The 130146-nt window shown below is 43.5% G+C and overlaps 4 protein-coding genes across 8 annotated transcripts; all 4 read left to right on the top strand.

The window, feature by feature from the left end:
• Positions 1-12465: 12465 nt before the first annotated feature.
• Positions 12466-22947, top strand: LOC119896619 (SE-cephalotoxin-like). Of its 3 annotated transcripts, none has more exons than XM_038710119.1 (2): positions 12466-12550; positions 21114-22947. In XM_038710119.1, the coding sequence occupies exon 2, from the start codon at positions 21116-21118 to the stop codon at positions 22706-22708; it is 1593 nt and encodes a 530-aa protein (XP_038566047.1). In that variant the 5' UTR covers positions 12466-12550; positions 21114-21115; the 3' UTR covers positions 22709-22947. The 3 variants fall into 3 exon arrangements, with proteins under 3 accessions (XP_038566047.1, XP_038566046.1, XP_038566048.1); XM_038710118.1 differs by lacking the exon at positions 12466-12550 and adding an exon at positions 14379-14450; XM_038710120.1 differs by lacking the exon at positions 12466-12550 and adding an exon at positions 19825-19928.
• A 15198-nt stretch (positions 22948-38145) lies between these two features.
• On the top strand, positions 38146-74135 carry LOC119896621 (rho GTPase-activating protein 27-like). 3 transcript variants are annotated; one of them, XM_038710121.1, is made up of 22 exons: positions 38146-38270; positions 48755-48873; positions 49994-51318; positions 58851-59066; positions 60563-60742; positions 60837-61001; positions 61337-61402; positions 61481-61564; positions 61641-61736; positions 61819-61899; positions 62012-62077; positions 63506-63573; positions 66053-66140; positions 66410-66511; positions 66617-66715; positions 66856-66928; positions 68044-68163; positions 68320-68418; positions 68512-68589; positions 69487-69621; positions 69750-69855; positions 70720-74135. In XM_038710121.1, exons 2-22 carry the CDS (start codon positions 48843-48845, stop codon positions 70895-70897), a joined length of 3456 nt encoding a protein of 1151 aa, XP_038566049.1. In that variant the 5' UTR covers positions 38146-38270; positions 48755-48842; the 3' UTR covers positions 70898-74135. The 3 variants fall into 3 exon arrangements, with proteins under 3 accessions (XP_038566049.1, XP_038566050.1, XP_038566051.1); XM_038710122.1 differs by having other exon boundaries at positions 49997-51318; XM_038710123.1 differs by lacking the exon at positions 62012-62077.
• Positions 74136-93810: 19675 nt separating this feature from the next.
• On the top strand, positions 93811-95920 carry ccdc103 (coiled-coil domain containing 103). The gene is made up of 3 exons (XM_038710125.1): positions 93811-93961; positions 94902-95053; positions 95651-95920. Exons 2-3 carry the CDS (start codon positions 94902-94904, stop codon positions 95751-95753), a joined length of 255 nt encoding a protein of 84 aa, XP_038566053.1. The 5' UTR covers positions 93811-93961; the 3' UTR covers positions 95754-95920.
• A 1855-nt stretch (positions 95921-97775) lies between these two features.
• On the top strand, positions 97776-118134 carry abi3a (ABI family, member 3a). The gene is made up of 10 exons (XM_038710124.1): positions 97776-98147; positions 100396-100529; positions 103312-103482; positions 105744-105932; positions 109819-109871; positions 110056-110109; positions 114482-114888; positions 115029-115163; positions 116742-116870; positions 117790-118134. Exons 2-10 carry the CDS (start codon positions 100398-100400, stop codon positions 117951-117953), a joined length of 1434 nt encoding a protein of 477 aa, XP_038566052.1. The 5' UTR covers positions 97776-98147; positions 100396-100397; the 3' UTR covers positions 117954-118134.
• The last annotated feature ends 12012 nt before the right edge of the window (positions 118135-130146 follow it).

Here is a 130146-nt window from a genome sequence, read left to right on the forward strand (position 1 = left end):
ATGTGACTTGTGTGAAAGTGACCAATATACATCTTCTGTCCGGAGTGAACTCATCTAAATGGACAGATTTTTTTGGAGTGGACATTTCCCCCAGGGGTAGTTGGCGGTCACTGTACAAACGCCCCATTGATAAACGGACTGGTGATTTACAATGGAGGATAGTACACAGTGCAATAGCTACGAACAGACATGTGGTGCACCTCAATCCAAATGTAGAGGCGGATTGTTTATTTTGTTCTGAAAACGAAAATGTTTTTCATCTTTTTGTGCAATGTGAACGGCTGGGTAATTTGTTCTCCTTTTTATCTCAATGGGTATCAGCTTTAGGTGAGGATTTATCTCCTCAATTGTTTATTTTTGGGCCAAAGTATGTCACCAGTCGTAAACATGATTTGGTTTTACTAAATGTTGTGTTTGGAACTGCCAAACTCACTATTTGGAAAACAAGGAAAAATAAGATGCTTGGTAAAGATACTTTAGATCCTTTGCTGATGTTCAAGGGTTTGGTTGCATCAAGGCTCAGGATAGAGTATGCATACTATACTTTGGTTGGGTGCTTACCAATATTCGTGAATACTTGGGCTATAAATGAAGTGTTATGTAGAGTTGATAAAAATTATGATTTACTGTTGACTTTTTAAGTCAGTTTGTTGTTGTTTCTTTTTTTTGTCTTTTCTTTTGTGTTTTTTTATTTTTTCCCCGTAATTGAGATTTTGCAACAAAGTTTGCTAGTGGTAACAGACTGGTTTTATTTGTATGTTGTAAATAAAGGTGGTTTCTGTCTCTCTCTCTCTCTCTCTCTCTCTCTCTCTCTCTCTCTCTCTGAGGGAGTGTGTAGTGAGAGTAGTGATCTAAACTGAAAATTTTGTTTTATTAATATCTATTCACCGAATCAGGGCACAGAACGGGTAGATTTCTTTAACTTTCTGAGTGTCGCATTTGGAAATCAGGACACTAGAGAGCATCTTGCAGTAGCAGGAGACTGGAACTCTACCATACATTTCACACTAGACAGGAATAGTCAGAAACCACATCTGTCATCCGTCACAACGCTATCCTCAGCGTAAGACAATACACATGGGTTCAGGTTTCAAGCCACGGGGAGAGGGCAGCGACACTTGATAGAAACTATCACATCTAGGTTAGCATACAGCCTCATCACACCTGCTTCACTGATCATCACGTGGCCACCATGCAATTAGTTTCCTCACCCGTTAAAAGGAACAACTCTTTTAGGCATTTCAACGTAAACTTCTGCAGGACAGATTTTTTTGTGAGACTTTTAAGAATTTTTGGAGCCACTGGCGTGGAGAGAAGGCAGGGTTTGAGTCACTTAGTCAGTGGTGGAAAGTGGGAAAGGCCCAGCACATTCTGCAAATCAAACCTGGTCCACAATACAAGCTCTAGAAATAGAAATACAACAGTTAGAGAATCTAATAGTCACTAGCAACAATCCAGACAATAGAAAACTATTACAGGAAAAGCCAAGAAAATGCCTCCGTCTCCCTAATGGCGGCCTAACAACTGATCCCGCTGAGATGAGGAAGGAAGCAGTGACTTTTTACACGGATCTTTTCACAGCAGAGGTTTGCGATGGAGATGCCACTGCACAACTTCTCCTGGACTCTGTTTTAACACCGGAGGAACTCACCACTGCAGTGGGACAGCTGACATCAGGCAAGGCACCCGGTGTGGACGGACTCCCTGCAGAGCTCTACAGGCAGTTCTGGAGCCACCTGTGGGAGGACCCGAGAGACGTCCTGCTGGAGTGTGTCGGCCCTGATAGTGAGCCAGATGATCAGGTGAAGTCTGCTCGTGGCCATGGTGATATGGACTGTGAACCTGTGAACCTGACTCTGATAGCTTCTCTATAGCAGACAGCTACTCTCAGAGTGTTGACTTGTATTCTCTGGAGGATGGTAGAGTAAGTGCAGCTAGATTAGACAGGTTTTATGTACCTGGTTCTTTTACTGCCGGAGTTTTTAACTGTCAGATCATCCCAGTAGTTTTTACAGACCATCATTTAGTTTTAATGTCTTATTACATGATCTTAATTTTTGTGAAAATTTCAAATTGTTTTGGGCTTACTGGAGATCTGAGAAAGATGATTTTCTTTCTACGATCTAAAAAACAAGAGCTTAACTCCTTCCTGCTGGAGAGAGTCAAAGGGGCTTTAGTCCGAGCACACTTCACCAGAGTACAGGACATAGATGCACCAACCACTTTCTTCTTTAACTTAGAGAAGTCAGTTGCTTCTAAAAAACAGATGGTGTGTCTCCGCCTCCCTGATGGGAAGGTGACCACAGACCCACCGGAGATGAGGAAGCATGCGGTAGACTTTTATACAGACTGCAGACGGCTGTGATGTGGACTGTGGAGCTTCACCAGGGGCTTCCTCAGCTGGGTCCAGGAGATCAGGAGGCTCTGGGTTTGGATATAACTCTTGATGAACTGACTGCTGCTGTTTCTCAGATGGCATCTGGCAAGGCTCCAGGAATAGATGGTTTATCATTAGACTTTTTTTAAACACTTCTGGACCATCATGGGACAGGACCTTATGGACGTTTCTAAAGAGTGTTTTAAAAAAGAGACACTTCCAGCATCCTGTAGGCGTGCAGTTCTGTCTCTTCTGCCTAAGAAAGGAGATTTAGCCCTTTTTAAAGAACTGGAGACCAGTAGCTCTTTAATGCACTAACTATAAGATTCTCTCAAAGGCCTTATCAAATAGATTGAAAACTGTTATTGACCTTTTAATTGGTGCAGATCAATGATACTGTGTACTGGACAGGTCCATGGTTGATAATTTATTCTTATTGAGAGATGTGTTTGATATTTGCAAAGTATATAAAATCAATGTTGGTATCATATCTGTGGACCAGGAGAAGGCTTTCAACCGTGTGGATCATAATTTTCTTTTTTCTACCTTACAGGCTTTTGGTGTTGGGGAGGGTTTTCTGTCTTGGGCAAAGCTGCTGTACCGTAATGCTTGTTGTGTGGTGAAGGTGGGAGGTGGGTTGAGGCAAGGCTGCCCCATCTCAGGCCAGCTATAGAGCATTGCTATTGAGTCTCTCCTCTGCAGGTTCAGGAGCAGACTGAGGGGTCTCTCACTGCCAGAGCTGGCTCAGGCACCCCTGTTGTTGTATCAGCATATGCTGATGATGTAAATGTATTTATTTGCAATCAGGGAGACATTCAAGAGGTTGAAGAAAGCCTGGCCTTGTATGGAAAAGCTTCCTCTGCCAAGGTGAACTGGGGAAAAAGTGAAGCTTGTTTAGTGGGGGAGTGGCAGGTGGGGAGCACTCCTGTTCTTCCTGGGAACCTTAGGTGGGGAAAAAGGGGTCTAAAAAGCCTAGGAGTTTTTTTTAGGGAGTGAGGACTTTCAGAGGCTGGAAAAGGTAGAAGCCAGGTTGTCTAAATGGAAATGGTTGCTACCTCACCTGTCCTATAGGGGAAGAGCTCTGATAGTGAATAACCTGGTCGCATCATCTCTGTGGCACAAGATCATCGTGTTGGTGCCACCGGCAGGCCTACTGAAAGAGGTGCAGTGGCTCCTGGTAAATTTCTTCTTGTCCGGTCAACACTGGCTGAGGGCGTCTGTCTTGTATCTCCCTGTGGCAGAGGGAGGACAAGGACTTGTAGATATTCTGTCCAGAAGCGCGGCCTTCAGACTGCAGACGGCACAGAGGCTGCTGTATGGCTGCAGTCGCTGCTGGTTAGGTCCTGCTTGACTGCTTCTCAGGAACGCTGGCCAGCTTGGGCTGGATAAGCAGTTATTTCTGCTCAGACCATCTGAAGTTGACCTGACTCACACCTTTCTGCAGCTTGGTGATTAATGCCTGGCAGACACTGACAGTCACACAAACTTCTGACCCTAGGCCAGGAATGTGGATTTATGAGGAGCCGCTGTTTAATAACAGCTTCATTAGAAGTGCAATATTTTCTTCTGCTAAATTTGTTGAGGCCGGCATTACTAAACTGGGCCACCTCACAAAAGCATCCATGGAAACTCTCATTGACATCACAAACATCAGGTCATGCAATAAAAAGAAACATTAAAATATATATTCCAATTGAAATCTGGCTGAAAATTTTCCAATTTGTACTGGAACCAATAATTCTATATTATAGTGAAATCTGGGGGCCAAAACTTAATAATCATTAAGTCCGTGCGTGAGGCCGGTCTGTCGAAGTCCGTGCGTGAGGCCGGTCTGTCCTCGAGCAGATATTAAAGAAAGACGTCATCGGAAAAATGTACTACAGGCATTTTTTTAATTGCTAACTTGCATCGGTCCAAACTCCTCACAAAGTCTGAGAAACAGAAGTGTAAATCTGGAAATGTGCTAGTATTTCAACAGACTTGCTTCAGGGGGTTTGTGGATGAGTTACAGGCTGTTTATTGTGCCTCAGCACCTTTGTTGCTGCACAAACACAGAGAAACTTTCTGCAGTACTGACTGACTGAAAACATGTAATTCTTTTTCTGTAATGACATACTGATTTATGTGAAAAATCATTCAAACTTGAGGTATGAGGGTGGTAATAGTGGTCTGTACTCAGGGTATGGGTTGTACTCAGGGACAGGATGATCACGGTATGGGGAGCTTCTCAAGATTGATGAGGGGGTACTTTGGGTATAGGCTTGTTGTGAGGGTTCTGGGGTTTACTTGAAGTATGAAGGAGTTCTGAGGGTTTTGGGATGACCATTAATATGATGAAACTTAGCCTTCAGTTGAGCAGAAGACTGGACGGGAAGATGTCCGACCTTCAGGTACTCGGGCAGACTGGAGGTCTTTGGTCAGCAGGGGTGAGTACCCATACACCACATATTCACCTGATATTTCATCTGAAGAATCTTTATAGCTAAATAAATAATCTTTCAGTAATGGTTAACGTGTAACTTCCTCACACCGTCTGCAGTTCTGATGTTGAGTAACTGCCTGACAGACGATCAGAGGGAGATAAACACTTTCACCCTGCTGACTTTAACAAGAATCATGTCCATATTTGGTAGAAATGTTGGGAAGTGGTATATTAGTTAGCTTTTGTCACAGCTTGGCTGTTGGGTAACATCCTGAGAGGACCGATGCTGTGATAGAGATCAGCACTGTCATCACCTCCCACTGCTCACGTCACATCAACATGTCAAGATCAGAATTATTTAAAGAATCTCTGAATACTGAAATTTCTGTCCCGTCACACACCTGGAATGAACATTCAGTTTCATTAACTCTACAAACCAGATTGAAGTAATCCTGAGCAGATATTAAAGATGTCCTGAGTCCCTGGCTGTGACTTCTGTGTGTGAGTGTTTTTGTTTCATTAACGTCCTCGGGGGTTGGTGTGATTTTGTTTATCTGTCCTTGTTTGTGCTCTCTCTCTCTCTCTCTCTCCTGCATGGGATCTTGGGGCGTGTCTGATGCGGGCTTATCCCACACCTAAACATTATCCTCATCAGCACACCTGACCGGTATCTGCAATTTGCCACGGCTTTTTAGGAGAGGGACAGACATCCCATCCCCGCTGGCTCATTGTGAAGTAATGCGTATGTCGTTTCACACAGCAATAAAAACCCGTGCTTGCCTATTGTTCTGTTTCGGAAGACTAACCTGTTTTTCCTCTGCCCCAGGCTGACACTGTCAGTCACTCCACCTGAAACACCTTGTCTGCCAGCTGTCTGGACCTTTTCCCATCCTGCTTAGTCCGTAAGCCCGCCAGCATTGTCGAGTATGCAAGTGAGTTCGGGACACTGGCTGTGGAGAGTGGCTGGAATAATGAATTAATCTATTTATTCATTCGCAAAGCCAACCACTTCCAGGAAAGAAGGAGAGACAGCAAGCAAGAAACACTGATAGTCCTCGGCCACACGCTCCTCACCCCTCCAGATTGGTAAGCTCTAATGATTTACTGTAGCTTGCTTCATTCCCTCCACAGGACGCTGCTCGTAGGGAGTGTACTCCGGAGGCTGAGCCCGTGCAATTGGGTCAGTACCAGCTGAGCCCCGAAGAACGTCAGCGTTGCAGAAAGGCCAACTGCTGCCTGTACTGCTGCCAGCCTGGCCACCACCTCGCCACCGCCTCCAGACGGCCGTTAAACAGGCGAGCTCGCTAGAAGTGGTAAGCATTCTTGTGAGCCGGACCTCAGCTACTTCACCTTCCCGTCAATCTCAAGCACTCTCCTCCAAGACACATCAATTTCAAAGGTCAGTCTAATGTTTTGCAAGCCATACTCCATTCAGGAGCGGATGAATTTTTTGGACACTACTGTAGTTAAACAATTTGGCCTGGCCACCATTCCCCTCAAAGAACCCCTGGTAGTAAATGCCCTGGATTGCAGACTCTTAGCTAGAGTGACCTCCAGGACCACGCCGCTCCAGCTCTCTGGCAAGCATCATGAGCTGATTAGTCTGTTTGTTATTGACTCTCCTTTCACTCCGTTGATCTTAGGTCACACATCCCTCATTTATACCTAAGGACATTTTTGGCTTTTGCAATTTTGATTTTATTGCCATTTTGAGTGTGTTTATGCAATGGGCATGATTTTTGGTGAATCTAAGTTTTTTTTTTTCTAAATTTTTTAAAAAGCTTTGAAATTTTTTTATAGTGTGGAAAATACACGCTGTAAACGCTATTGTTACAAAGCCAACCCTGAGGACAAAGATGTCCTCATTGAAACTCATTATAACATTAAAAATATTTAGCTTAAGTTACCACACAAAAATATTTTTTACAGTGTATCACCCCTTCTGTCTGTTAAAAAAAAGGATGGAATATGGGGTTTTCACTCCTTCCCAGCAGATGGCACTGCTTACCTTTTTGTGGCATGTGGTTGAATCAGAGTGATGGGAGAACCAGAGACCGGCTGTTCCCGGAAATGCTGGCCGCCTACAAGCGCTCCTCCGCCGGGTCGACATGGACCGTAGTGTCGGTGTCACAGCGGAGCTCCGACAAAAATTATTTCTCGCTTCTTCCTCCTGCCTCCTGCAGTCCCTCTGTTCCTCACCGACTCCCATATACATGAACGGGGATGTGCACACATTTATCAATAAAAAAAAGATGTCTGGCGTTAGGGAAATGGTGCGGTTTTGGGTGTGGTTCTCCCCCTTTATAGAGGTCATGGCGGGCGGCTTGTCGAGTCCACTGCCATGCTTAGGCGGTTCTCTGTGGCTCCGTGTGGAACGTGGACGTACCGGCCAGTAACGTCTGCAGAGCTGCCCGCCTAGACGAACGCGTGCGCGGCGTTCTAATGGGCTGGAGACCCGGGTGCACGGCGGAGCTCCGGCTGAAAAAAATATCCTGCTTCGTGTTTATTTTTCCTCCAGTCTGTCTGTCCATCGCTGACTCTTCCAACAATGTAGACTCCGACCAGACAAATGGCTAGTGTCAACTCTCACCAAACAGCAGCGGAACCAGAAAACCGCGCGGACAAGTATCAGCTGCTCTGCCGCAGTTATAGGAATGTAGCCCCGGGTGCACGGCGGAGCTCCGGCTGAAATAATATCTTGCTTCTGGCATATTTCTCCTGCAGTCTATCTCTCCCTCGCATATTCTTCATACAATATTACCTGCCTGGAGGGAAGGGTAACGTTAACCCTGCTCTTTAGCGGTAGCAACCGCGGACAGCTAACGTTAGGCTGCAGGCAACCTCTCTCGCCATAAATGTTACGGTTCACTCACGGCGGGTTGCGAGCATCTGTTCGGCCCAGCGTTCGGCTGGATGATCCACTGTGATTCTGCAGTACGATCCACGCTGACGAAGGAGCTACGAGATCGATCAGTTTACACTAGTTATGATAAAAAAGATCGCTCCGAAGACGCTGTGTTTACTTCCATACGCCTTGAAACGGTGGAGCAGGGGTCTCTGGGTAATGTAGTGCCCTTCGATTGAAATAACCTGGGTGATATAGGACAGAGGACTACACCGGTTAAACATCCATGGGGCTTGTGGGTAATGTAGTGCTCTTCTTTGGAAATAACATGGGTGATATAGGACTGAGGCCTACATTACCCAAAGTCCACCGTTTCAAGGCGTATTGAAGTGAACACAGTGTCTTCGAAGCGATCTTTTTTATCATAACTAGTGATCTCATGGAAGAAGCGAGAAATAATTTTTGTCGGAGCTGTGACACTATGGTCCATGAGGACCCGGCGGAGGAGCTCTTGTAGGCGGCCAGCATTTCCGTGAACAGCCGTTCTCTGGTTCTCCCATCACTCTGATTCAACCAGGATGTTGATCAAGTTACCATTGGCTATTAAACCTTTTCTCTCTTACGCCATAACTTGCTAATATGCATAGGCTATGTCTAAAACTGTCAACAGTAACTGAGACCCATGCGAGCTGTGTTAGTAGTCTTGTAAAATGATGAAATGCCCCAAAAAAGTGCAATCATTTTGTGTTTATTTAATTGAAATAGCGGAGCAGTCATTTTTCTCAAAACCTCAGGGTTTAATATTATCCTATATACTGGGAATGATAATCACATTATTTTATTTTCATGTATAAATGGTGAATGAAAGCAGCGTCCGACCTTCAGGTACTCGGGCAGACTGGAGGTCTTTGGTCAGCAGGGGTACAGACTAGTGTTGTAATACTCGAGACCGGTCTTGGTCTTAAGACCACTTTTTGATGGTCTTGTCTCGGTCTCGACCGCATTTGTTCTCGGACATTAAGGACTTGGGATTTTATTTCAAGACCATAACTTTGGGAATATCAAATTGTTTTTGCATTGTCTGATTGTCTGCCCCTAAAAGTCTTGGTCTGGTCTCGATAAACTCTGGTCTTGGTCTTGACTTGGTCTCGGTTAGGGGGGTCTTGACTACAACACTAGTACAGACCTCTTCCTGCTTCATCTAAGACAGCTGTTTTCATAATGTTGTTCTTAGTTTTAATCTCCAACACACAGTCATCCCAAACACTCTGAAACACATCCTACAGCTACCTGAACCACGTGGACATTATCCTGTTTCTCTACCCCAAACCTGGTCCTGGAGTCAGTTCCAGCAGCAGCAGGTGTTGGAAGGTTTGAATTCCACCTGATATCTCATCTGAAGAATCTTTATAGTTAAATAAATAATCTTTCAGTAATGTCTAACATGTAACTTCCTCACACTGTCTGCAGGTCTGATGCTGAGTAACTTCCTGACAGACGATCAGAGGGAGATAAAGACTTTCACGCTGCTGACTTTAACAGGAACCATGTCCACATTTAGTATAAATGTATATTAATAAGCCTTTGTCATAGCTTGGCTGTTGGGTAACATCCTGAGAGGACAGATGCTGTGATGGAGATCAGCACTGTCATCACCTCCCACTGCTCACACTTTATTTCAACATGTCAAGATCAGAATTATTTAAAGAATCTCTGAATACTGAAATTTCTGTCCCGTCGCACACCTGGAATGAACGTTCAGTTTTATTAACTCTACAAACCAGAGTGAAGTAACCCCGAGCAGATATTAAAGAAAGACGTCATCGTCGTCAACATGCATCAGTTAAAACTGAAGTCTGCTTCAGTTGTTGCTCCACCATGTGCAGAATTCTTTATATCTACAGCACATTTTTTAAAATACAAACACCATGTGTCCAAACTGTTAAACACGCATTCAGAACCGAATGATGGCACACGTCCCGCAACATTAATAAATTATATATTTATATATAATATATTTTCATTCTTGCAAGGTAAAAAAGCTATATTTTAATACAATAATGAAGATTATAAAAAACTGATTATCTTCTAATACACCTAGAATCTAACTGTAAATGTGATGAAACTAAAATACAACCGTTATCATCCAATATTTATAAAATATACCAAGTGAATGTCCATATTTTGGCAATATTTACTGTTTAAATGTTGACTTTTATTGGGAGATATCTTTAAAACACCATTTCTGTCCATACAACCAAGTGCCAAATTACATAACATTGAAATATTGATTATTATAATAATCTTTATTTGTAGAGCACTTTTCAAAAACAGGTTACAAAGTGCTTTAACAAGTGTAAAGACAATAATACCCAAGAGACAATAATACATGAAAACATTGAAAAGACTAAAATACACGTTTAAGATAAATATAAAATTAGTAAAATACAATAAAATAAAAGGGATAAAATAAAGTCAAATAAGATCGGGAAAAGCTCTCCTATAAAAGTATGTTTTAAGAAGGGACTTAAAAGAGTTCACTGACTCAGCCGACCTGATTTCCTCGGGCAGGCTGTTCCAGAGCCTCGGGGCCCTGACAGCAAACGCTCTGTCCCCTTTAGTTTTCAGTCGAGACTCTGGAACAGACAGCAGACCTCTGCCCGAGGATCTCAAGCTACGTGCTGGTGCGTATGGGACTAAAAGTTCAGAAATATAACAAGGCGAGAGGCCATGAAGAGCTTTAAAAGTGATCAATAGAATTTTAAAGTCAATTCTAAAACATACTGGGAGCCAGTGTAATGAAGCTAAAATAGGAGTAATGTGGTCATATTTCTTTGTTCTGGTTAAAAGCCTGGCAGCTGAGTTCTGGACAGTCTGGAGTCGATCAATAGATTTTTGGGTTAAACAGGTGAAAAGGCTGTTGCAATAATCCAGGCGTGATGAGATGAAGGCGTGTAAAATGGTCTCGGTGTCCTTAAAAGTTAACATAGATCGAATTTTTGCTATATTTCTAAGTTGATAAAAACATGATTGAACAAGCTTTGTGGTGTGCTGCTCGAAATTTTAATTACTATCAAACCAAACACCAAGGTTCTTTGCCACAGGCTTAATGTGATTTACTAGGGAACCAGCAGATGGCAGTATTTGATTTGCCATCTGCTGAGACCCGATGACCAGGATTTCTGTTTTGTCTGAGTTCAGCTGGAGGAAATTATTTGACGACCATTTTTTAACTTCACAAAGGCAGTTGTTAAGTGAACTCTGTCCAAGGGGAAGCAGATACAAGGAAAACAAAATGGGTCCTAAGACCGACCCCTGAGGCACACCATATTTAACTGGACAGAATGAGGAGACATAGTTGTTTACAGACACAGAAAACTTCCTATTTGACAGGTAGGATGAAAACCATTCTAGGGCAGTACCAGAGATCCCCACCCAGTGCCTCAGTCTGTCTAACATGATGTTGTGATCAATGGTGTCAAAAGCAGCGCTAAGGTCCAGGAGTACCAGGACTGAGCACATGCCTTCATCAGCAGACATTAAAAGGTCATTGGTGACTTTAAGCAGGGCAGTCTCAGTGCTGTGGTACTTCCTGAACCCAGACTGAAACTTTTCAAATATTTTGTTATTTTCCAGTACAGTGAGCAGCTGTTTGGACACAATTCTTTCTAGAATCTTTGCAATAAAGGTTTCAGTTTTGAAATTGGTCTAAAATTATGTGGGAGGGAGGGATCTAAACCAGGTTTCTTTAAAAGTGGGTTCACGCAAGCCGTTTTAAAATAATCAGGGACACAACCAGTAGATAGGGAGCTGTTGAAAACAGAGATCAAAAGGGGCCCAACAGAATCCATTACTTTCAGTAAAAACTTTGTAGGTACATCAAGTGGGCTGGAGGACACTCTCATTTGTGATACTGATTAAAAACAGTGAATAAAATCATCCACTTTCCTGTGACCAAAAGCCCACCCGTGCCTTACAGGCCTTAAGCTTGATCCCACAGTGATGTGGGATATGTTGGTGTTGGTATGTGGCATCAATCAATCCGGATTGAGCAGACCTTTCATTTGATACCCTGGATGTCTACGAGACCGTGAAAAAGACTGTGTGTTTTAAAGTGGCACTTCTTGTGCTCTGCAGAAAGAGACGAGAGACGACAGACACAGCTCCCAGGTATTGCACAATAATCAAGATGGCGCCCAGATAAATTTTTTAACAATTCGGCTGATTTTTGGACTGAAAACGGCAAAAATCGCAAAATTAAGTCAGCGGTTTTGACAATCGCATGCTGCCCCTGGTACCGGGGGCGTCTGTGTTCAACTTAAAGAATCTGTAAATACTAAAATCTCTATGTCCTGTCACACACCTGGAATGAACTTTCGGTTTTATTATCTGTTTCTTGTGTATTACAGTTTTTTTTGTTTTTCTTTTATTGCTAACCTAATCAGCCCAAACTCCTCACAAAGTCAGAGAAGCCGAAGTGTAAAGCTGGAAATGTGCTTGTTTTTCAGCAGATCTGGTTCAGGGGGTTGGTACATGAGTTACAGGCTGCGTTTCTGTGGAAACAATGCAGAGAAACTGGACTGCAGCACTGACTGGAAACTCTGGGATCTCCTTAGAAGTTGAATAACATCGTGTTGATTGAACATGATGATATATGGCCACTGATGGAACCTGAGACACTGAAAGAAGAACTCTGAATGTTTCCCAACTCTTACTGTAACCATCAGACAATCAGCAGAGATAAACCTGTTGTAATTTGAATGTATTCAGCAGCCAACTCACAGACACCGTGTCCATATTTGGTCACTGCTGAGCCATGGTTTGCATGAGGAAACGTGCGAGTATAGGTAGTGCTGGTTTGTAGAAGCTGCTGGAGACTCTGCAGACATCAGCCTCACAGACACAGGTAAGTCTTCTTCCTCTTCTTCTAAAAAAGAAGAATACAAATACCAAGGATGACTACAAAATAGATAAAAATGAAAAATTATGACATATATAGGGGGAAATGTGTGTGTGTGTGTGTTTTGATTATGTCAGGAACCGTTCATCCAATCGACTTCAAACATGTCGGGCGCGTTGCTGTGGACCCAAGAGAGTGCCCTGTCGCGTTTGGTGCAATTTGAACACACAATGCGTTAAGAATGGGGAAAAAATACAGTAAAGAACTGCGCTGAGCGGAGCACTGCTGCAGCGTTACTGCGGTCCTACTCGGCTCTGCAACAGCAAAAACGAAGGCATCACGATGACTTGGTCTCTCTTTTGGCCACAATAACCTTGATGGTTGTGAGTTCTTCAACAGAAATAGGCTTGGTAGAGCAGGTGGAGGAGTGTGTCTGTGTGTAGATTCAGGACACCTCATTATTGAAGATGATCTCTCAGATTCATTGAGATAATGAGAACAACAGTATAGTATATTTATTTATCAGCCTCTAGACTCTGACTTTGACACTTTCAAAACTAAATTGGATGAACTTTTACATCTCTAAATAAAAATAGTTTTGTTCTCGGGACGTTAACATCAATATTTCTAATATGATTTCATTGACATTCTTCATCTTTTTCCCCACCATAGACACAAAAACTAGAGTAACGGAATCCAGCAGGTCAATTATTAACAGCACATGTATGGATTCACTTTCAGACATTACCGATCATTTTGTTTCTAGTGTACTTCCCATTGATCTAGGTAAAAACATTGATTCACGTCCGAAAACAAAAGTTTAAATTATGATGGGAAAACATTAAAAGAACTCTGGAAAAATCTGAAAGCCAAAACCTTGGTTTCAGTCTGCAAAGATCCAGACACTGCGTTCAATGTTCTAATTGATGAAATAAATGAGTCCATTGATCGCACCATGCCTGAACAGAACATTAAAAGTGGCGCTGCAACTCACTGAACTTTGTGCTGACAAATGAGTGCTGCTAACCCTGGAGTGCAGACTGCAACGGGAACTCTGTACAATGTTAAAATCAAGAAAGTCCCTCGTTTTATGTATCGTACCCCAGCCAATGTTTAGCTAGCTGTACTATCATAGTGGTTTGAAATTAAAAAAATGCATCACATGTTGAGTCCCAAACAGCCGCCTACCTCCTTTACTGGCCTGGTGTGGGAACACGTTCTGACAAACGCCTGCTAGATTCTCCACGATTCAATAGTTCATTTCATTCAAAGGAAACAACGAGCCCTAAAGTCTGATTTACCGGTGTAACCTGCCCGGTACAAGAGAGGAAAACTCCCGTTACCTTTGAAGCCTTGTTAAGTCCGAATGTGTCCGTTCCTGATTATTTATCTTCCTTTGGTCTGTGAGGGGCCTCCGATCAAAAGAATCAAAACAGCTTTTCATAAAAAGTAGCGAATCCTGTCGTGTGAAGTCCGTCGCTCTCTGTCTGCTAACTTCTCTCATCCTGCAGCCTGTTGTTGTTGTTGTTTTCGTGGTGACTTCAAAATAAATGATCTAGATCTACTGAATGACGTGTATTTGATATTATTTGATCATTTTTATACAAGTATTCATAGTAGTTTCAGTTTTGTGCAAAATGTCCCCAAATATAGGCAGTGTCAATTCAGTGATCTTAGCAAAACAAAGCACGAGTCAAACAACTGAATCTGCAACAGTTTAGATGCTAAACAAAATACAGCAACGTTACAACGTTTATCTGTAGAGCCCTATCATACACAATGCACCTCAAAGGTCTTTACATGTAGAGCACTTCCAACAAAAAGAGGTGATAAACAGGAAGCAGGAAATGACCACCAGAGCAAGACTGACCTCGGCGTGTTGTACAAAACCTCGTACGGACAGAAGGTAGTTACAGTTTTTATCAATAGCTGAAACACAACGAATGCCTCCGTATTTCATTTACATTTGTATTCCTTCATGTAAGAAACCAAACAACAACAAGGAAACATCCTGCAGCTGCCTGGCTCCTCCTTCAGCTCCTCCTCCTCCACTTTCTCCTCCTCCTCCTCCTCCTCCTCCACTTTCTCCTCCTCCCCCACTTTCTCCTCCTCCTCTCAAGCAATTGAGGAATTGAAACGGTGTGTCAGACAGCCGCCTGTGAGCCGGAGTTACTGATCCAGAGTTTGTCTGATCTTGCTTTATGAAACAGAAAACCCAGAGTTTCCCTCATCTCAGGCTGAACATACTCAGAATTTTCACAAATCCCGCACTGTAAGATGTTTATTGTCAAACAGCAACTTACTTTCAACAATTATCCAGTAGTTGCTGTATTTCATTCTACGGTAAAATCACTGTAAAACAACAGTAGTATTTAGCATACCATAAAATAAAGTACAGTATATGTACTGTTATTTTGAAGTACAGTCTTATACTGTTATTTTTTGGCATACTGTTTGCAGTAATATACTATTATGTATTTACTGTTTTTTTACACTACTGTATAACCAATAAAATACGGTTATTTAGCTGTTGATGTAAAACAAGAAAAAGGACATTTGAAGACTTAACTGCACAAAAAGCAGATCGTTTATTGCACAAGTTGAACAATAAAGTCATAATAACACATATAAAGAGATCTGTTTTGAAACTGATAGTCTAACACTGTTGTAGGCAGTCGGTAATCAATGGTTCTCTGAAAATATTTCCCTATAACTAGACACAGAGACTAGAAAAGCCAGGCTGAAGATAAGAAAATACTGATACGGATGTTTTTCCATCCAACTAGTAAAAAATATGGGTCATCAACCAATTTGCCCACATGCTAAACATAACCTTCTCCATAAAGATCATCAGAATAAATAACAAGTAACAACTAATCAAAACTCCAGAAAATTGGCTGAACTTTCAACCAAGCCACAGTTATCCTGTCAGGACACATTGCAACACACAAAAGAATCTTCATGAAACAATTTCTCACTGTAGGTGTTCTGGGTGGGGATGTCAGCATTGGAGAAGTAATGGTGGTGAAGTTAGACAGGTGAGGGTGGAGGTGGTGGGGGGAGCCAGGTGAGGAGGGTGGTGGTGGTTACGGCAGTTGTGATTGTCCTGCAAAAAAATTAACAACAACACAACAAATCAATCACTGGGACAGAAATTCATCTAAAATGCCGAACTCACATTATCTAAACACCTTTGAGTGAATCTATGAAGGCTGCTCTGCACTCTGATTACACAAGACAATCAAAACCTTTGAATGTGACTCCATCAGAATACTCAGACACAGTATGGGACATGTACATGACTTCTGTGAGTGCTGTGTTAAGTCTTTTTTTATTCAAGGAAAAATATAATCATCACCCTCCTATCTATAAGTTAGAGTACAGATACTGTAGGTGTATTTTCAGACTTTTTCCTATCCAGTTTTACTATGGGAGTCGATGGAAAAATTGGACACTTACTCTCTCACTTCTAGTCACAGGAGGACCAAGGCACACAATTTTGGTGATATTCACAATTATTCTCAAATACTTTCTGAAGATGGATAATAAATTAAATGTTCTTAGACCATCATAACTTAAACTCATAATATAGGTCTGTTTTACTCAAACATTACCAACAAGCTGCCACAAGCAATCATTTTATCTATTTAAGCTCCATAAGCTCTCATGTAAAATCTGTCTGTTAGTGGGCCATGGTAACGTTATGTTAGTTAGGAATAATGGACTCACAGTTTTACAGGTTGGAATCCTGAACATGGTCTTGGTCCCACCAAATGGCTCAGCTCCGGCCTTGTGGAAATAAGAGAACAGAAAAGACAGTTAAAGTAAAAATCAAGAAGACTATGAACATAAATTCACTTTAATGTGAACTTACAAACACACAAGGTCAGACTCACAGCGCCATTAAATAACATAGAAAGAAATAATTCCGGCCTTCAGCCTAAATATAAAATGTGCAAATCAAGCTTTTTGTTTAAGCTATTAACGTTAATTTAATCAGCTTTTAACTTACTGACAGGCAAACCTGATTATGAAGTGTTTGCATGGACAGACTTCTCAGGCTCTTCTGTGTGTAACGGCCCTCGGTGGATTTAAGCAAGATGCAGAGAGTCTCGACTGATGTCTTTACGGTTTCTTTATTTCTTTCTCTGTATACCGTAGTGCACCATGAAAACTATAAAAATATACAAATAGATATAAACACAAGTACTTTTATACACATTACCTTAAAATCAAACATACTAAAATAATAAACCTAATTAAATACACAAATTAAACAACAGTCATTTTGTACCTATACACCACACAATAACCTCTAAATCACTCACTGGATTAATATATCAAAGCTAAATGGTTCTTTGTCAATACATAGCTAAACTACTTACAACAACTTACAACAATAAATGTGAACATTTCACTCCCGCAACACCCAACATTCACACCTCGTTCCGCTTCGCGTTGAACCAAAACCTGTCAATTTCCTTTATTACTTGTCTATAAGTTTACTACCGTGCTTCCCGTCTGCTTGCTATTCTTTTGTTTGTGGATTTGCGACCGCTGTAATCTGGTAAGCACGGGGTTTAGCTACACTTTGCTGGAGTTAATTTTAATTTGCTGGAGTTCATTTTTAATTTTGCTGGAGTTAACTATACTGCCCACTGGTGGACGCCACTGGTACCTGCGTGGAGTGACGTGTTCATGTATACACCATAATCCCAATAAACATCTTTTATAAATACAAGAAATACATTCACACTCATTGAAATCAAGACCTTTTAAATGACTCCAAGTGGACAGTTACTCATAGCTGTTAAAGGCCTTACAAATGCAGGGAATTGCAAAATATCTTACAGGAAAACATCCTTCGGCCACATTTTCTTTTCAATCAAGGGAGCTAAGATCTGGAATGAGCTGTCTAATGAGCTAAAAACAGAACAAATTCATCAACAATTTAAAATTAAACTTAAGACTTTTTAAAAAGATAATCAGTCATGTAGTCATGTGTAAGGATGGAGGGGGTATACATCCATGTGCTCAATAGTTTTATTGTTAATATGTTTAATGTTTGTTGTATATTTGTAATGTTAAAAGCGTTTCTAGGGACAAGCATTGGAAATTAGCAGTAACTATAAATGCTGTGGAAAAAAAAATACAATCTAATAACATAATCATCTGTTATAATAGAATTCAAATCACTTTGCGCATATTTGAATAGGTTAACTCTTTGTGGAAGACGTTCTGTGGTAAGCACGATATGAGAAGCTTATTTCGCTTAAGACTGTGTCCAGAGGGAAAGAAGGCTCTGTTTGCTTCTGGCTTCAGAGGCCTAGACGTCGATTTAAGTTGCGGACACAAGGTGAATGTACTCCAAAGTCATCAAATCGCCAACCACAAAAATAAGAAGTGGGGACACTTTTGATGCAGTAGCAGTGTTTATTGAATGTATGTGTTTATTGTTTAATGCTATGATATTAACAGCAGTGAAGGTTTTATTTCATAAATATTGTTTATTTATTATCCTATCTGTACTACTTTACTTTAAAAAAGACATAAATTATATCACCATATATATGATGGAATATCATTAAAGGTCCAGTGTGTAAGTTTTAGTGGCATCTAGTGGTGAGGATTGCGAATTGCAACCAACGGCTCACTGTGCATTCACGTGCTCCTCGGATGGTCCGATTTCCCATTAATTCTAATGGCCTAATTCAACATTCATAAATGTAAATTCAGCAGTAAAACTTTGTACCTTTTACCAATGAGGTTGTACATTATATCAATTTTAATTCTACATCCAACAACAAAAAGGCTGTGAAAACTGTCAACAGATGATCCCCAGGCAAAGTTTTATTATTTGTGACTTCTTATATATTTGTGTTATGTTCTGTATACTTCTTTATGTCCCATGTATACATGTATTTTTCCCTCTTTTTGCAATAAAGATTTAAGGAGGGAATAAAAATTCTGATTATTTCGACAGCACATGAATGCACCATCAGTCATCACTTCCTTCTCCTTTTGCAAGCGAGCAGGAGAAGCTATCACTTCCTTTTTACTTCTAACAAGCCATACTTCTTCGTATTCGTATTCTTCTTCGTACATATTCAGCATAGTGCTGAAACGCGCTCTGTAGCGCAGTTTGTCCGTTTGGGCTACTGTAGAAACATGGCGGTGCAACATGGGTCCTTCTGTGTAAGAGGAGTTGTAGATAGAAATGTCTCAGTCTAAGGTAATAAAAACATAACGGTTTATACACCACTGAAAACATAGTTATGAAACTTATATTGCATTTCTGTGAATAGATCCACAGAAATATTACACACTGAATCTTAAACTGTTTCATATTAACAACAATGAATGATCATAAGTTTTATTTTGTAGCAAATAGTCAATTTTTATTTCATTACCTTAGCTTCCCTAGCTTTACCATAAAAGGACAAAAAAATAAAATGTTAGAGTGTAACCGGGCCAACGGAGGACTCGGCCCAAATTAATAATTAAATACAGATCGACAACGCCACCTTGGGAAACTTAAAATAGTTTATTGCAGAGACCATAAAACAACTGCAACTAAACAACTATAAAAATAAGCTAAAAACAGAATCAATGCTAATAAGAGTATAAACGACCAATAATACTAAAAACAAAATGTGAGAGGAGAGTTTCATTTCTTTGTGGAAAACTATTGGTAAAAAGTGGCTGTCTATAGTTCTACAGTGTGAATCATATACAAGGGGCTATGAATAAACACACAACAATATAACTAAATGAAACCCTAATCACACTTAAAAGTACATGCAATGTTATAAAAATTAGCCATCTATTATACGTCACCACCTCTGGACCAAAATAACCCGAACCACTATCAGGTCTCTATAGTTACAAATGTTACGTCAATAGTTTCCTAACATCTAAATATTCAGAGGAATAAAATCTCCTCACACACTATAAAACAGATCGTAACAATTAAGAACAAAAACAGACTCAATTAAAAAGAAGTTTAAAATAATTGAACAGGTAGGTTATGTTAGTGTGTTAATAAATCAGAGGCAAAGCAGCAGTGGCAATCTGTGCTGCACAAACACAAAAAAACCGCGGTTAGTGTTAGTCCTTATTAAACATTTCCATGCTTCACAGGCCGTCTTTCCCGGAGATGTCGCAGACACCGCACGGACCACACAGAGCGGCAATCTAGGATAGCCGTACATGCACACACCACCTTAGCGCACTACATAACAGAACAACATTTGTACGTTTGCAGGCGTCACAAACCTCGGACGATAGGATAGAGCAGCGAGACACAACCACACCACGCAGCAGCAATAGCGGAAAGAGGAAGCTCGGAGCTGACCTGACGGGGCGGTGGTGACTCACGTGACAGGTGACCCTTAACCTGCCAGTTACAAGAGCATGTTATTAGAAAATTATCCAACCCAAATTAGACTTATTTTGTTATATCAAATTACATAACTCTGTAGAGTCTGACCTCTGGGACTGTTACATGTTGAAAAAGCATGCTTATGTTGCCCCCCTGGCCCGCTGGGTGTGTGTTCTTAAACTCTGTATGCAGAAACAATAAGGCAGAAACTTTAGCTTGCGTTCAGCTCGACTGCAGCATTTATTCTGCTGCGCTTGCCTCCTAAAGGTTTTAAGTTCCTCCCGAGCGTTATGCGCCACCTAGTGACCTATTTAAGTATCACCCCAACAGTACAATACAATGAACAATACAATCGGCCTTTTAGTTGTCTGTTTTTTTTCAACACATTGTTTACTTTAGCAAAAAAATGGTAGTATAATGAACTGTACTAACTAAAATACTTTTTAACATCTCTTATGCCTAACTGTGCCTAACACATTGTTTTAACCCTTTACACTTACAATTGAAAATGCAACCAAACAGAGTCCTTATGGCAGGGGCGAGTTCAATCTCAAAATGTTTTGCACCGGGTTGTAACATTTTAGGGTTGAACAACATGTTTCCTTGCAACATTGCGCAACGTTCTGCAACGGGCTTCGAGGTATGTTTTTTCCCATTTAGTGGGCGTGTCTCAGGTGCTACCCAATCTGCTGCAAAAAGTTTGTAAACACAACGGTGTTAAAAAGGCAGGAAAAATCAGTGGAGTTGCGTACACAGCAGGGTGTTCAGGGAACCACTGTTTCCATTGAAAAAAAAAGTTTTGCTATGTTTTGTCGGCGCCGAACTCGCCCCTGGAGTGACTGTGGTTCCTAACTTCCTGTAAAGAAGCAAACTGAAAAGGGACAGTGACATCTAGTGGATATTATTAGCATAACATACACTAAGTGGCAGAGGTGGCTTAATCATGTTGAGTTCAACACATCATCAATAAGATATAGTGAATTAAAATGTGCTCTACCTCACAGCTGAGCAGGATGTACCTTTGCTCTGTATATAAAATATTATAAATATAATTAACTAGCAGTCCAGAAAAAGCAGTTCTGTATTAGGATGACATTATTATTATTATCCAGACGCTTTGAGTCTCTCTGGCTCTGCAACATTTAGAAGGTTATTTCATGCCTTAAATTTCTGTTGCGTGTTTTGCAGTCATGGCGTTCCCTCGGCTGCCTGCCCCGATGCTGTTGGCTTCATTCATCCTTCTTCTCTACTGGACGACCTCCTCAGCAGGGTCACATGACCCCACCTCAGCTGATCTGTCTCCGCCCTACAGGGTGAAGAGAGACCTGCCTGTCAGCACCAGAGAGAGAGTGGCCGCGTCTTCACAGGTGGTAATAGAAAGCCTCACAGTAGTCAAAGAAGTTATTGGAAAGATGGACCCCGAGAAGTTGAAGTCAGTGATGAAGACCCTCGCCGACTTTGCCAGCCTGGCGCCCGGCATTGGAGCTCTGGTGTCCTCTGTTATCAATGTGGTCTTGGCCTTCATCCCTCAGGAAGACGCTCAGAAGGAGCTGTTTGCTGAGGTCAACAGGAAGCTGGACTCTCTCTCCATCCAGATCTCCAACCTGGCAACAGACGTGGAGTGGTTCAACTACGCCAGCGTCTACTCTCAAGACGAGGTCCGCATCCTCACTGCCTGGAACAAGTTCAATGAGTTTCGTAAGAACAGCGCGTTGGTAGATAATGAGGAGGCCAAAGTCCGGCTGGCAAAAGTTTTCACCAGCTACTATGAGAACACAGCCACTGAGGCCAGTGTGGCCAACCTCTACCTTTACCTGACGGTCAGCAGCACGTCTCTCAGCGGAAACCTCAACGAGCTGCTGAAGAAGAAGTTTAAATGCGGCATTCCTGAGATCGGCAAATATAACCTCTATTTCAGCAGCTTGCTGTGGAAGGGGATGGTCCTCAACCAGGTCTACTGGAACCTGATCGGCTTAAATCCATCAGGCAAAGAAGAAGAGCACACCCAGATGTTCAAGAACGTGTACAGAGCTCAGATATCAGCTGTGTGGTTCTGCCTGGACAACTATAAGCAGTACATGATAAAGGATGTGGAGGAGATCAGCAAAGCAAACAGTCCTGACAACAAACAAAACATCGCTGTTCAGGTGAAGAATAAACTGGATCAGAAGTACAACTGGTACAAATGGGTGGTGCTGGTTTACAACTCAAACCAAGAGACATATCACATCCTTTATGATATGACTAAGATCCCCGTGGGCGAGATCACTGTTGCTGTGGCCAACATTCAGAAAGAGGAACTTTACGCGGACTTTGAAAGAACGGCTGATAGGTGCTTTAGTGGCATAGATTGTAAACAAGTGCCCAATAAAATAAAAGAATGTTATTTCAAGAATTACAAATTAACAGAATATGTCAAGATAACTGAAGCTACCCAAGGCCAAGACTTTGTTGTGGTCCCAAAACCCTTTTACAAAGTTAAATGTAATTGGGCTTTCAGTACAAGTGAGATTCACATGTATCTCTCCCAAAGAAAATCCTATATCTGCAAGAATAACCCATGTGTAAACGGTGGAACGTGCAAGAGGCTGCTGGACACCAATGAACATCTGTGTGAGTGCCCTGATGGTTTCCATGGAGACATATGTGAATTGAAAATCAGAATTAGCAAGCCCGAAATGATTGATACAAACCGTCCTGTGCCCGACATCAACACCATTGACACCAAACTGAAAATGTTGGAGTCCAAACTGGAGAAGCTTCTCAGGAGAGGTTCCGTTTAGAAGCAGATATCTGCTGACGAGCGATGCAAACTATGTACCCACACATCAACCTGAGAACGGCACCGTACATGTTAACCCAACTAGGAAACATCGATCTCATCTGAAAATAAATAATCATAAAAATCATTTACAAATCCAGGACAAGACATTTGTCGTCATCATCTTGCTTCACTTCTCTGCTCTTGTTTGTAATGAAAAATAATCAGATTTCATGTTATTAAAAATCAACTTGAGCTTCATTCTGAGAGTTCTGCTGTTTTTATTGTTTCTGTTTGACTCTGAAGATAAAAGTTTCAGCATGTTAGATTAGATTTAACTTTATTGTCACTGGTTACAAAGCAACGACAGGCAGATGGATGCTATCTACCTGAAGTGCTAAGCAGGAATTAAATAATAAATGACACATTATTATACAAAGTGAAGGTATGAGTGAATGAATGTCCCGTAGGAACATTTAAATGTGTAACGTCATTCAAAGACAACAGCACCATGACATCAGCAGCATTTCTGTGTTCACTTGAGGAAGGTTACAGCCTCCTCATCGCTCCACACAGCTGCAGCTTTCAGCTCTTTCAGGCTCTGCTTCATGTGCGTTTATTCACCAAGGCTGATTCTGGTTTCACTCCTCAGACAGGAAACAGGAAGCTCTCTCTGCTGATGATTCCACTCAGGTTCTTCTTAGTAAAGTCAAAATAAATAATGGAAACACTTGTTGTCACACCGACATTAGCTTATTAGTCGTAAACAGCTGAGGCTGATGGGAAAGTCTTCAGCCATCCAGCAGCTGCACCACATGTTAGCCTCCAAAGATTTAAAGGTTCAGTGTGTGAGATTTAGACAAAACACAACATGACTTCACACTGTGGAAATCAAATCCTCAAACAGTTCAGTCATGATGAACGAGTCTGAAAATAATTACACATACAGGGTTTCCTGTAAATGCAGCAGCAGCTCCTCTTCTTCCTCTCCTGCCGCCTCCTCCTGCAGCAGCTCTTTGTAGCTTCACATCAGGACAGACGGAGACGAGGCTGCGAATCAGTGAGTCTTTTAAAGATCATCAGTTTGACTTTTAATGCACTTTAATTCCCTTTTCACATATTGGCAGGAAAGTCACAGAAACACTTGCTACCGACTCTGGCCCCTCCCTTCCTATCTGAGCCGGGACGCAGACTGGAGCCTCTGGTAGAACAAGGTACAAGGTGGAAGGAAGGTTTATTTGTCACAACAGGTTATATGAAATTGAGTGTGTAACTCCCTTCTGCTACACAGCGGACAATATCCATGAATACAGAAGGAGTTATAAAAATGGTAACATTATAAACTATGATCAGTGGAGCAGAGCTGAGGATGAACCAGAGTTTAAGAGTCTGATAGTTAAAGCTGCTCTGCAGTCTGGAGGTGCAGCAGCAGAAACTTCTAGATCTCTTCCCAGTTCCAAAATGAAACTTGGTAAAATCTTTGTGTCACAAACTTACCGTCATTATCCCTCTGTAAACCTTTTAGAGTCTGTGTCTCTTCTTCTCTGTCCTCTCTCTTTCTGCTGCTGTTAGTGTGCAGGGAGAATTGAGGAATGTGCTCCACCCCCTGTTTTCTCAATCACAGACGTCAGCTTGTGTGTTTCAACCGTCAGACGTATCTATAACCCCAAAGTCCGGTTGTTAAAAACGCAATCTGGTTTTATCAGACAGAGTTCGTCTTTAAAACAGGAACCTGTTTTTATCGGAGTTTGGAACTACAGACTTTTGAAAAAATAATCTGGTTGTACCAGCCAAACCACAGAAGCAATCGTTCAACTGACACCAGGACTCGGTTTATCAGCCGGTAACATTTTCAGGTAATGTTGTAGAGCAGTTACGGACCAGAGTTATCTATAACCACAGACTCCAGTTGTTTGTGGCTGAAACCATAATCTGGTTTTAGCAGCCAAACAAAGTTTCAAAGCGGTTAGCTGTGAGAACCTGTAGCGTTATTGTACAAACGAGCCTCTTCACATCTTTTACTTTCATGGCCCGATGGCAGTGACGGCTCTCAGTCACATGTTTAGTTGACAGAGGAGAGGAGCTAGAAATGTAAAGTTTTCCTGAAGGCGTTACCACAACAAAGTTTCCGCCAACAACATTTCAACATATCACCATACACTGCAGGTTAACACGCAGGTTATAAAGGTTATATTGGGTTTAATTAAACACATCCAACCAACTCTGATCCTTGGCAGCTCCATTTTGAGAAACGTGAAGTTAGCGAAGCCAGCGGCCATAGTTAAGTGCATCCCTGGGGCCAGAGCGGGCGACATTGAGTCTTATTTGAAACTGCTGGCTAAGGATAAACGTAAATACAGTAAGATTGTTATTCACGTCGGCGGTTATGACTACCTGTTACGCCAATCGGAGGTCACTAAGATTAATGTTGAGTTGGTGTGTACATATGCAAAAACAATGTCGGACACCGTAGTTTTCAAACGATGTGGGCTTTGTTGGTCATTGGCAGACTTTCTGGGGAAGACCTGGTCTGATCCGGAGAGACGGCATCCATCCCACTTGGGAAGGAGCAGCTCTCATTTCTAGAAATCTGGCCAAGTTTATTAGTGGACCAAATCCATGACAACCCAGAGTTGAGACCAGGAGGCAGAGTCGCAGTCTAACACACTTCTCTGCTCCTCCATTTCAGGAGTTACTTAGTGAAAATCCTATAGTGACGGTGTCTGCCCCCCAACCATCGAAATTATTTAAAAAGGTAAACAGAAGAGGAGCTGTGCATAAAAACCTCATAAAAATTAAAACCACAAGAGCAATAGTGCAAACGAATAGGAGAGTTAAATGTGGACTCTTAAACATCAGATCTCTCTCTTCTAAAGGTGTACTAGTAAATGAACTAATATCAGATTATGATATTGATTTATTTGGTCTTACTGAAACCTGGCTGGGTGATGGAGAATATGTTAGCCTAAATGAATCCACCCCTCCCAGTCATATTAATACTCACATTCCTCGAGGCACAGGCCGAGGAGGTGGAGTTGCAGCTATCTTCCACTCTAGCCTACTAATCAGCTCTAAACCTAAACTAAACTATAACTCATTTGAAAGTCTTGTTCTTAGTCTTTCACACCCAAGTTGGAAATCACTGCAACCAATTCTCTTTGTTATAGTGTACCGAGCACCTGGTCCGTATTCTGAATTCTTATCTGAATTTGCAGAGTTTTTGTCAACTTTAGTCCTTAAAACGGACAAAGTTATTATTGTAGGGGATTTTAATATTCATGTGGATGTTGAGAATGACAGCTTCAGTACTGCGTTTATCTCTCTGTTAGATTCCATTGGCTTCTCTCAGAGTGTTCATGAACCAACTCACTGTTTTAACCACACCCTCGACCTTGTTTTGGTGTATGGTATTGAAATTGAACATTTAGTGGTGTTCCCACAGAATCCCTCTTCGTCGTGTTTGATAACTTTTGAGTTTGTATTGCTGAACTACTCGCCATTGGGCAAAAATTTCTATACAAGATGTCTGTCTGATAGTGCTGTAGCTAAATTTAAGGATGCGATTCCATCAGCTCTAAATACATTATCTAGTCACAAAGTAACGGAGGACTCCTATGCTAATTTCAGTCCCTCCCAAATCGATCATCTTGTTGATAGTGCTGCAGGCTCGCTGCGAATGACACTCGACTCTGTAGCCCCTCTAAAAAAGAAAATACTAAAACAAAGACGGTTAGCTCCATGGTATAATACTGAAACTCGCAAATTAAAGCAAATATCACGGAAACTTGAGAGGAATTGGCATTCCACCAAAGTGGAAAATTCTCGTTTAATTTGGCAAGATAGTCTTAAAACTTATAGGAAGGCCCTCCGTAATGCCAGAGCAGCGTACTACTCGTCATTAATAGAGGAAAATAGGAACAACCCCAGGTTTCTTTCCAGCACTGTAGCCAGGCTGACAGAGAGTCACAGCTCTATTGAGCCAAGTATTCCCATAGCTCTCAGTAGTTACGACTTCATGAGCTTCTTTAAAGATAAAATTCTAACTATTAGAAACAAAATTCACCAAGACCTGCCCTCAACTGGCACCGACTTATCTCTTAACTCAGGAACCTTAGAAACAGCTGTAGAACCAGATACATGTTTAGACTGTTTTGCTTCCCTCAATCTTTACCAACTAACTTCAATAATTTCTTCATCTAAACCATCAACCTGCCTCTTAGACCCCATCCCGACTAGGCTGCTTAAAGATGTCCTACCCTTAGTCAGCACTTCTATACTAGATATAATCAATCTATCTTTATCAACAGGCTATGTACCACAGTACTTTAAAGTAGCTGTAATTAAACCTCTTCTGAAAAAGCCCAAACTTGATCCGGATGTTTTAGCCAACTATAGACCTATATCTAACCTTCCATTTCTCTCTAAGGTTCTGGAGAAAGCAGTTGCTAAACAGCTGTGTGACTTTCTACAGAGCCATAGTTTATTTGAGGATTTTCAGTCAGGATTTAGAGCTCATCATAGCACAGAGACAGCACTGGTGAAAATTACTAATGACCTCCTTATTGCATCAGACAAAGGACTTGTCTCTGTACTTGTTTTATTAGATCTTAGTGTTGCATTTGATACCATTGACCATCACATCCTATTGCAGAGACTGGAACATTTCATTGGCATTAAAGGAACCGCTCTAAGCTGGTTTAAGTCCTATTTATCAGATCGATTTCAGTTTGTACATGTTAACGATGAGTCCTCCATGCACGCCAAAGTTAGTCATGGAGTTCCACAAGGATCTGTCCTCGGACCAATCCTCTTCACTTTATATATGCTTCCTTTAGGCAATATTATCAGGAAATATTCCATTAGCTTTCATTGTTATGCAGATGATACTCAGTTATATCTATCGATCAAACCAGATGAAACTCATCAGTTAGCTAAACTTCAAATGTGCCTTCAGGATGTTAAAACCTGGATGACCTGTAATTTTCTAATGTTAAACTCAGATAAAACTGAAGTTATTGCTCTGGGGCCTAAGCACCTCCGTGACGCATTATCTAAAGATATAGTTTCCCTTGATGGCATCGCCCTGGCCTCCAGCACCACTGTGAGGAATCTTGGAGTTATCTTTGATCAGGACATGTTGTTTAAGTCTCACATTAAGCAAATTTACCAACCTGTCTAAAAATGATGCAGAAAAACTAGTCCATGCATTTGTTACTTCTAGGCTGGATTACTGCAATTCCTTATTATCAGGCTGCTCGAAAAAGTCCATTAAGACTCTTCAGCTGATCCAGAATGCTGCAGCACAGAAACCAGGAAAAGAGATCATATTTCTCCTGTTTTAGCTTCTTTGCATTGGCTTCCAGTAAAATCCAGAATAGAATTTAAAATCATTCTTCTTACCTACAAAGCTCTTAATGGTCAGGCACCATCTTATCTTAAAGAGTTCATAGTACCTTACTACCCCACCAGAGCACTGCGCTCCCAGAATGCAGGGTTACTTGTGGTTCCTAGAGTCTCCAAAAGTAGACTAGGAGCCAGAGCGTTCAGCTATCAAGCTCCTCTCCTGTGGAACCAGGTTCCAGTTTGGGTTCAGGAGGCAGACACCATCTCCACATTTAAGAGTAGGCTTAAGACTTTCCTCTTTGATAAAGCTTATAGTTAGGGCTGGCTCAGGTGAGTCCTGAGCCATGCCTTAGTTATGCTGCTATAGGCCTAGACTGCCGGGGGATTTCCCATGATGCACTGAGCTCCTCTCTCCTCTACTTTCTCTCCCTCTGTATGCAACCTCATCCCATTATTGCATGTTACTAACACAACTTCTCCCCTTTCTGGTAGTCTTGTGCTTTCTCGTCCCTCTCCTCTCTCCTATCACTTCCTGCAGGTTTTCTGGCTCTGGAGCTGTGGAGTCTGGATCTGTGGTTGCGGGTCACCTGCTGCCCCCGTGTTCCTGCTCGACACCCTCTGCTGCAACGACTATTGTTACTAGTCCTATTGTTATTATTGTTATTATAATAATTAACATTACGATTGTTATCATTAACACTACTATAAATATCTGTACCATTTTTCATTTAGTCTAGTGTGTGTATATTGTGTAGGCTGCCTCCCTCCCCTCTCTCTCTCTCTCTCTCAATTCAATTCAAGTCAAGTCAAATTAGCTTTATTGGCATGAATGTGTAACAACAATATTGCCAAAGCATCATACATACAACATAAGAACAATCAACCCCATACATTTCATTAAACAAGTAATTAAAGCGTAAAGTAATCAAAGTGCATGTGTGTTTGTGTTAAAAAAAAAGAAGAAATATTAAAAATTTAAGTAAAATAAATAAATAAAACAGTAAGCGTGTGTTTGTGTGTGTTAACAAATAAAAATAAATTTAAAAAAATAAATAAATGAAACAGTAATGTGTGTGTGTATATATTAATAGACAAAAAAATGTTTTAAATAATTAATTGATAAAAAAATAATAACATTTAAAAAAAAAAATCAGTGGCAAATGTAAAAACAAAGCAATTACTAAAATATCAAATGATCAAAATAATAATTTGAAAATCTGTACAATTATTTGTCAGTCTGAGGTTCCACTGGTTGTCCTCACTTCATGGCATGAGGAGACATATTTTGCAGCAATTATTTGACATTTGGGCATTTCTCCCACTAAATAGGGGAGTTTCTGTGTGTCTGATATGAATTCGAATTCGGGGTATATTTGGGAAATGTTTGCAAAGTGTTTTTGTCTTAGTGTTTTATATTTGGGGCATGAGGTTAGAAAGTGCAGCTCTGTCTCTACCTGTCCTCTGTCACACTGGGAGCAGAGTCTGTCCTCTTGTGGTAGCCTGCTCTGTCTGTGACGACCCTTTTCTATGGCCAGGCTGTGTTCACTCAGTCTGCATGTTGTCAACATTTTTCTTAGTTTAGGACATTTTATTGTACTCAGGTAATTTGCCAGTGTGAGTTCTCTTTTTAGGGTCAGATAACTTTGTAATTGTCAGCCCGGCTGTGTTTTTTCCCTGGTTTTCTCTGTTCTCTGCCTGCCTCCCTGTGTCTCCTCCCCTGTGTGTCTGCTCCTGAGCCCAGCCAACGATCTGCACCTGCACCTCGTCAGCCACCTCCTCTGCCTGCAATCAGCCTCATCTCTGACAGTATTCTCCACTCCATCCTCGCTTGATGGTCGTTGCTCCTAACCCGGTGCCGCAAGTTCACTCAAGCTCCTGAAATCTCTGTAGATACTCACATTTCTCCAGCTCTTGTTTTTTTCCCCCTGTGTCTAACCCTGTCTGTCTGTTTCCCTTCACAGGTTCACTCACCCTCATCCTCCATCTTGTCATCTTGTCAGCTGGGTTCACCCACCATCCCTCTCCCCTCGGACTTCCCCCCACGGCATCCTCCCGGCTCTCCCTCGTGCCTCCCCAGTCAGCCTGCCACCACACTCCCCCAACAGACCCCGGATCAGTTCTCCCGTGCCACCTCTCTTCCTCGGTTGCCCGTGCCTGCGTTTCCCCAGCATCCACCTCTCCCTCAATTCCAGTCCCTTAACCCTTTTTTTCCCTTAATAAAGCCAGTTAACCTCGAGCGCTGCGTTTGGGTCCACTCTGTTCATCCCACAACAAAGGTAAGTGTAGTTTTTTGTGTTTTGTAATTTTGTGGTTTCTAAATAGAAATTGTGTTTAACCTGATTTCTGTATTGTTTCTGTATTGTAGTCTTTGCTGTGTTTACTGTCAGGCCCAGGTCTGACAGAATCTCTGAAGGAGGTTAAGTCTCTCTCTCTCTCGACAGGTCGCCAGTCCATCGCAGGGCGTGATTTGGTGCTATATAAATAAAATTGACCAAAACATTAAATACTTATGTTTACATACACAGATCAGTTTGTGCTAATGCAAAGCAGAAATATTCCTATATTCAACATAATATATGTATTGTATAATGTTTACATCTTATTAGGATTATGAAAACATCTTATTACATAACTTAGAATCTGTAAAATATTTGTTAGGACTGAGTAGTATCATGTCAGTTTGTTTTGTTGAATATCTTAACTTATCTCAAATATTTTCTGATACTAATGGTGCATTCAGACCAAACGCGAATTTTCGCCTCGCGGTGCTTTCCTTGCGTGAGTACATTTGCTGTTCACACACAACCCCAGAAGGTGATTTTAACGCGATAAACACTACTTGCCATTACTACAACTGTATGAACCCAAAGTAAACATTTTGTGATTAAACAAACTGATGCCAAAATAACTTTAGATTTGTTAAACATGAATTCATCCTTTGTCAGGTAACAAATATATTTTATTTGTCCCACAAAAACAATGTACACAGTGTCCCATTCCCAACCAACACAAAGTTGCACATACAAAACAACAGAAGAATTTACTGTACACAGTTACAGTAAAAAACAAACTATGCTGCATCCTCTCTTCTGTTGCGGTCTGGCCACAGCACCTCATCCACATCACAAGCAATGTTTTCCCTGGCCAAGAAGCGGGGGAAATATCACCTAGCGTGGCGATACCAGCCATGAAAAGCATCAGCTGCTATATCTCCACACGCATCCTCCATAGCTTGGAGAAGAGGTATACGCATTTGTGGATTTCGGTCACACACTTTCCATCTCCAGGCAGAAAAAAATTCCTCAATAGGATTGAGGAATGGAGAATATGGAGGGAGATAAACAACTAAAAAGCGTGGGCGGGCAGTGAACCAGCTACGAACCAGAGCAGCCCTGTGGAAACTTACGTTGTCCCAAATGAAAACGTACCTGAGCTGCTCTGGACCGTCTACCTGATCTGGTGGAGTGACTGTTGTGTAGGGTGTCCAGGAATGTGATCAGATGGGCGGTGTTGTAGGGGCCAAGGGTAGCATGGTGATGGATAATTGCTGCACACATTGTGACGTTCCCTCCGCGCTGGCCAGGGACTTCAACAATGGCACGCTGGCCGATGACATTCCTTCCCCTCTTTGGTCTTTTTGTGATGTTGAACCCGACCTCATCAATGAAGATGAACTGGTGCTCCACTGCAGCCACCTCTAGCTCAAGGACTCTCTGAAACACACATGACAATCTCAGAAATAGACATGGAGTGGTCACTACTGTGAAGCACAATCATCAGGATTACAACATTGAAATATGTATAATTTACTGTATACAGTGTTGACAGTATGCATCAATTGTGGGACTCACTTGCACATAGTTATATCACAATTCTTTGACTCTTTCTGAATTGCGTTCAAATGGCACCCTGTAGACCTGCTTCATCCTCAGATGATTTCTGCAGTCCGGATGATGGATGCTACAGTGTACCTGCTCAGATTTGGCTGAACTCTTTGCCCAGCCTCCCTCATTGTTAGACCATGGTTGACCACATGATCAACCAAAGTGGCTCGGATCTCATCAGAGATTACGGTCCTTGGCCGTCCTCGTCCTCGTCTGGCTCTGCCTCTGTTTCCAATGTTGGCATCCATTGCTCCATTGAAGAGCTCACCTTTTACCATTTTATGCTAAAGCTCTGATTGCTAATTGGAAAACTGTGTGACAGGTGTTTGCCCTTGTGATGAGTCAGTGTGCATATTTGAATGGCAGTGTGTTCCTTGTGAAAACAAGATATTTTCTGCATGAAACTTGTAGGTGGTTTCCTAACGGTTTCTACTGCCTCTATGGTGGGGATGCAGGTGAACAAAGAAGTCACGTCATAGGATACCATGGTGTCAAGGAAGCATCTACACCCGGGTGGAGAAGCCGTCATTGAACAGGGGAGGGGGTCTACGCCACCACTTATCCCCCACTTACAATGCTGTCCTTTCATCACTTCCCAGGAAACTCAACAAACGTAACCTATTGGTCTCAGGTGAAGATACCAACGATGGTCGTTCAGTCTCGGCCACAGGTAGTCTTAACGACTGTAACGGGTCAACCCCTCCTTCATGGAGGTCTTTTACTGAGCAACACGCTCCCTTATTGGATAGCTGTTATTGATTGGACGCTGCAGCTGATCGGACTGATCTGATACATCACAACATCACTGAAGTTTCATACCAAATAAAGACTGAAAACAGAGGTGTGTCTCTGCAAAGTTTTATATCTGATGTATTTTATTTACTGTGTAGTTAAAATCTGTGTTCACCGTAAGTCTGAACAACAAAAACAACACAAACACCTTTCTTCATTTATTAAATCAGATTTCTTTGTTTTTTCTCCCATTAACCTTTAATATGGAGTCAGTTTAAGTCAGTGAGTCTGTCTGTCGTGAGTGTTTAGTCCAAACAGACGACAGAAAAACAAAGTAAACGAGTCGGACTAAACAGCTCACTGAACTGCACTGAAGACTCTTTGGAGTGATATGATGGAAGCAGTGACGAGTGATGTGACTTGGAGTCGTATTAAAGGGCATCAGAAGATGAAATAAATACAAAGCCTAAAACTGAGACTTTGATGAGTGAGTTCCTTCAACAACAGCTCACGACAGGCCGTGGTGGAGCTACGCTTATAATATCACAGCTAACGGCCGTTGTTCAACAGACATTTCTTTATGAATACAAGAAGTAGTTCCAGCAGGCTGCTGGTAGGCTACGTGACGGTTGCTAAGCGACACACATCAAAGGCTAGAAACATTAGAGCTATTTATTTATTTATATCTATTTGCACGTTGCCGTTTGTTGTGCAGCCACTAAAAACTGTCCAGCGTCAGGAGATTGACTTTGGTAACTTGAACATACAATATTCCTGCTGCTGTGTGCCGGCGGCCAGCAGAGCGTAAAATAATAACACTTTAATATCATAAAGATCATAAAGGGCGGAGTTGCGTCTCTCCTTGAACAAAAGTCTTTGAACAGGCTGCTGAAGTTTGTTGTAACATCGCAGACATCTGGGGCGAGTGGTGGCTGCTGAGTGTGTTTTCTCTCTGTCTCTCCTTATTAATTATTTATCTCAGCCGGTAACATTAGTTAGTGTATTAGACCGTATTTACACCTGCTAATAAACAAATGAACTATAACTGGAACACTGTTTGTGACGGAGTGATACGGATCTGTGCAAAGTAATTCGACGTTCATTATATCACTACTGTGAACCAATCAGATTGCTTGATTTGAGCTACCCGTTTTATAAATCATTTTTATTTCCCCCTAAACATTTAGCCTAATAAATCAAAGGACACTGTGATCACATTCTGGGTTATTCAATAATTAATACTCAATGACATCAATAAAAACAGATGATCAATAAATAAACACTTTCTGCCAGTTGAAATGATCCTGAACCTCTTAGCAGGACACAGTATAACAACACGTTCTCATCTCATCAAACAGGCTACCTACGCTTTGAGAAAGCCTCTTTGGCGCCCTGGATGAGATCAGGCAGTCCGACACTAAACAGTTGAAAGCAGAAAATCTCTCTGAGCCGTACTGCAGCAGCTCCGGCTCTACTCTGAACACTTCAACAACAACAAGACCAAAACCTTTCAAGTCTGTTTTATTTCCAAATCAGTACAAAAGTGTGAAAATCTTCTTCTTTTAGCTTGTCAACAAACAGGCAGCCTTACGTGGAAGTTTTAGATTTTACGCCGGTTGGTTCGTTGAAGAGGTCGTCCTGTTGGGATCATGATGGGGTCATCTCAGATCTCCTGAAACAGTCAGAGACAGAAGGGGAACAGTCAGTGTTTGACTTCTGCGTAGGCTACGTGCTGCTGCGAGCATTTATCTTTGTGCGTTGATGTCTGCGTCGCTCTGCGATTACTCTGACTGAAGGTGAGCTGATCACGTTGGAGCCGGAGCTGATCGATGTTGAACACTTTTAGTGAAATTGCTAAAACGCAAAAACAAGAGAAGGCGTCGGGGGAGATGCTGTGTACGACCCTTGAACCGGTCGAGGCAGAAGAAGAAGGACGAGCCTGAAATGCGAAGGAGGAAATGCAACACTGACAAGCTGACCAATCACAGGTCTTGTGGTCTGCATCGCCATGACGTGTAGTTACATTTTTGGGGAGGGTTGCGTCAGGCTACAGCTAGATAAGACACAGAAATATAAAGTGGGCTTCAGCGTTGTTGTACGTGTGATGCATTCACTCGCTCAGTTTTTTCTGAAGGCTGGAACAGTTACGCTAATTAAAAAGTATGTTTGGTTTGGGTGTCAATTTGTGTGTAAAATGTGCAGGATGTTGTTCTGTATGTTCATGATGTTTATATGTGAGGTAATGTAGGTATAGATGGTGGAAACTAATTTCCTGAAAAGGACAATAAAGAATCTAATCTAAATTAGAGGCAAAATGTACGTAAAGTTTTGAAGTAAAAGCTCTCAACTTGCAGCAGACTGTTCTTTGCTGAACAATATTATATGTGATATTACTTGAGTATTCTCAGCCTGTTCTCATTCCCAGAGCACAAATAGCTACGCTTTGACTCGTCTTTCAGCGTCTGGAACCAACGCACATCTGGCAGCCTTTAGCAACATTGTTCAACACTAAAAGTACTGCTATGGATAACAGTAAAGTGAACAGTGTTCATTTTCCTTTTAGTGACGTTACTTAGCTTACGTGATTTAACTCCCGAAAGTAACGTGGATATTTTAACCCAAACCATGATCTTTTCCTAAACCTAACTGAGTAGCTTTGGTGCCTAAACCCAACCAAATGCAACGTTTTACAAAGTAAACCACTAGTTTTATTTTGAAAGTCTAACCAGATACCCCTGGAGTGGACGGTCCTTGCCATATATATATTTTTGCTAACTTCACCTCGGAGCCCTACACGTACAAAAATGATACTCCAGGGTACCCAGGGCGTTAAAAAGCCACACCAAGGAGTCCTGACCAAGTTTGGGACTAATGCTGTCATGGTCATCATTTTAAATTATAGTGAAAGAAGATTTGATCTACATCACGCTCTCCTACTGGAGCTACACGTGTAGGAAGCAGTTTAATATTGTAGCTGATTTCTTTTTTAACCACTTTATATAATGTATATATATATATATATATACGGTAGTTAATCTGTAAATATGAATCTAAACTGATTTAGTAACCCATAACTCCTGTCAGTTAAATGTAGTGCAGTAAAAAGTACAAGTAGAAAGTACATGTTATTCTCCACCTCTGGCTGCTGAGTCATGTTGAAAGTGAACAGAAAGGTTTCCGGTTCGTCAGATCTTCGTTGTGATGTTTAAACTCGTTAGACTGTCAGAGCATTTCCACACAGGTCTGAACAGGGATTTACCTTCTGCATTGTTTTGGGACAGAGTCTCCACCAGGTCGTTCCTGTTGATGCTCCTTAGAAATGTTATGGTCACATTTACCGCCTCCTGGGGGAAGTGCTGCACCATCAGGTCCACTGTCCGATACCGGTCTGCTGGCTCCAACTGGCATTTTGGAATCGCTGTGTTTTCAAGATGCCACTTGAAACCCCTAAATTCTTCATCTCCCAAACTTTGCAAAGTTTTTAAAAGCAGCATTCTAACATGAGCCCTCTGTTGTCCCCTGTAACATCAGAGCACACTTTCAGTTCGACTCAACCCAGACATGTCTTTGTTTTTTAAGATTAAAAGCTGCTGTGCAGATATTTGCTGTGTGCTGAAAACAACGGTGAACTAATCATTCAACTTCAGCTAATTCACGATTTTTGTGGAAGCTGCTTGAAATGTTTTACAGTCTGGCTTTTTGTGCCGCCACACCTGCAAATGCAGGGAGTTCAGACTGAGAGTGGGAGAGACAGAAACTCATTGTCTGGGTTCTCTGCTGTCTTACAGGCTACACAGCTAACAATGTGCTTTACAACAATCAGTACAAACACACAAACCGGTCAAAATGAAATAAAGATAAAATAGGCATTTCAAAGTAAAAGCTTTCTTATAAAAATGAGTCTTAAGAAGTCTGATCTCTTACGGTAGACAAAAAAGACCCCGTCTCGTTTTAGCCCAGACGTTGGAACAAGAAATGCCTTTGCTTTCAGTTTTTTAAATAACTTTCCCATTTCCTCAAGTGAATGAAAATTTTACAGAGCAGCCGCAGGACGTCAGGAGGAGGAAGAGAAAAGAGAAAGAGACAAAAAACAAATGATAAAGATCTTTAAAACACTCACTGATTCGCAGCCATGTCTCCGTCCTGTGTCTGAAAACCTGTCCGAAAGATCTGATGCAAGAGGAAGAGGAAGAGCTGCTGCTGCGTTTACTGGAAACTCAGCGGTGTCTGTGTGTGTAATCATCTCGTTCATCCTGCCTGAACTGTTTGAGGGTTTGAGTTCCACAGTGTGAAGTCACTCCGTCCTCTACATGTTGTGTTGTTGTTAGAGAGCAGTTAAATCTTTGGAGGCTAACATGTGGTGCAGCTGGTGGATGGACTTCAGACCTTCATGTTCAGGATGAACAGCGCCATCATCAGGCCAACAACCGACCCCAACCGGTCGAGGCAGATGGCCGCCCACCCTGAGCCATGGTTCTGCTCAAGGTTTCTGCCTCTGTCTCCTAGTGCTGCTCTTGGTGGGAACTGTTGGGCTTCTGTAAATAACATCATAGTTCGGTCTAGACCTGCTCTTTTATGAAAAGCGCTGTGAGATAACTGTTGTTGTGATTTGGCGCTATATAAATAAAATTGAATTGAATTGAATGCTTGCAACAAACTTTAAGTTTGGAAACAACAAATAAGGGAATTGAGAAGCTCCTACGGAGTCTTTCAGTCCTGCAGACTGTGGTAGAGTTGAAAAGGCGGTCTGAGGGCGATCGCTCGAACTCCCCCTGCAGTCCAACATAGCATCAGCCCTCTGAAGGAGCTGCCTGTTATAAATGTCTGAGAGCCTGGCATGACCCCCCCTGTTTGAACTGTCTGCTCACTTTGGGCAGAATGTCGTTAATGAAAGGTGCTGCATGAATGAAGATTAACAATATTATTGTTATTGCGTTAGCTTAATGTGATATTTGACTATGATGGATCATTAATTAAAATCAATAATAACTAATCTTTTTAAAACTGCATTTCATTTATAAAAGCTGCTTTATAAATAAACTTTACTGCTGCTACTGTTTCTGAGATGATTCATCTAGACATTATGAAAAGCTGTTTAAATAAATGTTGTTTCTTGGTTTTGTATTTATTTCTTCTTTATTTAATTCTTCTTTATCATTACCTCTGTGAAGGAGGTCATGTTTTCTGAGACGTTTGTTTATTTGTCTGCAGAAAAACTTCAGGCAGGTTGCAGAACAGACCGGGGAGGAACCCTCATAATCTGTTCCTTCCTCTTACCAAATTAAAGGTCGCTCGCTGTGACCAGTTTAATGCCTTTGAGCTTTATGTGCCGCATTATGCATTCATGTGTGGGGCTCAGGGAAGATGCAGCACCTGCTGAGTGCAGCCAGAGGGCGTAGCTGGGCTTCACAGTGAGAGCAGTAGGTCTGAGTGTCTTCTACTGTCAAAGAGGAAGTAAATCAAGTTGGGGGAGGACAGGCTGAGACTGGCAGGTCAGGGAGGGGCGGGCCACAGAGAGAGAGAGAGAGAGGAACCTGTTTCTGAGATTTGGACTCGCCCCTTCAGGAATAGAAGAGCAAAAAAAAACACAAAGAGCAGGATGGTTGGATCTGACTTTTACTGCCGGTAAAACACAACTATATGTCTGTCTGTCTATATTATATATCTGTTTATGTATCTGTATATCTGTCTGTGTCTGTGGAGGTGATTCTATTGGAGTTGCAGTTGAAACTTTTTCACATTGTTTTCCTTCCGTTTGATTTTGAGGGATTGATTTTGTCTGTTTCCTCACTTTTTAACTTTGATCTGGTTTGGAATTAGAAAAGTTTTTAACAATGTGAAAATCCTACGTTACGGGGACGCCAGCATGTTCCTACGTTATGGGGACTCTGTTTGATTTCAGGGTTAAGGCTGGACTTTGGGGTTGTGTGTGTGTTAATGGTTGGCAGGTATGTGTCACCGGGTGTGTTTAGCTCAGCACTGTGTCCTGACTGCAGACTGTACACTAAAAGTCAGCAGGAGTCTGAATGCGAATGAAACAGCTGCAGAAAAATGTTGGAAAAGAGCTACAAAGAAAGTCTCAAGACATTTTGTTTTCTCTTTCTGACGTTTTTATTTGTTTAAATTGCTTTATATTCTCCTGAGTAGCTTGTGAATTTCCTATCTCGGGATATATAAACTCAAAGTAATATCATCATTTATTTGCTGATTCAATTTTGTAATCTTAATCTGAATCTGTAACGTCACTTCTGTTATCGAATAACTTTAGTGGAGTGACAAATAAAATGTAGTGACACAGCAGTTTAACTTGCAAAAACAAACTAAAACCATGTTCCCTATGCACACACTTCAAAACTGAAATGTAAACATTCAGTCACATGTAGCACATATATTACAAAATGAACAGAAACATTTGCTAATTTATATTCAGTGGATAAAAACCAGGACTTTCTCGTTTTAAGTCATCAGTCGAAAAATATCCCAAAATATGTTAATATCTTGATGAATGGTTAAAAAGGAGTTAGATTGTCAGCTAGTATTGAACTTTTATTTTAACACTTTATTTAAATAATACCTTCTTCTTTTAACACATTTCCTCTTTTACTTGTTAGTAATCAAAAACATTTTAGATAACAAAACTGATGATTCTACCCAGTTCTAACTAATATCTTACAAATTCCAATATAATATAAAGGGATGTTTTCATAATCCTAATAAGGTATAAACATTACACAATATATACATATATTATGTTGAATATATGAATATTTCTGCTTCATATTAGCACAAACTGGTCTGCGTATGTAAACATCAGTATTAAAGTTTAGTTATATAATAATATTTATTTGATTTTTTATCATCATATGTCATATCGCACACATCTAAATATTAATGTATGGGCATATTTTTTGGTTCAAGCAAAAGATAGAGATTTTATGAGAATGTGAAAACCTGATATTAGATTAAAATATCTGCGAAGGTATGTTTTATTTTATTTATCATCTACTGTAATAGTGAATATTTTCTGTGAAGCTATAATAACAGCTGCTTTTAAAAATAAAATATGTAACAGCTTTTGAAAACATGCATAACCAAAAAGAAAGATGATATAGTAGCATACTGGATCATTTATGTCCTGCGCCTTCAGTTTAAATCGTGTGTGTGGGTTTATTTGCTGAAAGATTTGTGCTTATATACGAGACTTACTGGTTCTAAATGAGAAAAAGCAGCTGTGCAGCTCTGGTCGTGCTTAAAGTTTCATTATTTAAGGATTACAAAAAATCTGAAACTATTATTTAGTGAAAACAGAGTGTAATGAACACTCCTTATTTGACTATTACACGCGTTATTTAGCTGTTTCCAGTTAGGCTGAATGCTATTTCAGTCATAAAACTTTATCCTGATTCAGAATATCCACTCACACTTTGCCTTTTCCAGGTTCCAAACCTGGAATTAAATGATTTTTAGAGTGAGGCCACTTTGGCCTTTTGATAAATACTAATTTATTGGGGCATTGCAGCCAAAATATATGACACTAGTTAATAATAAAACTGTTGACTGAATCCAGCACATCATGTTTTATTAGTAGTTTACAGTAGTTTAAAAACACACAAAAGGACAACTGTTTTCTGCCATTAGATACTGGATACAATTAGCTGATAATTAGCCTCAATACAAACACACATCAATAGGCTGTAAACCATTAATCAAACCAATATTAACGTCAGACAACCTTTTCACACAGCAGTTAGTGGTGACAAAATGTTAAGACACATACTTCATCAGCAGTTTGAGTTAAACAGAAACACTGCGCTTTACGCAGAACTCCCTTTAAGAAATCTAACAAATGAATTTTTCCTTACATCTACACAAAAACACATAACGTAAGAAACACCATATAAAAGGTGCCCATATCTTCTTGTCATTATAATGCTCAAACTGCAGTTGGCGCCCAACTATTCGCATGTTTAATTTAAGATTTAGTTATTTTAGTAACATGTGTCATGTTACAGAACACGTCGACGACACACTGCTGTTTGTGTCTGCAGATTTTAACAGCTGTGGATGTTCCTGCAGACGTCCTGGTCTTCGGTAGAAAGGTCAGGTGGTTATTTAGTGCACCCAGCGTCACCTTCATCTGCATCATCACCCTAAACAAACTGTTAACTGCAGACAGCCAATCAGAGAGCAGGATTCCCTGCAGTTGTGGTTAATTTCATTTAGAGACTGAATGCTGTGGGAGTTCTGGAGCAGTTTTAATGGTCCGTTAAGTTCTAAGAGTCCTTGAGGGGGTTGTGTAGGTAACTGAGTTGGGCCTTCAACAGGTCATACAGGTCCTTGAGCAGGTTTTAGGGCCCTTTCCAAGGTCCTTGGACAACTTGTTTAGGACCATTAGTGATTTCTGAAGTCCACCAACAGGTCAGACAGGTCCTTGAAGATGCTGTAAAGGTTCTTGAGGAGGTTCTAAAGTCATTGATTAGGATATAGAGGGCCTTGGGTAGGGGTAGATTTCCTTGAAAAGAGTGTTATGGTCTTTGAGGAGCTTGTCAATATCCACAAGTACGTTGTTGAGGTTAGGGAGGTTTTAAAGTTCCCTTGAGCAGGTTTTAGAGTTTCTCAAGGAGGTTTTAGAAGTCTTGAGGAGACTGTTAAGGGCCTTGAGCAGGTTGTAGAGACATTTGAAAAGTTTCTAGTAGTACCTAAGAATACTTATGGGTCCTTAAACTGTTGACCTGAGCTGTTTTGATACCTGACAGCTGACAGCCAATCAGAGAGCAGGATTTGTGGCATAAACAATGTTTGAGTGTCTGAACATTCCTGTAAAAGTTCTGGTTTGTTGAAGCCTTGAGGAGGCGGAGTCAGCTGACGGCTGATTTACACTCAGTTATTTCTGTCTGTGTGTGTGAGTTTGTGTTTCTGTGTGTGTACTTCTGACTGTAGCCACACCCTCTCGCTCACTGAGGCTAAAGGTTGAAACCACCTCAGGCCTGCTAGAAAACAAACCCCGTTATTGGCTCCTGGGTTTATGACATCACATGATACCTGACACCTGATAGGTGTTATTGATCCTCTCAGGCCGATTCTGGGTATTCTGCTGAACGTCTCCCTTAAATTCTTCGTCTCTTCTGATTGGCCGACGGGGCGTGCCCTGCCACAAACCCTCAACTTCGACTTAATGATTGACAGCTTTCTCGCTTCACTTTCCCACACACACACACACACAGAGTCCTGTGGTCGAACAGAGGGGTGTGTGTTACATTCTTGGTGGGATGGGTGTGGTAGAGAGACAGAGACAAACAGGGGGGGGGGGGGGGGGTTTGGGGGGGGGGGTCGGCTGCATTCCAGCAGATTCTCTCACACACCTGAAAACACCTGAGGCAGGTGTGTGGACCTCAGAGCAGGTTTGACTGTTTACCTCCATGGAGACTCTTAAAGGGCCAGTCAGTGATTCCTGCAGCAGATTCAATTTAGTAAAACTTTATTTATCTGTCCAAAGGCTGCAAACAGGAAATAAAAACCAAACAAAGCTTAAATCAACAAGAGGAAATTAACTTTAAAACTGTCTGTTAAATTATTGATTGGTACGTTTATTAAATATCTACATACACATGGTTTGAATTAGGGTGTGTGGCGGTGGGGGTTGGGTTTGACCCCTTAATTAAGACTTGGCCCCTATGGAGTCTTTCTTTCATGAAATTGTAAATATTACAACATATTTCCCATGTTTATACCTCAAGAATCTTGAAATATGATTTCAGACACCCCTATAATGGACTGTACCATTTCCAGTTAGTTGAACGTCCAGTGCATCAAACGCTAATGTAAATTTTTGTCTTTGTGACCACTCAAAGCATCACATTCACCATTCACACACATTCATACACTGGTGGAACAGCCAGGAACAACACCTCCTGAACCACAGCTACCCCATGCCGCTAATGTAAAGTTAGCTAGTTAGACCTTAACTTTCCGACTTTCAGAGTTTAGTAATTAGCATTTCTTTTACTTAAACTTAGCCATCTGACTTTAGCTGACGGCTGCCCTATCATGTCCAGCTTTGGCCTGGCATTTCCTTACTATGTTAAAATGTTAGCTAACACTGCTGTGTAGGCATGAGCAGAGAATGAGGATTAGTAATTGTAGAGACACATTTTGACATAAATTTAGAGTTCATTATTTTCTTTTTACAATAAGCATGGCTTTTGTTTTCACTCTGGAATTCAGGAGGTCAATTAGAGGGAACAGTATGGCTATGGCGGCCTTGAGGCTTGCCACAGTACCTGTCTGTCTCGTTAATTTTTGCGTTATTTGTTTGTGAGGTTTCGTGCTTGATCCAGCACACTCGCTCAGAGCTCTTAAACCTCAGATACACTTCTCATAGTGATCTGGGTCCATCCAAGTCCCTGCTGGAGAAATTACGGGAACTAAACATATAGAGCCTTTCAACATCATGGCTGCCGATCAAAAAAAGCCGCCACTCAGGAACCTTTGCTAGGTTCAGGAGATGCCCTTATCGGCCTCTGCTTCCAGCCCTCTTGTTGTCAAACGTGAGATCTCTTCAGCACAAAATGGACGAACTTCAACTTCTTTTACAAACCAACAAAGACTACAGTGACTGCTCTGCCATCTCTCTGACGGAGACCTGGCTGGATCAATCAGTACACATTAGTAGTAGTTCACACATAGTTCACATTACATCATGCTAACAGATCGCCTAAACAATCGCACAAGTCGAAAGGCAGTGGTACACACCCGGACGCAGCACTTATTGTACTTGGGGACTTTAATCAGATTAATATATCGGCTGAGCTCCCCGGCTACCATCAGCAGTAGCTTGCCCCAACAGAGGAACCAACACGTTGGACCACTGCTATACTACCATCAAGGAAGCTTACAATGCCTTTCTGAGGGCTCCGCTGGGCAGGTCCGACCACGCAGTGCTGCTGCTAATTCCACAATACAAGCAAAGGGTTAAATCCTCTAGATCAACAACAAAACTCGTCCGATGCTGGTCCCCTGAAGCTGTCGAAAAACTCTGTGGTTGTTTCGCATGCACAGATTGGGAGGTTTTCCAGGCTGCAGGTGATCTCCACGATGTCACAGACATAATAACGTCATATGTCAACTATTGCATGGACCTGTGCATTCCACTCAAAAAGATCAGACACTACAATAACAATAAACCGTGGTTTAACAGAGACATTAAACAATTCAGAAGTGAGAAGAATTCAGCTCACCTATCAGGAAACAAAGAACAATATATGGCTGCCAAATACAAACTGAGATCTGCAATAAGAAGAGCCAAATCCAATTATGCCACTAAACTTGAAGAACAAATCACCACTTATAACACACAGTTCATTTGGAAAAAACTCCAAAACATGACAAATTATAAAAAGAAGCCCACTATTACATCTGACGGCGATAATCAGCTTTCTGATACACTCAACCTCTTCTATGGGAGGTTTGAGCAGGTACCTGTTATACCACCATCCACCCCCGACCCTCTCCCTGACCCCCCTTTTACTATTTACGAGGAGGAGGTGAGAAGCATCTTCAGGGGACTTAAGAGGAATAAAGCCCCGATAACGTCTGTCCTACCGCTCTTTACCACTGCACTTCAGAACTGGCTGCGGTCTTTGCCAACATTTTCAATACCTCCCTCCATCAAAACTCAGTACCTAAGTGCTTTAAAGAATCCATTATGATCCCGGTTTCCAAAACCAAAACCATCTCTTGCCTCAATGATTATCGACCTATTGCATTGACATCAGCAGTCATGAAGTCATTTGAGCGCATTGTACTCAATTACCTAAAAACTGTCACCATCCCCCCCATGGACCCGTTACAGTTTGCATACAGAGCTAACAGGTCAGTTGAGGACACCGTCAACTTAGCAATCAATCACATACTGAATCACTTTGAGTCCGCAAATACATATGCCCGTATTCTGTTTATGGATTTCAGTTCTGCATTTAATTCATTAAACCCGGCCAAACTGCTCAGTATACTACTGGACATGAATATCGACCCTTGCATCTGTTACCGGATTCATAGTTTTTCAACCTATATAACCTATAGTCTTTCGACCTATATAAATATGTGGACGATACAACTATTATAGGACTCATTACCAACAACCAAGAAACTGCATACCATGCACAGATCAACCAAGCAGTGACCTGGTGTACATGATCTTTTACTTAACACATCAAAAACAAAAGAACTTATCGTCGATCTGAGATGTCAGCCATCCACCAAAACACCTGTGCTCATTGATGGCAAACCCATCTCCATCATTGATACATTCAAATTTCTTGGGATACACATCAGTAACAATCTTAAATGGAAAATCAACACAGATAATATCTACAAAAAAGCTCAGCAAAGACTTTTTCATCTTCGACAGCTTAAGAAGTTTAGAGTAAGGTCTCCTGACTGTCTCCTGCTCCGCTTCTACATGGCCATCGTTGAAAGCATCCTCATCTCATTGGCAGTCTTGACTCATTTTCCCGGAAAAAATTACAGCGTATCATTAACAGAGCATCTAAAGTTATCGGTTCACTTTTATCATCCCTTGAATCACTCACAAACGAACACTATGCAGAGCCCATAAGATAATTTCTGATACTTCCCATCAGACACACTTCGCCTTCAAACTACTGCCCTCTAGGAGGCGTTACAGGACAATAGCCTGCAGAACAACTCACTCGCTGAGGACAGTGGATTAAGCATGACCCTCATGTATTATGTATTATATATAGTAATGTGGTGTCTGTATGTACGTGTATGTTACTTTATATGTTAATGTCTAAATATCTATTGTCTAAATGTTGGAACCTGTATCAAAAACTGTACTGGAAACAAATTCCACCAGCCTGACTGTGTGGTCATTAAATTAAATCAAAATCAAATCAAATCAATGTCGATAATCATAACTCTACTTGTAAGACCATAATTGGGGCCACTCTTATTCATTCTGTATATAAATGACTTTTTAAATTCTTCTAAAATATTTCATAAAATCCACTTTGCTGACGACACAATTTTATTTACATCACACAGGAACCCACATACTTTACAAGATATAGTCAACTCAGAGCTAACCAAAGTTGACTACTCGTCAGCAAAACAAATTTCATTTTATTCAAATCGAACAAAAAAAAAATTAACTACACTGCTCACTGCCTGATTAAAATTAATGGGCAGGTGATAAAAAGAGTGCATTCCACTAAATTCCCGGGGGTCCTCATTGATGACTCTCTTAACTTTACATGTCATATTGACCATCTTGTAAGCAAGCTATCAAAGTATGTTGGCTTGTTCTATAAAATCAGACATTTTCTTCCTCTGTCTGCCTGTCTCATGTTGTACAAAACTCTCTTTGAACCACATCTAAATTACTGTAATGTGATATGGTGCAACACCTTTAAAAGTCATCTTAAAAAACTTGTGTCTATGCAAAAAAAAACCCATCCGGGCTTTGTTCTGGTCAGAGATAAATTCCCCCACCCGCCCTCTATTCTATCAGCTATTGAGATTAGCTGAGTTAAATCAATATAATAATGTCTGCCTTATGTTTCAAATTGTAAATAGGCTGAACTCTAGATTGAGTAGTCTTGTTCCTATCTCCTGCCCCCAGCACACTTACCAAACGAAAATCAAACCACTTATATTAGGAAAATGTCGCTGACATGTGCGCGCCAGTATGAGTGTTGTCTGTAGGGGACCGCAGATCTGGAACGGAATTGGCCTCAAGGTGTTGCCCTCTAACTCCAACTTCAAAAGACAACTAAAAATCACCTCATATTAACCTACATCTAATATCAAACAGTTTTCTAATGGATTACTGGGATGTATGATTATATGTGTATGTTTTGTTATGTATGTTCTGGTGTGCTCTGTGTGCATTTATCAAGTGATAACTGTGTACACTACCTTTTCATAAATCATGGGCCCCCGTCTATAAGCTTTCATTAGCTTCTTTGGGAGACCCATTCACTATACCCCAAAAAAAAGAGTAAGCTGAAACTTAAAACTTGAAATGATAAGAATTAGGAATTAGAGAAGATTCTGCAGACTGTATTTTGTGATAGTGTCTTTGGTTCTGGTTCAGCATCGTCCAGGTCTGACTTGCCGGCAGTTTTTCTCTAGAATACTTGGTGACCTCTGACTTTAGATGTTGCTGTGTGGTGTAGCTACCCATGGCTACACCAAGTGGTGTAATGAATTTGAATTATCATAATCAGCAGACATTACATTAAACAAGCAAGGATACTGTAAGCTTCGGTTCACTGAAGCACACGCCTGTGCTGTTCTGGGGTTCCTTTACAACCTGGTAAAAGGTTGATGAGTATAATTCACACCCTGTATATATAGAGTATAATACAGTAACTCAGCAATGAGGCGACAGCAGCAGCTGCGTACAGAATATGAAATCTTTAATGTCAGTGCACTAACAATACAACAAGATCTGCTGCACAACTCGTAAAACAAAAAGAAAACACTGTCCATACAGTACAGGGGCACACACTCTTCACACTCAGATGCTTTGGTTAAATGCTGCTGTATGTTTTATGGGTTAGTGCACAAGATGTCAGTATATAAAAATAAATATTTAAAGTATTACACACCATGTCTCAGGGTTCGTATGGTGTGTTTGAGGCCTGTAGTGGAGCTGATGGCTCATGTTGCTCTGAACATCGACTGCTGTCAGACTATTGTTCTTTTACAAAGACAGGAAACACACACACACACAGTGTGTGATGTCATTAAGGGGCGGAGTCTACAGCACGTAGTGGGTGGGGCTTAGAGCAGACAGGAAGAGCAGACACTTCCCTCTGTAAACAGAACAGGCCTGAGATCAGCCTCCTGCTATTGTTCTGCATGTGTGTGTCCAGAAACAAGGAGCCCAGTAGACCCACGGGGTCCGACAGCTCCGACCAAAACCCTGGACCCTACGTTTAACAGGCTGTTTGAGGGTTAGACTCCCCCAAAACATGAGCAGTGAGTGCACAGGTAGACAGGTAGGGTGATTCATTTTCTGTTGACTGAAAATATTCATCTCAGTTCACCTGCACACCAGGCTGCGGTCGTCTTCCTCCAGGAAGCAGATCTGTTTAACGACAGGTAAACCAGATACCTGCTCTCAGGTGGATTTCTCCTGGAGATCAGTTTATCAGGTGTCTCATCGTCTCTTCGCAGGTGAGCGTGAGAAAGAATCAGTTTATGACCTGCAGCATGTAAAGAGATTACCTGCTTAACCTGGTTTATCCAAGTTAATTTCATGTGACCGCACTGAAAGTGTGCATGTTTCCACCTGAGCAGGTGATGTCACTGTTAAGCCCCGCCCCTCTACCTAGTGAGTGGGCGGAGTCTGTGGTTTTGAAAGAATCCCTGCAGACTGTGGAACCTCTTTTATAACCCTTCTCTTTCCTGGAGGGCTTTTACTTTGAAAGACTGAGAAGAGTTGGGCAGAGAAGCAGACAGGTGAGTCCTTCACTCTCTGAACAGCCTCACCTGTCAGCAGCGTCTCACAGAGGCCGGGCTGATGACAAGAGAGAAAGAGAAGATAACAAACTGGAAGCATGCGGGTTAGCGTTAGCGTTAGCATCAGAAGCTGCAGGTCAGAGATTGTAGTTTGACTTGTTCTGACAAGAAGAAGCAGAGAAAACATAACGCTCATTCCTTGGTCTGTCAGCTGCTTCCACAGAGTCCCTATACAGAAATACAGAAAGTAAATTTCAAACACTTTGCCAACTGTAATGTGTCTAAATTAAAAAACACCACAGGGGGACACAGAACATGCTGCAGTTCAGATTGTGATCAGGTTAACAAACAGTACCTACAGCTGCTGAGCCGCCGCTGGCAGCTGCATTTCTGCATTTAACAGTGTGAAAATAAACTGCAGGTCGACACCCAGCTGAAATATGGCAGAGTGGGTGGATTATATTAGACTGGACAGGTGTTCCTAATAAAGTGGCCAATAGGTGTACATGTATTTTTGCTGTTGGCAGTTTGAAACCCGTCTTTCCGGTGAGTTTAACTCTGTGACCCTGCAGCACGTGTCACTCTTCAGCTACTTACTGATGTGAGTTTTCTCTCTTCAGGGGGGCCGATGAGCAGGTGTGACCGCTGACCCCTCACCTTTACATCTACTTGAGGGTGGCGGGCCCTGGGGAGCCCAAGGCCATCACCATGGCAACAACTTCCTCCCTGCTCGGCAGAGGTGAGTTCTCGTTTTACAGGAGACAGCTGCCATGATGGGCCCTGAATGCAACACCTGCAGCAACAGTAGTAATATTTATCAGTAGCAGTCAAAGTAGTGGTAGTATTAGTAATAGTAGTAGCATTAGCATTAACAGTAATAGTAGCAGGAGCATTAGCATTAGCAGTAGTAGTAGTAGCATTAGTAATAGTAGTAGCATTAGCATTAACAGTAATAGTAGCAGGAGCATTAGCAGTAGTAGTAGCAGGAGCATTAGCATTAGCAGTAGTAGTAGTAGCATTAGTAATAGTAGTAGCATTAGCATTAACAGTAATAGTAGCAGGAGCATTAGCAGTAGTAGTAGCAGGAGCATTAGCAGTAGTAGTAGTAGCATTAGTAATAGTAGTAGCATTAGCATTAACAGTAATAGTAGCAGGAGCATTAGCAGTAGTAGTAGCAGGAGCATTAGCATTAGCAGTAGTAGTAGTAGCATTAGTAATAGTAGTAGCATTAGCATTAACAGTAATAGTAGCAGGAGCATTAGCAGTAGTAGTAGCAGGAGCATTAGCAGTAGTAGTAGTAGCATTAGTAATAGTAGTAGCATTAGCATTAACAGTAATAGTAGCAGGAGCATTAGCAGTAGTAGTAGCAGGAGCATTAGCATTAGCAGTAGTAGTAGTAGCATTAGTAATAGTAGTAGCATTAGCATTAACAGTAATAGTAGCAGGAGCATTAGCAGTAGTAGTAGCAGGAGCATTAGCATTAGCATTAGCAGTAGTAGTAGTAGCATTAGTAATAGTAGTAGCATTAGCATTAACAGTAATAGTAGCAGGAGCATTAGCATTAACAGTAGTAGTAGTAGCATTAGCATCGGCCCTTTTGCTTGATATAAGAAAACCAAAAAGGTTAGGGTCAAGGGCAACAAGACTTGGTTGAAGATGCTAGTCTCAACCATGTCCAGTTGCCCTTGACTTTAACCTTCTTTCGACAACTATGACGTGGATAAGAACCTTCACAGACGATATAGGATAAGATACACTTTATTGTCCCCTGAGGGAACTTTGTCTTGGGCATCAGTGCTGCACAGCACTTCACACAAATAAAACACTGTTCTTTATTGTGTCCTATGATCCGGGTCCAGCAGGTCTGGGTCTGGTCCTGGTGGAGTTTCAGTATGAGTACCAGGGTCGGGACGGGGCTCTGATCTCCATCAAACCCAACGAGCGCTATGTCCTTTTGGCTAAGACCAACGACCACTGGTGGCAGGTCCAGAGCGACCGCAGTTCCAATTCCAAGCCCTTCTACATCCCCGCCAAGTATGTCAAGGAGCTGCCGCTGGACTTCCCCTCACCTCTGGACTTTGCCAAGACCCTCAGTCCTGAACCGGTGCTGCTTCCTGTGGTGGCACCTGTCCCGGTCCCGGTCCCTGTCCCTGTTCCAAAGACCCTGGAGGAGCCCAACAAAACCAAACCAGGGGACGAGGTGGCGATCCGACTTAGACCTGATGCTTCCAACAGATACCGCAAGACTGAGAACCGTATGTCCACATTCGGTGTCCCGCTGGACTTCCATGACCTGTCGCCTATTGTGCCGCCGGCACCGCGACATCCCAGCAAACCCACTGCTGCTCCCACAGAGACCAGGACCACAGCAACCAGTGAGACTACAAAGAAGGCCGACAATGCTCTGAGCAAAAAGAGCTTGTCTGGGTTCCTCGACGACCAAAAGGACTCTGGGAAACATCGAGTTCCCAATTTCAGTCCAGCAGACCCCATCTCTATACCCCGGCCCCAGAACCAGCCCATCCCTGTGGAAACACCGGTGGTCCCAGTGGTCCCAGTGGTACCGGTGGTCCCAACGGTCCCGGCGGTCCCCGCTGTCTCAGCAGTGCCAGCAGCCCCCGTGGTCCCAACAGTGCCAGCAGCCCCCATGGTCCCAACAGTGCCAGCAGCCCCCGTGGTCCCATCAGTCCCGGCAGCCCCCGTGGTCCCAGCAGTCCCGGCAGCCCCCGTGGTCCCAGCAGTCGCGGCAGCCCCCGTGGTCCCAGCAGTCCCGGCAGCCCCCGTGGTCCCAGCAGTCGCGGCAGCCCCCGTGGTCCCAACAGTCCCGGCAGCCCCCGTAGTCCCTGTGGTCCCAGTGGACCCTGTGGTCCCAGCGGTCCCTGTGGTCCCCGCACCCCCCCAACACAACAACATCCACAACACGTCCTTGGCATCTTCAGATCCCCATGACAACTTAGAGTCCCCCATAGAACCGGAGGAGGAGGAGGAGGAGAAGGAGGAGGAGGAGAACATCTGCGAGGAAGATTCACCGAAGGAGGAAGATTCGAACCACATCTACGAGTCCATCCTAGACCTGAACCTGGACCTGGAGGCTCTGGTTGGAGGAAGGGTGAGTCCTGCAGGGCCGCCTGAACCGGCACCTGTACCTGAAACTGCACCTGCAACTGCCCCGCCCCCCACACAGGTAAGACATCTAAAACCTTTTCAGTCTGTGTAGTCAAATGTCGTCGGCCCGATGGTCCTCCTTTTCTAGAGAAATTAATCGTTTCAATTTTGAATATTGTGGATTTATTGAAGTCGACTTTCAGTCAGCTTTCACTCAGCGTCCATGGTCTTCATCCTGTGTGATGTCAGCAGCTCTTTGGCTCTGACGTCTCCGTAGAGTTTAAAACTGAAGATAAAATATCTTTTGGAAGATAAAGTTTGAGGTGTAAATCTGTAGATTGACTGAAGGTGAAGCTTCATGTTTTTTAACATAGTTACAAACTAGTCAGTACATGTCTGTGTATATATTGTGAATTTTTAATATGCTAAAAACAAATGCCATCGTGATAAAGGCAATACTCTGACTTGTTGACACACAGGCTGAAAGTCGCTCCGTGAAGCGTTCAGCGCGTCAGCCTGCAGGTGACAGCAGAGTTTTAACGTTAAAGTCCTTCAGGGAGACGTTCAGGGGATGAAGCAGCTGTTGGTGTTTCCTCCGTCTGAGTCAGTTTGAGTTTTCTGTCAGTCTGCGAGGTTTGAAAAGAGTGATCATGTTGCTCCATCTGGCTTTTAGATGGTTGGTTTGTTTGGAAGAAGAAAGTTCTTTTTTGGTTGCTTTGAATGTCTTTTTCTTCTTTTTGTTTCCCTGGAAGAGGAATTGAGGATCTTATGGTGACATATTATATAATATTGCTAACTTGCAGAAGGAGACATGACTTGACTTTTATCTTCACCTGAACATGTTTCAACTTGTTCACAGAATAAGAGGCTCTGAGTTTCTTCAGTCAGCTCTGTGTGAAGGTTCAAGGTTTTCCCCGTGTTGTAGTTGCTGTTATTACTCTCTGATGTTGTTCAGGTCAGCTGTTAGCCAGGAAGCTAAATGAAGAATGGAGGAGGGAGAGAGGCGTTCTGTCCACAGCGTTACTGTGTCTCAGTCTCAGGTGTGAAGAACTGCGTCGTCTGTTTGTGAGACCAGCAAAAAAACTTTCAACCGCAAACAGTCCTACATCTGATTTACTGAAACATCTGAAGCAGCAACGTGAAACTTGGGCTGTAGTGTAACTCGTCAGGAGAGAGCGGTGTTCAGCAACATTTGGTGTTCTGTAGAAACTCTGAATGCTGCTCAGAGAAATGTGCAGAAACGCAGGAGTTCAGACGTCAGAGAGAGACTTATTACTTATTTTTTATTGTTAAATATATCCAGAGTCTGGGACTGTCCAGCTTCATCTGCTCTGAGAGGCTGTTTCAGCTTGTTGACGCCTCAGGTTCATTATTGCTCCTGTGGACTCATTTCTAAAATCAGCTGCTGAACTGATGAGTAACTAGTTACTTTTAACATGAAGTAATAAGTAAAGTAGTATTACTCTTTTAAGGGGTAATAAGTGAAAAGTAACTTATTCCAGTTCCTGCCCAGCACCATCTATAGTCCGGTTCTGGGTTTGGATTTGCTGCCACATGAGGTTCAGTCAGGCTGCAGGTTGTTTTACAAAATAAAAGCCCTCTCCCACGTGTCATTTCCTGCAGCGTCCACACAGGAAGCTGAGAGCAGAAAAGGGCTGTTTCCTCTTTTTCTTCTGATCAGAGCAGAAACAGACGACCTTTGACCTCCAGCAGCAGCAGAACCTTTCAGTCCTCTGGTTCTGTTTGTTCAGGGTTTTTTTTGTATTTATTGTTTATCGTTTGTTCTCACTGTATTGATTGAAATGTATTATTTATATTTATTTATCTTATTATATATCTATGGCTTATTTGTAAAAGAACAATAGTCTGACAGCAGTCGATGTTCAGAGCAACTTGAACCATCAGCTCCACTACAGGCCTCAAACACACCATACCAACCCTGAGACATGGTGTGTAATACTTTAAATATTTATTTTATATACTGACATCTTGTGCACTAACCCATAGATTCTTTTTCTGTGTGTAACTTTATTAACTCATTCACGACCTGGACGCGTCTGGTGACATCACAGCAGGATGTGATGAGGTCAGCAGGATGTAGTGATGTCACAGCCAGCAGGATGTGTTCAGGGTCAGACAGGAAACGGGGAGAGGACGCCGCTGCAGCGACGCCTGCAGGACGAGAGGGGAACAACCAGAGGAACCCGACACCTGAGCGTGTTTCATGGTTTTATGTCCCGGTGGGGAAACTGAGGTTCCTGCAGGCAGAGACGCCGTGTGAGGGGTCGGGTTACAATAAGGTCAAGGCGTGTGTGTGCGTGGACTGCAGCCATGTTGGGTAATATTCTAGCTGCAGGGAGTTTACATATCGTTGTAACTGGGTTGAGACCAGATGAGAACGGGTGTTGCTGATGCTGCTAGACTTCTGTCCTTGTGACTGTAACGTCCTCTGTCTTCATCTACGCTAGAAAACAAAAAAGGGAAAAGAGCAGGTGCGTTGGTTTGTTGACACGATGTCCAGATACCCAGCAGCCCCTGCTGCAGCCTGAGAACCACACCGTTTCATTAGGCTCTAATCAAAACTCATGTTTAGTCTCTTTTTTGGGACAGGAGTCAAGACAAATGCTCGTAGTTCAGGACTGTCCTGAATAGTTTTTTCCCGTCTGGTCACCCTGTTGTTACTAACATTATAACCATCGACGTGACTGTTGAAGTTATTACAGTTTTTCTCAATTACTTAAATACTATTAGAAGGTATTTGAACTAAAATTTCAAAACCACAACTCAAAAAGCACACCTCTTTTACTAAACTCTACACACAACTCCCTTCATTTCTCATCGCCTACACCATGAGGTCATTGTTCACTCAAGTCAGCAGAGTTGAGCTCATTTAGCACACAACTATAGGCGGAAACAAAGAGTCACAAGTGATCAGAAGCTTCAATAGACAGATAAAAGGGCTGGAGTCAGTTCATTCACTTCTGAGAAATGTGAAGAAAGAGGTCGAGGACACCAGAGAGGAGGAGCGAGAGGAGTTTGGAGAGAAGGAGATGGGATGGGAGGAAGATGAGGAGGAGGAAGAGGAGGGCCTGTCCCAGACCAATGAAATGAATAATTAGTTGTTTGGTGTGTTCTACTGAACATTAAGGAATAAGAAATGTTCAAATGTACGTTGTGTCTTTTGTTGCGGCCCTCATGTGAAAAGGTTTCTGAGGGGGAGAACCACAAACAACATTACTTACAACCGGTTTTTGTGGTACTGTTTTGAATTCATCACACCAGTGTGTAAGACTGTGTTGTCTGAGGGCAAAGTTTGTTTTTTTAGTAAGATTTGGTTTTGAGTGGAGACCTGAAAATAGGATGTTTCGTTTCAGTCTGTTTTGAACCAGCAGCAACCATGACGCTTTGCAAGATGACTTTAAAAAAAATTCAAACAGTGGACAGGGGCGTGACTATAGACTGGTGGGCGGGGCTACAGCCTGCAGAGGGGAGCTGCTGTCTGGAAACATGAGCCAGCTTCAGCTGCAGAAGGATTATAAAACTTTCTGACTTGGTTCTGATGGAGAGACTTGCAGAGAGGGGCATTGTGGGTAAGTTAACTTTATCAGCCAGGTTCTTTTTTCTAAACACCAACAGAAAGCGACGGCGCTCTGGACCACCAGACGCAGCAGCAGAGTGTGTTAAAGGACTGTTTCAGAGGAACAGCTGATCTCCAGTCAGCTGACAGGAGGGGAAGTGTGTTTATGTTAATGTGACATCAGTCTGTCAGGGGGGTCACACCTGATCCTGGTCTCATCAGGTCTGTCAGAGTCCTGCTGTGTCACTGTGCGGTTTATATGTACTGTGTGAGAAACATAATGTGCTGCAGCTCTGTGTTTGAGGTCCGACCCGGTCTGGATCAGGTCAGTTCTGTTAGAAAGAAACTAATTCTGATCCTCGGTTGAGAATAAAGAGATTAAAGGGAAAGTGATGATGCTGCTGCTGTTAGTGCTGTTGTTCCATTTGCTCTTGATTATGTTTGTTTATCTCTGTGTGTTTATGTGTGTGTGTGTGTTTATAAAACATAGGAGGAGTACTTCCTGTCTGGCAGCACCCCCCCTCCACCCAGATACACTCTGTTACTGTTAATGAGGAAAAAAAGAGTCTGTGAAACGGCTACTCTGTAACATCACAGAAAACTGTCACATATTATGAAACACTCAAAGGTCCAGTGTGTCATATTTCTGAGGATCTACTGACAGAAATGCAATAAAAGATCCATAATTATGTTTTCAGTTGTGTATAAAGACCTTACATATTGAACTCTTATGTTTTTATTACCTTAGAATGAGACCTTTATATCTACATGGAAGGACCCATGTTTCTATTGTAGCCCAAACGGGTAAAATGCTCTACAGAGTGCGTTTTGTCACTACGGTGAATACGTATGAAGAAGAAGGAATTATCAGATTTTTTATTTCCTCCTGTTTATTTCCTCCAGTGTAAAGTAGTGAGCGTGCAGCTTGTATAACAGTGTAAAGTAGTGAGCGTACAGCTTGTATAACAGTGTAAAGTAGTGAGCGTACAGCTTGTATAACAGTGTAAAGTAGTGAGAGTGCAGCTTGTATAACAGTGTAAAGTAGTGAGAGTGAAGCTTGTATAACAGTGTAAAGTAGTGAGCGTGCAGCTTGTATAACAGTGTAAAGTAGTGAGCGTGCAGCTTGTATAACAGTGTAAAGTAGTGAGCGTACAGCTTGTATAACAGTGTAAAGTAGTGAGCGTACAGCTTGTATAACAGTGTAAAGTAGTGAGAGTGCAGCTTGTATAACAGTGTAAAGTAGTGAGAGTGCAGCTTGTATAACAGTGTAAAGTAGTGAGAGTGAAGCTTGTATAACAGTGTAAAGTAGTGAGCGTACAGCTTGTATAACAGTGTAAAGTAGTGAGAGTGCAGCTTGTATAACAGTGTAAAGTAGTGAGAGTGAAGCTTGTATAACAGTGTAAAGTAGTGAGAGTGAAGCTTGTATAACAGTGTAAAGTAGTGAGAGTGAAGCTTGTATAACAGTGTAAAGTAGTGAGCGTGCAGCTTGTATAACAGTGTAAAGTAGTGAGCGTACAGCTTGTATAACAGTGTAAAGTAGTGAGAGTGCAGCTTGTATAACAGTGTAAAGTAGTGAGAGTGAAGCTTGTATAACAGTGTAAAGTAGTGAGCGTACAGCTTGTATAACAGTGTAAAGTAGTGAGAGTGCAGCTTGTATAACAGTGTAAAGTAGTGAGAGTGAAGCTTGTATAACAGTGTAAAGTAGTGAGCGTGCAGCTTGTATAACAGTGTAAAGTAGTGAGCGTACAGCTTGTATAACAGTGTAAAGTAGTGAGAGTGCAGCTTGTATAACAGTGTAAAGTAGTGAGAGTGAAGCTTGTATAACAGTGTAAAGTAGTGAGCGTACAGCTTGTATAACAGTGTAAAGTAGTGAGAGTGCAGCTTGTATAACAGTGTAAAGTAGTGAGAGTGAAGCTTGTATAACAGTGTAAAGTAGTGAGCGTGCAGCTTGTATAACAGTGTAAAGTAGTGAGCGTACAGCTTGTATAACAGTGTAAAGTAGTGAGCGTACAGCTTGTATAACTGTGTAAAGTAGTGAGCGTACAGCTTGTATAACAGTGTAAAGTAGTGAGCGTGCAGCTTGTATAACAGTGTAAAGTAGTGAGAGTGCAGCTTGTATAACAGTGTAAAGTAGTGAGCGTGCAGCTTGTATAACAGTGTAAAGTAGTGAGCGTGCAGCTTGTATAACAGTGTAAAGTAGTGAGCGTACAGCTTGTATAACAGTGTAAAGTAGTGAGCGTACAGCTTGTATAACAGTGTAAAGTAGTGAGTGTGCATCTTCTATAACAGTGTAAAGTAGTGAGTGTGCATCTTCTATAACAGTGTAAAGTAGTGAGCGTGCAGCTTGTATAACAGTGTAAAGTAGTGAGCGTGCAGCTTGTATAACAGTGTAAAGTAGTGAGCGTGCATCTTGTATAACAGTGTAAAGTAGTGAGCGTGCATCTTGTATAACAGTGTAAAGTAGTGAGCGTACAGCTCGTATAACAGTGTAAAGTAGTGAGCGTACAGCTTGTATAACAGTGTAAAGTAGTGAGCGTACAGCTTGTATAACAGTGTAAAGTAGTGAGCGTGCAGCTTCTATAACAGCGTAAAGTAGTGAGCGTGCAGCTTGTATAACAGTGTAAAGTAGTGAGCGTGCAGCTTGTATAACAGTGTAAAGTAGTGAGCGTACAGCTCGTATAACAGTGTAAAGTAGTGAGCGTACAGCTCGTATAACTGTGTAAAGTAGTGAGCGTGCAGCTTGTATAACAGTGTAAAGTAGTGAGCGTGCAGCTTGTATAACAGTGTAAAGTAGTGAGCGTGCAGCTTCTATAACAGCGTAAAGTAGTGAGCGTGCAGCTTCTATAACAGCGTAAAGTAGTGAGCGTGCAGCTTGTATAACAGTGTAAAGCAGTGAGCGTACAGCTCGTATAACAGTGTAAAGTAGTGAGCGTGCAGCTCGTATAACTGTGTAAAGTAGTGAGCGTGCAGCTCGTATAACAGTGTAAAGTAGTGAGCGTGCAGCTTGTATAACAGTGTAAAGTAGTGAGCGTGCAGCTTCTATAACAGCGTAAAGTAGTGAGCGTGCAGCTTGTATAACAGTGTAAAGTAGTGAGCGTGCAGCTTCTATAACAGCGTAAAGTAGTGAGCGTGCAGCTTGTATAACAGTGTAAAGTAGTGAGCGTGCAGCTTGTATAACAGCGTAAAGTAGTGAGCGTGCAGCTTCTATAACAGCGTAAAGTAGTGAGCGTGCAGCTTGTATAACAGTGTAAAGTAGTGAGCGTGCTGCTTGTAAAGTAGTGAGCATGCAGCTCGTATAACAGTGTAAAGTAGTGAGCGTGCAGCTTCTATAACAGCGTAAAGTAGTGAGCGTGCAGCTTGTATAACAGTGTAAAGTAGTGAGCGTGCAGCTCGTATAACAGTGTAAAGTAGTGAGCGTGCAGCTCGTATAACAGTGTAAAGTAGTGAGCGTGCAGCTTCTATAACAGTGTAAAGTAGTGAGCGTGCAGCTCGTATAACAGTGTAAAGTAGTGAGCGTGCAGCTCGTATAACAGTGTAAAGTAGTGAGCGTACAGTTTGTATAACAGTGTAAAGTAGTGAGCGTACAGCTTGTATAACTGTGTAAAGTAGTGAGCGTGCAGCTTGTATAACTGTGTAAAGTAGTGAGCGAGCAGCTTGTATAACAGTGTAAAGTAGTGAGCGTGCAGCTTGTATAAATGTAAATCTGCTGTCCCCTCAAAATAACACATCACACAGCCATGAATGTCTAAACCGCTGGCAACAAAAGTGAGTCCACTCCTGAGAGAAAGTTCCACTTCTCTGAGATATGAAACAGAGAAACAGAACATCCTGTCGGTTTAAAAGCTGGAACTCTTAAATATGTTTCTTCTTCACAAATGATTAATTGATCCTCAAAAGAGCTGCCCATTAATTTGGTGTTGATTAAGTAATTAATGGGCTAATTGTTACAGTAGAGACTCGTTACAGCCTTCAGATGAACTTTTGGACCAAACTGTCCTTTAAGTTCCCAGTTCTCTCTCTCTTCCTCTATCTAGGACACCAGCTCGCTCGCCCCTAACTCGCCCATCTACGCCAACGTCTCCAGTCTGAAGAAAACGTCCGTCCCTCAGATCTCCATCTCTGGCCCCGCCCTCCCCCCGCCTCCACCAGACCACCCCCCTCCGATCCCTGACCACACCCCCTCGTCTTCAGTTTCCTCCTCCTCTGGAATGATAAGCCCCGCCTCCCCCCTCAGCCCACACGGATGGCAGGTAAGGTGACCTCTGACCTCTAACTCTAAATGAAAACAGTGGTTGATGACATTTTTTTTTTTTTTTATAGCACCAATTTATCCCCTACAGCCTGAAAGGAGCTGCAGCGTCAGTTGACACAGAAGCAGATTTATAGATGTATATTTTTACGCCCTCTCTTTTAGTTTCAGTGATTCAAACACATTTCTGTGTCTTCTTGTGTTTACACTCAATGTTACTGCGACTCACTGAGCTCATTAAAGTTTCATCAGGTGGAACAGAAGCTGTTCGTTAAAGCTTGCATGTTACTGAGGAACAGGTGACGGTTCACTGCTTTGCTCAGAGACACGTGAACAGGACGAACAGCCTGTGAAGCTTCACCAACACAGACGTCCTGATGTTTAGGCAGAACGCTGAGGACAGGACTTTAACAACGAGAGATAAAATCTGTCTCTGATCTAAAGTTCACAGGCAGGTAGTTAACATATTTAAACACCGCTGTAGTGGTGTTGTAGTACAAGAGACCGGTCTTAAGACCACTTTTTGATGGTCTTGGTCTTGTCTCAGTCTCGGACATTGAGGACTCTGGATTTTATTTCAAGACCAGTAAAGACCATAACTTTGGGAATATCAATAAATTGCTTTTGCTTCATCTGATTTATTTGTTAACATCCAAACTTTGATTGGATGTAACCAATCACCCTAAAAATGTGTTGTTCCCGTTAACGACTGCCCCCCCTCCCCGCGATGGTCAGCATGGAAAGGAGTGTTGGAAAAAGATGCTTACATTGATTTCAGCTCTTAGTGTTTGTATGTGGGTGCTTTAGTGGGTATGTGGGTCTCTCAGATCAGTTTGAGAAGTACCTCTGATCTCGTTCCACATTTCAGTGTGTGTCAGGTAATGTGGGGAACTGGTCTTGGTCTCGACTCGGCCTCAGCCTCTAAAAGTCTTGGTCTTGTCTCAGTTGACTACAACACTGTGCTGCAGAATGGTTTTATGTTTTCAACATTTCAGCCTCATGTTCAGGAACAAGAAGTGACATAAGGTAAACAACTGGACATGTCTGTGCTCACCTGAGTGTAAGACAGGTGCATCAGTGGACACAGCAGAGTGTTAGACAGGTGCATGAGTGGACACAGTGGACACACCTGAGTGTTAGACAGGTGCATGAGTGGACACACCAGAGTGTAAGACAGGTACATCAGTGGACACACCTGAGTGTTAGACAGGTGCATGAGTGGACACAGTGGACACACCTGAGTGTTAGACAGGTGCATGAGTGGACACATCTGAAGAATAAAACAGCTGCAAGTGAACAAAATAATTTAAAGATTTACAGCAAAAACAAGTGCAATAAAATAATTATTAAATAAAGGAGCATTCTTATAAAAGTTTTTCAAAATGTGGGGTTAACACAAATAAGTACGACTGCGCCTGAACACACCATCAGTTCTCCTGAGTAGACTCAGAGTGGACGGTGTTCAGATCTCGCTGACCCTGAACGCTCCTTGTTCAGGTGCACACCGACCAGGACAGCGGGAAGGTGTTCTACTACCATCCTGTGACCAGACAGACCACCTGGTCCGACCCCCGCACCCCCCCGACCCCGCCTGCTCGAGACATGGGCCAGTCCAGGGGCAGCGAGGGGAGACAGCTGGCCTCCCCCTCCCCTCTGACCTGCCCCGCCTCCTCTCAGGTACCAACCATCATTTTATTTCTGAAAATGTGAGTAAAAAGAACACGTTCTGTTCAGATGAACTAAAACATCCTGTGAACTAACGTCCTGTCAGGGTTCTTCTTGGGAGCAGCTGGTGGACGAAGTCTCAGGGAAATTTTACTACTACAACCCCACCTCAAGAGCCACGACATGGGACGCACCAGAGACATCTGGCCCCTCCTCGTCCTCCTCACCCCCACCAGGACCTGCAGCCAGCAGGAGGTCCGGCGTCGGCCCGGTAAGGTCCTGGTTTACGTCTGGATTAGGTCTTCTTTAAGATCACTGAATTCTTTCGGGGTTTCAGCCCGGAAGTTCATAGATGTTTTGCTGTGAAACATAAAATGATTTTTGTTTGACTGAAAATATCCTGACGTCAACAAAAGACTCTTTAAAGCTCAAAAAGAAGTTTGAAGTCAGAATCCGACGATGCGTTCAAGGCTAAACGAATGTATTTATTATTGTCTTTATCTTTGAAGCACATCAGGTAGAACGTGAAGACATGAGAGCAGGTCGGTTCTGTCTTCAGATGATTTAGGATCATTTAATAACTTTCTATAATAACTGTGTTTGAAGCCTCCGCTGCCAGAGGAAGACTATCCTGTAGATGTCCACACTGACAACGACTCTGTCTTCACATCGGTACAACACACACACATATACAACATGTGAACCTGTCACCGGCTTTGACTGTTAATCTCCAGTTGCTTCTTTTCCCAGAATCCTCAACAGCACGCCAGTCTGATTCCCAGAGCTCAGCTGGACCAGAAAGATGCAAACAGCTCCCAGAGGAGGCAGCAGGAGGTAATCAGTCAGTAGGTCTGGCAGTCTGTCGGTGAGGCAGCTGGTTTATCATTCATTGATTCATTGGTTATTCCAGGCTCCGCCTTTGCCCCAATGGCTGATGGGAAATGGAGTTTCTGAGGAGGGAACAGTTCCACAAGTGAAGAACTGGAGACACAGCGTGGCCGAAGTCGTGAGTCTAACCAGCGTAGCAGTCTGTGCAGATCCATGAGCTGCGTCAACCAGATCTTAACAATAATCCTTCTCTCTGTTAGCCGTTTGCTCCGAGCCACCGGAGGAACGTCTCCGACCTCAGCGAGGTGACCCTCAGGAAGCAGTCCCCCGACAGCCCACAGGTAGACCCTCACTCACCTGCCCCCCTTCACACCCATTACATCTGTTCCCATCAGTCATTCATTCATTCACCTGTCGACACCTTGTGATCTCATCCTGTCATCTCTCATCAAGCTTTCTGATAGGCACAAACTGAAGAGGAATCTGTCCAATCGCAGCACAGGCTCCCACCAGCAACACGTAGGTCCTGTGCTCTGATTGGCTGCTGAAGGTGCTGGGTGTCTGTCTGGTGGTCGCTGGTGTCAGTGTCGTGCCGTTGGTTAGAGGTTGAACTAACTTTTGTTCTAACTCGCGCAGAATCAATCCAACATGTGGTTTCTAAAACACTAAGTCGTCACCTGAAGGGAACTTTCTGGGCAGGTCGGAGGGACGGCGCCCCCTGCTGTGTCTCCTCAGTGTCTGCAGCCTCACATTTAAAAATATTATTCCTGAAGATGCTGTCCAACACTTTGACACAGAGATTAATAATAAAGCAGGTAGTAGGACTAATGTTACCATCTTGTCCAGATGTGGCTGTAATGAGCACTGCAGCCTGCAGGGGGCGCCGGCAGATCCTCACTCTGTGTATATTGCTCAGAAAGTTGCCTGGTGTTTCTCCACTAACTCCCTCCTCTGGTTCTGCTGATGGTTCTCAGGGTGAGGCTGAGGAACTGCTCTGCAAAGATAATAACATCTTTTTTTCAGAGCAATGTTTCACACAAGGCACCGGTAACAAAATCAAATCTAAAATCTGACGAAACAGGAAACTTTCTGGTAACAAAGGGCATCAACTGGACCTGAAGAAGGAAGAAGAAGAAGGAACTAAGTTCAGTCAAGATTAAAGAAACAAACTTCTGATCTCTGACGACCATACTGACTCAGCAGGTCTGACTGCAAAGGGATGTTGGGGATGTCTCAGAGGTCCTTAAGAAGGATCTGGGGTTCCTTGAGAATTATCAAGGAGAGGTTCTGGAGATGATCGTGAAAGATCCAGGGATTATGTGGATCCATCTGTTGGTTCTTATGAGGTTCAAGGGGTCTCTGAGGGGTCTTTGAGTAGGCTGGTCTTGAATAATTTCTAGGGGACCTTGAGGAGATTTCGGAGTCTTTATAGATGTTCTGCAGGTCCTTGATGAAGTGTTGGGGGTCTTTGAGGAAGTCTAGAGGCCAGTAAGAAGATTTCCGGGATCCTTATAAAGGCACTATGAGTCATTGTGGAGGTTATTCTAAAGGTCCTTTGGGATCTTCTAGCAATGCCTGAGGAGATTCTACGGGTCTTTTAAGAGATGAAAGACTCGAGGGGACCTGAATGGGGTTCCAGAGGTTCTTGGGGAGTTTCTAAAGCTCACTGAGGAAGTTCTAAAGGTTTTTTTGAAGCACAATCTCCAGGTTCCTCCAGGAGATTTTATTAGCAGTGTGTGTAGTTTGGAACGTGAAGCCAAATGTTTTTTAGGACTCTTCAGTTAAAAAGTCTTTGTAAAAATGTTTTTGAGCTGCAGGTAGAGAGAGAAGACTGAACTCACTCTCTAACACACCACTCCCTTGTTTACGCAGGAGTCACATTTCAAAGCCGACCTGCAGGTTTAAAGAAACCTGAAGACTCACCTGTCTGTGTCTGTGTCTCCACAGAGCCACCTGCTGGAGAAAGCAGGGATCATGAACAAGACGAAAGTGGCTGAGAACGGCAAAAGGATCAGGTGAGACTTTAAGGGCACTTCGGCTCCAATGAAGTCAGCAGGTGTTGCTCTGATAACGTTCCTACATCTGAGAAGCTGCCGCTGAAGCCTTTAGAGAAAGTTTCAAAATGAACCCAGTGTCCAATAACACTAAAGCAGCCAAATCACAAATCCTCTCTACCTAATGGATATCACAACCAACAAACCAACAAACACCTCCACCAAAACAGAACCTGCTGGTCGGCAACAACAGACTTGGGGAGAACTGCACAAAGTCAAGTCGCAGATCATTACTTGACAAAAGCTGCTTAACACACCAAGCTAGGATCACGGTTAGACGGTTACAAGGTTGTTTATTTGTCATTATACGACACAAGGTTGGATAACGAAACCAAAGTTTGTGTGTTACCCGTGTTACACACAGAACTAATAATTAAATGTGTATTAAAATATGGTAACATTTAAATAAAAGTACAGTTCTTTAATCTGCGTCTGGGAGAATGTAAAGTGCAGCGACATGTGGCCTGTACTATGAAGCAGGGTACCGGTCTTATCCAGGTAACTTCAGGTGTGACTTCCCGATTAACCCATTCTACCAAAGGGTGTTACCGAGGTCTGTTGATTTGTCCCACTGAAGTTCTGAACACAACAGCATCACGTTCAGACAGCGAGCCCTGCAGCCGAGCTGGGATTTTAGAGAGGAATCTTAATTAATTAACGGGACAGTTTCTGAGTTGCAGCCTATCTGTAGTCTGTAATTGAATTCTCCTAAGTGTTTTCACATATTTAGATATAGGCGTCAATAACCGAGAAACAAAAGTCCTAGATTAAAGTGTGAAATTTACAAGAAAAAAAATAAGAAATAAAGAAAGAAAAAAGAAGAAATAAACTCAGGAGTGTTTCCTCGCTGCTAAATCTGATTGTGAAGTTTAATATAACTTTCATAATACACGGCAGACGTGTGTGTGTGTGATGTTACTGGCTCCTTTTTTCTATTACAGTGGACCTCATGTGCAGCTGGACCTTTACATCTTAATCATATTACACATAAAAGAAGAGCCCATAAAATACACAATAGAAATTTGAACTACAATCAAAACACTGTGGAAATTTTTAGGCTACAAATTTACTCCACGCGGTGCCAACAAGCCTCCCTGGCTCTGTCGGCCGCCACGACAGTAGATTTAGCCGTTAACGTATCTTTACATTCATCATATCCTGACACTACCAACGTGCGTTCCTCTGGAGAAATATGGAGCATGCGCCGTTGCGAAAAAACTCCTGCACGGCCGAACACGCCGCTTTTATGTTAACGTGCACCAACTCCAATTAAGTTAACAGGGACTCAACTACCCTACATCTTTTCCACCGTCGTAGTTTAACTCCAGTGTAGCGGTCAGAGTTTGTTACCCTGTCAACTCCCTTCGTAGTACAGGCCACTGATGGTAATCTGCTTTTATGGACCAGGTCTCTGTAAAGATGTGGGCACAACAATCCCTGAATTCTGTTGCTTGGCCCACATGAGTCCCATTTTGTCCAGGCTGGACCTTTCAGGAGCAGCGTAAAGTCGATGCTGGACCTACACGGTTCCTCTCTGAGCGATCACAGCGCCCGCTGTGGTACCTGGTCCGGTTTATCTGGCCGTGTGGATCGTCTAAGATCTGCTGCTCTTTAATCCAAAAACCCGTCTTCCTTTTCCAGTGACTGTATTTCTGTCGGAGGAAGCACAAGTTTCATCAATAAAGCTGGAAAAAAAGATGAAGAACAAAAGTGTAGTGAAGTTTGAGGGAGCTGCTGCTTCTACAAGCGCTGCTGGTTGCCACATTTAAGCATAGCACCTTTAACTTACCTAATGTGGTGAGAACATCAAGCAAACCCCCTGCTACCTGCCTAACTTACACTAAAGCCTAAATATCTACTGAGGTGTGCCGTCTTTGAAGCAGCTTTAAGAGCAGAGCTTTAGTGAACCTCAGCCATCTGGCCAAGGACCGGAAATGTTCCCAACAGAGAAACACGTCTCCACCCAGAGTTATCTCCTAAATAAAGATGGTAAACAAAAACAAACGAGCGATTTGATGGAGGGACAGATTACTCTGGTCGACTGGCACACCCCCTAACTCACCTGGGGGATCGCTGAAAAGTTCAGGTCAAAAGCACTCAGACACTAAACTCACCGCAGAGGGAGAAACAGCAACTCACAGCGAGCATCAAACAACACAGCACCTTAACAGTCGAACGCAGGGTTACACAGGCTGGGGGGAACAGCAATAAGACTCCTGCAGGGGCGATCTATCCTGGACTAGCCCCCAAAACATTAGGACTCTGGCTCCATGTAGGCAACGTAGAGGAGTTCACTGCAAACAAAGAAAAGGGTGGCTGGCAGGGTACCTGCAAACAGAGCACACAGAGAAGCTCAGGACATTACAAAGACAAACATATATGTGCTGTACAGTTGGTTCAGTTTGGCTTATTGTGTCTTTGTTTGTGTTGTTGTTGACAGGAAGAACTGGAGTCAGTCCTGGACCGTCCTCCACGGTGGGATCCTCACCTTCCACAGAGACCCCAAATTTGCTCCAACTGGGAACGCTGTAAGAACCAGTTACACATACTGGGCTCATCACAACACGTCTGTCATTTACTGTAACACCGAGTTAGACCGAGACCGAGGGGTTAGCTTTAGACTCACCTGCCCAGGCTGGCCTGTACCGTCAAAATAAAAGCCTTAATAAGAACTCAAATGAACTAAAATAATAATATTAATGTTGTAATCAAACTAATTCTTTAAGGCAAAACAGCAACTATATAAATGAATGTTTAATTAACTTAGCTCTGATGATGATGACTTCCTGTTCTGCAGAATAAATCGTCACAGATTGTTCCAGAATACACCGTCGAGCTGAGAGGAGCCTCGGTGAGCTGGGCCTCCAAGGAAAAGTCATCGAAGAAGAACGTTCTGGAGGTATCCCATCTGTTACCATGGTTACAGTTTGTCCACCATTCTGACTGGACGCCTTGCCGTGGTTACTAACGTGTTACTAAGGCGTGTGGTTGTGTTTGTGTGCAGCTGAAGACTCGTCAGGGCTGCGAGTATCTGATGCAGTACGACACGGAGAGCATCATCAGCGATTGGTTCAAAGTGATGCACGACGCCATCAGACAGCTGGTAACACACACACCTACACAAACATTATACTTGTGAGGACGTCCCACAGTGTCTCTTAAGGATCAGAGCTGAGTTTTAAAGAGCTTTACAGATTAACGAGATGATTGATAACATCAGCACGTTTCATTTAACTCTTCCAGGAACACGGTCATCAGTCAGAGGACGAGGACGACGTCGCTTCGGACAAAGAAGATAAAGACAAGAAGAGGACACGTGAGTCCACGATCTACAAATTTATATCCATTAAGTCCACCTGCTTTCTGGCCTCATCCTCTGGATCTAGATTTAAGCAGAAATGTTTACAACGTGTGATTGGAGAGTTGTGTAAACCTAGTATTTATTGCTGCTCTTACTAGTATGTATTGTCAGTTGTAGATCTGTATTTGATGCTCTGTTGACGCTTGTATGTTGTTCCTTAAAATGTAAGTCGCTTTGGATAAAAGCGTCTGCCAAATGAGTAAATGTAAATGTGTGCATAGAAATTTCTACTCTAAGACTCCATCGTATTCTGCCTTGCATCGGCACTACAGCCACAAAAAGCACCGAGCCCATCAACATCACGCCTGCAGTCACTGGTCTACACACCTCTCCACTCACATATGTAAACAGTTCTGCTGCATTAATGGACCCTCTCGTGCCGTCATCAGCAGACTCAGTTCGCTCAGTTGCAGTCGATCTGTGAATGTTCAGAACTCCAGAACAAGTGAGAAAGTGGACCTTGAGTTGAGATTGTTTGGTCAGTTGGGGTTTTCAAAGGTGAACATGGAGAATAAAATGTGGCCAGCTGAATCTTCTTTATGACAAACTCTGGTCAGCAGCTGGTTGATGTTTTCTGTTTCCTCTCAGTAGAATCAGACGTGTCTTCACCATCAGCAGATCGTCTCTAAACTGAGATTAACAGCAAACATTAAAACTCTTTAAAATCCATCTGAAAATCAGTTTGCTGAACTTTCAGGAGACACAGTTATGTGGTCCAGCTGACCCACCAAAATAACTCAACGTTTTACTGACTACTGTAGAAGATCTACATTCGTTGAATTAAGGTTTCTTCATTTTTCCCCCTTATCCGAGTTGAGGGTGTAGGTATAGAGGCCGCCATGTGCTTTACATTGATTTTGGACTATATAAAGTTTACTTGACTTGATGGTAATAAGAATTTTTTCATTAGCAGGTATTTGATGTGTTCTTATACAGATTATTTGTTTGAACATTGAGATCTTTTGGACTGTATGTGACACAATCCAAAATAAGTTAAAACACCTCCTCAGAGATTGTAATTCTGCTTCCTGTCCTGCTCAGACATCAGACATTCTTCTTCTCTGTTTTAGCGACCACGAGTACATCAGGAACTGCCGACTCTGAGCAGACGCGAGTTCGGACCAAACTACGGCGTTTCCTCCAGCGCAGGCCGACGCTGCAGAGCGTTAAAGAGAAAGGCTACATCAGAGGTAAACTTCCATCTCTTTGAACAGGACAAGTCCACACAAAATGTAACGACGGCCTCTTAAACAAAGATGAGGTGTCTGTTAACGGATAGTGAGTAATTCTACGTGATGATGCACACTGAGGCGAGTCAGTATATCATATGTTTATCTCTGGTCCAGATAACGTGTTCGGCTGTCACCTGGATACACTCTGCCACAGAGAGAACACCACCATCCCCAAATTTGTGGAGAAATGTATCAAAGTGGTAGAGCGGAGAGGTAAATATACAATCCACACACACATTTAATACCAGTAAACCCACAGCAGACTGATGTGTGTGTGTGTGTGTGTGTGTGTGTGTGTGTGTTCAGGTCTGCAGGTGGACGGGATCTACAGAGTGAGCGGAAACCTGGCTGTAATCCAAAAACTACGACACAAAGCTGATCATGGTAACAAACTGTCCAGACCTGCAGACAGCAGCATTAATCTGATTCAGTCTGTTTGAAAAAAAATGTTTAAGTGTTTGACAGTAAGGACAGAGCAGAGATTAAAGAGTAAATCCACCATGAACCTCTGCTCTGTAATCATGTAAATGACCCCTCAAATCCTTCAAGAATGCCAACCATGTTCTTCTACCAAAACAAACATGGACGCCAACCAGCAGCTCGTTTATGTGCAGCAACATTTGAACTAAAAAGAGCAAATAAAGAGGGAAAAAGCAGAGAGTCTGGTGAGAGTCTGGATGGAGGCATATAGGACTGTGGAGTATACAGAGGTCGCAGACGTCAGTGGCAAATATCAAACATAAAAAATGGGCAGGCCTGGACTGTATTGATAAGTGAGTCTGATATGGACCAATCGGACTCATTTGTCCTACTGTGTGGCCACACCATAGCATATATAAAAGAAGTGGACGTAGTTACAGTGACGTCCCCCGTTGGTTTGTGGACTGCCGTTTTAAAGGCCCTAGTTTGACATTTTGGCCGTCGCCATGTAGATTTTTGGTATCCAGGCACCGGATGTGACCATATTTGGATGAGCAGGTGGAGCTAGCTAGCTTGGTTAGCAACCTGGTGCATCTGGAATTGATGTTAACTCTGATAGGATGTTAAAACAGCCTGAAAACAAAACATACTTTTTGGGAAAAACAGCTGACTAATAAGCTCTTTCAGCAGCGCTGGTTAAATGTACACAGAGCAGCAGGCTGTTACAGAGAATGCAGGTTTATGTGCCTGATGTAATTACACTGTGTTTATGTCCAGAGAGAATCTGCAGATGATTTGTTTATACAAACGGAAGGTTTCTCATTCTTTGTCTTTTGCATGATATCCCTGTTGTCCCTGCAGAAGAGCATCTGGACCTGGAGGACGGACAGTGGGAGGAGATCCATGTTATCACGGGGGCTCTGAAACTTTTCCTGCGGGAGCTTCCAGAGCCGTTATTCCCCTTCAGCTGCTTTGACAAGTTCATCGCTGCCATCCGTCAGTTTACACTACAAACTATACACTCCTTATGCACAGCTTGCAAAATGTTACACAAACATTTAAACCACAGCCAATATGAAGCTGTCAGTGTTTAGCAGCAGCTCTGTGTGTTTATTTCCATACAGAAGTCGCAGACTACAGCCTGAGAGTCTCCTACATGAAGGACCTGGTTCGCTCCCTGCCTCTGCCGAACCATGACACCATGGAGCTGCTGTTCAAACATCTGCGCAAGTGAGTTCCTCCTGAGGCTTCTTACAACCTGAACAATATACAGAGGAGTAGTTTTATACTAGTTAAGGGTGATAGTAAGCCAGACACTCACAGCAGACAACTTGTTGATGAACTTTGATTTTAACCTTCTGTGTTTTGGAGGGGATAATTATGCTCTGGGTCCGGTGGGATCTTAGCTAGTTAGTGTAGAAAACATATAAGACACCTCTCTTAGATAATATCACCCACTGACACTGACAGAAAGCTCAAACAAGTCTTTGGTTTGCTAACGATGGTAGAATGTGAACAAAGGGAAACAGGTTTTATAGGTTCTAAGAAGATGTTTTTTCTTTTATTGTTTCCCTCCTCAGAATGCTCTTTCCTTCTGCTTGTTGGAAATGTTAGTTCAGATTGAGAAGTGTCTTAATTTACCCAGAACAGATGAATGAGTCTCATTCTGAGTGCAAAGCACCCTAAAATATTTGAGGGGTCCTATGCCAAATGTGATTCTTTATTTTCCATGGTTGGAAAAAATATAAAATACAAAGACTTTTGCATCTAGAATGGTTAATTGGACTAACAGGCTTTTTAAAATGCAGAGGACATACATACTGTATATGTCCATGCTAATTTATACTATGCTCAACTCATACATCTAACTCAAGTCTGTGTGTCTGTCTGTCTGTAATGTGTCAGTGACACGGAATAAAAATGTTGGGTACGTTAGTATGACCAAGAACGAAAGACTCCTGAAAACCTTAATCTTTTCTGTGCTGTGGTAGTTTGTAGTCTGGTGCAGTGATGATACATGATGATACATACAAAACAGAAAAAAATAATTTACTTTGCTCAACTCGCACTGTTTTTGACTTTCTCTCTCTCCAGGGTGATCGAGAACAAGGATTCCAACAGGATGTCGGTTCAGAGCGTTGCCATCGTGTTCGGCCCCACGCTGCTCCGGCCCCAGTCTGAGTCATCTAATATGACGATCAACATGGTGTTCCAAAGCCAGATAGTGGAGCTCATCCTCAGGGAGTTCCAGACCGTCTTCTCCCAGAGGTAGGGGGAACCTCCTGGAGCTCCTCTGGAACCATGCAGAAGCCTCCGTGGACCTCCTGGAAGCCCCCCAAATGATGAGTCCTGCCAAAAGTCTTCTCAGGCTTTAGACCCAAACATCACTTCCTCTCAAACCCAAATTCACCAGGGACTGAACTTGGAACTCACTGGCTACATGATGTCCCTTTCTAACAAATAGAACTTGTGAAAGTGAAAGTACCTAGAACTCTGCAGCAGTCTTGAAACTGACAGCAGCTTGGTTCTTCTTTCAAGGCAACAGACCAAATAGAACATAATTTTCTTGTCACCTTAAAAACCCAAAACACTGAGCAATAACTCTTCCAACAAATTGAAGGTCCTTCTAGACCCTTGTAGATCTCTGGAACCAAACATCATCACGTAAATGTCTGTCACAAAAAATCAATAGACATTCAAGTTCTCTGGGATTACAACCTGAACCTGCAGGCTTCACCAGACCCCTTTCTAAACCCTGTGCCTGAAATGCCTGAACCATCTGGGACCCGGGACTGGTTTTAAAACCTTAAACGTGAATCATGTCTCATTGCAAAGGACCAACAATTCCACGTCAAGCTAAAACTGTTTCAGAAGCTTCAAGAACCTTGTAGATCTTTCTGGACCCAATCTCATCTTCTCTTCCTGTTTTTAAAATGTATGGCCATTAAAGCTACGAGAGTAGAATTTGGGGACTGCAGACTGATACCCTTCTCTTATCACTGTGCTCTACATGATCCAGATGGAACTTGAGTGGAACTATCTAGAACTCTGGACTGATTCTAAAATTTTAACCAGCAGCTTCACTGCTCTTTCAAGACCAAACAAACTTAGCACCTTAATACCCCAAAATGTCTCACTTTGTGAAAGAACTGTCCCAACATTTTCCATATCCTTCCAGAACCTTGTAGAACTCTGGACTCAAACATCCTCTCCTCCTTTTTAAATCCAGATTCTGTGGGTATTTAAATGCATGGGTGTTGAACCCGGAACTTGCTCTCACCACCAGACTACCAAGCCTTATAAAACATAGTTACCAATCCTTTGACTGAGAGCTATCTATACAGGTTCCAGATCATTTTGGAACCTTGAAGAACTATAGAACCAAACATTATCATCCTCAAGTTAAACCTGGAATCTGTTGGTTACACAACACCTCTCTCTCACCACCAGACCACCAAGCCTTAAATGACCCAGGTAGAACCTGTGTGGAACTAAAACCTTGTACTGGTTCTAAGATCAGAAATTCTTGCATTCAGACCCATGACAAGCTGGGAAATCACAACAGACCAACCATCTTCAGGTAGTGTCCCACTTGCCTGGCACCTCAGAAACACAAAGTATCGCTACAACCTTCCAAACTCTTGACTCTTGACCTTTGGGGAAGACAAGAAAGTTCCAGGTGTTTTGGCATTCAAATACCTCTCATCCCCAAAGAAAACCTTTTCTGAGCCAAGAAACACCAAACAGGATTAACACTGTTTTTGAGGGAAGACCTCAGACTGACCCGTCCTGAAGACAGCCTGTGGAATATTTTATCGTCAATACTATGTGATTCTAACTCACTATCCTCACTCCTACCTGAAATCTGTGCCCAAGAATACCAAACATATTTACTTACAGAGACTCTGGAGCCCCTAAAAATAAATTCTCAGCTGAACATGTACATTGTTCACAAGACTCAAACCCTCTGAAGATGTTAACAGAGGAAGGAAAGCTCTGTGTCCACAACTACTTTTGTGTCTTTTGTGTCTTAGATTTGACTTACTGCAGGCATCAAAAGACTTGATGCTGATTGGCTCAAGTCTTACCTGCTCACTCAATGTTGTAATCGATGACCTCTGCTGCTGTACAGGTTTCAGATTGTTTGTTGATTAGTATGGACTCACAGCCTCAATCACACTTAGTGTTTTACGCTACGAACAATGGATCTTCTACAACCACACACCTGCGTTTACTTTCATTCAAAATATCTACTTGTCCATGTTCAGTATATTTACGGCCCGCTCTCATTCCCAGAGCGTGACTTTGTCACGTCCTTCAGCGTCCGGTACCGACACAGATCCTAGTTCAACACACTGGGGGAAGCCATCTAGCGTCATTTTTCACTACTATAAATAACCAAAAAGTCAGAGTAAGGAGGCGGTTGGGATGATGGTGGGACAGACACCGGATTTTCTCCCAGGAGCCCATTGTTTGTTTCCCATGTGAAGCAAAAAGTCACTATTGATTCCTTTTAGTGATTATAATTTAGGGTCACGTAAGTAACGTAGGTATTTTAATCCAAATCATGATCTTTTCCTAAAACTAACTAAGCGGTTTTGGTGTCTAAACCTAACCCAGCTGCAACATTTAACAACATTAACCACTAGTTTTACTTTGAAAGTCTAACAGGATGGTGCATATTCATTCTTGCTAACTTGACTGCGGAGTCCTACACCTTCAAAACCAATGCTTAACAATGCTAAAGGTACCCAGGGCATTAAAAAACGACACCAAAGGGTCTTGACAAAGCGCCCATATATGACGGGATGAGAGCGGGTGAATTTAGACTCAGTAAGTAAGAACTGATGTGTTCAAAGTATGGATCAATATATTAACTTTCAGGCTGTGTTGCATTCACTGATGCTGGAAAACACACATTTGCACAGAAAAGTAATCTAAGTCAGTATATATGTTGATACATGTTTTACTGAAGACCTTCGTCATATTAAACACTGGATCAAAATGTAATCTTGGTGACGTGATGTCTTCAGGTACAGTATGGAGCCGACATGTTGTTTTAGACTTTCATGAAATGAAGTCAGAATTCAACTGAGAAACTGAATCAAATAATTCCAGTCTTTGTGCTAAGCTAGGCTCGACACACCCTGGAGCTGTCGATTAAGACAGAAAACAAGTGGATTTATTAAATCTAAATAACGTTTACTAGAAAGTTCAGAGGACCCAGGATGATTCCCTGAGGGACTTATCGAATACAGAAAACAAGATTTACAGAAATGTTGTTGTTAGTGGGTTTTTTTAAGGGATGAATTTTACAGGAACATTTTTACTGTTGTTTGTGTCCTGCTGTAACGATGGGTTCAAGAAATGATAGCGTGTACAATGTATGTTTTTATAGTGTTGAGTTTATATGTATTACAGATATAGAACAAAGTTAACATGGACGACTAACAGATTAAACTCTGTACATAAGAGGGTATTTTACTGACCTAATAAAAGAGATCTTTACGCCAGTGTTCAGGTGTGTTTCATCAAATATTATAACAGAGAGCAGCTAGTCATGTAGCATAGCTCACTCTCTCACAGATGTCCCGTGTACTTCTGTCTTTGTGCACCTGCAGCCTCGGCAAAAAACACAAACACTTTTATGAATCCAGTTTATTTCTAGATGAAATCACAACTATAATTAAAAGGTACAGTGTGTAAGACCTGATATTAATTTCCACCTGTCGAATTCATACTCCAAAAAATATGACAGTGACTAATAAGCTAAAGTGTAATTCTACAGGAAGATAAACGCACACGGAGAATAAGCTCCAGACTAAAGAACAGCCCTGCCTCGGTTAGATAAGAGAATGAACCGTGACAAAACAGTACAATATTAGTCAATATAAATGCTCTGATTCCACTTTAACACCTAAAACTTTAAACTTGATGAAGAAAAATAGAAACAGTAAAACAAAAGTTGATATCTTGACGTCTGCAGATGTTTGTCCTGGACAGTGTGCAGCTGTTACCATGGCAACCCCGTTACCGAAAGTTTGCTAAAAAAGAACGGAGAGAAAGAAAAGGTTTCACGGTGCGTTCACGTGTCATGGGATATTTTTTAAGTGTCACATGAAACTGAAATCTTACCGGCGTTTAACTCCATCGGACCTGAGGACAGAGAGACGGGACGTTAGAGGCTGTTTCAGATGAGAGGACTCGTTTGGAACAGTTTTATATTCATGATCCTTAGGAATAGGGATGTCACGAGAAGTTGATTCCTAAACTTTGAAAACATGGCAGTACTTGAGATCCAAGCTGCAGCAACAGCTCCGCCATCAGGTATGTTGTTGGTTTAATATCTACAACCTTCAACAGCTCCGTGTCAAAGTCTGGAAGTCTCCCAGTTCTGTTGGAGAGCTAATTTAGACGTTTCAGTTTGGGTCAACTCAGAATCACCAAAGATGATGATGCAGTTCGCAGCACTAAGAAATGAATGTCTGAATGTCCGTTCTGCACATGTGCGTGGGGTTAGGGGCCAGGCGGTGTCATTAAAGGCGTTAAATCTGCACATGCGTAGACTCACAGTGTCTGTCCAACACGCCTGTAACTGCAGGAGGAGTTATGGACGTCTTTAAATACAATACGATCCATTTCAATCTATAACTGTTTAGTTTTTCAACACAGAAATCTCAAGCCGCTGCCAGAATAGAGAGAGAGAGACCCTGAAACATTTCACGCCTGAGAGTGAAGTTAAGAAATGAATGAATTAATCAGTGTAAGGTTTCACCTCTTGTCTGGACATCCTCTCTTTATCAACTGCTAGTTGTTCTACTGTTCAGATGTTTTTATTGAAGGAGTGCATGATGGGATTTTTCTGGCATCAGTATCGACTACTAAATGTCTGGTGTTGTGACGTCCCTGTTTATGAATCAGGTTTGAGAATTCAATGCTAGGAGTCTTTTACTCTTTAGTTTAGAACAACGTGTAAACTAGATTTTCCACACATCTGATCTGAAGAATGAGTGTTTGTAGTTTTAGTTCTGACCTCTCTGCGTAGGTTTACCTGTGTTCTGACTTAATGCGTCCATCAGGTCGTTCCTCCCGACCTTCTCTAACACGTCGCGGGTCACCCTCACCGGCTGGCTGCTGTACGTCTGAACGATCAGATCCACCGTCTTCCGTCTGTCTGCGTTCTCCAGGTCACAGGGGGAAATTTCCAGGAAACCGTCATCTTTATTCAGAGTGGCCTTGGTTTTGGTTCCGTACTCCTCCAGGTAGTACTTGAAGTCGTTAAACTCTTCAGCTTTCAACTTCTTCAGCGTTTTCAGCAGAAGCTCTTTAACTGTCAGCTCCATGCTGCAATTTAAATATAGAGGAAACAAATATGCATGCTCCAAAGAAAGTATCTCAAGTGTTCCCAAAGTTTTTTGGGGGAGGACCCTCGGACCATGAACCCGATATCGTGCATCGTTCGGTCTCGTTATCTGATCTGAGGCCTGATGTCCCCACCGAGTGACGCCCTTTCTTCTACTGTACGTTTTATTTATTTGACACGTTATGGACCAAAACGATGAACTGGAAGAATAATCAATAATGAAAATAATCGTTACTTGCATGCAGGTCTTGACATTAACGTTTTTGCTCACTAGCCAATGTGGCTAGTGGTTTTCCAAAGATACTAGCCACACAGCATTTTCACTAGCCACATTTTTGTTGTTGAAAAATTATGTTTTATATGATTAAAGTTGACTATGGCCTGCTAAAATTGACTAATATTATGATTAGCTTTGATAAGGTTGTTTGTAAACCTCCTTTTTTATGAAAACATGTATTCTAAGATATTAAAAGAGTAGATTTTTATTGTATATAATTAAAGTGCTGCACGTGTGTAAAAGATTCTTCTAAACTAAACATCAAAAATGCAAAACATGCATCAGGAAAACTGTTATTTACAGTAAATACTGTAATACAGAGCAGAGTAGTATTATTTTTGTCTAAGAAAAAGATTGTTTTGCATGTCTGACTGGATTTATGTTTATCATCATGAGGCTCTGAGTAACTGGAGATACGTCCACCTGAAGTCTTTATTTTCCAGATTAATCCCATACAAATGCATCTCCTGCTTTCCTACAGGGCATGATTACTTTTACCAAAAACCAGAATCAGCTCTGGAAAGGTAGCTGTGATATGACCATATGATGTGATATGAGGGCAGCCCTGCTAGTAACAACAAGTCACGAAGATCTCTGTCATTTTACAGCATTTAACGGCTTTTTCCTTCTGCCTTTTCTCTTTATCTCATTCTCCTTTGAATGTCATACCATCATATCATCAGGTTCAAAGCAGACGGCAGGCTGACGGTCTGCAGGTCTGAGGGACTGCGGCTGCCCTGTGACAGATTAAACTTATTCTCCTGTGACAAAAGTCCGGATGTCATATTTGGCGTCCTCACGCTCACACAGCGGCACTGCAGGAGAGGCGCCTGTTGTGTGGATTCTCCTGCTATAAAAAGCTTGCTTTGTCATCGCTGCCGCTGGTCAAGTTAATAATTAACGGCAGGCCAAAACAGCACTCGGGCCTGTTTAATCTTGACAGAATCTTCTAGTTTACAGTGCTGTCGGTCAAGACAACAGGCTTCACAAATGGACCAGTGTCACTCGTTTGTAGTCTTGTCAAAAGGCATCTGAAATAACAAAGTGGCTAGTGGGAGTGACTGTTACCCGCCACGGCTGGCGGGTTGGCGGGTGTTAATGTCAAGACCTGGTTGCATGTATTGAAGCAGAAGGTGCTCTGTGCTGCTGGAAACACTTAAATCAGCTTTAATAAGTTTGATTTGCGTGTTTTCAGTGGCCTCACTGTGCTTTGTGCTGCTGGAAGAAAGACTAAAATATGACAAAAATAAACATCTTAAAAATATCAGCACATACTCGATATAATATGTTGGAACAGCCTGCAGCCCAGTGAGCTTGTACATGTGGTTTGTACATGTTCCTTAGACTGTTTCTGATACTGGTGAGAGACACGCAGTATATTATATATTTACTGTGTAACCTACAGTTGAAATGAGACTGAAACTGTTGGACCTGTTTTAGTTCCTCAGAAGTTAGAAAAACCTGTCGGTTCAGTCTGAACGTGGAGGAAACTCTCCTCCTGCAGCGCTGCCAACACCTGACTGATCTGATCAATACAACGTTTAAATAAATACAAACAAAAGACTAATTTCAATTCAAATGTATGGAGGATAAATGGTGGGGCTCCTCAGGGTTCCGTGTTCGGGCCCTTAATGTTTATATTCCACACAACAACTTTAAAATTTTAGTTTTGTTGTTTTATATATTGGAATCAGCTTTTGAACATTTGATCTAAAGACTTCACGGCCATTGTTAATCGATTTGATAACTCAGTCGATTCAGTTCACAACATGTGAAAGGGATTTGTTTCAGTTATAGATGCCCCCTAGTGGCCTCAGACCCAGAGGTCATCATACATTAGGTTACAGAAGTCTGTAAAATAACATAATTCTCAGATAAAACACGTGTTGTAGATATAAAGTGAAGCATAAAACTAATCGTTATGTTTACTCACCTTTTTCAAATGTGGGACCAGCTTGTTCAGAGTGCTGGAAACATAAATATAAATTACGTCAATGTACCAAACTGGATCAGTTCTTATCTCGTTGTTTTATCCATCTCAGACGGTTATATCATTAAAAAATCTTTTTATTATCAGTGTAGTTTCAGTTTGAAGAGCAGAAACCGACTCACCGCCTCGTCTCTGAACCTGCAGTCAGGTTTATTTAGTCTCCTTGTTCCTGGATCTCCTCAAACTCCGCCCCCTTCAGTTCTCTGGAAATATTTCCTGATTGTACCTGAAGTCACGTCACCACACCTCACCTTTATCTTTCCTGGCAAACAAATACAAAAACTCGTCTGAAGGAGCAGAACTTCTAAAGAGGAGTCAGTTACGGTTACCTGATTTATTATTATTATTAATTATTATATGTTTGTTGTTATTTACAGTCTGCTGTTGTTTAATGAAACAGTAAGCTCCCAGCTACATGTGAACACATCGCAGGATGAAGATACAGAGAGTCAGTGAACACATCGCAGGATGGAGATACAGAGTCAGTGAACACATCGCAGGATGAAGATACAGAGAGTCAGTGAACACATCGCAGGATGGAGATACAGAGAGTCAGTGAACACATCGCAGGATGGAGATACAGAGTCAGTGAACACATCGCAGGATGAAGATACAGAGAGTCAGTGAACACATCGCAGGATGGAGATACAGAGAGTCAATGAACACATCACAGGATGAAGATACAGAGAGTCAGTTAACACATCGCAGGATGTAGATACAGAGTCAGTGAACACATCGCAGGATGGAGAAACAGAGTCAGTGAACACATCGCAGGATGGAGAAACAGAGTCAGTGAACACATCGCAGGATGTATCTCTGAAACGTCGTATCTCCATAAGTCGGTGAAAATAGTTTCCTCACATGAGCCAGAAGGTTTTTAAATCTTGTTTTTATCCTTAGAAGTTTTCTGGTAAAGAATTTTTTATTTTGGAGATATGTTGTTTTCAGTGAGCAGCAAATATGATCTGACATGGTGACAACATTTATTAAAACTAACATGAAACATTTAACTAAGAATGAACTCAAGTTGGGCTCATTAAACTTGTCTCCTTTCATCGTGCTCATATACGAGCACACAGACTACTGTATGAAATATTATTATATTGATTACATTATTAATATTATCAAAGCATTGTTGAGCGATTTGTTTCTCATTGCTGTCGAGTGTCCAAACTATGTCCTTCTACGTCCAAACTTTTTCTAATTTTTTAGGAAATGAAACAAACCGGAAATGTGTTTTAAAAATAATTGAACACCTCGTCGTTGTTAGTTGGTGTGGTCTTCTACCTGTGCATGTCATTATATTATTCATGTTTTACTAAAACCAAGCTCAAATGAAGTTACAAGGTTTTAGACCAGCGAATGTGGAGATACGTGATTTGGCCATCATTGATAAGACCGGCAGCAACTGAGGCATGAATCAATTCCCAACAGGTCCGGCTCAGTACTGCAGCCCACGACATACCACACAACTGCACCAGAACTCTGCTCATTTCTGTGGAAACAAAGGTAAAGATCAGGCTTCCAGACAGGAGTCACATTTCCAGGCTGACGTGGCCTTCACACCTGAACAACAACCACACAACAAACATTAACAATCCCGTGGCATCTACAGAAGTATCCCCAGGTATCTGCAGAAGTACCCCGTGGCATCTACAGAAGTATCCCCTGGTATCTGCAGAAGTACCCCCTGGTATCTGCAAAAGTACCCCCTGGTATCTGCAGAAGTACCCCCTGGTATCTGCAGAAGTACCCCGTGGCATCTACAGAAGTATCCCCTGGTATCTGCAGAAGTACCCCCTGGTATCTACAGAAGTATCCCCAGGTATCTGCAGAAGTACCCCCTGGTATCTGCAGAAGTACCCCCTGGTATCTGCAGAAGTACCCCCTGGTATCTGCAGAAGTACCCCGTGGCATCTGCAGAAGTACCCCCTGGTATCTGCAGAAGTACCCCGTGGTATCTGCAGAAGTACCCCGTGGCATCTACAGAGGTACCCCCTGGTATCTGCAGAAGTACCCCGTGGCATCTACAGAAGTATCCCCTGGTATCTGCAGAAGTACCCCGTGGCATCTGCAGAAGTACCCCCTGGTATCTACAAAAGTAACCCGTGGCATCTACAGAAGTATCCCCTGGTATCTGCAGAAGTACCCCGTGGCATCTACAGAAGTACCCCCTGGTATCTGCAGAAGTACCCCGTGGCATCTACAGAAGTACCCCCTGGTATCTGCAGAAGTACCCGTGCCATCTACAGAGGTACCCCCTGGTATCTGCAGAAGTACCCCGTGGCATCTACAGAAGTATCCCCTGGTATCTGCAGAAGTACCCCCTGGTATCTGCAGAAGTAGCCCCAGGTATCTGCAGAAGTACCCCCTGGCATCTGCAGAAGTATCCCCTGGCATCTGCAGAAGTACCCCCTGGTATCTGCAGAAGTAGCCCCAGGTATCTGCAGAAGTACCCCCTGGCATCTGCAGAAGTACCCCCTGGTATCTGCAGAAGTACCCCCTGGTATCTGCAGAAGTAGCCCCAGGTATCTGCAGAAGTACCCGTGCCATCTACAGAGGTACCCCCTGGTATCTGCAGAAGTACCCCGTGGCATCTACAGAAGTATCCCCTGGTATCTGCAGAAGTACCCCCTGGTATCTGCAGAAGTAGCCCCAGGTATCTGCAGAAGTACCCCCTGGCATCTGCAGAAGTATCCCCTGGCATCTGCAGAAGTACCCCCTGGTATCTGCAGAAGTAGCCCCAGGTATCTGCAGAAGTACCCCCTGGCATCTGCAGAAGTACCCCCTGGTATCTGCAGAAGTACCCCCTGGTATCTGCAGAAGTAGCCCCAGGTATCTGCAGAAGTACCCCCTGGCATCTGCAGAAGTATCCCCTGGTATCTGCAGAAGTACCCCCTGGTATCTGCAGAAGTACCCCCTGGCATCTGCAGAAGTATCCCCTGGTATCTGCAGAAGTACCCCGTGGCATCTGCAGAAGTATCCCCTGGTATCTGCAGAAGTATCCCCTGGTATCTGCAGAAGTACCCCCTGGTATCTGCAGAAGTATCCCCTGGTATCTGCAGAAGTACCCCCTGGTATCTGCAGAAGTAGCCCCAGGTATCTGCAGAAGTACCCCGTGGCATCTGCAGAAGTATCCCCTGGTATCTGCAGAAGTACCCCCTGGTATCTGCAGAAGTACCCCCTGGCATCTACAGAAGTATCCCCTGGTATCTGCAGAAGTACCCCCTGGTATCTGAAGAAGTACCCCCTGGTATCTGCAGAAGTAGCCCCAGGTATCTGCAGAAGTATCCCCTGGTATCTGCAGAAGTAGCCCCAGGTATCTGCAGAAGTACCCCGTGGTATCTGCAGAAGTACCCAGTGGCATCTACAGAAGTACCCCCTGGTATCTGCAGAAGGACCCCCTGGGGTATAAGTACGTAGTTAGTCTTTCAGTAAATGTACAGAACCACGTTGATCTGCTGGATGATATGGCAGGGGGAAATAAATAAGCACAACATTTCCCAAGTATCAGTCTTTATTGCACAAATTGCACATGAGAATTCAACCTTTTTGGTACAATAATAAAATCCATTGCTTGTTCAGTCCACTGGATGGTGCCGTTGAGGTTTTTATGGTGACCGTCAGCATGCAGGTGGAAGTTGGTAAAATAAAGCATCAGAGAAACAAATCAGTCAAACATAGTTTGGGTTTAAATCAAAAGTATGGAGTTTGGATTTTTTTACATGGAGTTTGACATGACTGATTTGCAAAGAGTGAAAATAAAATACTCTGTGAATACCACGAACATGAGGGCTCATCCAGAGGTAGCGTTAGAAGAGGATGGTCAAACTAATGCTAAATCAGATCCACTGAAAGTCACATGAACAAACTGAATTTTTTTTTTTTTTTGTTAAAAATTATGTTAACCAAATTTTTCTTTGGGGACATGATTGAAACTGGGAAAAAAATGCAATATATTAAATATTTTTAAATTGCAGTAATATTGTAACATGGGGCCTCGTGCTGCAGTAAGCGTACTGTCTTGTTTTGGGTGCTTGTACCCAAGCTGTTAAATTGTTCCTTACAGCGGATAATTATCCACTATGTATTATCTTACAGTAGTTCTGCTCAAGCACTTACAGTCCTCTCCTTCCTTTAGCAACTCTTGCTAAATATCAGTTGTTGTCAGTTTTGCTAGCTAACATAGTTTAGCTTGGCATCTAGCAATGGCTTCTCCCTCTCTCTCCTCTGCTCTATCCCGCTCTGTATGTCTGATGTCCTCTGCCTCCTTTAGCAATGACGGTACATTGAGAACTTGAAAGAGCTTTATGGCCTTTGGAAAGACAGTTGGGTTCTTCTTATAGTCCTTGAACTGGTTGTTCAATGGTTGTCAATCGGGTTAGGCCCATCACCATAACTACTTTTGTTTTAGATGGAACTTGTTGACTTTAACTGACTCGCCTCAACTGATCGGCTTAAAGCCCAAATGTTCCCACACTGGAGCTGAGGAATGTGGAAACCAAGTCCATTTGTACTTTTGCTTTTTGCACTGTGTATTCTTACAAACTTTCTAGCCCAACTCAGTCTTAGGGAAAACACCAATTAAAACACCTAAAAGACTCGAGTAACACGTCATCTTCACCTGTCGCTGTCGCTGTGTGTGCAGGCGACAAGACAGAAGCAGCGACTGGCTGAAATGTTGCAACATTTGTTCTCATGTCAACTCAACAGCCAATATCAAAGTCAGCAAAATGATCGAGGGCATGTTCATCAATCGTATGATATGTTGATACTGTAATTATTGTGAGCCCAGTCAGAGTTCCTTGAAGGAGCTTCATGAGCTACTGGCGAAGGTCCTCAATGTCCTTGAAGCAGTTCCAGGGTTCCCCTTCGAGGGAACTCGAACTGCGTCGGTTACGACACTATGGGAACGCCTCTAGGCGAAGCAGGTCTGAACGTGAATGAAATCACTCCAATCCTATTGGCCTGTTGCTAGAACGGTAAGGTGTGACGGAATAACCGGAGGAGTATAAAGCACACCTGTACACACTCATCATTAGCTCTTTTTTATTCAGCAGGCGCTCTGTATGTTGTTTGAAGAAAGCTCCAGTCCTACAAGCAGTGTGTCTTACCTGAAGAAGAAGTCTACCAGCATGTCCGGCAACCAGATGTACAGAAGGTGTGTTTTTTCTTGCCCTCGGTACATCACGGATGGAGATTCTCATGAGATGTGTGTCTCATGTTTGGGGATGGAGCACGCACGGGCAGCTCTCGAGGGGGCTGCCTGCGCCCGTTGCGAAGCCCTTTCCGTGCGGGTACTGAGGTACAGCATGGCTCTCTTTCCGAGGATAGCCGGATGTGTTTTCCCCGCGGCGCGGGCCCTGCGGCCGCTGAGGCGGCCCGGCGGCTTCACTCATGGGTTCACAGCGTGATCTGTCGGAGGATTTCGGGACGGCTGAGGCTTTTTCCCGACCTTCATCCGCTGGCTCCGACGCTTCCTTTCCTCGTTCGGGAGCCCGTTTTCGGCTTCTCCCGCTCGCGGTTTTGGATCCGGAGACGCTGCAGCAATCCGACTCCGAGGAGGCGGGCGTGCTCAGCGCAGTGGACGATGACTTCCGGGTGTCGGGGCGGCGTCATCTGGCTGCGCCCGACTATGACGTGCTGCTGGAGGTGGTGACTAGAGCCGTGGCTAAGCTCAACATCAACTGGCCACAGGAGGAGCAGACACCACAGGCTAGTGGTAGCTTGATGAAAGGTTTCTTAAGCACCACATGCCACCTCCACGCCGGTCTCTGCCATTCTTTCCTGATTTACATGATGAGTAAATCATGGGGCAGACCCTTCTCTACATGGCTTTCCACACCCCGATCACTGAACTACAGTAATGTGATGGGGGTTAGGGACCGTGGTTATGGGAGGATGCCTCGGGTGGAGGATGAGCTTGCGAGCTATCTCTCCCCTCGACTTGCGTCCTCCCTGGAGAAGCCGGCATTACCATCCAAACCATGTCGCACCACATCCACGCTTGTGGGGAAGGCGTACATGGCAGCGGGCCAGGCAGGTGCGAGCTTGCACACCACGGTGCTTCAAGCCTACCAAGCCAACCTGCTACAGGAGATGGTTCAGAGGGGGGGGTCCCTCCGAGGAAGATCTGGCGGAGCTTCGCAGGAACCACGAAGCGTTAGACGCAGTGCGAAGCGTTCCGCCAGTACCTCCCTCGCCGGTCTGGACCCAAGGCAGCTGAGGCTGCCAGGCGTAGGTCCCTTCCCTCTACGAGCTCCTACGGAGAGGAGGGAAGCAGAGTGTCGCTTCTCGGGGGCCCCCCGAGGAGCTGGGGCAGCGAGACGGCGCTCTCACCCTCAGCCGTCTGAGAGACGCGATCTGAGGACCGTCATCCAGTCCCGACGGAGCTCAGGGAAGACCGGGGTAGGGGAGTCTTTCTCCCCTCCCGCACCCCCCCCACCCCCCCCGGAGGCCGACCGAGGTCCCCTCCGCCGTGGCAACAGGTGATGTTATCCCGCCGTTTACACGTTCAGGACGCACCTGCCACCACCGAGTCCGCGCCGTACTGCCTGCCCCGAGGGTCTGCAGACGGACGGCATCCCGACTCACTCACTGTGGATCTTCGGCGGCTCCCCCCTGCCGTTCTGGGGCTTCAGGGGTCCACCAGAAGATCACACGAGACACCGACCACCAGCCCCGAGGGGCTGGTTCCGTTGGCAGACTTTCCAGACGCTTGGCGGAGCCTGACGAACATTTCTCCGCGGGTCCTGCGCACTGCCATAGATGGGTATCGACTACAGTTCAAAACCCGCCCTCCAAATTCAACAGAAGAGAGGGGGTGGTTTGGACTGTGGTCCGCCCGGAGCAAGGTCCGGTGTTGGGACAGGAAGTTTGTACTCTGCTGAGGAAAGGGGCCGTGGAACGTGTCTCCCCCCCAGACAGAGACGCCGGTTCTACAGCCGGTACTTCATAGTCCCCAAGAAGGACGGAGGGCTGCGTGCCCTATTTTGGATCTGCGGGTTCTAACCGGTCTCTGAGGAGATTCAGGTTAAAGATGCTCATCATCCCCGCCACCGTGACGCACATCCAATCTGAGGATTGGTTCGTCACGATAGATCTAAAGGACGCCTATTTCCAGGTCTCCATCTGTCCTTCTCACAGGAAGTTCCTGAGGTTTGCCTTCGGGGGTGTGGCTTACCAGTATCGGGTTCTTCCATTCGGCCTGGCACTTCCCCTAGCACATTCACCAAGTGTATGGATGCAGCACTGGCCCCGCTGAGGCTCCGGGGCATCCGGATTTCAACTTCATCGACGACTGGCTCATCCTAGCCCAGTCTCGAGAGTTGGCAGTTCGGCATCGAGATGTCGTTCTGGCTCGTCTGCGGCGTTTAGGGCTGAGGCTCAACGCAAAGACGAGCGTGCTGGCGCCCACCCAACGGGCTACGTTCCTAGGGGTTGCATGGGATTCGACAACGATGCGGGCACAATTGTCTCCGGCACGTGTCGACACCATATTGGCTGCCGTGAAAGGGGTGAAGTTAGGCCACGCCATCACTATGAAACACTTTCAACGAGTGTTGGGTCTCCTGGCGGCTGCGTCCAGCGTAATACCATCTGGACTGCTGCACATGAGACCCCTGCAGTGGTGGCTAAGGAACAAGGGTTTTTCCCCGAGGGGAATCCTCTCCGTCTGGTTTGGGTTACGCACAAGTGTCTTCGTTCCCTATCAGTTTGGAAGGAAACTTGGTTCCTGTCCCAGGGGCCCGTGCTGGGAGGGTCTTGTCGCCGGCTGGTTCTTTCGACAGACGCCTCCCTCACGGGCTGGGGCGCGGTCATGGACGGCCGCTTTGCAAGGGGATCCTGGCAGGTGCATCGATCCGAGTGGCATATCAACTGTCTCGAGATGTTGGCGGTGTTCCAGGCTCTAAGGAGTTTCCTGCCCGATCTCCAAGGCCACCACGTCCTGGTTCGCTCCGAGGAGAACAACACAGCGGTGGTGGCCTATCTGAATCACCAGGGCGGTCTGCGCTCGCGCCCTCTGGACAGACTGGCGCGTCAGATCCTCCTGTGGTCCCAGCAGAGGTTACTATCGCTCAGGGCGATGTATCTCCTGGGGACGCAGAATCAGGGAGCAGACCTGCTGTTGAGGCAGGGGCTGAGGCCCGGGGAATGGAGACTTCACCCCGAAGTGGTTCGAGCCCCATAGACGTGGATCTGTTTGCGTCTCAAGAGACTACGCACTGCCCGCTATGGTTTCTCTCGTTCCTCCAGCCCCGTTGGGTCTGGACGCCATGGTACATTCGTGGTCGAGGCTACGTCTGTACGCTTTTCCCCCAGTCGCTCTGCTCCCGGGGTTCTGGAGCGGGTCCACCAGGACTATTTCGGCCTACTGCTCGTAGCCCCGTTCTGGCCAACCCGGGTGTGGTTCTCGGACATCATGTCGCTCCTGGACGGCCCGCCGTGGCGGGTCCCTCTGAGGAGAGACCTGCTGTCCCAGGCGCAGGGCCGGGTTCTTCACCCTTGCCCCGCCATATGGCGACTGTGGGTCTGGCCCCTGAGGGGGCACAGTACCTAGAGGCGGGTCTAACAGCCGGAGCAGTCGAGACCCTCCTGAGCTCCAGGGCCCCGTCCACACGGAGGATGTACGGCCTGAAGTGGAGTGTTTTCTCCACTTGGTGTAGGGAGCGGTCGGTGGACCCTGTTACCTGCCCGGTGGTTCAGGTACTTGAGTTCCTCCAGGACCGGTTCTCTGCTGGTCTTTCCCCTTCCACCCTCAAGGTGTACGTGGCAGCTATTTCATCTTTCCACACCCCTCTGAGGGAGGGGTTCTTGGGGAAACTTCCCTTGGTTGTACTTTTCCTCCGTGGTGCCCGGAGGATGAGACCTGCGACTCGGTCCAAGGTTCCCACTTGGGATCTGGCAGTGGTTCTTGGGGCGTTGGCTGAGGCCCCCTTCAAACCCCTGGAGTCAGCTGAGGCTAAGCACTTGACCCTCAAGATGGCCTTTCTCCTTGCTATCACCTCTCTGAGGAGGGTGGGGGAGCTCCAAGCGCTTTCGGTTTCCCCGCAAGCCTGGAGTTTGCCCCGGGGAATATTAGGGCTATCCTGCACCCTCGTTCAGGATACATCCCTAAAGTGCCTTCTTGTGCGGCAGGGTCCACAGTGCTGCAGGCATTTCATCCTCCACCTCATGTGACGGCGGAGGACGGGAGACTTCATCTGCTCTGCCCTGTCAGAGCACTGAGTATTTACACTCTGAGGTCCTCCCGTTGGAGGAAGGCTGACCAGCTGCTAGTGTGTTTTGGGTCTCCCAGGGCCGGGCTCCCTGCATCCAAACATGCTATTAGCAACTGGATTGTTCAGACTATTTCCCTGGCCTATCAGGTGCGCGGTTTGCCTTCACCTGTGGCTGTGAGGGCTCATTCTACCAGAGGCAAGGCGGCCTCTCGAGCCCTCCTTTCCGGGGCCTCTTGCAGGATGTTGTTTAGCGGCTGGCTGGGCCACTCCGCACACATTCATTCGGTTTTACAGTCTTGACCTTCCTTCGGCACCTGGCACTCGTGCGCTCTCCTCTTAGTAGTGCCACTTTATTGCACACAGGGGCAGGCGGGGTTTTCGGCACGGTTTAGTGGGTATCTCGTTCCCATAGTGTCGTAACCGACGCAGTTCGAGTTCCCTCGAAGGGGAACGTCTCGGGTTACGTATGTAACCCTGGTTCCCCGAGAAGGGGAACGAGAGACTGCGTCGGTCCGCCGCACCTCTCTCCCCGCCTGAAGCGCCTGCTTCATAGTTTAAGCTAATGATGAGTGTGTACAGGTGTGCTTTATACTCCTCCGGTTATTCCGTCACACCTTACCGTTCTAGCAACAGGCCAATAGGATTGGAGTGATTTCATTCACGTTCAGACCTGCTTCGCCTAGAGGCGTTCCCATAGTGTCGTAACCGACGCAGTCTCTCGTTCCCCTTCTCGGGGAACCAGGGTTACATACGTAACCCGAGACGTTCCTTGACAGGGCTCAATGAGTCCTTGCAGAGAATTTCTGTGTCTTATTCGTCCTTTCCAAAGGATGAATAAGACACAGTTATAAAGACTGCTGTTTAGGTGAACATTCATTGTATTTATTTTTCTATTTAAAGTATACTGCTGTAACTAACTTAACATCAGCCTGCCCAGGGACTACGGGTGAAAATTAGCTCTTGAGCTAAAACCCGGTACAATGCATCTTCCCCTTTGAGGTTAATGTTTATTGTACGTTGTCCCTGTTTCTCTAAATAAAAAAATAAAAATTTTTTTAAAAAACTGATGTGTTTGTTTTTGACTGTCTGATATTAGCTGTTACAATTCAATTTTGACTCCAGGATTAAGATACAGATCTTTATTTTGGGTCACTGTAAAAGTGTTATAACATACCAATTCCAGGCTGGAATGATGACAAGACAGAGCCAGGATCAGTTTCAAAATGTAAGGTGATGGCAAAGAGAGAAGGACTTAAAATGATTAAGTAGAAAAATAATGAAGGAGAATAATGAGAAAGATAATGTACGTTTTCACAGCTGTAGGTAAGTCAAACATTTAACTAGCAAGGAAGGAGGATGATCGGAGTTTTTTTAATTGCTTGGAAATAAATAACCAATTTGCTGCTTTAGATAAAAAGAACAGTTGTTACTACTTCAGAAAAAGGAAGCAAACTTGAAATACATAACTTTACTCCCATAATAAAAGTAAGTATAAGAGATCAGAGATAGTTAAATGTAATAAAACAAAGACATAATATAACAGGAGGAACAGGAGGCGTCTGATGTTACTGACCGGTGAGGACAGGAGGAGGCGGAGGCGTCTGATGTTACTGACCGGTGAGGACAGGAGGAGGCGTCTGATGTTACTGACCGGTGAGGACAGGAGGAGGTGACTGGTGAGGACAGGAGGAGGCGTCTGATGTTACTGACCGGTGAGGACAGGAGGAGGTGACTGGTGAGGACAGGAGGAGGCGTCTGATGTTACTGACCGGTGAGGACAGGAGGAGGCGTCTGATGTTACTGACCGGTGAGGACAGGAGGAGGCGTCTGATGTTACTGACTGGTGAGGACAGGAGGAGGCGTCTGATGTTACTGACCGGTGAGGACAGGAGGAGGCGACTGATGTTACTGACCGGTGAGGACAGGAGGAGGCATCTGATGTTACTGACTGGTGAGGTTTTTTTAATTTTTAATTTTATCTTTAATGCTCTTGGGATGTAACCCTTCCAATTTTTAATTTTATCTTTAATGCTCTTGGGATGTCACCCTTCCAATTTTTATTTTATCTTTAATGCTCTTGGGATGTAACCCTTCCAATTTTTAATTTTATCTTTAATGCTCTTGGGATGTAACCCTTCCAATTTTTAATTTCATCTTTAATGCTCTTGGGATGTAACCCTTCCAATTTTTAATTTTATCTTTAATGCTCTTGGGATGTAACCCTCCAGAATTTTTAATTTCATCTTTAATGCGCTTGGGATGTAACCCTCCAGAATTTTTAATTTCATCTTTAATGCGCTTGGGATGTAACCCTTCCAATTTTTAATTTCATCTTTAATGCTCTTGGGATGTAACCCTCCAGAATTTTTAATTTCATCTTTAATGCGCTTGGGATGTAACCCTCCAGAATTTTTAATTTCATCTTTAATGCGCTTGGGATGTAACCCTTCAAATTTTTAATTTCATCTTTAATGCTCTTGGGATGTAACCCTCCAGAATTTTTAATTTCATCTTTAATGCGCTTGGGATGTAACCCTTCCAATTTTTAATTTCATCTTTAATGCTTTTGGGATGTAACCCTTCCAATTTTTAATTTTATCTTTAATGCTCTTGGGATGTAACCCTTCCAATTTTTAATTTTATCTTTAATGCGCTTGGGATGTAACCCTTCCAATTTTTAATTTTATCTTTAATGCTCTTGGGATGTAACCCTTCCAATTTTTAATTTTATCTTTAATGCGCTTGGGATGTAACCCTTCCAATTTTTTATTTCATCTTTAATGCTCTTGGGATGTAACCCTTCCAATTTTTAATTTATCTTTAATGCTCTTGGGATGTAACCCTTCCAATTTTTAATTTTATCTTTAATGCGCTTGGGATGTAACCCTTCCAATTTTTTATTTCATCTTTAATGCTCTTGGGATGTAACCCTTCCAATTTTTAATTTCATCTTTAATGCTCTTGGGATGTAACCCTTCCAATTTTTAATTTTATCTTTAATGCTCTTGGGATGTAACCCTTCCAATTTTTAATTTTATCTTTAATGCGCTTGGGATGTAACCCTTCAGAATTTTTAATTTTATCTTTAATGCTCTTGGGATGTAACCCTTCCAATTTTTTATTTTATCTTTAATGCTCTTGGGATGTAACCCTTCCAATTTTTAATTTTATCTTTAATGCTCTTGGGATGTAACCCTTCAGAATTTTTAATTTTATCTTTAATGCTCATTGGAAACAATCAGATCCACCGTCCTCATTCTGTCTGCCTTCTCCAGGTCACAGGGAGAAATTTCCAGAACATGTCCACCTTCTGTTGTTACTTTGTGACTCTTCAGGTGGTGTTTCAATTCTTCAAATTCATCATCTTTCAGCTTCTTCAGAGTTTTTAGGAGAACCTCTGAAAATGAGTCCATCACTGCCTTCTGTTGAATAATAGAGACAGATTCTAAATTAGTCTCTGATCCACCTGAGCAGAAGGTATGTTAAGATGCTTTCTTGATCTTGCTGTGTCGCTGTGTTAATTTGTCAGGGCATTCCTTAACTGGAATGGATTCCACATACAATAGTTCCGACGCCCATGACCGTACCTAAGTACTGTAATTAATCTGTCGGCTCTGCAGCCCAGCAGCACAGGAATGGCTATCTGATTAGTAGGCAGTATTCATAAGCTGCAATCACCTCCTCTGGGCTCCTCAAATCGACTATTTCACTCATACCCCTGACTACAACCCACGGTAATCTGTGGCGTGGGTTGTGTGGGTGCTGCTGGTGGATAGTCCCACATTCGACAAGCCATAATGCACCAATCACAGTAGAGTTTTCTGTGATGATTTCTGTCAGGTGAGTGAACAGAGTTTAAAAAGTTGTTTTCAATGGGTCAGATTTACAGGATTTTAAAGAGCTTTGTCAGTATCAAGGACCATGCCGAGTGTTGGAGGTCATGGAATTTATATTCCTGGTGAGGGGTTGAGCAAATAATTGAGTTACAATGAACCGTTGTCTTTGAAGAATTTATTTTACAAAAGAGAATAAACAGAGAAGTACTAAAACACAAATCAGCTGGACCAGAGGTTCTGTCTCCTAAGACGGTCCCTAACCTCTGGCCCCGAGCAAAGGGATGCATCATCGTTTACACAGTCTAGGTTTCTATGTTTTGGGGAACAGAGATCCTCTCTCGGCCTTGAATGAACATTCCTGAAGAGGAACAACAAGAGAGGAAAACAGCAAAACAATCTCACAGCTCTGACCTAAAGTAAATGTGGACGGACTAACATAAGAAGTATAGGAGAGGAAAGGTTGAGGATAAAACACAAAGCCCTACATAAGACATAACGAGAATAGTAATAATAATAATATTAAAATATCATACATAAAATATTAAATGTAAGGGGACACTATTTTCTGCCTTAACATCGGATACCTGGGGCCGTATTACAGAAACTTCCTAACCAGCAGATCCTAACTTGGTAACCATGGTAATAAGGGTTAGGAACTGATTTAGGCCATTACAGATTAACAGTTCCTAAGTCAGTGTTCCTTTCCTAATTTTAGATAAGAAAAGTGTTTTACAGAAGCAGGGTGAATTCAGGTTGAGTGGGACACTTAAGCTTATTGGTACTATACTGGGTTACTTTTGTAAGCCAATCACAACAATTGTTATTGTGTTGTTGTTGAATGAAGGTCCCGTAGTTATTTTTCATATTGCTTGACTCCTGGGACCTCATGGAAAACCACCCGGCAAGTTTAAATCTATATAAAATTATAAGGATGATTAAACAATAGGCCCACATTTTTTACTTTTAAATGTAGCTATTTATACTGTCTGTAGATTAGAGATTAATTACAATAAGGATGTAACTGGATCAAATATTTATGAAAATTAGATTCACAGCCCTGACAAGGCATTTCAGGTTGAATGGGACACTTTTAATGCTACACCTCTGAGTCAGCTGACGTTCAATGATATTTGTTGTTTCTGCTCCATTTTCAGTTTGTTTCACTAAAAAAAATTGCTTTTAAAAGCTCAGCAAGAAAAGTGATAACAGATGTTGGATTGAGTATTTAGGATTTCCTAAATAAGACAGGATGAAGTAAGATAAGATAGGATTCCTAAAGTTTGTTAGGATTTCACATCTTAGACTCTTCCAGTCTTAACTTAAGACTTAAGATAGGAACTTTCTGTGATGCGGCCCCAGGTCTTCACTTCCAGAGTCCTCCACTGGTTTCACATCATAGCTGCACACAAGGTGAAGGAGCACAAACGCAGTAAATTATGTATATAATAAATTGTTTGTTAAACTCTTAAATTTCTTTGTGAATTCTTTGTGTACTTTTGGTCAGGGCTGTTTAGTTGTAGTGTGCTATTGCAACCACCTCCAAGTCTAATTTTAATGTGCGTGCAGCACAAAATAATAATGTTGGTGTGCTGTTGTTTTTAGATTTCCAAACGCGTCTATGACAGCCTGTAATGTGAAGAATGTTTTGAAATGGAATTTGAGGTGACAACGCCCTGGATGACGCTTCTGCTTTGAATGAGTTCACTTCCCTGTGTGCGTGTAACTTTTGGATTGCAAATTAAACGGCTCGACAAACTTCACGATTAACGATTATGTGTGCAGAATGACAAACAAAGCACGTCACTTAAAACACTTGTTATACAGCTTTAGACCACCTTTCAATGCGTCGTCTCTCCCAGGGTCCCACTCAGGGTCATTTTCCAGGACATTTTCAGTGATGGTCTAGCTGGTATGACAGACAGGGATCACGTCATACACTGATATGTTCCTCTCTGTGGAAGTCTGAGGCTCTAACCTTTCTTATTGCCATTGTTGGTTTGTTAGTTTCTTTTGGTCCTGAGCTCAGGTGCAGGGTCACAAAAACCTCTTTCAGACATGTTGCTCTCTGCACTGTCACAACGTCACGCTTTATTTAAACATCACAATGAATTTGGCGTATTGATATGTAAGTGTAATACGGTCCAAACTAGGACTACTTAATGGGTGTGCAAATGATAATTTTAATTAATAATTCATTAATTAATTCAAAAGTTAATTGGTGTTTTAAAGAATGCATCACAGGAAGAGGACATTAAAACGAGCTGTGGGATAAATCAGTTCATCACACTATCTCATACCATATCAAACCATTAAATTCCAGGACAGTTTACTTTTTCTGTCAGTTTCCATGTGCTTTGACTGGAAACTGAAACCTCTTTTCCAGGATTACCAGGTTTTCCAGGACGCGTGAGAATCGATTATACTTTTTCAGACATATTGATGAAAAAGAAACTCATCTTAAATTCGGACCAATATTTTATTATTAAATTGTTTTGCATCCAATTGGTCCCGCGGTTACTGCGCAGGCGCGGTCCGGCAGCCCGTCGTCAGGGAGACGGTTTGTTGTTGTTAGTTTCTGACCCGCGAGCATCCTGAAAACACCTGAACACACCACGAGACCGACAGCGCGAGGAGTCAGAGCTACTTCAGGTAAACTGTCCACCTGGTCCACCTGTCCGCGGAGCTGCTGCTAGCCCGGGAGCTAACGCTGCTAGCCCGGGAGCTAACGCTGCTAGCCTGGGAGCTAACGCTAATAATAACGGGAAACAGCAGCAGCTTTAGCTCCGGAGCTAACGTTAGCTCGGTGGCTAACGTTAGCTCGGTGGCTAACGTTAGCCACCGAGCTAACGTTAGCCACCGAGCTGCGTTCAATGACCAGCCTGTCTGTTAATGTTCAGGCATAATCAGCAGTACTTTAATCTATTATACTTAAGTACCAATACTACAGGGTACAAATACTCTGTTACGCGGTAAAGTACTAAAATATTAGCATCAACACTCACAGTATCAGTTCTTAAAGCACCATTAGTAAAAGTCTCAGCCCGCTGGAGAATACTAAATATTTAGCTAATTTTAATATGAACCTGTAACAAAACAAACTTTATTAGTTTATCATATTTTGTGTTATTAATCTGCAAAGAAACTGAAGTTTTCGTACAAAGTACATGTTTGTCACTTAACAGATGATTAAATGTGTATAATAATAAGATAATAAAATAGTTCTTCATAAACAGACAGAACATTACATAAATGTTGTATTTCCCTCTGAGATGTACTGCAGTAGAAGTATACATAAAATGAAAATACTCAAGTCAGGTACAAGTACCTGAAAAATTATTACTGTATTTCAGTGTAAACCCCCTTGAGATGCATCGTCTTATTTTCAAGGTGATTCCAAAACCGACAAGGACCTGATTTTAAATAAGTGTAGTTACTGCAGTATTTGAGCGAAGTATCTTTAAAGTACAGGTATTGTAGTACTTTGAAAGAGTGATGTAATCAGCTGTAACAGATCATGTGATCAGCTTTTCAACAAACTGATCAGAAGCCTGTTTCTTTAAACTCACCTGTACCTGCGTGACATCACCAGATGATGGCAAGGTCAGAGCGTGATGTCATCGATTTCTCTGCGCTGGAGAGAGAGCTGCAGGGGGCGATCGAGTCCGAGCAGAAGTACAAGAGAGAGAACGAGGCCAAGCTGAGAGCCATCAGCCAGAGAGGCTGCTCCTACACGGAGTTCAGGTAACTCCAGGGGCCTGGAAACACCTCCAGGGGGCTTCCAATGGGTTATTATAGTTTCCAGGGGCCTGGAAACACCTTCAGGGGGCTTCCAATGGGTTATTATAGTTTCCAGGGGCCTGGAAACACCTCCAGGGGGCTTCCAATGGGTTATTATAGTTTCCAGTGGCCTGGAAACACCTCCAGGGGGCTTCCAATGGGTTATTATAGTTTCCAGTGGCCTGGAAACACCTCCAGGGGGGCTTCATATGGGTTATAGTTTCCAGGGGTCCTCCGGGGGCCTGGAAACACCTCCAGGGGGCTTTATACACGTTACTACAGTTAACAGGGGTCCTGGAAACACCTCCAGGGGGCTTTACACTGATTTAGAGGTATCCTGGAATGTCTTGAATGAGTTCCTGGGAGATTGAGAGGGCTCCTTTAGACATGCTAGGAGTCCTTGAAGGCATTCCAGGATCCCTATAAGACTCCCGGGGTCCCTCAAGACATGGCAGGATCCTTGAATGAGTTCCAGGATGCTTTAGAAGAAGTCCTGGTGTCCTTGAAAGCCTTCCATGGTTCCTTGAAGTATTTCCAGGCTGTGTCTCCTGTGTGTCTCAGGGACCTGGTCCTGTCCTGCCACCTGAAGCCTCTGGAGAAGAAGGACAAAGACGGATCTCCACGGAGACAGCCCTGGAACCCTGTCGCCCCGAGCAACCGCTGACCTGTGGTCGCCCCGAGCAACACCTTCACTGTTTTTAATACTTTTACTGTGAAAACCACGTATCTCCACTAAACCACATGTCTGAGATCAGCCAGAAGGTGTTTGGAGATACGTGGTTTTCAGTCTGCAGCGCATGACCTCGTTTAATAAAAACTGTGATGACATCATGACGGACTAACGTCTTTAAATCATCCAAACTAACACATGAAACATTATTATCAGAAAACAGGCCGGTTCCTGCTGGTCTGTCAAGGATCAGGTCTGTGAAGGATCAGGTCTGTGAAGGATCAGGTCTGTAAAGGATCAGGTCTGTGAAGGATCAGGTCTGTGAAGGGTCAGGTCTGTGAAAGGTCAGGTCTGTAAAGGATCAGGTCTGTGAAGGATCAGGTCTGTGAAGGGTCAGGTCTGTGAAAGGTCAGGTCTGTAAAGGATCAGGTCTGTAAAGGATCAGGCCTGTGAAGGATCAGGTCTGTCAAGGATCAGGTCTGTGAAGGGTCAGGTAAAGGATCAGGTCTGTGAAGGATCAGGTCTGTAAAGGATCAGGCCTGTAAAGGATCAGGTCTGTAAAGGATCAGGCCTGTGAAGGATCAGGCCTGTGAAGGATCAGGTCTGTGAAGGATCAGGTCTGTCAAGGATCAGGTCTGTAAAGGATCAGGCCTGTGAAGGATCAGGTCTGTGAAGGATCAGGTCTGTGAAGGATCAGGTCTGTGAAGGGTCAGGTCTGTGAAGGATCAGGTACAGACCCAGAGTCCGCTCCCACAGACTGCATTCAGATTCTGTCCCGCTGTTTGTGTAAACTCAGCTGTGACCAGCAGGTGGAGCCGACGAGCTTTAAACTTCAGGCGAGACCTTCAACCCAGAGAACTGGAGATTAAAATGAGGTAGGCAGGTTTATTGTCACAATATAACACGTTCTAGAGTGAAATTTGAGTTTTGTAGCTCCCTTCTGCTGCACAGCAGACACATTAATACAGAATCAATAATAAAAATGGTAACATTATAAACTATGATGAGTGGAGCAGAGCTGAGGATGAACCAGAGTTTAAGAGTCTGATAGTTAAAGCTGCTCTGCAGTCTGGAGGTGCAGCAGCAGAAACTTCTAGATCTCTTCCCAGCATGCAGCAGGGTGAACAGGCTGTGGCCTTTAACTTGGCGTGAGAATGTTCTTCTTCTTAAGCTTCCTCAATGGCTCTGATGTATTTTATAATTATTAGCTGTTATAATTGGTCATTTTTTAAATGGAGTCTGGTGTGTGTTAATAGTACTCTGTGTAATACACATACAAGTACACAGGTGTGTTTTTATGTCTTCTACATGTTTGTAAACGTGGCGTTTGAGCGTTACTGATCTCCAGCAGGCGTCGGCGTGTTCTGCTCAGTTTGAGTCATAAAGTTTCAACATTTAGAAGTTTTCACTTCAGCTCTTAATAAAGTTTTTCTCTCTGATGTGAAACAGGAAGTGGTTTGAGCTGAGCAGGTTCACACACAGAGCAGGAAGCAGGACGGAGGTCTCACTCTGAGCCTTTTTATGGAGACTGAAACCTCTTACGCTCCTGCTGCTTGGTCCTGGGGAGGTCCTGGAGTCCATCAAGGACCTGCAGGATCCTTTAGAGGGCTCCAGAGATCCATGAAAGGGATCCTTGAAATGTGTCCTGTTGTTCTCTGTAAGGACCCAAGGACCTATTTCAAGGACCCGTGCAATGCTTTTAAGCACCCTGCCCTGACAATCACCCAGCTCATTAAAGGAGACCTGGAGCCCTCCCAGTCAGCCTTGAATCTTTGGCCTTGACCACTTGAAACCCAGTAAGTCTGGAAGGAACCCAGGACCAATTTCAAGGACCTTTGAAGTGCTTTCTAGACCTCCTGGAGTCTCCTCTAAAAGTCAGGGATTATTGTGATTGTTTTAATACTCTCTAGAGATATCAGGGTCCTTGAAACATATCCTTCCAGATTTCCAGAGGTCCTATAAAGAGTTTCCAGGACTCTAACGAGGGCTCTCTGAATCCCTTAAGAAATCCAATGGTTGTTCCAAGGTTGATCCAAGAACCCTTGAAATTGTTAAGAGTTGGGAGTTAAGAGTTTCATCATCCTTGTGAGGGCTGATTTTGCCCTTCACAATAATCCAGGAGTCCTTGAATTGAGTCAAGATGTCTCAGTGTCCTTGTCTTAAGGGAGTTCCAGGATCACCCTGCGATCCTTACAGAAGTTTCCAGGATAACTGTGAGCTTGAGATTGGCCGGGTCTGTGAAAGAGGTTCAGAGTGAGTCCTCTTCAGGAGCAGAGAGGATCTTTGGCTGCATGGTGATGAGAGAGAGAGAGAGAGAGAGACCGGGACCAGCAGAGGACGGACCCCCTTCAGACCTCCATCAGAGTCCTTGAGGATCACTTCTCGCCGGTGAGTCTGAAACTTTCGTCTCTTCTTCTTAAATCGATTAACGAGATAAAAACGCAGCAGGGTTTTAAAACCACCTCAGGGACGAGGATCTGAGTTAGACCTGAACCAGAATTCAGGTTTCCTGTTTGTTCTACTGCAGTACTTTACCACAGGAACAAGTATTCACATCGTTTACTTCATACCACATTACATAAATACAGAAGTATCATCAGCTGAATGTACGTGTAAGTTTGGAGCCTGTCAGAGTTAAAGTACTCGTATTATATTATGTAGTATTATTAAATTAGTATTATTACAGGATCAGAAATACTTTATTGATCCCAAAAATGAAATTATTTGTTACAGTTGCTCACTTTGCACAAAATATACAAATGAAGGAGTTTGGATAGTAAAGTATTTTATAGTATTAACAGAAATGATAAATAGTAGAGGTGAATGAAATACTAATAGTAATATAGAGTACTGGTAGATTGATGTGGGTATGACCCTTAAAAACTGCAGTATAGGGACCGAGTAACCAAAGTATTTTTGTGTACTTTAACTGAAATACAGTTTCATTTATATTTTTATTTTGTCTGTAAATAAACTGACACTGTCACAGTAGAAATACTCAAGTACTGCAAATTTGTACTTAAAGACAGAACCTGATAAATACTTTGCACTACCACAGATAGTACTTCTTCTTTAACTGAAACTTAGAGTAAGTTTGACGAAGGAAACTGAAAATATGAGACGTGAGACGTCTGATTCTGACAGGAGGACAAGTACTTGGGTCCTGGATTCTTTTCAAGGGTTCATGGGTCATTCCAGGGTCCTTGAGCAGAGGCCTGGGTGCAGCTAGAGATGTCAGTGAAGAGCTTCAGGATGCTCAGCAGGGCTTTTGAGGTCCTTGGAAACATCAGTATCATCATATCAAAGACATTCCAGGGGTCTATCAGGGGTTTTAAAGGTCCTTGAGATGCTCCTGGGATCCCTCAAGAGATTTAAGGATTCTGTAACAGAGGGGTCCTTGAAAGAGTTTTGTGGGCTCCTGGAAATCCTTAATGTGGTTCCATTGAAAGTGTTCCAAGGTGCTTGAGAATGCTTCAGTGGCCTCCTGGGGTCCTTGACAAGGCCCTAGGAGTCCTTGTAGAGATTACAGAGATTCTATTTCCTCTGAACGTTCTCCTCCCTCTGAACGTTCTCCTCCCTCTAAACGTTCGCCTCCCTCTAAACGTTCGCCTCCCTCTGAACATTCTCCTCCCTATGTGAACGTTCTCCTCCCTCTAAGCGTTCTCTTCCCTCTAAATGTTCTCCTCCCTCTAACCGTTCTCTTCCCTCTAAATGTTCTCCTCCCTCTAAGCGTTCTCTTCCCTCTAAACGTTCTCCTCCCTATGTGAACGTTCTCCTCCCTCTGAATGTTCTCTTCCCTCTGAACTTTCTCTTCCCTCTAAACGTTCTCTTCCCTCTGAACGTTCCCCTCCCTCTGAACGTTCTCCTCCCTCTAAGCGTTCTCTTCCCTCTAAATGTTCTCCTCCCTCTAAGCGTTCTCTTCCCTCTAAACGTTCTCCTCCCTCTAAGCGTTCTCCTCCCTCTGAACGTTCTCCTCCCTCTAAGCGTTCTCTTCCCTCTAAATGTTCTCCTCCCTCTAAGCGTTCTCTTCCCTCTAAACGTTCTCCTCCCTCTAAACGTTCTCTTCCCTCTGAACGTTCTCCTCCCTCTGAACTTTCTCTTCCCTCTAAGCGTTCTCTTCCCTCTGAACGTTCTCTTCCCTCTGAACGTTCTCCTCCCTCTGAACGTTCTTCTCCCTCTAAGCGTTCTCTTCCCTCTAAATGTTCTCCTCCCTCTAAGTGTTCTCTTCCCTCTAAACGTTCTCCTCCCTCTAAGCGTTCTCTTCCCTCTGAACTTTCTCTTCCCTCTAAGCGTTCTCTTCCCTCTAAACGTTCTCCTCCCTCTGAACGTTCTCCTCCCTCTAAGCGTTCTCTTCCCTCTAAATGTTCTCCTCCCTCTAAGCGTTCTCTTCCCTCTAAACGTTCTCCTCCCTCTAAGCGTTCTCTTCCCTCTGAACTTTCTCCTCCCTCTAAGCGTTCTCTTCCCTCTAAATGTTCTCCTCCCTCTAAGCGTTCTCTTCCCTCTAAACGTTCTCCTCCCTCTAAGCGTTCTCTGCCCTCTGAACTTTCTCCTCCCTCTAAGCGTTCTCTTCCCTCTAAACGTTCTCTTCCCTCTGAATGTTCTCTTCCCTCTGAACGTTCTCCTCCCTCTGAATCAGCCATGAAGGAACAGAACGGTGAAGAGGAGGTCTTGAAGATAATGAAGGAAGCGCCAAACGCCAGAAAGGCTCTGCTGGAGAACTACGACAACCTGCTGAAGGTGGCCGATTACTGCTACAACAACTACATAGAGGTTAGTACTGCGAGTACTACTGCTACAACAACTACATAGAGGTTAGTACTGCGATTACTACTGCTACACAGTAGTACAACTGCTACAACAATACATACAGGTTAATACTACTATAACATGTCTCCACTGTTTTCAGTCTTTATGCTAAGCTGAGCTAGCATGTCTCCACTGTTTTCAGTCTTTATGCTAAGCTAAGATAGCATGTCTCCACTGTTTTCAGTCTTTATGCTAAGCTAAGATAGCATGTCTCCACTGTTTTCAGTCTTTATGCTAAGCTAAGATAACATGTCTCCACTGTTTTCAGTCTTTATGCTAAGCTAAGATAGCATGTCTCCACTGTTTCCAGTCTTTATGCTAAGCTAAGATAACATGTCTCCACTGTTTTCAGTCTTTATGCTAAGCTAAGATAACATGTCTCCACTGTTTTCAGTCTTTATGCTAAGCTAAGCTAACATGTCTCCAGTGTTTTCAGTCTTTATGCTAAAATAAGATAGCATGTCTCCACTGTTTTCAGTCTTTATGCTAAGCTGAGCTAGCATGTCTCCACTGTTTTCAGTCTTTATGCTAAGCTGAGCTAGCATGTCTCCAATGTTTTCAGTCTTTATGCTAAGCTGAGCTAGCATGTCTCCACTGTTTTCAGTCTTTATGCTAAGCTGAGCTAGCATGTCTCCAATGTTTTCGGTCTTTATGCTAAGCTGAGCTAGCATGTCTCCACTGTTTTCAGTCTTTATGCTAAGCTGAGCTAGCATGTCTCCAATGTTTTCAGTCTTTATGCTAAGCTGAGCTAGCATGTCTCCAATGTTTTCAGTCTTTATGCTAAACTAAGATAGCATGTCTCTACTGTTTTCAGTCTTTATGCTAGGCTCTGATAACATGTCTCCACTGTTTTCAGTCTTTATGCTAAGCTAAGATAGCATGTCTCCACTGTTTCCAGTCTTTATGCTAAGCTGAGCTAGCATGTCTCCACTGTTTTCAGTCTTTATGCTAAGCTGAGCTAGCATGTCTCCACTGTTTTCAGTCTTTATGCTAGGCTCTGATAGCATGTCTCCACTGTTTCCAGTCTTTATGCTAGGCTCTGATAACATGTCTCCACTGTTTTCAGTCTTTATGCTAAACTAAGATAGCATGTCTCTACTGTTTTCAGTCTTTATGCTAGGCTCTGATAACATGTCTCCACTGTTTTCAGTCTTTATGCTAAGCTAAGATAGCATGTCTCCACTGTTTCCAGTCTTTATGCTAGGCTCTGATAACATGTCTCCACTGTTTTCAGTCTTTATGCTAAACTAAGATAGCATGTCTCCACTGTTTTCAGTCTTTATGCTAGGCTCTGATAACATGTCTCCACTGTTTTCAGTCTTTATGCTAAGCTAAGATAGCATGTCTCCACTGTTTCCAGTCTTTATGCTAAGCTAAGATAACATGTCTCCACTGTTTTCAGTCTTTATGCTAAGCTGAGCTAGCATGTCTCCACTGTTTTCAGTCTTTATGCTAGGCTCTGATAACATGTCTCCACTGTTTTCAGTCTTTATGCTAGGCTCTGATAACATGTCTCCACTGTTTTCAGTCTTTATGCTAAGCTGAGCTAGCATGTCTCCAAAGTTTTCAGTCTTTATGCTAAGCTGAGCTAGCATGTCTCCACTGTTTTCAGTCTTTATGCTAAGCTGAGCTAGCATGTCTCAATGTTTTCAGTCTTTATGCTAAGCTGAGCTAGCATGTCTCCAATGTTTTCAGTCTTTATGCTAAGCTGAGCTAGCATGTCTCCACTGTTTTCAGTCTTTATGCTAGGCTCTGATAACATGTCTCCACTGTTTTCAGTCTTTATGCTAAGCTGAACTAGCATGTCTCCACTGTTTTCAGTCTTTATGCTAAGCTGAGCTAGCATGTCTCCACTGTTTTCAGTCTTTATGCTAGGCTCTGATAACATGTCTCCACTGTTTTCAGTCTTTATGCTAAGCTGAGCTAGCATGTCTCCACTGTTTTCAGTCTTTATGCTAAGCTAAGATAACATGTCTCCACTGTTTTCAGTCTTTATGCTAAGCTGAGGTAGCATGTCTCCACTGTTTTCAGTCTTTATGCTAGGCTCTGATAACATGTCTCCACTGTTTTCAGTCTTTATGCTAAGCTGAGCTAGCATGTCTCCACTGTTTTCAGTCTTTATGCTAAGCTAAGATAACATGTCTCCACTGTTTTCAGTCTTTATGCTAAGCTAAGATAACATGTCTCCACTGTTTTCAGTCTTTATGCTAAGCTGAGGTAGCATGTCTCCACTGTTTTCAGTCTTTATACTAAGCTCTGATAACATGTCTCCACTGTTTTCAGTCTTTATGCTAAGCTAAGATAACATGTCTCCACTGTTTTCAGTCTTTATGCTAGGCTCTGATAACATGTCTCCACTGTTTTCAGTCTTTATGCTAAGCTGAGCTAGCATGTCTCCACTGTTTTCAGTCTTTATGCTAGGCTCTGATAACATGTCTCCACTGTTTTCAGTCTTTATGCTAGGCTCTGATAACATGTCTCCACTGTTTTCAATCTTTATGCTAAGCTGAGCTAGCATGTCTCCACTGTTTTCAGTCTTTATGCTAGGCTCTGATAACATGTCTCCACTGTTTTCAATCTTTATGCTAAGCTAAGCTAGCATGTCTCCACTGTTTTCAGTCTTTATGCTAAGCTAAGATAACATGTCTCCACTTTCAGTCTTTATGCTAAGTTAAGCTAACATTTCCTCCCCGGTTTCCAGTCTTTATGCTAAGCTAGGCTAACCCCTCCTGTGTCCACGTGTCAGGCAGGTGATGGCAGCATCAAGGCGCTGGAGGAAACAAAGAAGTTCACCACCCAGTCACTGGCCAGCGTCACCTACCAGATCAGCACCCTGGCCAGTAGCGTGCTGAGTCTGCTCGACGCTCAGACCAATCAGCTTCGTCGCATGGAGTCTTCCATCAACCTCATTGGTCAGGTGAGCCTCGTCCTCCAATGCTGCTGACTGAGATTATAATCGATGTATCGTTTAAAGGGCCCCTCCGCTGCCATCGGACTACAGATGTCCACGCACCGTCTGCGGCAGAAACTACAGGGGTGGAGGCACGGAGGCTCTCTCCAGGTGCATCATGGGAAATGTAGGCTCCAGTTTGTTTGATCTCTGCTGCTCAGGTTTAATCTCAAAAAGACGCTAACGGGAGCAGATTGGAGAAGTTTAAAGGGCTGTTTGAGGCTCAAGTCTTGGTTTTAGGGTCCAGATTAGAATCAGGTTCAGGTTAGAGCAGCAACGATCAACCAAATAATCGATTCAGTCGCCAGTTATTTTAAATTCGATTGATCGATTATTTGGTTTGGGTCCTTTTTTTAAGACAAATTCTCTGATTCCAGCTTCTTAAATGTGAACATGTCCTGGTTTCTTTACTCCTTTGTGACAGTGATGTGAATCTCTGTGGGCTGTGGACAAAACAATACACTTGAGGACGTCTGCTTGGGCTTTGGGAAACACTGATCCTCATTTTTAAAATTCTGACACTCAGCTACTAATCGATTCAGTAAAGCAGTCGACAGATTAATGGACACTGAAAACCGTGGTCAGTTGCAGCCCTGGTTGGGGACTACGCGGCGTCCCTACAGGGACAGAGGAACAGGACTGTGTGTGGTAACGGCCTCCTCTCCATCAGGGAGCAGCTCTGAATGAATGAATGGAGCCTCTGTTCTCTGCTTTGTGTTCTCCTGCTGTCATTAACAAACTGAAACCAGAGCTCTGATTTAAAGTGTGGCACCTAAAGTTTCTGCATTCCTTCATGCATTCGTCCTCTCGGAGGTTCACGGAGGTTCACGGAGGTTCACGGAGGTGGGGGGTGAATGTTTCATTGTGATGCTTGAGGTTTTTATGCAGCCGTTAGTTTCCTTCCTGGCACACAAGAAAAGGATAAAAACGTAATGCCAGCAGAATCTTTCCTGATCTCTCTTATTATCAGAGCTGTTTCCATCAGCGGGAGGCGAGCGTGGTTGCGTTAGTAGTTAACAGCTGTAATAAACAAGAAGTGTGCGTTACAAACCAGGAACGAAACCAGTCACATGGACCTGAGGATCTGAGAAACAAGCAGACAGGTTTCTAGCAGGTCGCCTGCAGCCACGACTCCGCGCTATGGGAATCTCCAGCGTGGACAGCAGAAACAACAAACACACTTATTCAGCAAAAGTGTTTCCTTCTCCTGTTTAGCGCATTAACTCCTTTTAGACGAAGGCAAAAACACCTCAAACTAACGTAAAAACTTTTTACCTTCACGCCTGAATTTACGCACAATTAGGCTATTTAAGAAAATGACTTATTTGTGTTTTCATTTCCTTTCAGGCTGATGCTAAATTTAGTGGAGATTGTTAATTTGTCTACAGAGTGTAGAAAAGATAATGTAGGTGATGCAAGTTAACGACAACAGGCACAATAGGTTCCTATGGAATATGCAGAAACAGGCGCTGGGGAAGACGTTCGCTATCTGCAGTCTGAATGGAAGCGGCGTGATGCGAATTCACGACAATCTGCGTTAAGGAAGGTTTTTTGAATTTTGTTGTTTCCATCAACCTTTCCTAACTGACAAAGAAAAGTTCTTCCAAAACAGAATTACAGAGTGAAAGATGTGAATTATAACGGCCCCGGAGACTCTCTGCCCTAAGCACTCTCCAGGGACAAAGACACGGCGTCCTCGCGCACATGTTGATTCCGTTCTAGCATTTAGCAGACAGAGCTCAGGGCGAGAAGCCAAGTGAGGAACTCTGAGCGGAGCCGCTGCTCCTTTGCATTTAAAGGATCCGGTTCAGATGTTCCAGGCACTCTGGGAGGAGGCCTCAGGGAAGGCCGAGGACCAGGTGGCCTGGGAACGCCTCAGGATCCCCCAGTCAGAGCTCGGTAATGTGGCTCAGCTGCTGCACCGAGACCCGATCCCGGATAAGCGGTTGAAGGTGGATGGTTAGAATTTTAATCACTAAAATGTCAGAAAATAATGAAAATTTTCCATCTCAAGTTTCTCCGAGTTCAAGGTAGGTGGACTAGCTAATGTTAGCATAGCATGTCATAACCAGAGTCAGTGGCTGCAGACAGAACATCAGTCATTAATCAACATGAAGACAGGCGCTTCGAGGAAGGAGAGGAGCTGCTTCAGGTGGCTCAGTGCAATCTTGGGATTGTGCTCCCCGCTCTGATGTGCGCTCGCTCTCTGTTTCTCTTCGCCCCCTCAGACGGTGGAGATGCACAAAGAGAAAGTTTCCCGGAGAGAAATCGGCGCCTTCACGACGGTGCGACGAGTCCCACGCAACCACAAGATCCTCCCTCCTGCTCAAACCCCCGCCGGGACACAGACCCGCCCACCGTACAGCCGCCGGCCAATCAACTACCAGCAGCTGGACGACCTGGGCCACGGCATGAAGGTATCTCACACAAACACTTCGTGCAGCTCGTCCGATGCAGAACTTCCATTGGAAAATGGCCAGTTTTATGGTACAAAATACAAAACATGTTAAACATCCTGGTTCTTGACCTCGTGCACCTCACTCAGACCATCAGCAGGCTCAAACACTCGGGAGACCATTTCTGACATCTGGGGTCAGTTCACTTCAGTTTGCACTTTAAATGGTTTTATTCTCGGGGTCATTATATTGCAAACAAGTTCTGTGTAGAACCTCACGTGTTGGTGTGAATCAGCAGTACGATCAAGGAGACAAAGCAGCATTTAGAGAAGCCAAAAAAACTAAAGCAGAAGTGAAGTTGTGTTCTGAGTGAGTCTCTGCTGGGAGACTGATGCTAACAGGAAGTGTCTGCGGCTTTAGCGAGCCGCACAAACAGAAGTGAGACTGCAGTAAAAGTTCCTCATTCAAACTTAATCTTCCTTCACTGCATCCTCTCACCAAGAGCTGTCTGCTGATTATTTCCTGTGTACTGTAAACTACTGCATACAGTACCACTGTACTCTGTGAAGTACTGCATGCAGTACCAGTGTGAACTACTGCATACAGTACCACTGTACTCTGTGAAGTACTGCATGCAGTACCTCTGTACACTGTAAACTACTGCATACAGTACCACTGTACACTGTGAAGTACTGCATGCAGTACCTCTGTACACTGTAAACTACTGCATACAGTACCACTGTACACTGTGAAGTACTGCATGCAGTACCAGTGTGAACTACTGCATACAGTACCACTGTACTCTGTGAAGTACTGCATGCAGTACCAGTGTGAACTACTGCATACAGTACCACTGTACTCTGTGAAGTACTGCATGCAGTACCTCTGTACTCTAAACTACTGCATGCAGTACCGCTGTACACTGTGAAGTACTGCATGCAGTACCACTGTACTTTGTGAAGTACTGCATACAGTACCAATGTGAACTACTGCATGCAGTACCACTGTACACTGAACTACTGCAAGCAGTACCTCTGTACACTGTGAACTACTGCATACAGTACCTCTGTACTCTGTAAACTACTGCATGCAGTACCTCTGTACTCTAAACTACTGCATGCAGTACCACTGTACACTGTGAAGTACTGCATGCAGTACCACTGTACTCTGTGAAGTACTGCATACAGTACCACTGTACTCTGTGAAGTACTGCATACAGTACCAATGTGAACTACTGCATGCAGTACCACTGTACACTGAACTACTGCAAGCAGTACCTCTGTACACTGTGAACTACTGCATACAGTACCACTGTGAACTACTACTGCAAGCAGTACCACTGTGAACTACTACTGCAAGCAGTACCACTGTGAACTACTGCAAGCAGTACCACTGTAAACTACTGCAAGCAGTACCACCGTACACTGTGAACTACTGCAAGCAGTACCACCGTACACTGTGAAGTACTGCAAGCAGTACCACTGTACACTGTAAACTACTGCATACAGTACCACCGTACATTGTGAAGTACTGCAAGCAGTACCACTGTACACTGTAAACTACTGCATACAGTACCTCTGTACTCTGTAAACTACCGCATACAGTACCACTGCGTACATAACCACTGCGTACATAACCACTGCGTACAGTACCACTGCGTACAGTACCACTGCGTACATAACCACTGCGTACATAACCACTGCGTACAGTACCACTGCGTACATAACCACTGCGTACATAACCACTGCGTACAGTACCACTGCGTACATAACCACTGCGTACATAACCACTGCATACAGTACCACTGCGTACATAACCACTGCATACAGTACCACTGCGTACATAACCACTGCGTACATAACCACTGCATACAGTACCACTGCGTACATAACCACTGCGTACAGTACCACTGCATACAGTACCACTGTAAACTATTGCATACAGTACCACTGTGAAGTACTGCAAGCAGTACCACTGTACACTGTAAACTATTGCATACAGTACCACTGTACACTGTGAAGTACAGCAAGCAGTACCACTGTACACTGTAAACTATTGCATACAGTACCACTGCATACAGTACCACTGTAAACTATTGCATACAGTACCACTGCGAACTACTGCAAGCAGTACCACTGTGAAGTACTGCAAGCAGTACCACTGTACACTGTAAACTATTGCATACAGTACCACTGCATACAGTACCACTGTAAACTATTGCATACAGTACCACTGCGAACTACTGCAAGCAGTACCACTGTGAAGTACTGCAAGCAGTACCACTGTACACTGTAAACTACTGCATACAGTACCACTGCGTACAGTACCACTGCATACAGTACCACTGTAAACTATTGCATACAGTACGACTGTACACTGTGAAGTACTGCAAGCAGTACCACTGTACACTGTAAACTACTGCATACAATACCACTGTACACTGTGAAGTACTGCAAGCAGTACCACTGTACACTGTAAACTATTGCATACAGTACCACTGTAAACTATTGCATACAGTACCACTGCATACAGTACCACTGCGAACTACTGCAAGCAGTACCACTGTGAAGTACTGCAAGCAGTACCACTGTACACTGTAAACTACTGCATACAGTACCACTGCGTACAGTACCACTGCGTACAGTACCACTGCATACAGTACCACTGTAAACTATTGCATACAGTACGACTGTACACTGTGAAGTACTGCAAGCAGTACCACTGTACACTGTAAACTATTGCATACAGTACCACTGCGAACTACTGCAAGCAGTACCACTGTGAAGTACTGCAAGCAGTACCACTGTACACTGTGAAGTACTGCAAGCAGTACCTCTGTACACTGTAAACTACTGCATACATTACCACTGTGAAGTACTGCAAGCAGTACCACTGTACACTGTGAAGTACTGCAAGCAGTACCACTGTACACTGTAAACTACTGCATACAGTACCACTGCGTACAGTACCACTGTACACTGTGAAGTACTGCAAGCAGTACCACTGTACACCGTAAACTACTGCAAACAGGTCTGAGTCAAAGCAGGCAGATTGAAACAGTAGTACTAGAAGTATTTGGTATCATGTAAAACTGAACTCTCAGACTAGCTTGAAAGCTGCAGAGAAGACTTCCTGTGATGACACCTCTAACCTTCCTGTGCTCTTCTTGCTCTCGTACTGATGCACTAACTGTACTTCTGCTGTTGGCGTTTTCCCCACTGATGCTGAACGAGCTATCAGCTCTGCGTAGCATCTGTTGTCTCCTGTAGATCTCTCTCTTTGCTCATGCTGTATGTTGCTCCTCTAATGAAACCCTCTTTGGATAAAAGCGTCTGCCACATGAGGAAATGGAAATGTACATCCTCTTTTTCTGCACAGCCATGATCATTTACAGCGTTTAGATATATATATATATATATACACATGTATACACACACAAGCACGTAGACACCCAGAACGTTCTGCAGATCATTTCTAGAATTTGCATCTGGGGAGAAAGTAAACAGCAACAACTTGATTAGGTTTCATTCTTTAAAGACGTCGCTGCCATTTTCTCAAGTTAGAGGAGCAACAGTGTCTGTAAACACCTTATTTTAATAGGCCCAATCATTTCACACCTCACACACAGACACTAACACACTCTAACACACACTCTAACACACACTAAAACACACACTCTAACACACACTAACACACACTAAAACACACACTCACACTCTAACACACTCTAAAACACACTAAAACACACACTCACACACACACACACACACTGACCCAGACAGTCTTTGTTGAGCGTGGGAAAATGTTTAGGGAGATTAATTAGAGCTGCTGAAGCCTGAGAGGCTCTATTGATGCTCTCACACACACACACACACATTAACACACACAACCCTCTGCCCCCCCCCAGGTCTCTGGGAAACAGTCGGAGCGAGCAGGAACCATCCGCAAAGCCTCCATCAGGTTCAGTTTTCTACTGTTTCCATTAATGACAACTTCCTGTTTCACATCAAACTCTGACATGACATCTGACTCTCTGACTGGGTGTGTGTTTGTGTTACTGTGTGTGTGTGTTAATGTGTTAATGTGTTACTGTGTGTGTGTGTGTGTTTGTGTTACTGTGTGTGTTACTGTTTGTGTGTTTCAGGTCCAACAAACCTCCAGAGCCGATCCTGTGCCCGGTGGCGCCCTCTGTCAGCGGGTAATAACCCTGAGTGTGTGTTCTTTAGTCTGGTTTCACTTCCTCAAAGAGACGTTTGAGGGTTCCGGTTAGAACCAGGTTCCCGTGGTGTCAGAGACCAGAGACACCTGCAGACGCTACTCAGGGCCAGAGAGACGCAGACAACTTAGTCTTTCCAGGAATAAATTTAGAGAGTTGAGCATCCGTTAAAAGTAAAATACAGCGTCTATCAGGCAGCAGCAGGTCTTAAGTTGGGGAAGTTTAAATCCCAATACAGAGTTCTGCCAGCCTTTAGAGCCTTATTATGATCCCAGAAGTGTTGAGTACCAAAAGGATTTATGTCAGAAATGCACATTATGGCTCCTCAGCAGTTACAAACAGCTGGATGTTAACGTGCATATGTTTGATACATTACAAGGATTAGCATTCATTAGCATAAACACCTACATGGACAACATTTCAGCAACCACATGGCTCACGTGGACATTATTTGTGTGGTTTCAGAGGTGATGAGGAGGCTGTAAGTTTTAACCCCTGGTGGGCAGGTCTGAGGTAAATGAAATGCTTTATAAATTGGACCTCCATGTCATTCCTATTCTTATCAGACTTTATTGTCCACCTTAGCGGAAATTTGTGTCTCCGAACAGATATGCAACAATGACACCACAGTTAAAATTACATTAAAATACACACAGTTAAGAGTACGACACTGTACCACCATCAACATACAACAGAAAATGGACAGCAGCGCAGCGGATGGAAATAAGGTTACAACCTACAGGAAACACATTGCTTTCAGTTTACATGCAGTGCCTGTATGGAATGGGCCAATCACCTTCCCTGCAATAGTTTTGGAAAGCTCGTTTTTGTCTTTAACATTCAGGTTGCCGTACCAGGCGGCTATATTAAACTGTACAATGCTTTGTACCAGGCCCCGATTGTCAGGGTTAGGACCCAAACGCAAGACACAACAGCAGGATGCAAAGCAGTAACACTAAACTGAAGAGGCTCTCACTGGCACATGGCAACGCAGGTAATCAAACAGGAAGCAAAGCCACACAAGGACACATGAGAACTCAATACTACAAAGTAAAACAGGAAGTGAAGCACACGGTAACGCACTAGCACAGATCTACCAAAGTAAAACACAAAGCATGGAAAGACTGCAAAATCAGGGCACGGACTGAGACCGGACCGAACAGGAGACAGGACTACACTGAAACATGGAAACGTTGGACTAGGAGGTAAAAAACATGCTAATAAACGTAAGAACCAACTTTGCTGCAAACCCTAAACATGACCAGATCAACACAGAGCCCAAAACCATGAAACCAGATACAGAGTAAACTTGAATATGTGAATGAATAAACAAGGCTACACAGAACCAGAACCAGACTTAAACTGGATCACATGAACATAAAACCACATTCCTAACACCTATATACCATCTCTGGTGTGAATGTTGAGACATTTCTTTAAATTTAACTTCAGTTTTAAATTATACTCCCTTTTCTCTGATGTTTAGAGTTGTGAGTGACCTCAGAGTGTCTGACGGCCTGTGAATTAAAACCTACATGTTCTGCATCGTTTGGATGATTGTGTTCAGAAATATCCTGCAGTTTTTAACAGATTTAAAGATTTTATTTCAAATAGATCATCTGTCCAATCCAGTCACCTCAGCATCCTCTAAAACTTCATAAAAAACAGCCCACCAGGAGTTGAAACAGCCACTTCTGGTTTCTTCATTTATTTGAAAATGTCAGAAATGGATTCAGCTCCTCAGTAGCTCCTGAAACTATTCCAATACAGCTGCTGAAATGTTGTGCATACAGGTGGTAATGCTAATGAATGCTAATCACTGTAACTGTTAGCCTCCAGCAAGGACCCATAATGTTTCTGACGTTAGGGCAACTGGGTCCAGATGCAGATGTCTGCAGGTTTAGTTAGTGAGGTTTTATTAAACGAAGAGGTGAACAGTTACAGGAACTCCAGACCAAGAACCAAGTCCTAAACAAACCAGGTGGAATCCAGACATGACAGAGTAATCCGAGGAACAGGTGATTCACACCAGACCATCAGTGAGCAGAGACAGGAACGACACCTTCAAAATGTCTATGAAGATTCTCAGTCATCCAGGTCATAGTTATCCAACGAAGGTTAAAATCAAGGGCAACCTGGACAACAGAACTAGACTCAGACTGAGATTCTACAGACAGAAGCACGGCTGTGCCACGGGCTCACCGGTATCCCCGATTGTGGCAAACATCTACATGGAAGAAGTGGAGAATAAAGCCCTCAACTCCTTCAGAGGAATAGCACCGAGCCACTGGTACAGATATGTGGACGACACCTGGGTCAAAATTAAAACACATCAACTCTGCGGACAGTAACATCAAGTTCACACGAGAAGATGTTCACAACAACAGTTTGGCCTTCCTGGACTGCGCTGTACACATTGAAGAGGACACAGAAAACCCCCACACACAGACCAATACCTACTGTTCGATTCCCACCATCCACTGGAGCACAAGCTAGGGGTCATGAGAACACTGCACCACAGAGCGGAAAACATACCAACAAGCGCCCAAGCCAGAGAGAAGGACCAGAACCACCTGAAGGGGGCACTTACAGCCTGTGGAGACCCTAAATGGACCTTTGTGAAAACAGCCACAAGATCCAAGAAGAACAAAACTACAGGGGAGGAAAAGAAGGTCAAACGCAACAACATTGTGATTCCATATGTGTCTGGAGTATCAGAGAAACTCAGGAGGATTTTCAACAAACACAACATCCCTGTGTTTTTTAAACCCAAGAACACACTAAGACAGATGCTGGTCCACCCCAAAGACCGCACACCCAAACACAAGAAAAGCAATCTAGTGTATGCGGTCCAATGCAGTGAGGAATGCACAGACCTGTATATTGGGGAGACTAAACAACCACGACACAAACGCATGGCTCAACACAGAAGGGCCAACTCCTCAGGTCAAGACTCTGCAGTCTACTTACATCTGAAGGACAGAGGACACTCGTTTGAGGACCACCAGGTGCACATTTTAGACAGAGAAGATGGATGGTTTGAAAGAGGTGTCAAGGAAGCATCTACACCAGGGTCGAGAAGCCGTCATTGAACAGAGGAGGGGGTCTACGCCACCACTTATCCCCCACTTACAATGCTGTCCTTTCATCACTTCCTAGGAAACTCAACAAACGTAACCTATTGGCCTCAGGTGAAGATACCAACGATGGTCGTTCAGTCTTGGCCTCAGGTGAAGACACCAACGATGGTCGTTCAGTCTTGGCCTCAGGTGAAGATACCAACGATGGTCGTTCAGTCTTGGCCTCAGGTAGTCTTAATGACCGTAACGACTGTCGTCACAGCAACAAGGAACACTAACGAACCAGCGGTATCGATGACCCGGGCCAACGACCCCACTGAGGTTAAATAGCTGAGTTTCCCTGCCAGTCAGTCAGAACTGAAGAAGTCCTTTGGATGAGGGACGAAACGTCTTCCAGTATCTTCAACCAAGTCCAGTTGCCCTTGATTTTAACCTTCGTTGGACACCTTCAAAGTAAAACAGGAAACGTGAAAAACGGTGAACCCTGAAACCGTTTAGACCAGCGAGGATAAAGTTAGTGACAGAAACACCTGTCAGTGTCTTTATACCTGTGTCTGTGGTCACCCGGCTGTGAAAACAAACGCGCCTCCGAGACAATAATAGAGTCTAAGCCCCGCCCCTTCCTGTGGACCACCATGAGACCTTATTTCAGAAAAAACATGTACTGTAGTTAACGGTTTGCAAGCAGTGAACGTTAGCTTAGCATTGCAGTGCTAACATGCTGGTGACGTGTATTGTGCGAGGCAAGAAACTAAACGTTCACTGTTTGTTATTCAACTGTTTTACGACAAACTGCGACTTTCTTGACTTAAATGATTTTTAAACTGACAAACACCCTGAGTGTAGTATAATAACCCATGGTGGTCGACAGGAAGGGGCGGGGCTCAGACACACTATAAAATCTTCGGTTGTTATCGTCAGCGTCCGTTTGCCCTGAGTTTTACCTCTCAGGCGTCGCCTTGTCTAATGCTCCTTTTAACCTTGAAAGTCGGAGCCGGGAATAACGTCACATACGACCATCCGGTTACAAGTCATAAAACCTCGTTCAGCCAGGTTAGCCTTTGGTAACGCCGGTTAATAGAGAAACACGTTCTGTCTTCTGTGGAGTTTTTCCGTTTGGACCACGTATGAAAGTGGTTCAAATCTGAACTGGAACAGACCAGAGTCCATGTGAGACACGTCAGATCCGAGTCACAGAATCCAAGAAGCAAAATAAAACTTCTGTAGAGGAAACTGACTTTATCTCTGTTTTTATCCATCCATCTGCCTCTCAGCTCCAGTTTTGGGAAACCCGTAGCTCCGCCCACCATCCCCACCATCTGCCAGGATCCACCTGTGTGTGACATCATCGCCGAGCTGCTGGTAGATGCCCCGCCTCCTTTTCCCACAGCGAATGAATTTTCAGCTCAGGACGAGGCGGTCACCAACACCTCGCCGCTGCCCCCTCCGCCTCCTCCTCCACCTGGATCATCAGGGGGACACATGGCGGCGCTGCCTCCGCCTCCTCCTCCTCCACCTGGATCGTCAGCAGACATGATGGCGCTGCCTCCTCCTCCGCCTCCTCCGCCTCTGTCGTCAGTTGATATGATGGCGCTGCCTCCTCCACCTCCACCCCCTCCTTCTGGAGTTCTGACCAATCACATCGCTCCACCGCCGGCTCCGCCCCTCAGCCTGGAGACAGGTGGGTACTGATCCCGCAGGTCGGTGGATGTTAGCGTGACGGTTACATTACTGAATCGTCATGGTAACATCACATTACTCCGGTTAATCACTGGTCAAACTGTGTGACATCACAATGACATCACATCTCTGTCTCCTCAGTGGTGGAGGAGACCCTCCTCCCCCCTCCCTCCCCGCCTCCTCCCTCTGATGACGACGGCTTCCCTCCGCTGCCCAATGATGGCTCAGAACTGCTAGCCCCGCCCCCTCCACCTCCTCCCAGCCAGGAAGTAGACGGTACCTGTTCTGTTTACTTGAGACTGTGATGCTAAGCTACAGCTAGTTAGCCATAACGCTGCTTCTCTGTAAGCTAATAGCCGTTAGCCATTAGCTACCACGTGATAGCTGTGTCACGTGTGCACGTGTCAAGTCATGTGCACGCCACGTGTGAGTCCTCAGCTTCCGACCAGAAGCACACTGAAAGGCTGCTGCTGCGCCGTAAGGAAGCCACTGCACCAAACTCAATGACAAAATGCTGCAATTTAAGGCTGTCGTTCTTCTTCTGTGTTCTTCTGTTTCTTCTTCGCTGGTGTTTTCTCAGCTTCTTCTGTGGTATTTTTCTTCAGTGACTCTCCCGCCCAGGAGGAGTCGCCACCGTCGCTCGCCCCCCACCACTCGCTCTCTCTCCATGAGGGTCCGCTCTGGCCCCGCCTCCCGCTGCCGCTATACGCGCTCTCTCTTCCTGCCTGCTGTCCAATCATGTAAGCCGACCGAGAGCGCCGCGGTCCTCCAGTAGAAACTGAGCACAGCTGAAAGATTCACACACAGAATAGAAATAAAGAAGTCCTTGAGGAAGTTTTAAGGGTCCTTGAGAAAGTTCTAAGGGTCAGTGAGGAAGTTGAAACAGTCACTAATGAGAATCTAAGGGTACTTGAGAAGGATAGGGGTCTCTGGGGAAGTTCCAGGGGCCTTTGAGTTGATTCTAGGAGTCCTTAATAGTAGTGCTTGAGGAAGATTTAAGGAGATCCAGGGGTCATTGATTAAGTTCTAGCTGTCCTTGGGTGGGTTGGATGTGAGTTCTTGAGGTCTACGGGTCATTGAGGAAACTTTCTGAGTTGTAAGAATCCTGAAGGACCTTCCAGGAATCCTTGAGGAAGTTACGTCTTTAGAACGTTTAAGGGCCTTGAGGAGGTTCCAGGAGTCATTGAGGAAGTGGTACCTTGGAACAGTGCCTAAACTTTAGGGGGTTTCAGAAGGTTCAAGGAGTGCCTGGAGAAATTGCTACGGCCTTGGGGAGGTTTTAGGGGTTGCTGAGGTCCTGGAGAAGGTTCCTGGAAGGTTCCAGGAGCCCCAGGCCTTTCCTTGAGTCTGTTATTGAGATTGATAGCGGAGCCTGCAGCGCCCCCTGCTGTTGGTACTGACTCTCTGTCTCTGTCTGTCAGTGATGATCCCCCCTCCTCCCCCCTACCCTCCCCCCCGCGCTCCTCCTCACCCCCCCCACTCCTCCTCCTCCTCCTCCTCCTCCTCCTCTCGGCTCTGCTTACCTGCTCGCCTCGAACACCTGGGTAAGAAAACACAGCAATACTGCTGTTGGTATGTAGTACTGTAGTACTGTAGTACTGTAGTACTGTAGTACCAGACCTAGACGTAGTACAGTAGTATAAATATTTGTATTAGTATAGTAGTATTTGTAGTATATAAGTATAGTATTTGTAGTTCTGCATATTACCATGACCATCTAAGTAGTAGTACTACACGTCAGAGTACACACACCATGTAAAAGCTGTCAGCTCCTATCAGCTCGCTGCTTTCTGTCAAAGCCCCGCCTCCTCAAACCCGATTGGCCAATCACAGCTGCCTGTGTGCTGTTCTTAGATCTGGAGATCTCAGCCATGCCTCCTCCTCTCCTATTGGGCGGCGAGGGAGGTTTTGATGACATCATGCCGCCCCTCCCGCCACCAGTGGACTACGACACCGACGCCCCCCCACACTACCTGGAGAAAGGTACCGTTACTACTACTACTACTGCTAGTACTACTGCTAGTACTACTTCTGCTAGTACTATGAATCCTGGACGCAGTACTCTGTATTCCTGATATCTGTCTCACACTCGTCCATCAGAGGGTCACTAGTGAAGCCAGCGCCGCACTAGTGACCCTCTGAACATCTTACTAGTGTTCACCCCCCCACTCAGCCTCTGTTCCACCAGAAGGTTCCAGCTGGACTCAGTGTGGCAGGTCACCAGAGCGGCGTCGTACCAAACTGCTGTGGCGGCGTCTGGTGCGAGTTTAATGAAGAGACGCACGATTAGAGTTTAATAACAAACCGATAAAGCCGTCAGGTTCTTAAGCAGAAACATATGAACGCAGCAGTTCTGCCGCTCCAACAGCGCGACCCGATGAATAAACATTAAAGGTTCTGCTGTGTTCTGCCTGGTTCACGTAATGAAACATCTCCAGCCGCCAGCTCCGGAGACGAGACGACCTCGGTGGGGTTAGGAATCCTAACCTGAGCTAACGTTAGCAGCAGCAGCTCAGCCGGAAATCACGCCGGCGGGGTTTCCACGCCACCTTGAAACCTCGACGGAGGTGATACTGAAAAAAGTAGCAGGAACCATTTTCCCCCGTGGAAACCAGGGAAGGCGAGTGGAGCTGGGACCAGACGGAGAGCAGTTACAGTTTACAGGAGATATGAGTTAAAGTTCTTACAGCTAGGAACAGATTCAGGGCTGCAGCCGTCACCTCCGGGGAGGGGAGGGGGCGGGTCTTAGCTGACCATTACATCACCAGCTGACTGAGCGTTAACGTGAGCCGCTGATGCTAAGATAACATTAGCAATGCTAACGTGTCACGTAGAGACTAAGCGATGATCCGTGTGTGAGACAAACAGCTGTCCTCTAACTGCACTTCTCCCGTGTGTCCAGTGGTGGCGCTCTACAGCTACGAGGCGCTGAAGCCTGACGACCTGTCGTTCGCCGAGGGCGACGTCATCTACCTGACGCATCGCCATGACGACGGCTGGTGCGAGGGGCTTCTCAACGGCAACAGGGGCTTCTTCCCCGAAAACTACGTCCAATCGTGCGGCTAGGAACGAAGCCCCGCCCTCTGCTGCCCCCCACAGGTTAAACACGGGAACTGCAGGAACAAAACAGAGAAGAAGTACTTTATATTCAGAGATCCAACTTAGAGTAAATATACACAGAGAGAAAGTACTTTCTATTCAGAGATCCAACAACTTAGAGTAAATATACACAGAGAGAAAGTACTTTCTATTCAGAGATCCAACAACTTAGAGTAAATATACACAGAGAGAAAGTACTTTCTATTCAGAGATCCAACTTAGAGTAAATATACACAGAGAGAAAGTACTTTATATTCAGACATCCAACAACTTAGAGTAAATATACACAGAGAGAAAGTACTTTCTATTCAGAGATCCAACAACTTAGAGTAAATATACACAGAGAGAAAGTACTTTCTATTCAGAGATCCAACAACTTAGAGTAAATATACACAGAGAGAAAGTACTTTCTATTCAGAGATCCAACTTAGAGTAAATATACACAGAGAGAAAGTACTTTATATTCAGACATCCAACAACTTAGAGTAAATATACACAGAGAGAAAGTACTTTATATTCAGAGATCCAACAACTTAGAGTAAGTATACACAGAAAGAAAGTACTTTATATTCAGAGATCCAACTTAGAGTAAATATACACAGAGAGAAAGTACTTTATATTCAGACATCCAACAACTTAGAGTAAATATACACAGAGAGAAAGTACTTTCTATTCAGAGATCCAACAACTTAGAGTAAATATACACAGAGAGAAAGTTTTATATTCAGACATCCAACAACTTAGAGTAAATATACACAGAGAGAAAGTACTTTCTATTCAGAGATCCAACAACTTAGAGTAAATATACACAGAGAGAAAGTACTTTATATTCAGAGATCCAACTTAGAGTAAATATACACAGAGAGAAAGTACTTTATATTCAGACATCCAACTTAGAGTAAATATACACAGAGAGAAAGTACTTTCTATTCAGAGATCCAACTTAGAGTAAATATACACAGAGAGAAAGTACTTTATATTCTGAGATCCAACAACTTAGAGTAAATATACACAGAGAAGAAGTACTTTCTATTCAGAGATCCAACTTAGAGTAAATATACACAGAGAGAAAGTACTTTATATTCAGAGATCCAACAACTTAGAGTAAATATACACAGAGAGAAAGTACTTTATATTCAGACATCCAACTTAGAGTAAATATACACAGAGAGAAAGTACTTTATATTCTGAGATCCAACAACTTAGAGTAAATATACACAGAGAAGAAGTACTTTCTATTCAGAGATCCAACTTAGAGTAAATATACACAGAGAGAAAGTACTTTATATTCAGACATCCAACTTAGAGTAAATATACACAGAGAGAAAGTACTTTATATTCTGAGATCCAACAACTTAGAGTAAATATACACAGAGAAGAAGTACTTTCTATTCAGAGATCCAACAACTTAGAGTAAATATACACAGAGAGAAAGTACTTTCTATTCAGAGATCCAACTTAGAGTAAATATACACAGAGAGAAAGTACTTTATATTCAGACATCCAACTTAGAGTAAATATACACAGAGAGAAAGTACTTTATATTCAGACATCCAACAACTTAGAGTAAATATACACAGAGAGAAAGTACTTTATATTCTGAGATCCAACAACTTAGAGTAAATATACACAGAGAAGAAGTACTTTCTATTCAGAGATCCAACTTAGAGTAAATATAAACAGAGAGAAAGTACTTTCTATTCAGAGATCCAACAACTTAGAGTAAATATACACAGAGAGAAAGTACTTTCTATTCAGAGATCCACCAACTTAGAGTAAATATACACAGAGAGAAAGTACTTTCTATTCAGAGGAAGTTGAACTCGACGTCACTCTGACCTCCGTCAGAGCTGAAACAACATCATTCTGATAAATCCAAGAATCATTTAAATGAAGTTTAGTTTGTTTCTGAATGTTTTATTATTATCTGATAAAACCATCTGATTACTTGAAGCATCAGCAGAAGTTAACCGCTCAGATATCTGTGTTAAAATAAGTGGACGGTTTGACAGAAGAGACACTGACAGAAAGAAAAGTTCTGTAAAGAAGAAGCTGCAGACGTCCCGTGCTGATTAGAGATGACGTCACTCAAGGTTTCCAGTCGGACGCCAAACAAACAGAACCCGACCTGAAGAGTGAAACATATCTGTGAAGAGCTTCTTCTGCCTGTGAGCTCTGAGAAGAAAACTGATATTTCAGCATAGTAACTAAGAGAAATGTGTTTATTAACCCTTTATTCTTTTTCTCTTTTTAAGTTCAACAAACTCTTTTTATATATTAAATATTACATTTAGAGTTTTTATTTAAAGTCTTTTCTTTGATTGCTGGAACAAACTTGATAAAACGTCTGTGTACTTTTACTTCAGTAAGACCTGTAATGAAGTATTTGTACAGTGTGTGCCTGTCAGGCTGCACTGAGGGCTGCAGGCCACAGACCCTCAGTGAACAGTTATTAATGTGACATGGTGCTCGCTTCTTCAGACGATCAATCAATAAATCAGTAAATCTTTATCAGCATGTTGTTGTTGCCTCCTGATTTCTGAGCTCCTTCCCTCTCTACACTTTAATTAAAGCACAGAACAGTCAGTGAGGAGATGAAACACACTGACCTCTGATCAGGAGTCACGTCGTTTCACTTTGACCTGATGAAGACAAACAGTTTGACACCAGAGTGAAGAGCAGCATTATGGGTAAATAAACAGAGTTCCTCTGCTCGTCCTGTATTATTGGGTTCGTTACTCCTAAATAATGTTGCACTACCTGTTATATAAGATCATTTACTGACGTTCACCTTATTTAATCATAGCTTCTTATTCCAGCGTCGATCATCTGTCTCTACACACACCTGTCCTGTACGCTCACTGCGCACATTGAGTAGGGCCCCGCAGATTAATCAGGGCCCCGCCTCGCTGTCCTGTCAAAGGTCAAAGCGAGTGCTGATGAGAGGATGAAGAGAAACCAGCTGGCCGACAGGTAAACTCGTGTCCTCTCAGTCTGAAGTCAGCTGACTCACTGCGTGCAGGTATCATTGTTTCTCTGCACATTTTCAAACTCCACACCGCATTAACCTGAATGCTCACTGGAGTTAATCCTGTTCAGGTGAAGTGTGTCGGTGTAATGAGGGAGGGTGAAAGTGAATCTTCGTGATTATCAGGCCGCTTCTTTACTCTGGTCAAATGGGCCAAAAAGAGAAAACATTCAACACTCTTGAAATAGCTAAACGTTTGTAAGGCTTTGATGCACCCGGCAACATAAAACCAACCCTTTAATCCCTGACAATACCAGAGGTAGTTCCCAGCACTAAACTGTCCTGTTACGGTTAACTATCGTCCTGATCCTCCGCCGGTGGTCCGACCGACTCCTATTTCAAACTCCGGGCCTGTTCTGCCCTCCTAACTTGCTCGGCCTGTCGTGTCGACCTCCAGGTTGTCTTCGGCTACGTGCAGGCCGATGTGACCCAAATCCTTATGTGACTCGGATCTGATCTTTTTATGACAGTGTGAACAGGCCGGGTCACGTGGAGTCTGATCTGTTCCAGGTCAGAACTGGACCACTTTCATATGTGGTCCAAATCCGATACAGATCGGATCTTTTTAAACGCCACCTGTCTGGACACTCAGGTCGCATTTGATGCGACTTTGACGTCACTGCAGAGCAGCTGTTGTCACAGCTCTGCTGTGGACGGAGCCGCCATTATTAACACGTGGCTCTCTTCCATCGCTACCTCGCTATTATCTTATTATTCTTCTACCTGAACTCCACCGGACCGGAGCTCTCTTCTGAGTTACGTGTATGCTACTTGTCCGAGCGGACAGACCGGGCAGAGAGATGGAGTGAGCGACTTGTGGGGCAGATGCGTTGTCCAGCGCCAGAAACCGTAATGAAACGAACAGGAAGTTGTGAACACTTGTCATATTTCTGGAGAAATGTGACGATGAAAAAGAGTCTCCCACGTGTTTACTTCTGTGGCCTGCATGTGACGTCGTGTTCTTCTTCTGCGCATGCGGGTCACTTTCAGGCCGCCAACAGTTCACACTGGAGTCTGATATGGGCCACATTTAAACTAATAATGTGAACCGTCAAACTACAAAAATTGGATCTTGAATTGAGCATTAAGGCGTGCAGTCCGAATGTATCCGTACCTGAACTCTCCAGTTCCCAACTCTCTGTCCTGCCTTCAGGCCACCTGCCTGAATTTCCCGTCTCGCCCCGTCCCCTGCCTCAGCCTTTCTACCTGGGAGCCGCTGCTCTGTCCCTGTCTGACCCCGGACTGTGAGCTTTGAGACTCTGTGCTTCCCTGCACTGAAATTAATTTAATGCTTTCTGTTTCAAACAGGTTCAACTTCAGTCCTTTAGTTTCCTGTTTCACTGGAACCACAGCTGATGTGCGTCTTTTTATTTATTTCCCCTTAAATCCTTCAATGTACTCGTCTGATCAAACTGTTGAGCTGAAGACTCCTCAGTATGTTTTTACTATCAGATCCTCTCCATGATCCGGACCAAAGGGCAGCCTCATCACAGAAGCTTGACGTCAAATGACTCCAATTAAAGGAGAAACGGGGAACAAGCTCCTAACAAACCAAAGCTGGACCTCTTCACCTACGCAGTGAGAGACAGTGATGTGAACAGAAAGTGTGATGAACAACTCTTTAAAGAGATGATTGAAGGGAAAGAGACACGGTTTGTCAGAGGGAAAGCTACAGATGGACATACTCTGACTTACAAAGGCAAACATGTCACCATCACAGCCACCATGTCAGACAGTAGCTCAGCTGTCATCAAGGTGCAGCTGTTCTCAGGTGCTAACATGGACCAGTAATCCCAGTTGGCCCACTGAGACAGGAAGTCTGGTTCTGTTTCATCAGGTCACTTTTCATTCTGATTATTATTATACTTAGATTTTTATACTTTCTTATATTCTCTACTTACCAACTTTTACTATGATTTCTGTTCCTTTAATGCCATGCGAGTATCTGAAACGAAGAATTTCCCCTCAGGGATCAAGAAAGTATTCAGATCAGTTTCTCTTTATATATGTGCTGTCTGCTGTGATGCTGAGCTGCTTTTCCTTGTTCTGCTGCTGACTGTGTGTGATGACAGTAAAATGGAATCTCATCTACTAAATATTTGTGAGATAAAACATCTTAAAACTAAATAAAATGAACAGAGACAGTCGGTTAAATGTCGGCAGCTTTCTTTCTGTAATACGAGTTCAGACCCAACGTGGTCGTTCTGAATCTGAACAGAAACAACAAGCGTCAGTTTCTGAAGCAGAAAAATACTAAATTTAACATGACAAATATACAAATATACAATATTTAATGAATAAAAGCAAAAGAACCAGAACAGCATGTGTTTGTCAGAATATTCTGAATCTGTATTATATTTATATTCTGCTTTAACAGCAGCACAATGCACACCTCAGGAGCAGGGAGGGGCAGCATCAAAGAGCCGTTGTTAGCGTTGTTAGCTAGCTGCTGTTGGCTGGAGCGTCACAGAGAAAGTCTGTCGGTGTTTTAAACCAGATGGAAACTACCTCCTGTGTCCAGCAAAACGCCTAAAATAAGATACCGCAAATAAATAGCTCGTCAGCCATCAGGCCTAGATGCAGAATTCTCCTTTGACGGGTCAGAAGCTAAAGAATACGGACCAGCTGTAAATGAACCTATTTATTTTGCTATTAAAGAGTAAATGAGATGCAATAAAGGACAAGATGACATTTTCATCCTCGCCTGGTATAAAATCTATAATTTAAAGGCACCATCAAAACCAGCATCCTGTAGATTATAATATCTTCTAACACACCTGGAATACACCTGTAACTGTAAAGCTGAGGAAAAGAAACTAACAGTTAATGCACAGATTTTCTAAATTACTACTTATTTACATACAACCACGTTCCAAATAACAAAGTTAGTCCTCCGTTACTTTGTGACTAGATAATGAATTTAGAGCTGATGGAATCGCATCCTTCAATTTAGCTACAGCACTATCAGACAGACATCTTGTAGTTCAGCAATACAAACTCAAAAGTTATCAAACAGTGGTCGGACAAAGAGGGATTCTGTGGGAACACCACTAAATGTTCAATTTCAATACCATACACCAAAACAAGGTCGAGGGTGTGGTTAAAACAGTGAGTCGGTTCATGAACACTCTGAGAGAAGCCAATGGAATCTAACAGAGAGATAAACGCAGTACTGAAGCTGTCATTCTCAACATCCACATGAATATTAAAATCCCCTACAATAATAACTTTGTCCGTTTTAAGGACTAAAGTTGACAAAAACTCTGCAAATTCAGATAAGAATTCAGAGTACGGGCCAGGTGCTCGGTACACTATAACAAAAAGAATTGGTTGCAGTGATTTCCAACTTGGGTGCGAAAGACTAAGAACAAGACTTTCAAATGAGTTATAGTTTAGTTTAGGTTTAGAGCTGATTAGTAGGCTAGAGTGGAAGATAGCTGCAACTCCACCTCCTCGGCCTGTGCCTCGAGGAATGTGAGTATTAATATGACTGGGAGGGGTGGATTCATTTAGGCTAACATATTCTCCATCACCCAGCCAGGTTTCAGTAAGACAAAATAAATCAATATCATAATCTGATATTAGTTCATTTACTAGTACACCTTTAGAAGAGAGAGCTCTGATGTTTAAGAGTCCACATTTAACTCTCCTATTCGTTTGCACTATTGCTCTTGTGGTTTTAATTTTTATGAGGTTTTTATGCACAGCTCCTCTTCTGTTTACCTTTTTAAATAATTTCGATGGTCGGGGGGCAGACACCGTCACTATAGGGTTTTCACTAAGTAACTCCTGAAATGGAGGAGCAGAGAAGTGTGTTAGACTGCGACTCTGCGTCATCACGGTTCTGTTGAGTGTTCTGCCTGTCTCCATGTAGTCTGGATTATATGTTTGATGCAGATTCTGCCAGAACTGGATTTAGTCTCTGTGCATGAACTGATCCTCGGTCTGCTTTTTCCTTCACACCTTCATGTAAGTATTCAGTAAGTATCACTGACTGCCTTCAGCTCTCTGGTGTCCTGCATTTGGCCTCGGTCCCGTCTGTGCACTCGACTGATCGTCCGCTCCGTTATGAACCTTCAGACCTCTCAGCTGGTCTGGGATCAGGTCTGCTTTCTGTCCCCAGAGTCAAAGTAAACCTGGAGAAGCAGCGTTCAGTTTTTCTGCTCCATGTATCCGGAACAAACTCCCAGAAACCTGCAGCTCTGCTGAAACTCTCAGCTCTTTTAAATCAGACTGAAGACTTGAACTGCGTTTTTGTTTTCTATTTAACTTTAATTAGATTTATATTTTATTCTCTTTTTATATTTCCCCTGTTACTTTTATGTAAAAACTTTAAATGTCCTTGTTGTTGAAATGTGCTGTACAAATAAAGTTGTAGGACTAGAAAGCAGGTATATTAAAAACATCAATCTTTATGAGTCCTAAAATGTATCCTCTGAGGGGAATATAAATATCAGACAGGAGGTGAGAGTCAGGACAGAAAGGCTCGTGCTCCCCTCAGTAGTTTAGACTGGCACAGCCAGAGGGCGCTAAAGTGTTTTCACCGCTCAGGATTTCAAGGAGCACCGGGACAAGGATGAAAAGCTGCTGCTGCTGCGAGAGAGGAGGTCCTGCACTGAGGGCTGGACAGACAGATCCACCACAGACAGAGCACTCCTACCTTTGCTGCAGTGTGCAGGTGAGCTCACAGTGGAAAATGGACTCCTGCTGAAACCACAGGGACTCCAACCTGAGAGACTGCAGAAACTGCACGTAGGACACCAGGGCACAGCAAAGTGCTGAGAGAGAGCCAAACAGCCTGTCTGCTGGAGAACCGGGACACACACAGAGTCCTCAGGCTGAGAGACGCCAGCCAGTAAGAGGGAGAGACCCTCAGAGGGACCCGAAGGACTTTGATACTGGACTCTAGCTTAGCAGAACAAATAAATTTAATAAAGAGAAATCTGAAGGAAGTGTTTTTCTGTTGAAACAAGGACAATTATGAAAATACTGATGTTCTAAAACAAAGGAATCATTAAGTGTTGAATAAACATCTTCCCACAGAAAGGGGGACGCGGTGTTATCAGAGCTGAGGGAGGTACGTCACTGCCACCTGTTGGTCATGGACAGAAAGTGTCCTGTAGGTGGGGTTCTTTAAGTTTCCTAGAAAACGCGAGACGTGCGGTGCTGTGGTGGCCCTGAGAGGCCAAACGCACTGCAACTTAAGAAAACACATTCATGTAGATCACAACACATTAAGACTTTTGGGTTGGGTCAAATACAAATCACACTTCGCATCAAAAGCCCAGAAAGAGAGATAAGGTCAGCTCGTATCTCGACAGAGCAAACAGAATCCTCACGCAGAGAATGAAAAGCAAACTCAGAGACTTAAGCTTCATCACCACTGACCTGTCCAGTCCGGCCAGACCAACCCAAGCACAACATCAGGTCCACATTATCTTACTGCATGTTACTCTGTTCAGTTTTAAGTCAAGTACTTAAGCTCTGGTATTGTTCTGAACATGATAACACAAATTAGACTCATTTTAACATATGCTCATTATTCTAATGAGCTTCATGTGTCTCTTGTTCAGGATGATGGAACAGGCTGGGGGTCAGGCAGACAGAGGCTAGCTGGTTAATGCTAATGAGCCGGGCCGAGGCTCTGAACTGGTCGTAGGCTAATGACCCAGATCCTGATGGATCCGGGTGCAGACTCGTTACCAGCAGTCTGTCACACCAAGGACGTCTTTCCAACCCTTTTCTACTTGTACCCATAAAACTTGAGTTAGAATCCAGCCACTGGTTCTGGCAGTTCTCCCGCTGTTTCCTTTTAAATACCGGACTTCTTCTCTGCTTTCTTTTCTCGGTGCCTGCCTTTAATATTTTCACTGAAGACTTCAGGAGGATGGCCTACAGTTTAAACTATTTCAGACAGGCTATTATTGCTCCCACCAAGGCGCAAAATGTCGCAAGAGAAGGTTTTCGACTTGGCGCAAATGAACTCAGCCCAGCCGCTGTGACAACGGCGTATGCCGTGATAGTAATTAGGTGCGCTGAGAGTCCAGACAGTTGTGACGCGTCGTGTCGATGAGTTTTACGGTTTAAACATCTAAAACCTGAGGCGCAGCCGCTTGCTCTGTTTGGGACTGTGAGCTGCACTTTACCGGAGCTGCTCAACTTAAGGTGCGTGCGGTGAGTGTTTTCCAGTTGGTTTCGGTTTCACATGCAGTCTGTGCAGTGTGTCAGTCAAACGGTCTAAAGGGGATCATTCCTGCAGAGCAATAAGTAATGCCCAGCAGAGTATAGGGCAGCTAGACTTAAAAGATGTTATGAATTATGGGAGAGATTCTGAATGTGCAGAAAGTTTTGAACAGGAGCAGGAAATCTGCTGAAACACAGCATTTATTAAAGTCCAGGAGTTTTTAACTTTAATTAAAATGAAGTCATTTGAGGTGAAAAGGTGCCACATGCACACCCCCATGCAAAAGACACAAACTAGGAGGGAAGACTGAATCATGCCTGCAGGTGTGCTGACTCAGCAGAGCTTTTATTAGATTAGAAAAGTTGATCTACAGGAGAAATATTGGCATAAAAGCAATAGCTACAGAATGCCTGAAAGCCTCACTGCATTTTTATATTTTGAATTGTCACCTGCTGCCTGAATTTTGTGTTCTCCTTTACATAAATAAAGACAAGACGGAAATTTTAACCAGAATGCAGGAAATGAAGTCCTCAATGCTTATATTTTTCTGGGGGAGGACCCCCAGACCCTCCTCTTCAGTCATTTCCACTATTGAAACTAAACCAGTGCTGTTGCATTTCAAGACCTCTAACGTATACTGCAAGAAAACAGTCTCTGGGTGGACTCAGTTTCTGGAGGGGAATCGGTTTGGTCTCCTAATTTAGGCTCTGATGTTGAGGTTGACAAGTATGCTGATCACACTTATTCATTATTGACCACGATTACTGACTGTATTTCTATCCATACATGCTAAAATTGTGAGTTTGGCTGCTGAACATTTAAAACAATTCTTGAGGATAGGGGAGCGATGGCCCCTACCCCTGAAGTGGACTTTTTAGGGTTGGGCATGGGGCTGGGGGGCGCCATTTGAAAATCTCGCCATTGCTGGTCACACTCACATGTAAGTATTCCAGACAGCTGGATAATATTTACATATCCACTATTTATACATATTGCAAAAGAAAGAGAAGCTCTACATGCTTTCTCTCCCATTTTTATTAAAACATCCCGTTTCCCCCAGGGCCAGCTGTCAGAGGGCCAAATCATTCCACCTCAATATTCTAATGAGCTTCATGTGTCTCTTGTTCAGGATGATGGAACAACATATTGAATTATTAATGAGACGTTTTTAGATTCATGTTGAATAAATTAATTGTTATATTAATCAAGTAATAACAATATCTTTAAAATAATGATAAATACATCAGTCATTAGATGAATCGACTGGCTGAAATAATAATCGTTAGTGCAAACATTTAACAGTGAGTGAAGTATAAAAGTGACCAACGTTTTCCCGTCCACATGAACACAATCTGTGTTAATGAGTCCAGCATCATCAAGTAACTCCTCACTCTGTCAAACATCTCCCACAGCTTTGAAATCGTTCAGTGTTTAGTCTTGTGCTTCTGTTTCTGTGAGTTTGAGATGTTCCATAAATCTAAAAGTTTCAACCTGAAGTGCTTCAACAACTGATATCTAGTAGTTTAGACTGTCCATATATTAGCTGGATATATTAGCTTCTTTAATGGATCCCACATTAATGTTCTTCTTTAGGATAAACTTTGACCCTTCATTAATGTTAAATACTTCTCTCTCAACACACTGAGTGTCTTTCTTAAAGAGAGCTACAGCTGACACTGTTATCAGTAGTAAAAACAGTTGAACCTGACAGAGATGTGGGAGGCACTGACGAAACCAGAGTGACAAAGTGGCACGAGGTGCTTGGTACACTATAACAAAAAGAACTGACTGCAGTGATTTCCAAGGTAAGATGAGGTTGTTTTCAGTAGAATTTCCACAGGCAAACCTGCTCCAACTTGAAGCTTTATGTTGTGTTATGTCAGCATGTTTCACGCTCAACCAAACAGGCAGTGGAGATGAAAAAGATTTGAACTTTCTATGTGTTTCCCACGAAAGGAGAATTAGGTTGGGGACATAGGTGTAAATCACAGGGGGTCAGGAGGGTTGTCTTCCCCTAAAAATATCATTAAATAATATAATGATGTATTTGGGCGGCTAGAAGGTCGTGGGTTCAAACCGGCCTTTCTGTCCTTTCCTTTTGCATGTTCTCCCCGTGTCTGCGTGGCTTCTCTCCGGGTGCTCCGGCTTCCTCCCGCCGTCCAAAGACATGCGGGCTGGGTTGATTGGTGTCTCTAAAATTGTCCTTAGGTGTGAGGGTTGTTTGTCTCTGTGTGGCCCTGCGATGGACTGACCTGTCCAGGGCGGACCCCGCCTTTCGCCCGATGTCAGCTGGGATTGGCTCCAGCCCCTGTACGCAGCATAAGCGCCTGACGATGGATGGATGATGTATTTCTTAAATTGTGTGAGTTGTAAAACATATAAAGGCAAACGTGGCAAAAATGCATTTTAAGTTTAGAAACATTTCGAGTCCCCACTCACATGCCTCACAGTGGTTCGGTCCACTGCCTGCTTTTTTGGGTTTTAACCAAACAGGTCGATGATACGTAAAAGATATGAACTTTGTAATTGTTTCCCATGAAAGGAGAATTAAGTTGGGGGTGGGTTTTACTTTAGAAAAGATGTGGTTACTACAATGGGTGGTCCAGTCAAAAGTCTTAGAATTGTTCCCAACGGCCACAGTAGGCTGCTCTGCTTTGAAATTTGAAACAATCGATACCTAGGCCGACTTTCTGTAACCAGATCGCGGCAAAAAACGACTATTTGGATGCTTTTGCTGGCAGCCAAACACGCAAGCATCACACGGAAAGAAAGAGAAGCGCACGGCCTTTTCTCCTCATGTGCCTGCACCATAAACTGTATAAGAAGTCGGTTTGATCGGCCGCAAGACTCTTCTCCTCTGCTGGCTTCTTTAGAGTCTTTAGTGTCGTTTTGTTTAACTCCTGACTCTTTTTCTGTCTTACTGGTCTTTTCACCTTGAAAGGAAAAAA

This window comes from Micropterus salmoides, unplaced genomic scaffold, assembly GCF_014851395.1.
Source record: "Micropterus salmoides isolate LMB-PRFRI ecotype aquatic unplaced genomic scaffold, ASM1485139v1 Ms_hic_scaffold_10, whole genome shotgun sequence".
NCBI classification, from domain to species: domain Eukaryota; kingdom Metazoa; phylum Chordata; class Actinopteri; order Centrarchiformes; family Centrarchidae; genus Micropterus; species Micropterus salmoides.

What these genes read in the sequence shown, in the direction of transcription:
- abi3a (XM_038710124.1), top strand. Translation starts at nt 100,398, where the DNA reads ATGAAGGAACAGAACGGTGAAGAGGAGGTCTTGAAGATAATGAAGGAA. An exon ending in GCTACAACAACTACATAGAG is followed by an intron (nt 100,530 to 103,311) that starts GTTAGTACTGCG and finishes TCCACGTGTCAG; the next exon opens with GCAGGTGATGGCAGCATCAA. An exon ending in TCCCAGCCAGGAAGTAGACG is followed by an intron (nt 115,164 to 116,741) that starts GTACCTGTTCTG and finishes TGCTGTTCTTAG; the next exon opens with ATCTGGAGATCTCAGCCATG.
- LOC119896619 (XM_038710119.1), top strand. Translation starts at nt 21,116, where the DNA reads ATGGCGTTCCCTCGGCTGCCTGCCCCGATGCTGTTGGCTTCATTCATC.
- ccdc103 (XM_038710125.1), top strand. Translation starts at nt 94,902, where the DNA reads ATGATGGCAAGGTCAGAGCGTGATGTCATCGATTTCTCTGCGCTGGAG. An exon ending in TGCTCCTACACGGAGTTCAG is followed by an intron (nt 95,054 to 95,650) that starts GTAACTCCAGGG and finishes TGTGTGTCTCAG; the next exon opens with GGACCTGGTCCTGTCCTGCC.
- LOC119896621 (XM_038710121.1), top strand. Translation starts at nt 48,843, where the DNA reads ATGGCAACAACTTCCTCCCTGCTCGGCAGAG. An exon ending in TTCCTCCCTGCTCGGCAGAG is followed by an intron (nt 48,874 to 49,993) that starts GTGAGTTCTCGT and finishes ATCCGGGTCCAG; the next exon opens with CAGGTCTGGGTCTGGTCCTG. An exon ending in CTGTTCAAACATCTGCGCAA is followed by an intron (nt 69,856 to 70,719) that starts GTGAGTTCCTCC and finishes CTCTCTCTCCAG; the next exon opens with GGTGATCGAGAACAAGGATT.